Source organism: Ambystoma mexicanum, chromosome 6p (assembly GCF_040938575.1).
Source record: "Ambystoma mexicanum isolate Mex_15411 chromosome 6p, UKY_AmexF1_1, whole genome shotgun sequence".
Lineage (NCBI taxonomy): Eukaryota > Metazoa > Chordata > Amphibia > Caudata > Ambystomatidae > Ambystoma > Ambystoma mexicanum.
The window spans coordinates 27,762,602-27,906,780 of NC_090935.1; the positions used below are offsets into that span (position 1 = coordinate 27,762,602).

At 52.1% G+C, this 144,179-nt stretch overlaps 1 protein-coding gene and 1 long non-coding RNA gene across 2 annotated transcripts; both read right to left on the bottom strand.

Annotated features, from left to right (window-relative positions):
• Nucleotides 1-8,876: 8,876 nt before the first annotated feature.
• On the bottom strand, nt 8,877-117,829 carry LOC138511170 (avidin-like). The gene is made up of 4 exons (XM_069626678.1): nt 117,709-117,829; nt 75,402-75,615; nt 34,113-34,233; nt 8,877-10,511 (listed from the first exon to the last, which is right to left on the bottom strand). Exons 1-4 carry the CDS (start codon nt 117,730-117,732, stop codon nt 10,472-10,474), a joined length of 399 nt encoding a protein of 132 aa, XP_069482779.1. The 5' UTR covers nt 117,733-117,829; the 3' UTR covers nt 8,877-10,471.
• Nucleotides 59,796-66,183, bottom strand: LOC138511171 (uncharacterized). Its single transcript, XR_011280584.1, has 2 exons — nt 63,016-66,183; nt 59,796-60,483 (listed from the first exon to the last, which is right to left on the bottom strand). It is a non-coding gene; the product is annotated as an uncharacterized lncRNA (long non-coding RNA).
• Nucleotides 117,830-144,179: the final 26,350 nt, after the last annotated feature.

The window sequence follows — 144,179 nt, forward strand, 5'->3', positions numbered from 1 at the left end:
GGAACCTACGCTTATTCCCGTTCATCAGAAAGGCCCCTACGTTGAGATGGTGGTGGGAAATAGGAAGCATCTATTTTTAGTAGATACGGGAGCACAGAAATGTTCCATTGATCATTCACGGGTTCCAAATATTTCCTGTCAGGGCAGTCCAACGTTTCCGTAGGGTTTTCAGGCACACCTGTAGTTTGTCCGGTCTCTTTGCCGGTACCGATAACACTGGGTCCCTTCACGGAGCAGTGTCCATTTCTACTTACCACAAACTGTGGGGAGAACTTGCTGGGGCTAAATTTGTTGAAGGCATTGCATGCAGTAATATATTGTTCTCCGGACGGAGTTCGGTTAACAATTTCTCCTCAGCAACTACTCGCCTCTCAGTTTTTGACTCGACCTTTACCGCCAGAATTCAGTAATGTTCCAGAATGCTTATGGGCAATTGATGATAATGATGTGGTCATTCTTCAAATTGAACCTGTTAAAATTATTTTGAAACATTGAGTAAAATTGCCTCGCATCCCGCAGTATAAGATCTCAGTTGAAGGCGAGCAGGCTTTGAAATGTATAGTTTCTGATTTTGTACATCGTGGAGTAATTGAGGAAATTACGGGTAGCCTATGCAACAGCCCTATTTTGCCAGTATACAAATAAGGTGATAATGCGATTCCCTTTCGGTTTATAATTGATTTACGTGCTATTAACAAAACTGTGGCTCCTCAATTTCCTATTGTACCTGATGTTACAACGATACTAACCATGATTCCGGCTTCTGCCACTCATTTTAGCGTTGTTGATCTTAAAAACACGTTTTTCAGTATTCCCATACACAAGGATAGCAGGTATTTGTTCACGTTTACCCTAGGTGGACACTCGTTTACATTCACTCGTGCACCACAAGGGTACACTTAGAGTCCAAGTATTTATAGTAGGGCATTGAAAGAACCGCTCGATATACTCGAGTTGCCTACTACTTGCACATTACTACAGTATGTAGACGATCTCCTCTTGGCTTCTGATTCTGAGAGCGCCTGTAAAGAAGGCACCGTGTTATTGCTTTGTCATCTAGCGAGACATGGCCACAAAGCTTCACTTAAAAAATTCCAATATTGTTGTCAGGAGGTCGTCTATTTAGGCTACCTCCTGTTAAAGGAGGGAAGACGGTTGACACCTGAACGAATAAAGACGATTTCTGGCATGTCTGTCCCAAATACGCAGAAGGAAGTTGGAGCCCTGATAGGTATGGCTTCTTACTGTAGATTTTGGATCCCTAACTTTTCGTTAACGATTAAACCAATGCTGGCTTTGGCAAAGAAGGGCATTTCTTTGCCATTGCCACAGACTTTGAAACACCAGACAGCATTTGATTTGCTCAAATCCGCTTTGTGTTCAGCGCCGGTTTTAGGAACTCCGAATTATGACAAGGCCTTTGTATTGTTTGTGCATGAACGTGATGGATGTGCTTTGGCTGTATTAACGCAGAAGCATGGAGGGAAGAATAGGCCGTGCGGCTACTATTCCTCCGCCCTTGATCCTGGAGCATGCGCTTTGCCAAGATGTTTGCGCGCTGTCGCTGCTGCTGCTGCGTCTGTAAAACAGAGTGAGGGAATGGTCCTGGGTCTTGCGTTAACCCTAATGGTACCTCACTCTGTAGATATTCTATTGAATAGAACTCAAACGCAACACCTCACTTCTGCACGATTGACAAGATATGAACTAATCTTGTTTGCCCCCCACATTCAGATTCAGAAGTGTTGTGTATTAAATCCGGCTGAACGATTACCTGTCTCGCAAGATACTGTTGATGGTGACGAAACGTCACACAATTGCCTTTATGTGACAGAACAAGAGACTAAAGGCAGTATCAATCTGAAAGACACGCCTTTGAATGACCCACAAAGAGAGCTATTTTGTGATGGCTCTTGTTTTAAACTTCCAGACGGTACATCCACGGCTGCTCATGCCGTCACTACTTTGAACACGATTGTGGAAACCAAAAGAATTATGCATAATTCCGTACAGGCCACAGAAATGATAGCGTTAACTCGAGCTTGTGAACTCTCTGAAGGGCTTACAGTAAATATATATACCGATAGTCAGTATGCCTTTGGGGTGGTCCACAACTTCGGTAGACTTTGGAAAGAACGAGGTTTCTTGACCTCGCATGGAACAAAAATTCAGCATGGAACTTTAATAGTGCGATTACTTTTAGCACTTGCACTCCCTGTTCAGTTAGCTATTATAAAATGTTCAGCGCATCAAAAGGTTACAGATGATGTAGGAAAAGGGAATGCTTTCGCTGATCAGATAGCTAAACAAACTGACACTGATTTCAGTTCAGAAATGTATGCTGTAAGAGAAACTGTAAATATTTGCACTTTGGGTGAAAGTATCGATTCTGTAAAAGTCATTCAAGCAGATGCTACCATAGAGGAAACTAAGAGATGGATCGACGGTGCAGGGAGACTGGATGATGATGGGTGTTGGGTGGACAATATTGAAGGGAAATGGTTACTCCCTGACGCCTACATTACAATGATGGTTATTATGGCTCACGGTCCGACACATGTTTGTGCACGTAATTTGACTAAAATGCTACACAGTGTATGGGCCAATGATAAGATTTTCAAAACTGCGGAGCGTTTTGTCCAAGCGTGCATGGTCTGCTTGCAGCATAATATAGGAAAAGGTACCTCGACTCCTAGAGGAAGTTTCGCTCCACCTTCTGTCCGTTTGAGGTTATTTACTTTGATTTTATTGAAATGGAACGTTGTAACAATCCAAAATATGTGTTGGTTGTCATTTGTGCCTTTAGTAAGTGGGTTGAGGCCTTCCCGGTTAGAGATGCAATGGCCAACCACGGCAAAAACTCTGTTGAAAGAGTTTTTTCCTAGGTTCGGGCTGCCGAGAGTCATCTGGTCGGATAATGGGCCACACTTTATCGCTACTGTAATCCTACACATTTGTAAAGGATTACAGATTGATAAACGGTTCCATTCGGCCAGGCATGCCCAAAGTGCCGGATTAGTGGAAAGGCATAACGGCATTATAAAGAACAAGCTCGCTAAGATGTGTGCTGGCACCAAGCTAAAATGGCCGGACGCCTTACCGATCGTGTTACTGTTGATGAGAACAACCCCTCAAACTAAGACTGGGCTCTCTCCCTTTGAGGTGGTAATGGGGAGACCTGCTAATATTTGGGGTTTGCCAAAAAGAAGTTCTTTACGGGATATAGAAAATGTGCTTCTTTCAGATTACTGTAACCAGTTGACTAAAAATCTGTTTTCAATTTATCACCAGGTGCGAGAGGCATTACCTGTACGTTACGGGGGTCCCAGTCACAGTCTACGGCCGGGGGACTGGATCCTCACGAAGGTTTTTGAGAGGTCATCTTGCCTTGCACCTCGGTGGAGGGGTCCCTACGAAGTCCTGCTAGTCACTCAGACTGATGTGCGGGTAGCGGGCCGTAAGAACTGGATCCATGCGACGCACACCAAACGGATCCCGCAGCCCGTGCCATACGATACAGAAGACACTGAATCCCTTCCCACTGCTGTAACGAACGTGCCTGAAACAGTAACAACCGACAAGGGAGTATCGGAGACCGTTCCAGAATTTGCAAGGCCAGACAAAATGGCCATCTTGTCTCCGCACTCTCCAACAGTGGAACTTCCTGATCAATCCTTTTCTGATCCCATTTCCGTTCACTCGCCACCTCCAGGAGGAAGTAACGACACTTTGTTCTCACCAGAAACTTGAAATATAATTTGCGTCCAAGGAAATAGACGTACAGCACGGTCTGACTGTGCAATTGAGAAAATAATTTGAGGGCTTGTCTTTTGGCCTGACTGTACGGAAGGATTCTGTTGGCTAATGGTTGTGGGAAAGACATTAAGAAGACGCGCGACTGGAGTCGCCAGCAAACGAACAATTGGTGTGTTTCGATTGAAGACTACAATGCCTGCACCCGATACCGCTCGTACCAGACTTTTAGATAAAAATATGACTAGCAGAGACAATGATCAAGCATGTAAGGGGATCCCCAAAGTGTATTGTTGCATTTTTGTAATAATAACTGGATTTTTAGTAACTGTTGGTTTTGGGTTATGGTATCTGGAGGAAGCATATCCGCTAGAGAACTTTTCACCTATTGAAAATGTATCTGTTATCCCCACTCCTTCCGTGCAATTGCATACTTTATCGCCTAGAGATTCTTTGCATAGACGGAACTATCAGAATAATACCCTTTTGTTAATTATGAATGCCACTCATGCAATTTTAAATAGAACCAATTGTTGGATCTGTTCACATCTACCGCAACATGGGGATAAGGGGCTAGGTTGGTATATTCATCCTTTACCTTTGACAACTGCCTGTTACGCTTCTCTTAGAGCACTATTCTTTGGCCGATGGAATGACAGCATCTCAGGGATGGTACAAATTTAAATAGTTTTGAAAAACATGTGTTGATGCCCCTGGGATGCTCGCTTTTTGCAAATAAAAGTAAGCCAAACGTTGCTTCTGTTAGGCCCTCTGATAGATTGTCTCGCCCTTTTCAGTCTTTAATCTCTTTCAAAATGGCTCCTATAGGCAATAAGGATGCCACGCCTCCATCTTATTCTGTTAACCATAGCCCCGATTCAGTATCCTTCTGCATACAGAGGAATGGAACACGGTCAATGGGTAATTTTAGAAAGTGTGCCAATGTTGCGAATTTGACTAGTGAGAACAGACCTCTGTACGTTGGCGAACCTGTCTATTTTGTTTGCGGTGATGTAGCATTTCCATGGTTGCCCAGGGATTGGCAAGGAACCTGTTATTTAGGGATTCTACTACCTGGGGTATTTATTGCCAGTACTGCAGATATTTCGAAAACTCGTCCACAACGAGGTGTGAACGGGGATACTCCAGCACAAACTCTAGGAGATATCATGAAATCCTTTGTGCCATTTTTTGGGCAAATTACGAATTTAGAAGATATCAGGGGACTAGCGAGAGTATTGGAGAGAACCATCAATCGGACCACTGACATACTCTATAATATGACGTTAGAACAGAAAGCGATAAGATTAGTGGCTCTTCAGAACCGGATGGCATTAGATGTCATTCTGGCCGAGCGTGGAGGAGTATGTAAATTAGTGGGGTCGGCTTGATGCGTTTACGTACCAGACTCCTCTCCGAAGATCTTTAGGGCTATCCAAAATCTACATGTTCTTACTTCAGAAGTACATGTTCCTGAGGGAAACTGGTAACTTAGTGCATGGTTTTGGGACCTCCTACGGTCATGGGGATGGAAGTTGTTTTCAGCCCTGCTGATTATCTTGGGGAGTTTTCTGTTTCTTTGTTGTTGTATACAGTGTCTCCCTGGTATATGCTCAGTACTAGGGGGGTGTTGCGCGCAAGCAACAAGTGTATTAGGGCATAAAATATACCCCCCAGAGAAGGTTTCCAAAGAGTATGTGTTAAAAGAAACTCTGGTGTCTGATCTAATAGCAATAGATATGTCAGACAATGATTCGGGATGTATAGATGTTGAAATGTGGGGTTAGTCGCAAAGTGATTGAAGGTAGTTTAGCGGTTGGCATAGGCCAAAAGGAGGGTTTGTTAGAACTGATATAATATTGTTTCGTCCTCATTGTATATGTTGGCCTATGCCCAGTCGCTTTGCGAGGAAATCCGTATTTTAAGGTTGTGACCTCAAGTGAATCAAGCCTCCATTTTAGGTTAGAGCAGCCATTTTAGCTTATTGTACAAAGTCACCCTGTAGTCTAAAATGGCCGTCTCGGTTGTTCTTGTTCTTGCCTTAACCTCTTCAACCTCTGTAGGAGGGTTAATGTCCAACCAGCCTTCAGGCTACATGTTAGGGTCATGTAGACCTTGTCCTTCGTTGACCTCGGGATCAGAGGATTACTTGAATCAGCAATGTTAACCTACAAGTATACAAGAACAATAATGCTATCCAAATACGACATGCAAAACATTTTTCTGATCTGTATTAAAGCAATGTGTAAAGAGTGTAATGTTAAATTAGAGAATAATAATGTTTGTTGGTAAATGTATTTAAAAGTAAACCGCATGCACGAGATATGTAAATTAGGAAACGAACCTGGCGCGACCCTAGCCCAGTGTATAATTAACTAGTAAGAGGCTGGACATCATTATAACAAACTGTATAAATACGCTGATGTCCAGCTAGCAAATTCTGCTCACTGCTCACATTGAACCCGGCTGGTAGTCTCTGTGATGTATTGACAGCCAAATAGCTATTTGTGCACTTTGTTCGATACTGTTCAGTTTTGTAATAAAGATTCTGGGAATCTTTACAAGCCCGTGTCGGTGTATTTTCCTTTGCATGGTGTAAAAGCCTTAATATTGTATTTTAATATTCCACAGATCAACCTGTTTTCCCTCCCAGCAGGGGGCCCCCAACCCTCATGTTGAAATGGGACCCCACACATCTTCAGCCATACCTGGGTGGTGGTGAGAGTGCACAGCAGTTAAACCGAAGCAAAAGGGACTGCTGCCACAAGTTGATATCAGTGTGGGCAATAAATCAAAACCTTTTCCTATCAACCGATGATTTGAGCCATGATTAAATCAGAACAAAGTAGTTATATGCCAAAGCACACACAAACAGAGACCACTCTAGTGTATTCATAAAAACAGCTGTTTTACTAATTTGTGTATTAACCAAAATGAGAACTCCAATGCAGTAAGTATACCTTGCATGATAGGTACACGTCTATAGTGGAAAAATACACTATAGTCATCACCAAAGTGTCGTAAAATAGTGGTTAGTGAAAGAGACCCAGTGCTAAGAAGGTGTGCCAGACCACAGTTGGTCAGCAGGAGTGCAAAGGGTGACAGAGACACATAAGAATATTTACAAGGAAGTCCAATTGTTACTAAAAACTTTGAACTTAATTGCACAGCAAAATGTTGAAATTTGTGTTGTCATCCTCAGACAGTACCACAATTTAAAGGGACAGTATCCTAAATCCTGCCGTTACAAGACATGGTTGTATCTAAATTTGCGAAATAAGTCAATGGGTACTGTCTGTTGAGGCCACAAAGATAATGATTTATCATAACTTTACAAAATCAGTAGTCAAACACATTGATACGTTTAAAAGTCTAAAGAGCCGCTGTTAAGTGTAAGCAGTACACTTCCTTGTTCTGCTGTGGTTCAGTGTTGTTTCATCGGCCTTGGAAGTGTACACCAATAGGGTCTGCCACAGCAGAGCGTGTCAGATAGGAGAGAACAGTTACGCTTTCCTGATGGAAGGCTCAGGGCTGAGAGTGAGACAATAAGGGACTGCATCGAGTGAGTTGAGGCAAGTGAGGCTGTGGAGGAAATTAGTGGAGATTTTGAGCAGGGACAAGTGGAGGCGTGTCAGGGCTCTTGGGGGCCCATTTCAACATGATGTTTGGGGGCATCATGGTCTACAACTGGGGAAAACACTCGGAGCCACTGCAGGGGTGCTTTGGTAACAATGGACAGATAAAGGAATGTAGTGAGGGGGTTAAAAGCTGCAGATTATCACAGGCCAGGAAGCCAGCAGGGAGCTGAAAGACTAAATGACCTCTGACAAGTTATGAATTGCTCTTTCTCTGCAATGTGCTAATGTAGTTGAAACTAGAGTAACAAGCCACCGTTTGTTCATTTGTGCAGGCATTGAAAAGGCACTTGCCAGGCACAGCCATAGTGCTATTAACTGCCCATTGTTGGTAGCGGGTGCAAAATGGTGGAGTACCGGGTCATCTAATAGCAGTGCCTGGCAGAAGCTTAAAACGTATGTGCAAGCCAAAAATGTTGGTTTTGCTAATGTTCCTTTGAAACAGGACTTAAAGGCATAGTCTAGTAAAACATTTTATTTAAAAAATAGATAGGCAACATAAAAAAAATACTAGCATTCTCTGTTTTAAAACTTCCTATGTAAAATTTTGAGCTATTCAAGCTCAAAATTCGCAAAAGCAAGCACATGGGCGCATCCATTTTGTGAAATGGATGCCCTCCTGTGCTGGCTTTTGCTTTTGCGGCACTAATGAAGGAAAAGCCAGCCAGCTGTAGTAAACAAAGGCTACCGCTGGGTGGCTTTCCCTCCATTAGTGCTGTACGGGGAGGACGGGGACCGGAGACCAGAGCATGAAAGCTGCAGCTGAATCTCGGGAGCCCGAGAGCCCCAAATGGGAAAGCAGATTCAGGCAGAAACAACGTGGTTGTGTTGGAAAACGCTGTGGTTTTTCTTTCCGAGTTTCTCAGGCTCTTCCGAGCTGGAGGAGCCTGAGAAACTTGGAAAGAAAAACCGCAGCGTTTTCCAACACAATAACGTTGTATTTATGTTTGCGGTCGCTTCAAAAGCGACCGCGAACATAAATAACAACGTTTTTAAAGCTGCGGTTTTATTTCTCCTCCAGCCCGGAAAACGTAGAAAAAAAACCACAGCTAGTGCTTATATTTTTTTTTTAAATAAATAGCACTTACCGAGATTCAGCTGCAGCTTTCCTGCTCTGGTCTCCGGTCCCCGTCCTCCCCGTCCAGCACTAATGAAGGGAAAGCCACCCAGCGGTAGCTTTTGTTTACTACAGCTGGCTGGCTTTTCCTTCATTAGTGCCGCAAAAGCCAGCACAGGAGGGCATCCATTTCACAAAATGGATGCGCCCATTTGCTTGCTTTTGCGAATTTTGAGCTTGAATGGCTCAAAATTTTACATAGGAAGTTTTAAAAAAGAGAATGCTAGTATTTTTTTTTTATGTTGCCTATCTATTTTTTAAATACATTTTTTTTACTAGACCATGCCTTTAAGTGGGTTTGCCAATACTTGTTTTTAAAAGGACTTCAGTGAAGGGCGCAGAGTGCTTATAAATTAAATGGCGGAAGGCAGCCCTGATAAGACATTTTTATTACACTAATAAAGTGTTGAAGTCATTGACCCTCAGAAGACAAACACTGGCCAGCACTTTGAACGCAAAGCTGCAAAGCTGGTCGTAAAGCTTCATCCTGGGCCTATTTGTGTGGTGACCCAAAGGGAAAGGTTGGGTTTGCGGAAAGGGTGTAATATGGGGCGCTTTGAACATTATTTCCAGGGCCTCTTTTGGCTCCCAATCAAGTGGATCTGGGTGCATCGTGCAGTTGGCTGGTGTGGAGGGAGGTCTTTCGCTGGTGCATCTGTGCAGTCTTCTCCTGAGTGCTGTGTGTGGGGGTGTAAGGAGTTAGTGCTTGCTGGCAGACTGTCTCCAGCTCGGATAAAGGCGCTATGATAAAGGCACGCGGTGTCCTGTGGGTCACGGTACACCACCTTTCGGCGCGGCCAGTTCGCCGCGCCCATTTCGGCGCGGGAGCCTTTCTGGTGCCGCCGATTTGGCGCGAGGGACGTTTGGGCGCAGCTGACATTGCAGCCACGTCTAAACTCCCTCACGCCAAATTTAAAAGCATAATTATTTTCAAATGCAGCACGTTGACAGGAACTGTGCTTGACAACGTGTTGCATTTGAAAATAATTTGGGGTCAAGTGACTGGCGTGAAGTGTAGTATTTTTTATTGTGAATTGCCCAAATGCTTTATAATTTTTCAATTTTTTTATTAGACTGTTCAATTATGTGAGTTAAATATGTAACTTTTGCTGCCCAGGCACAAGGCCAGTTTGGTTTTGTGGTTAAGTTCCAAGCCTCACTATGTTGCAGGCCATGGTTCGAGGCTGAGCTAAAGCTTTTAACTTTATTCTATTTGAAAAAAAAATGTGATATTTTGCAAATAGAATAAAATTAAAAGCTTTAGTCCAGCCACGAACCATGGCCTGCGAGATTGTGAGGCTTGGAACTTAACAAGACCAAACTGGCCTTGTGCCTGGGGCAGCAAAACGTTTATATTTAACTCCCATGATTGAACAATTGATAAAAGACAAAAAAATAACAAAGCATTCGGGCAATTCACATTAAAAAATACTGTAACCCCCACCCCGCGCCGAACTGGCCGCGCCTAATCGTCCTGCTGCGTGCGGGTCACGCAAAGCTGAGGGCTTCTGGCGCTCATGATAGTAGCGCCACGAGGAGAGGCAGCACTTACACGCGGCAACGTACAATCGCGCTGGCATAGCCGGCCAAAGTCACAATGAATTAATAAATAGTCCCACGTAGTAACACGTCTTGCAGTGCAAAAGGATTTGGGAAACTAAAATGCACTGTTTTCAACTATTTCCTTGCGTTTTAATCGGAACATCATTGGCTGTGACTTGACTTGTTCAGAAGCCCCACGGCAGCGATTTCCCGGACTCTGTGAAGCGCCAAGAAGCTACTGAGGACTTTCTTCGCCGCAAACTTTTCGAAAGGTTTTCACTGTCGTGGGATTGTCGATATTGCGCAGGAGGAGTAAGCCGTCATAGCAGGTGAGATCCGATGTGTGTGGAACGACGAGCCTTGAGGGTGGGGGGGGGGTGATAGGCTGGAGAGATCCGCCCCCCGTGCCACCGTGACCGACGTCTCACCGATGTCCCACTCTGGCAAATACATTGGTCCCAACTCTGGGGGGGAGAGAAACACATGATCAGAAGAGTGGCCTCGCAGCAAGAGAAGCCCCCCCCCCCCACCTCCCCAATCTATCATGCATACCCCGGGACATGCATAACAGCCCAGAGACTTGTGGGTAATGTGGCCAGCCATGTCCTGTTTCTCTACAGGCCTCAGTCAGCGCACCAGGCTGGGCTCAATAACCCCCCCCCACCACACCCCCTAAGGTTCCAGCGAAATTTCACTGAAATTATTACATTGAAGTTCGTATGTGTGCTCACAATCAAAGTAAAGCGAGTGCTTCTGCAGCCAAACAACTCAAAGAGGCTTTCAGGTGGTCTATGTAAGCTTTGCAAACATTAATAGAAGAGGAGCACACGAGCAATCACACCCAGTGTGCCCGTGCAGGGCCCCGGAGTGCATGCAGCCTGGGCCCTGTCCCTTCCGGGCCCCGGAGTCCATGCAGCCTGGGCCCTCTCCCTTCCGGGCAATGTGCATGCAGCCTGGGCCCTGTCCCTTCCGGGCCCCGGAGTGAATGCATCCTGGGCCCTGTCCCTCTGGCCCCAGAGTGAATGCAGGCTGGGCCCTGTCCCTCCGGCCCCAGAGTGTATGCAGTCTGGGCCCTGTCCCTTCTGGGCCCCGGAGTGCATGCAGTCTGGGCCCTGTCCCTTCCGGCCCCCGGAGTCCATGCAGCCTGGGCCCTGTCCCTCCGGCCCCAGAGTGCATGCAGTCTGGGCCCTGTCCCTTCTGGGCCCCGGAGTGCATGCAGTCTGGGCCCTGTCCCTTCCGGGCCCCGGGGTCCATGCAGCCTGGGCCCTGTCCCTTCCGGGCACTGTGCATGCAGCCTGGGCCCTGTCCCTTCCGGGCCCCGGAGTGAATGCAGCCTGGGCCCTGTCCCTCCGGCCCCAGAGTGCATGCAGTCTGGGCCCTGTCCCTTCTGGTCCCCGGAGTGCATGCAGCCTGGGCCCTGTCCCTTCCGGGCCCCGGAGTGCATGCAGCCTGGGCCCTGTCCCTCCGGCCCCAGAGTGCATGCAGCCTGGACCCTGTCCCTTCTGGGCCCCAGAGTCCATGCAGCCTGGGCCCTGTCCCTTCCGGGCACTGTGCATGCAGCCTGGGCCCTGTCCCTTCCGGGCCTCGGAGTGAATGCAGCCTGGGCCCTGTCCCTTCCGGGCCCTGGAGTGCATGCAGCCTGGGCCCTGTCCCTCCGGCCCCAGAGTGCATGCAGCCTGGACCCTGTCCGTTCTGGGCCCCAGAGTCCATGCAGCCTGGGCCCTGTCCCTTCCGGGCACTGTGCATGCAGCCTGGGCCCTGTCCCTTCCGGGTCTCGGAGTGAATGCAGACTGGGCCCTGTCCCTCCGGCCCCAGAGTGCATGCAGTCTGGGCCCTGTCCCTTCTGGGCCCCGGAGTGCATGCAGCCTGGGCCCTGTCCCTTCCGGGCACTGTGCATGCAGCCTGGGCCCTGTCCCTTCCGGGCCCCGGAGTGAATGCAGCCTGGGCCCTGTCCCTCCGGCCCCAGAGTGCATGCAGTCTGGGCCCTGTCCCTTCCGGTCCCCGGAGTGCATGCAGCCTGGGCCCTGTCCCTTCCGGGCACTGTGCATGCAGCCTGGGCCCTGTCCCTTCCGGGCCTCGGAGTGAATGCAGACTGGGCCCTGTCCCTCCCGCCCCAGAGTGCTTGCAGTCTGGGCCCTGTCCCTTCTGGGCCCCGGAGTGCATGCAGTCTGGGCCCTGTCCCTTCCGGGCACTGTGCATGCAGCCTGGGCCCTGTCCCTCCGGCCCCAGAGTGCATGCAGTCTGGGCCCTGTCCCTTCCGGTCCCCGGAGTGCATGCAGCCTGGGCCCTGTCCCTTCCGGGCACTGTGCATGCAGCCTGGGCCCTGTCCCTTCTGGGCCCCGGAGTGCATGCAGTCTGGGCCCTGTCCCTTCTGGGCCTTCCACAGAGTGAGGAACGCCCTGGTTGGACCGGTGTGTTTTCTTTTGGCTGCCTACGGGGTCGGGATATTCATCGAGTGGAGGGAGACCAGATTTAAAAAGTGAAAAACCCGGACAGGGCAACTAACATAAAAGTAGGACCAACTCTGGAAAGTGGCAGTCAAGGCACTGCACTTCAGTAGCTGGTGGAAGAGGAGGAGGTTTAAGTGTTACTGGTGGAATAAACACATATTAGGATGAATTTATCAGAAAGTAGCACTCTCTTCATTCGTAAAACTCAGCAATTCCTCTGTGTGCGATTGTGCATGCCTGCCTGCCAGCTCTGAAGACCTACTACCAACCGTGACCACTGCATTTACCAATGGAAAAATAACCACGAGAAAGGGGGACAGCACCCAGTTCTGGGACAGTCCTGGCAAAACCGGGATCTCTGGTTACCCTAACTGTGTGGATTCTAAATCCTGCCACACATTGGCCCACCACCATAGTATGGGTCCAATGGGGGCTCCCCCAGCACCCCACGGCACCCCCTTCACACATAAGCTCCATTTTTCACCTCCCATTCATAGAGTCTCTCGGTTATTCTGTTAAGCTGCCTGGAATGCCCTCCTCCTAGCTCGATGCTCAGACCCCCCTTCCCTCTCTATCTCTCCTCACTGTGTGCTCTCCCCCCCACCCTCTCTATCCCCCCTCACTGTGTGCTCTCTCTCCCCCACCCTCTCTACCTCTCCTCACTGTGTGCTCTCTCCCCCACCCTTTCTATCCCCCCTCACTGTGTGTTCTCTCTCCCCCACTCTCCCTATCCCCCTCACTGTGTGCTCTCTCCCCTACCCTCTCTATCCCCCCTCACTGTGTGCTCTCTCTCCCCCACCCTTTCTCCTCACTGTGTGCTCTCTCCCCCACCCTCTCTATCCCCCCTCACTGTGTGCTCTCTCCCCCACCCTCTCTATCCCCCCTCAATGTGTGCTCTCTCCCCCACCCTCTCTCCCCACTTTGTGCTCTCTCCCCCACCCTCTCTATCGCCCTCACTGTGTGTTCTCTCCCCCACCCTCTCTATCCCCCCTCACTGTGTGCTCTCTCTCCCCCACTCTCTCTAGCCCCCTCACTGTGTGCTCTCTCCCCCACCCTCTCTACCTCGCCTCACTGTGTGCTCTCTCCCGCACCCTCTCTATCCCCCCTCACTGTGTGTTCTCTCCCCCACCCTCTCTATCCCCCTCACTGTGTGCTCTCTCTCCCACCCTCTCTATCTCCCTCACTGTGTGCTCTCTCTCCCACACCCTCTCTATCCCCCTCACTGTGTGCTCTCTCTCCCCACCCTCTCTACCTCTCCTCACTGTGTGCTCTCTCCCCCCGCCCTCTCCCCTCACTGTGGGCTCTCTCCCCCACCCTCTCTATCCCCCCTCACGGTGTGCTCTCTCCCCCACCCTCTCTATCCCCCCTCACTGTGTGCTCTCCCCCCCCACTCTCTCTAGCCCCCTCACTGTGTGCTCTCTCTCCCCCACCTTCTCTACCTCTCCTCACTGTGTGCTCTCTCCCCCCACCCTCTCTCCTCACTGTGTGCTCTCTCCCCCACCCTCTCTATCCACCCTCACTGTGTGCTCTCTCCCCCACCCTCTCTATCCCCCCTCACTGTGTGCTCTCTCCCCCACACTCTCTATCTCTCCTCACTTTGTGCTTTCTATCCCCCCTCACTGTGTGCTCTCTCTGCCCCACCATCTCTATCCCCCCTCACTGTGTGCTCTCTCCCCCACCCTCTCTATCCCCCTCACTGTGTGCTCTCTCCCGCACCCTCTCTATCCCCCTCACTGTGCTCTCTCTCCCCCATTCTCTCTATCCCCCCTCACTGTGTGCTCTCTCCGCCACCCTCTCTATCCCCCCTCACTGTGCGCTCTCTCTCCCCCATCCTTTCTATCCCCCCTCACTGTGTGCTCTCTCCCCCTCACCCTCTCTATCCCCCTCACTGTGTGCTCCCTCCCCCTCCCTCTCTATCCCCCTCACTGTGTGCTCTCTCCCCCACCCTCTCTATCCCCCCTCACTGTGTTCTCTCTCCCCCACCCTCTCTATCCCCCCTCACTGTGTGCTCTCTCTCCCCCATCCTCTCTATCCCCCCTCACTGTGTGCTCTCTCCCCCACCCTCTCTATCCCCCCTCACTGTGTGCTCTCTCTCACCTACTCTATCCCCCTCACTGTGTGCTCTCTTCCCCACCCTCTCTATCCCCTCACTGTGTGCTCTCTCTCCCACCCTCTCTATCTCTCCTCACTGTGTGCTCTCTCCCCCACCCTCTCTATCCCCCCACACTGTGTGCTTTCTCCCCCACCCGCTCTACCCCCTCACTGTGCTCTCTCTCCCACTCTCTCTATCTCCCTCACTGTGTGCTCTCTCTCCCCCACCCTCTCTTTCCTCCCTCACTGTGTGTTCTCTCTCCCACCCTCTCTATCTCTCCTCACTGTGTGCTCTCTCCCCCACCCTCTCTATCTCTCCTTACTGTGTGCTCTCTCTCCCCACCTTCTCTATCCCCCCTCACTGTGTGCTCTCTCCCCCACCCTCTCTATCCCTCCTCACTGTGTGCTCTCTCCCCCACCCTATCTCCCTCACTGTGTGCTCTCTCTCCCTCACCCTCTCTATCCTCCCTCACTGTGCGCTCTCTCTCCCCCACACTCTCTATCTCTCCTCACTGTGTGCTCTCTCCCCCACCCTCTCTATCCCCCCTCATTGTGTGCTCTCTCCCCCACCCTCTCTATCCCCCTCACTGTGTGCTCTCTCCCCACCCTCTCTATCTCCCTCACTGTGTGATCTCTCTCCCCCACCCTCTCTATCCCTCCTCACTGTGTGCTCTCTCCCCAACACTCTCTATCCCCCTTCACTGTGTGCTCTCTCCCCCACCCTCTCTATCCTCCTCACCGTGTGCTAACTCTCCCCCACCCTCTATCCCCCCTCACTGTGTGCTCTCTCCCCCACCCTCTCTATCCCCCTCACTGTGTGCTCTCTCCCCCACCCTCTCTATCTCTCCTCACTGTGTGCTCTCTCTCCCCATCTTCTATATCCCCTCACTGTGTGCTCTCTCCCCCACCCTCTCTATCCCCCCTCACTGAGTGCTCTCTCCCCCCACCCTCTCTATCCCCCCTCACTGTGTGCTCTCTAGCCCCCACCCTCTCTACCCCCCGCACTGTGTGCTATCTCCCCGACCCTATCTATCCCCCTCACGGTGTGCTCTCTCTCCCCCACCCTCTATATCCCCCTCACTGTGTGCTCTCTCTCGCCCACACTCTCTATCTCTCCTCACTGTGTGCTCTCTATCCCCCCTCACTGGGTGCTCTCTCTCCCCATTCTCTCTATCCCCCCTCACTGTGTGCTCTCTCTCCCCCACCCTCTCTATCTTCCCTCACTGTGTGCTCTCTCTCCCCACCCTCTCAATCTTCCCTCACTGTGTGCTCTCTCTCCCCACCCTCTCTATCCCCCCTCACTGTGTGCTCTCTCTCCCCACACTCTCTATCTCTCCTCACTGTGTGCTCTCTATCCCCCCTCACTGGGTGCTCTCTCTCCCCACTCTCTCTAGCCCCCCTCACTGTGTGCTCTCTCTCCCCCACCCTCTCTATTTCCCCTCACTGTGCTCTCTCTCCCCCACCCTCTCTATCCCCCCTCACTGTGTGCTCTCTCTCCCCCACCCTCTCTATCCCCTCACTGTGTGCTCTCTCCCCACCCTCTCTATCCCCCCTCACTCTGTGCTCTCTCCCGCACCCTCTCTATCCCCCTCACTGTGCTCTCTCTCCCCCATTCTCTCTATCCCCCCTCACTCTGTGCTCTCTCCGCCACTCTCTCTATCCCCCATCACTGTGTGCTCTCTCTCCCCCATCCTTTCTATCCCCCCTCACTGTGTGCTCTCTCCCCCTCACCCTCTCTATCCCCCTCACTGTGTGCTCCCTCCCCCTCCCTCTCTATCCCCCTCACTGTGTGCTCTCTCCCACACCCTCTCTATCCCCCCTCACTGTGTGCTCTCTCTCCCCCACCCTCTCTATCCCCCCTCACTGTGTGCTCTCTCTCCCCCATCCTCTCTATCCCCCCTCACTGTGTGCTCTCTCCCCCACCTTCTCTATCCCCCCTCACTGTGTGCTCTCTCCCGCACCCTCTCTATCCCCCTCACTGTGCTCTCTCTCCCCCATTCTCTCTATCCACCCTCACTTTGTGCTCTCTCCGCCACCCTCTCTATCCCCCCTCACTGTGTGCTCTCTCTCCGCCACCCTCTCTATCCCCCCTCACTGTGTGCTCTCTCTCCCCCATCCTTTCTATCCCCCCTCACTGTGTGCTCTCCCCCCTCACCCTCTCTATCCCCCCTCACTGTGTGCTCCCTCCCCCTCCCTCTCTATCCCCCTCACTGTGTGCTCTCTCCCCCACCGTCTCTATCCCCCCTCACTGTGTGCTCTCTCCCCCACCCTCTATATCCCCCTTCACTGTGTGCTCTCTCCCCCATCCTCTCTATCCCCCCTCACTGTGTGCTCTCTCCCCCACCCTCTCTATCCCCCCTCACTGTGTGCTCTCTCTCACCCACTCTATCCCCCTCACTGTGTGCTCTCTCTCCCACCCTCTCTATCTCTCCTCACTGTGTGCTCTCTCCCCCACCCTCTCTATCCCCCCTCACTGTGTGCTTTCTCCCCCACCCTCTCTACCCCCTCACTGTGTGCTCTCTCTCCCACCCTCTCTATCTCCCTCACTGTGTGCTCTCTCTCCCCCACCCTCTCTATCCCCCCTCACTGTGTGTTCTCTCTCCCACCCTCTGTATCTCTCCTCACTGTGTGCTCTCTCCCCCACCCTCTCTATCTCTCCTCACTTTGTGCTCTCTCTCCCCACCTTCTCTATCCCCCCTCACTGTGTGCTCTCTCTCCCACCCTCTCTATCCCTCCTCACTGTGTGCTCTCTCCCCCACCCTATCTCCCTTACTGTGTGCTCTCTCTCCCTCACCCTCTCTATCCCCCCTCACTGTGTGCTCTCTCTCCCCCACACTCTGTATCTCTCCTCACTGTGTGCTCTCTCCCCCACCCTCTCTATCCCCCCTCATTGTGTGCTCTCTCCCCCACCCTCTCTATCCCCCTCACCGTGTGCTCTCTCCCCCACCCTCTCTATCTCCCTCACTGTGCTCTCTCTCCCCCACCCTCTCTATCCCCCCTCACTGTGTGCTCTCTCCCCTACACTCTCTATCCCCCTTCACTGTGTGCTCTCTCCCCCACCCTCTCTATCCCCCTCACCGTGTGCTCACTCTCCCCCACCCTCTATCCCGCCTCACTGTGTGCTCTCTCCCCCACCCTCTCTATCCCCCTCACTGTGTGCTCTCTTCCCCACCCTCTCTATCTCTCCTCAGTGTGCTCTCTCTCCCCACCTTCTCCATCCCCCCTCACTGTGTGCTCTCTACTCCACCCTCTCTATCTCTCCTCACTGTGTGCTCTCTCCCCCACCCTTTCTATCCCCCCTCACTGTGTGCTCTCTCTCCCCCACACTCTCTATCTCTCCTCACTGTGTGCTCTCTCCCCCACCCTCTCTAGCCCCCTCATTGTGTGCTCTCTCCCCGACCATCTCTATCCCACTCACAGTGAGCTCTCTCCCCCACCCTCTCTATCTCCCTCACTGTGTGCTCTCTCTCCCCCACCCTCTCTATCCCCCCTCACTGTGTGCTCTCTCCCCCACACTCTCTATCTCCCTTCACTGTGTGCTCTCTCCCACCCTCTCTATCCCCCCTCACTGTGTGTTCTCTTTCCCCCACCCTCTCTATCCCCCTCACTGTGTGATCTCTCTCCCCCACCCTCTCTATACCCCCTCACTGTGTGCTGTCTCCCCCACCCTCTTTATCCCCCCTCACTGTGTGCTCTCTCTCCCCACCCTCTCTATCCCCCTCACTGTGTGCTCTCTCTCCCACACACTCTCTATATCTCCTCACTGTGTGCTCTCTATCCCCCCTCACTGTGTGCTCTCTCTCCCCACTCTCTCCATCCCCCCTCACTGTGTGCTCTCTCTCCCCCACCCTCTCTATTTCCCCTCACTGTGTGCTCTCTCTCCCCCACCCTCTCTATCCCCCCTCACTGTGTGCTCTCTCCCCCCCACCCTCTCTATCCCCCCTCACTGTGTGCTCTCTCCCCCCCACCCTCTATATCCCCCCTCTCTGTGTGCTCTCTCCCGCACCCTCTCCCCCTCACTGTGTGCTCTCTCCCCCACCCTCTCTATCCCCCTCACTGTGTGCTCTCACCCCCACCCTCTCTATCCCCCCTCACTGTGCTCTCTCTCCCCCATTCTCTCTATCCCCCCTCACTGTGTGCTCTCTCCGCCACCCTCTCTATCCCCCCTCACTGTGTGCTCTCTCTCCCCCATCCTTTCTATCCCCCCTCACTGTGTGCTCTCTCCCCCTCACCCTCTCTATCCCCCCTCACTGTGTGCTCCCTCCCCCACCCCCTCTATCCCCCTCACGGTGTGGTCTCTCTCTCCCACCCTCTCTATCCCCCCTCACTGTGTGCGCCCTCCCCCCTCTGTATCCCCCCTCACTGTGTGCTCTCTCTCCCCCATCCTCTCTATCCCCCCTCACTGTGTGCTCTCTCCCCCACCCTCTCTATCCCCCTCACTGTGTGCTCTCTCTCACCCACTCTATCCCCCTCACTGTGTGCTCTCTCTCCCACCCTCTCTATCCCCCCTCACTGTGTGCTCTCTCTCCCACCCTCTCTATCTCTCCTCACTGTGTGCTTTCTCCCCCACCCTCTCTATCCCCCCTCACTGTGTGCTCTCGCCCCCACCCTCTCTACCCCCTCACTGTGTGCTCTCTCTCCCACCCTCTTTATCTCCCTCACTGTGTGCTCTCTCTCCTCCACCCTCTCTATCCCCCCTCACTGTGTGTTCTCTCTCCCACCCTCTCTATCTCTCTCACTGTGTGCTCTCTCTCCCCCACCCTCTCTATCCCCCCTCACTGTGTGCTCTCTCCCCCACCCTCTCTATCTCTCTTCACTGTGTGCTCTCTCTCCCCCACCCTCTCTATCCCCCCTCACTGTGTGCTCTCTCCCCCACCCTCTCTATCTCTCCTCACTGTGTGCTCTCTCTCCCCACCTTCTCTATCCCCCCTCATCGTGTGCTCTCTCCCCCACCCTCTCTATCTCTCCTCACTGTGTGCTCTGTCTCCCCCACCCTCTCCATCTCTCCTCACTGTGTGCTCTCTCTCCCCCACACCCTCTATCCCCCTCACTGTGTGCTCTCTCCCCCACCCTCTCTATCTCCCTCACTGTGTGCTCTCTCCCACACCCTCTCTATCTCCCTCACTGTGTGCTCTCTCTCCCCCACCCTCTCTATCCCCCCTCACTGTGTGCTCTCTCCCCCACCCTCTCTATCCCCCCTCACTGTGTGCTCTCTCCCCCACCCTCTCTATACCCCCTCACTGTGTTCTCTCCCCCCCACCCTCTCTATCCCCCCTCACTGTGTGGTCTCTCTCCCCCACCCTCTGTATCCCCCCTCACTGTGTGCTCTCTCTCCCCCACCCTCTCTATCCCCCTCACTGTGTGCTCTCTCCCCCACCCTCTCTATCTCCCCTCACTGTGTGCTCTCTCCCCCACCCTCTCTATCTCCTCTTACTGTGTGCTCTCTCTCCCACCCTCTCTATGTCTCCGCACTGTGTGCTATCTCTCCCCCACCCTCTCTATACCCCCTCGCTGTGTTCTCTCCCCCCCACCCTCTCTCTCCCCCCTCACTGTGTGGTCTCTCTCCCCCACCCTCTGTATCCCCCCTCACTGTGTGCTCTCTCTCCCCCACCCTCTCTATCACCCCTCACTGTGTGCTCTCTCTCCCCCACCCTCTCTATCCCCCCTCACTGCGTGCTCTCTCCCCCACCCTCTCTATCCCCCCTCACTGTGTGCTCTCTCCCCCACCCTCTCTATCTCCCTTACTGTGTGCTCTCTCTCCCCCACTCTCTCTATCCCTTCCACTGTGTGCTCTCTCTCCCCCACCCTCTCTATCCCCCCTCACTGAATGCTCTCTCCCCCACCCTCTCTATCCCCCCTCACTGCGTGCTCTCTCCCCCACCCTCTCTATCCCCCCTCACTGTGTGCTCTCTCCCCCAACCTCTCTATCCCCCCTCACTGTGTGCTCTCTCTCCCCCACCCTCTCTATCCCCCCTCACTGTGTGCTCTCTCCCCACCCTCTCTATCCCCCCTCACTGTGTGCTCTCTCCCCCACCCTCTCTATCCCCCTCACTGTGTGCTCTCTCCCCCAACCTCTCTATCTCTCCTCACTGTGTGCTCTCTCTCCCCCACCCTCTCTATCCCCCTCACTGTGTGCTCTCTCCCCCAACCTCTCTATCTCTCCTCACTGTGTGCTCTCTCTCCCCCACCTTCTCTATCCCCCTCACTGTGTGCTCTCTCTCCCCCACCCTCTCTATCCCCCTTCACTGTGTGCTCTCTCCCCCACCCTCTCTATCCCCCCTCATTGTGTGCTCTCTCTCCCCCACCCTCTCTATCCCCCCTCACTGTGTGCTCTCTACCCCACCCTCTCTATCCCCCCTCACTGTGTGCTCTCTCCCTCACCCTCTCTATCTCCCCCACTGTGTGCTCTCTCCCCCCCACCCTCTCTCTCCCCCCTCACTGTGTGGTCTCTCTCCCCCACCCTCTGTATCCCCCCTCACTGTGTGCTCTCTCTCCCCCACCCTCTCTATCACCCCTCACTGTGTGCTCTCTCTCCCCCACCCTCTCTATCCCCCCTCACTGCGTGCTCTCTCCCCCACCCTCTCTATCCCCCCTCACTGTGTGCTCTCTCCCCCACCCTCTCTATCTCCCTTACTGTGTGCTCTCTCTCCCCCACTCTCTCTATCCCTTCCACTGTGTGCTCTCTCTCCCCCACCCTCTCTATCCCCCCTCACTGCGTGCTCTCTCCCCCACCCTCTCTATCCCCCCTCACTGCGTGCTCTCTCCCCCACCCTCTCTATCCCCCCTCACTGTGTGCTCTCTCCCCCAACCTCTCTATCCCCCCTCACTGTGTGCTCTCTCTCCCCCACCCTCTCTATCCCCCCTCACTGTGTGCTCTCTCCCCACCCTCTCTATCCCCCCTCACTGTGTGCTCTCTCCCCCACCCTCTCTATCCCCCTCACTGTGTGCTCTCTCCCCCAACCTCTCTATCTCTCCTCACTGTGTGCTCTCTCTCCCCCACCCTCTCTATCCCCCTCACTGTGTGCTCTCTCCCCCAACCTCTCTATCTCTCCTCACTGTGTGCTCTCTCTCCCCCACCTTCTCTATCCCCCTCACTGTGTGCTCTCTCTCCCCCACCCTCTCTATCCCCCTTCACTGTGTGCTCTCTCCCCCACCCTCTCTATCCCCCCTCATTGTGTGCTCTCTCTCCCCCACCCTCTCTATCCCCCCTCACTGTGTGCTCTCTACCCCACCCTCTCTATCCCCCCTCACTGTGTGCTCTCTCCCTCACCCTCTCTATCTCCCCCACTGTGTGCTCTCTCTCCCCCACCCTCTCTATCCCCCCTCACTGTGTGCTCTCTCTCCCACCCTCTCTATCTCTCCTCACTGTGTGCTCTCTCCCCCACCCTCTCTATCTCCCTTACTGTGTGCTCTCTCTCCCCCACTCTCTCTATCCCTTCCACTGTGTGCTCTCTCTCCCCCACCCTCTCTATCCCCCTCACTGTGTGCTCTCTCCCCCACCCTCTCTATCTCTCCTCACTGTGTGCTCTCTCCCCCACCCTCTCTATCTCCCTTACTGTGTGCTCTCTCTCCCCCACTCTCTCTATCCCTTCCACTGTGTGCTCTCTCTCCCCCACCCTCTCTATCCCCCCTCACTGTGTGCTCCCTCCCCCACCCTTTATCCCCCCTCACTGTGTGCTCTCTCTCCCCCACCCTCTCTATCCCCCCTCACTGTGTGCTCTCTCCCCACCCTCTCTATCCCCCCTCACTGTGTGCTCTCTCCCCCACCCTCTCTATCCCCCTCACTGTGTACTCTCTCCCCCAACCTCTCTATCTCTCCTCACTGTGTGCTCTCTCTCCCCCACCCTCTCTATCCCCCTCACTGTGTGCTCTCTCCCCCAACCTCTCTATCTCTCCTCACTGTGTGCTCTCTCTCCCCCACCTTCTCTATCCCCCTCACTGTGTGCTCTCTCTCCCCCACCCTCTCTATCCCCCCTCACTGTGTGCTCTCTCTCCCACCCTCTATATCCCCCCTCACTGTGTGCTCTCTCTCCCACCCTCTCTATCTGTCCTCACTGTGTGCTCTCTCCCCCACCCTCTCTATCTCCCTCACTGTGTGCTCTCTCCCCCACACGCTCTATCCCCCTCACTGTGCGCTCTCTCCCCCACCCTCTCTATCCCCCCTCACTGTGCGCTCTCTCTCCCACCCTCTCTATCCCCCCTCACTGTGTGCTCTCTCTCCCACCCTCTCTATCTCTCCTCACGGTGTGCTCTCTCTCCCACCCTCTCTATCTCCCTCACTGTCTGCTCTCCCCCCCACCCTCTCTATCTCCCCCACTGTGTGCTCTCTCTCCCCCACCCTCTCTATCCCCCCTCACTGTGTGCTCTCTCTCCCACCCTCTCTATCTCTCCTCACTGTGTGCTCTCCCCCTCACCCTCTCTATCTCCCCCACTGTGTGCTCTCTCTCCCCCACCCTCTCTATCCCCCCTCACTGTGTGCTCTCTCTCCCACCCTCTCTATCTCTCCTCACTGTGTGCTCTCTCCCCCACCCTCTCTATCTCCCTCACTGTGTGCTCTCTCCCCCACACTCTCTATCCCCCTCACTGTGCGCTCTCTCCCCCACCCTCTCTATCCCCCCTCACTGTGTGCTCTCTCTCCCACCCTCTCTATCCCCCCTCACTGTGTGCTCTCTCTCCCACCCTCTCTATCTCTCCTCACGGTGTGCTCTCTCTCCCACCCTCTCTATCTCCCTCACTGTGTGCTCTCCCCCCCACCCTCTCTATCTCCCCCACTGTGTGCTCTCTCTCCCCCACCCTCTCTATCCCCCCTCACTGTGTGCTCTCTCTCCCACCCTCTCTATCTCTCCTCACTGTGTGCTCTCTCCCCCACCCTCTCTATCTCCCTCACTGTGTGCTCTCTCCCCCACACTCTCTATCCCCCTCACTGTGCGCTCTCTCCCCCACCCTCTCTATCCCCCCTCACTGTGTGCTCTCTCTCCCACCCTCTCTATCCCCCCTCACTGTGTGCTCTCTCTCCCACCCTCTCTATCTCTCCTCACGGTGTGCTCTCTCTCCCACCCTCTCTATCTCCCTCACTGTCTGCTCTCCCCCCCACCCTCTCTATCTCCCCCACTGTGTGCTCTCTCTCCCCCACCCTCTCTATCCCCCCTCACTGTGTGCTCTCTCTCCCACCCTCTCTATCTCTCCTCACTGTGTGCTCTCTCCCCCACCCTCTCTATCTCCCTCACTGTGTGCTCTCTCCCCCACACTCTCTATCCCCCTCACTGTGCGCTCTCTCCCCCACCCTCTCTATCCCCCCTCACTGTGTGCTCTCTCTCCCACCCTCTCTATCCCCCCTCACTGTGTGCTCTCTCTCCCACCCTCTCTATCTCTCCTCACGGTGTGCTCTCTCTCCCACCCTCTCTATCTCCCTCACTGTCTGCTCTCCCCCCCACCCTCTCTATCTCCCCCACTGTGTGCTCTCTCTCCCCCACCCTCTCTATCCCCCCTCACTGTGTGCTCTCTCTCCCACCCTCTCTATCTCTCCTCACTGTGTGCTCTCTCCCCCACCCTCACTATCTCCCCCACTGTGTGCTCTCTCAGGGATACTCCCAGCAGCCCACGTAGGTCTTGGCACCTCTTCTCCTGGCCTTGAGCTCCACATCCTCTGCACCAGCCCCTCCCCTCGTGCCAGGCCTCCTCGCCTCTAGATATCTCATCACCACACTGCACTCATCCTCAAGCAGGTCACATCTTCACCTGCTTTCTCCAGGCCACTCCCATCATTTACTTCAGCCCCTCCTACCTCCCCATGGTACCACCTTTCACCAGCAGGTAGGTTTCTCTGTCAGGACACCATAGGCCAGCCTATGGGCCAGTCACATTTCTTTTTGCACAAGTGATGAAATGCACCGACACATCTCATTTTTCTTTAAATGATTAAGAGTCATATGGTTAGAATTAAAACGTATCCACTTGCAACATTAATATGACAAATAAAAATAATAACTATATATCACATTACATTGGAGAATCTATTAAAACCATGTCATTCATTATTCATTCAGCCTGGATGAAATATGCGTCCGAAAGCGAACCCCTGCCAACGATAACGACAGTTTGTTTTGCCCGCTGTGCAACCAGAATGAACACCATGAACGCATTTCCCGTAAAGGTCACCTCTGTCCTTGGCAACAGCGGGACAGTGAAGGAAGATATGTTTCACTGTTTCTATTTCTATTGCTCGCGCCTACGCCCACATGCGTCAAAGCGCACAGAAAGACGCCAGACAACAGAAATGGCGGGACAAGTACAGAAGAGGAAGAGGTCCAAGTGGTAGGAGATCAAAACAAACTAAGGTATCAAGTGAATAAAAGAGTCACCAGTCTCTTAGGGAACACAGGAAGACTCTTCCATGCGAAGTCCCACAGGGAGATAATTCCAGGCTGCAGGGGCAATGCCCCTACCTCTTGATCTTTTGTACCTAAAACAGTTTAGTCCAAAGGTATCAGAAGACCGAGTCGATCTGGTCTCCTGTTGCTGGCTAAGACTCAGCTTGAGATAAGAAGCAGCAGCACCAAATAGACATTTGTGGGCCATGATGTTTAGCCTAAACTGAATTCTGGATGGAATAGATTGCCAATGGAGGGCTCTACTATGGTCCGAAATGTGGTCTCTTTTACAGTTAAACAATCCGTACTGCATCATTTTGAAGAATGTGTAGTTTATGTAAGGCATGTTTACTGGCCCCACTAAGGAGAGCATTACAATAGTGGAGTTGGGGCATAAGAATCGATCTTACGAGGGAGTCACACATTTTGGAAGACACAGAGGGCTTCACAAGCCTCAGTAACCTCGGATGGTACTGAGATTTTCTGACTATGCTGTCCACCTGGGACTCAGCTCCCTGGGATGCATCAAAGATCACTCCAAGGGTCTTCACCTTTTTTTGAACGGAAATAGCAAGGACCTGTAGTATAATTTAGCGTGTTTTGGAGTGCAGCGCCACTGCATGGGATCACAGTATTGCTGTAATGTGGTACAGCAAGCCATGTGTTGCCAGTGTAACATATGGACAGGTATATGAAGACAGGATATTTATGTTAAAGCACACCATTTTTCTCAATAATTAGTTTAAAAGCACACCATCTTTTTCTCACCTGAAATGCCTCAATTACAGGAGAAACATTAGATAACACGCTGGGTTGTAGCGGCATGTAAACTACTGGAAGCTGCCTTCACAAAAATAAAGGCCACAGAATCTTCTCACTAGGCAGGCGAAAGCACAGTCTCTCACTGAGACAGATAGCACCACCTTTGGTGTAGCAAGGTCTGGCCTTCGGACCCATAGTCACATTTAGACCTTCTGGGCCTGACCAGTCCGGTCAACACGCAACAGACTCTAACTTCTCGTAACGGAGTGTGTGAGCTGGCGTATTTATATGAAAGCAGAAACATACTCGGCTAGACCGGATTTTGATTATCCTTGTAAAAATCATTGTTTCTTTTGATTATACACAAGTAAATTTAAAAAAAAAGATACGCTTCCACCCAGACACCCATAACAAGGAATGTGGATTGGGGCAAGCAACCAGCCTTTCAGCACAACACATTGCATTCATGTCAGTTTCAGGCAGGGCTGTCTCATTCAGTGTGTCAAACACACAGAAACCAGACACCTGTAGCACAGAGTATAGAGTATAGTCACCCACTCTATTCACACAGGTCCCACCCCACTGGTGTAACAACACCATACAGTCATTGGGAAGGTTCCAGCCAGTCTGGCCTGGACTTCCCCACAATACCATGTATGGTACTTCCACCTAAGAGCCAGTCAGGGGAAGGGGCAGAGTCAGGTCTCCCCAGGACTTTGGGGAAAACAAGGTAACAGGCAATAGAAACCAAGAGGTTACAGGGGCCATCTTACCTTCTATCAGGAATCCACTGATTCCTAATGCAGGGCCAGGGTATCCCAAAATGGAGGATACTCAGAGCACCTGTCACGTCAGCATGAATCTACCACCAGCCCATCCCCCTGCTCTGTGGACAACACACAGTTGCCAATAAACATACACTAGGGCTACAGGGTTGTACCCCCACCCATGGGTGCCATAAGGGTATCCAAAGAGTTTCTGTTCACCAAAATCAAAAAGAGGAAGAGGTGCACTGCTAGGGGTCCCAACTGGACTTGTGTGTAAAAAGTAATACAGAACAATTGTTATAAGGGAGTAGCGGAAAAGGACAGGGCGGTCCTGTCTCTCCAATGCATTTCCAGCATCTCACCTTGGCAATAGCGGGACAGTGAAGGAAGAGATGTTTCACTGTTTTTATCCCATTTTCAGATTTGCGTACTCTATCCTTGGCAATAACAGGACAGTGAAGGAAGATATGTTTAACTGTTTCTGTCCTATTTTCAGATTTGCATACTTGGCATAGATGTTCTGGCCAGGCCTATTCTTTGTCCCAAGGTCTCTACAGTTTCAAATAAATGTAATCTCTACTACACGTAACATGTCATAAGGTTCTCAGTGGGAAATGTATTTTTGGATAGTGTTGTGGCATGTCAGATGCCGATTATATTCAAAAAGCCTACTTCTATTTCGTAATAGTGACCAGTTCTTAATCCGTTCCCACCTTTTCACTTTGATTTTAAGATTTTTGATATTAGTCTCCAGTGTTTTTTTCAGTATCCTAGGTAAATTCAATGTTGTGCATCTTACCACTTGTGCCAAGAAAATCTGTGTGTTCTCCTCAAAGGTCATGTGAATGTCTGCATCAAAGATAAGCACATCCTGATGCCCTTTCCCACTCCTATTGCACAAGCGAGGGGGCATTTTTACGCATTACAATACGCACCCCAAATTCACAAAGAGTATTCACCTTGAAATTCGCAGAAATTAGGCACATTCCAAGAGGGATAGAAATCCTTTTGTTTTTCGCTTTAAAGTTTACAGTAATTATGCCCTTAACGTTGCTGCTGGGAGCCTGTAATATATTTGTGTTCAAAAGCAGCCACTCAACACTAACACGCATGTCGTCTTTGCCTGCACATTTCTTAAAGTGGTGCAAGGAAACAAAGCGCCTCCTCTGCTGTTATTGCTTCGCTCATGAAAATAAGGGAAATGACCACATTCCTAGCCATCGGCTATATTTCTTTGGATGGATAGGATCTTATGCCCACAGGGGACTTCTCAGGTCATTCCCCCTGGCATGTTTATGCCAGTCTCTAGTGCAATGTGTGATCTTGGGCAGGCTACCCGTTCAAATGTTGTACTTTTACGTGCTTAAGCATGGGTCTTTGTAGCCAGGTATGTTTGCCATCTGTACCCCACCCCACCAGCATGTTGTTAAATTAGTCTGGCCCCACATGACCAAACAGTCCTCTCTGCCCTGGCCAAACCTGTCCTTGGGTCCAGACCTCTCTCTGGCTGGCATATATATCTTGAGGGGTGAAAGGACAGCCCCAGAGTGACAGAGATGGAGAGACCATGCTAAGACCCTATTGTGAGACTGAAGGTGGCTAATGAGGAGTTCCTTTGAAATATAAAAGCCAGTACAAAACAGTTATTTCAACATTAAGGCCTAGTGAAATGGAGAGAAATGGGCCTAGCCAACTACACTAAAATGGACAGGTGTGCAAGTGAAGGGTTAGCTACATGAGAGCTTAAAACTGATGGATATGCCCAATGAATGGGTAATACCCTGGGGTGCTACAGAGGCTGACTTTGTGTAAACTGGGAAAAGGCACCTTTTGATAGATTCAAAACTGCAGCAGTACACATGTGAGAATATACTTTGAAAGGATAAGCATGTGAAAAATACCAAGGAGGAATGATGCCTGACATTTACGAAATAAAGTGACAGATTGCGTTTATCAGGAATTGAGAGACTTTTTTGTTGAAGTGAATGCTGGCTTCCTATGTTAACTATGGCCTATCTGTGTGCATAAGATTAATAATGACTCTACCTCTGTTCTAATATAGTAGAAAATAAATATTGCATTTTAAACCACACGCACAGGTGTAATGCTAAAATGTTACATGTAAGCACATCTTGTCGATTTAAAGCTGTACTTTCTGAAGTATGGATGGAGCTGGTGTTTTCCCCACTGAACTGAAAGGACTGTGCCTTTGAAAATCTGAACTCAAGACCTTTGACTGGCCCTTCCAGGAGCAGCAGGCCAGGTTTTCATTTATAAATACAAAGAATAGACAGAGAATTAGATCTCAATTGTGGGATTTGCAGATAACACAGCCAGCAGAAATTATCGTTAAGGTCAGGTCCCCCATTAACTGCGCATTAGTGGCCAATGGTGGGGGCTGTTGTGAAACTGAGGGACACATGGGATGCCTTGGCATTGACTAACATTGAGAACATTTTCTTGAATAAAAAGTACATTGTACATCCCAGTGAGCTCATCCCGGTCTCATATTCAAGGGGATAAAAAGCCTGTCGGTACCATGTAAAAACGAATTGTGTTGTGATGGATACAACTGTGTTATGATTAAAATTGTGATTCCGCTCTTCTCATAATTCTGAGAGAATAGAAAGTTGTTGCAATGATAGGTTGTGGAAGTAGGGTTTGAATCAGGAAGGGGCAGATTTGTGACTATTTCAGCGCAGCAGTGAATCGTGAAAAACTGCAGCTTCTCCCAGGAAGGGCGTGTCGAGATATGATTAGTATTTTCCAACTCACCATAAAATATAGAACGCAAAAATATATATGTGCCAGCAATTATCTGAAGAATTAGGGTAGCTGCCATATTGTTAGATTTTAAGGTCACTGAAAAAGTTAAACCCACATGTCATTCTTGGATGATGAATCTTTCTCCTCCCTCAGCCTCCATCATTCACACCCCCCAACTCCTTTGCCGATTAGCAGGCAGTGAATGTATTGGGGGAGGGAGAGGGAGAGAGCTGCCCAATTCGTAGCGTGGGAACTTTGATAATTATGGGGTGTCACCAGCCCTATAAGAGATAGGTCTCCTATCTGAGAGGGACTGGCTGATCCTTCTTTGACTTTTTGACTCTTGGGACCTTTCTTTGGACTTGGTTTTTCCCTTGACCTTCCCACTCTATTGCTGGGTCTTAAACATTGCATGGGAGACAGAGACTGGGAAATCTAGAAGCCAGCTAGGCCTGCCATTTGAGGAGTTAGAGGAAGTCTCGTGCAGGTGACTACACCTGAGCGAAGCCTTTGACCAGATCTGTGCTGCCATCAGCAGATCGCTGCTGTTTCCCTGGATACTCCAGAATCAAGGTCTCCCATGTAAGTAGATTGATCTAAATGCCAACAAAAGTGTGGGGGGGGATCTGCCAGACTTGATCTCCGTCTCGCATAGTGGGTATGGGTGGAACTGGGGAGACCCTTGGCACATTTTACTAAATTCAACTCCAATTAATTCCACTATAGAAAATCACCATATCCATTCAAACTGAATTGTGTTGGGAACTGCCTGCTTTTATCTGTTCCATTTAATTGTGGGGAAGGAGGGAAGCTGTGTAGATCCGTAGCGCATTGAACTGAAGTTAAATCAATTCATTCCCATATAGAAATTCACAGAATGCGGGTTGTTAGAGTTCAACACTAACAAAGTTCATGCCCAGTGTGTTAGAGCCGGGTTAGACAATAAAGTACTTGGGTGACTACCTTTCTGAAACCCGTTTTCTGTACTGAAGTGAGGTGTCCCTAATCCCAAAATAATTAACCCTAAAATGTTTACATTCAAGTGAATGTAAAGTGTGCAAACATAAAATTTCCCATTTATTTACCTGCATCCCAAAACAATTTTCCCAAAGCCCTGCATTTCATTCAAATAAAAAGCCCAAAACGACTTTCACATTGAGTTCCTTTCCCGACTTTGCCTCTCAAATAAGAAACCCGAAACGATTTGTTTTCTTTGTGTCTATTTGTCAAACCCTACCTTTTAATAGAAAGCCAAAACAATGTTGCTACTGTATTCCCACTCCCTGTACCTTGCCTTCAAATTAAGGGGTCATATATAACAGATGCCTGAAGGTGGGGGTTGCTGAGAGAAAAGGGCTTGATAACAGACTAAGCAATCACTGGGTGATTTATATTGTTTGTGGGTGAAATTGCAAGAAATCTGATGTAAAGTGATAACTGCCCATCTCTAAATTTTACCTGTGTGTTGTAGTATCTGTAAGTTCATTAGAAATATAAGTCAGTAAATTGGTGCAAGTAATCTGAAATTGCGACATTGTGTTGTGCCACAGCATTGGTGACTGATGGTTTGTTTGCTATTGAATTTTGGCAAACCTTAAATAAATATATATTCTTACTATACACTGGCCTGGTTCATAGCTCATTGGTGGTACAGAGGGTATTTGCTGGTGTGGTGCGAAATAAGTTGGAGGCCTCACTAAAGTTGAATCTGTAAAAGCGCTTTGGGTGCGCGCCACCTTGTTTGGGGAGAAAGGAAGTTCCTGAGTTGAGTGTGACCGCCTAATATATCATGACAATCTGGCCTTACACAATGGTCAAGAACCATGGACGGCCTATATGATCTCCTCTTTATCATGCCACCTCTCTTTCTCTTCCCCGCAGGTCAAGCCAACACCAGCACTGCTACCTACCTTCTCGGTCATCCAACCTATGAAGCGTGTGTCAGTTGAGGCTTTCGCCACTACTTTCTCTCCTGCGCCTGCACCTTTGGCTGACTCACACCCTCACACAGCCCTCTCTAACCTTCATCTCTCTTTCTCTAACACTCTGGATGTCCTTACCCCTGTCATGAGGATCCGCTTGAAGCCCAAATCCAAGTGCAACTCTTGGTATGATTCCAACATTGCTGTACTTAAACTGAAGTGTATGGCTGCGGAGAGGAAGTTAAGGGCATCGGGCGCACCCCCTGAAAAACTCACCTGCCGCCTGCTCCAAAGGCAGTACAGACTCTCTGCCCTCTCTAAGAAGAGAGCCTACATCCAAGCCTGCATCGCTGTGGCATCTTAAAACTCGGCCGAACATTTAAAAATCTGCAAGGACCTGGCCAATCCTGCTGCAGTCTCTACCTCTCCTGTTATTTCCCAGGCCCTCTGCACGGCACTGGCCTCTCATTTCACTACTAAAATTCAGGACATCCTGTCCACTGTCTCTTCCTCTACCTACTCTACCTCCTCCTCTACCACTCCTGGCCCGTCTGAGGCCGCCTCTCTTCCTACTTGCTCCTCTTTTCCCCTGTTCGCCCTTGACAATGTTTCTGGACAAGTCTGATCTATGACAGTCTCGTGAAAGCAGGATCTCCCCTGTTCATCCAGAACCATCAAGGATCACATTGACACCCTTGCTCCAGCTTTGGCCGATTTCTGCAATCATTCCTTTGCCACTGGAAACTTGCCCACCCCCTGCTAAATAAGCCCTCTGCTGATCCTTCCTCTCCTGCTTATCGTTGCCCAATCTCCTTCACTCCTTTCCTGGGCAATCTCTGGGAAAAGTTGGCCATCTCCCAGCTTAATCTGCATACTGACTCTGTTGGTTGCGTCCACGACCACCAGTCTGACTTCAGAGCTGCCAGAAGCACGGAAACTGCTCTCCTGAACACCCATGATGACTTGCTCTCCAATCTTGAACTAATCTCCCATTCTGCCCTCATTCTCCTTGATCTATCCTCTGCTTTTGACACGGTCAACCATGCCATACTGCTCAATCGTCTCCGTGACAACCTTGGTATTACTGATCAAGCCCTGGCATGGTTGACCTCCTTTCTCATTGACTGAACCTCTCAGGTCCAACTGGGGTCTTTCCTCTCTTCTATCTCTCTCTCTACTTGTGCTGCTCCCCAGGGTTCTAACCCCTCTCCCTGGCTCTTCAACCACTACCTGGCACCTCTTGCCCACTGCAATTGCTACTTTCTGCCCCAATTTTCAATGTTATGCGGATGACACTCAGCTCTCTTTCAGGCTCTCCTGAGCCACCTCTACTTCTTCTCTCATACCAGACTGTCTGGCCGCAATTCAGGAATGGTGTGCTGCCAATGAGGGAGTGTATCCCTCCAGCTCTGAAATCTCTTCAAAGACTCCCAGTGGCTGCAAGGATCAAGTTCAAGACCTCTGCATCGTCTACAAGGCTTTCTGGGGCCTGGGACCGCTCTGACTCCAACTTTCTCTTCCAAAACATCTTCCTTCTCAAGCTCTCTGCTTATCCACCTCCAACTCTCTGAGGGTCAGACGCTTCTCCAAGCAGAGAGTGGGGGACAGATCTATCTCCTCAGCTGGGGCCTCCCTCTGGAATATCTTCCCTGCCTCTCTCAAACTTGAACAGAACCACCTCCGGTTCTAGAAGCAACTAAAGACCCTCCTTTTCGCTTCCACTTTCTCTCTTCCTCTCCTTTGCTGATGTCCTGACTACTCTGCGCACTGGTCACCTGGCTATCCTCTGAACTCAGACCCAGGCTCCTGCATGTCCAGCTGCCCTGGCACTGCCACCGGGCTCCCTATCACTTAAGGGTCTGTATCTGCAACCCTACAGTGCCTTCTCTCTGCACTTATGAGCCACCCGCTGGCTGCACTTGTGAGTTAACTGCACTTCCCCCTTCCGCTCCCCACTGGCACTTCTCCCCTTCACTCTTCCCCGCACTTGTGCAATCTTAATGACACAAGGCCTAATAAGATCGTTATTAGGTCCTCCCTTTGTTTCCCCTCCTTATCATGCCTAGAAACACCTGTGTACAGGCACGTTATAAATGACACATCATATCATATCATGCACAATTATTTTACTGTCATAAGCATGACATGAGCATGCGTCTTGTGAGAAACACAGAGAAGAGAATGTGTGCGGGTACCAAACACACTAGCACTTACCCACCTCTGATCCCTGTTACAAAGCACTTCACACTCTCATGCAATCAACACTAGCTACAGATGTTGCCTCACACAACCGCACACATAGTATCCATCAGCAAGAATGTGACCCAAGGATAGCACAATGCTGAAAAAGCGGGTTGCTAAAATTACAGCACAGCCTAAGGACTGGCTTTTAACGCTGTAATTACTCTTCCATTATTTATACAACGAAGGCCCAAGTAGGGTATTTAAGGTACGCACCTATATGACACCTATGGCGGAATAGCACCTTAGAAATATCCAAGCACGGTAGGGCCAGGCAAAGACCGGATCTGGAAATCTTTAAATGGCTTCCGGGGGCGTCAGCACACCTCCTGCTGGTGGTGTAGTCATGAGTATGTGAGCAGAACTGCGCATGTGCACTTACCTCAGTTACACTCGACGCCGGCCCACCCTGTATGCTGTCCCTTTTGCATGTCTGTTTTTACGACCCCTAAAAGCTTGAGGACAGGGCTGGGCTGGCCAGAGGATCCTGTGTGGGGGTGGGCCAGCCCACCTTTGGTGGGAGAGAGTGGTGTGCATGGGAGTGTGAGGCTGCTGGCACTGGAGTTCCTGGTGTCCTTGGAGATCTCCTGCATTGTGTTCACTGTGTGGCTCATGGGCAGACTGCGCATGACACTCACCCTCTGGTTTTTACTGGCAGTGTGGCATGACCTCACCATGAGACTGCGCCAAGCTCACCTTGTGGCTTTCCAGTCCTCCGTGGCCCCTTCCACGCGGTCTCTCAGCAGCCACATGGTCTTCAGCACCTCTTTCCCATTTTGATCCATGAAGCACTGGCCGGCAAACGCTGTTGTTGTTTCTGTCAGAGAGAGAGAGAGAGAGAGAGAGAGAGATCGAGAGACTTGTTAGAGACTCAATGGTGGTCGGACACTTATCAAAGCGTGCGCACTCTCTGCTTCGACTCCGGCACCAGGAACAGCCATTGCTTTCGTTTGGATGGTCATCCCACCTTCTTGAACTATGGCCAGGACTGATTATGCATAGGGGCCAAGCGCTTAAGCATAAGGTATCCAAATACTTGTAGCCCTTTCAAGTGCCCAAGGGAATTGTTTATGTTTGAGCACTTACTAAGGGCACACCACAACATATATTACTTTAGGATCTCAAGGAGTGGATGAAGCAACTACAGCAAAGGGGAAAAGGTAAAGAAATATCAAGCAAGGTATTAGGCAGAATCCTGTGCAGTGCCCTTAGGGACCACTACACACAATTAAGACTACAAGTGGTAATGCAGGTTTCACCTTTGGTACAAGCCTGTACTACACAGTTATAGTGGTAGCAATGGCTGAGCAGCCAGACTTATCTCAAGAGCAAATGAGCAGTAGTAGAGATTACACAAAGGACTTTAACCAAAAGAAATGGCGATAAAACCCGACCGGAGCCAAAATAAAAAGTATTTGGTCAAGTGGGTTTAACTTTGAGGCTAATACAATAGCCTAAAACAGTACCACGTTTATAAAGTATAATCGCAGTAGAAAAGTTAGGGTAGATACCACTGCCACCAGCCAACTCTTAGTGTTAAGAGAGCAAAATAAAGCTTAGAGAGGCACAGACAAAAAAGGGTAGGAACTAACCCTTTCCAATACTACATGCAAGATGGGGTGTACTGGGTCTGTAGTTTAAAGTGACTATATAAAGTTAATGGCAACTTTACATGTTTCTGGGGGACAGTAGTCAGGTAGTCAGCCCCAGAAAAATTGAGTCAGTGGGAAGTCTCAAAGACAACCCTGTGTCACTGCACTGAAGGCGCTGTGTAACACACATAAAAAGTGGGGCTCATGGAGTGGTGTAGCTCCAGAGCCCAAGATCACACAAACAGTAGAAATACACATGGCAAAACACATGTAAGAGTGGGAGAGTGGAAAAAATAAACCCCAGAAATCCAGCAAAGCTGCTGAGGGACTCACTAGGTAAGGGAACTTAGACATAAATGAGAATTCTCCCTAACACTCCCTCCCAACCAGACTAATGGACAGAAGGATTTATTCCACTCCTGGATGGATCTCATACCTCTCGGTTATTAACATCCTAGAGAGGCCATCAGCATTTTGGTGGTGACTTCCTGCTCTGTGCTCAATGGTAAAATCAAACCCTTGCAGGCAGATTGACCATCTTAGTAGTTTATGGTTTTCCCCTTTCATTTGCATCAGCCATCTCAAGGGTTGGTGGTCATACTCCTACGTCCCGTCTCCTTTCCTCCATACTTATGGGACATCTCTCCGTCCTGTGGGACGGGACCGGAGCACTTTGTAAAAAGCATCCTCAAAAAATGTTTAAAAAATGTGTCCTTCCTCTCTTACTGCGCGGGGCCCGGCACGCGGCCGTAACCCCGCCCACCTTGTCTCCGCCCCGCGCATCGCCCATCAGTCCTTTTCTCCGCTCGTTCGGGACTGGACGCACTTGCATCCTCGGAAGATTTTCTTCCCTTTTTTCCTCTCTGGCTCTCGCTAGCGATCGTGTACTAGTCTGTCTATGTCATTCAAACTAGACTTTCCAGACTGTTCATCGTGTCACCGTCGTTTCGCGAGGGCGGATCCCCATCCTCTTTGCTTAGAGTGCTTGGGTCCGGATCACCGTTGGGACTCCTGTTTTTACTGTGACTCCCTTTCGGTCCGGGCACTTCAACGTCGGTTGGAGCGGTGGGGGAGGTTTTCCGACAAACTCCTCCTTCACATTTTCAGGCGTTCATCGACGAGAAGAAAAAACACCCGGTAAGTTCTTTACTTTTCAGAGCACCCCGGCCGGGGGATACCTTTCCAAATTCTTCTTAGGCCGGCAGGGGCGTTGATCGCTCTTTTACCGGCATTCGCCCTGAGGTGCCAGTTGGGCCTAATAATTATACCCGAGTTTTCTCCGAGGGTCTCCGTAAGGGGCCTGTGGATACCGGAGCATGCTCCGAGGCCCCTCCTGTGGGGGCTGTTTGTAGACCCAGTTCTACTGAATTGTGGGATACCGGAGCTCGCTCTGAGGCCTCTCTGTCGGCTTCCCTCAAAAATAAGACCGGTGTGCGCCCCGAGGCCTTGGTGGGGCTTGCTGTTACAGAGCGGATGTTCGAGGCCCGCGCGCATAAGGCTGTCACCGGACGTGGGTCCGAGGTCCCTCTTTCAGAGGCTAAAGTTACCAACATTTCTGAGAGGCCTGGCAAGGCCGTACCAGTGAAGGCTGTTTCTCACTGTTCCTGCTCTTGCAGCGACACCAGATCTGTTGAGGGGGCAAAGAAGGAAAGCTCTTCTTTTACCAGCAAGGCTGAGATCCTTCCTGGGAAGGCTGATTTGGCGGTTGGAATGTCGCAGAAACATTCCAGGCCTCACAGTACCAGCTCTGCCGAGGTTCCTTATGTTAAGGCTAAAGTTAAGACCCCCGATCTATCGACGGGGACCCCTGCCTCACTTCCTCACGTGCCGCAGTTCCCCTCAGACAATGACAAAATGGCGCCCTTTCCCGCCAAGACCGCGGCGGCCTTTTTGGGTGATACCCCTACAACTACGCCATCAGCCTCAGGTGTAGGGCTGGGTTCCTTGGGTGAACATAGAGTCCCTTGTGCGCATCCTTTATGACTGGAACGCCCGGATGTCTCTTCCGCACAATGTTTCGTTGCCTGCGGGGTCGGCACCTTTGATTTATGTGGATATGTTGGTGGAGGGGCCTGTGTGGCACCCTTCCCCGTTACATCCCTGGATTTGTCCACCTCGTGAGAGGCCTCCTCAGGTTCCGAAGCAGTCTCCAGAGGAGGCCTTTTTCGGTACTTTTCAAACGTTAATGCGTACCGACCCCATGAGGGAATTTTTCAAAGGGCTTTTCAGGGAGATATGTCCCCCCGCGCCTCCGGCTCCATCCGTTCCTGGTTCTGCCGGCGCCTCCCTTGCCTGCGGTGCCTCCCCCGACTCTTCCGCCTTTGCCCCCATTGTCCCCTGTGGACAAGGCAGCGCCCGACACGGTTCAGCAGGATCCTGACCTGTCAGGTGAAGTGCAGGGCGATCAGGACAATGAGGACCTTCCCCGCTCTATTAGAGCTTTTCATGACCGTGTACTGGACATGATGTGCTTCTTAGATGCTCCGGTGCCTGAGGCACCCGCTCCGCAGGAAGGTGTGCTTTCTGGGGCCTTCACCCTATCTTCTTCGGAGCGTACCGGCCTGTTCTTGCATAAGGACGTTCTGGTCGAGGTCCGCAGGGTCTGGAAAAAGCCACACTCTGGACTTTTTGTCAATAAGAAGATTGACGCGAGATACAGGCTGCATTCTTCGGAAGAGGTTGCCCTGTCGTCTTGTCCGCCCCCACCTCCACAGTGGTGACCACGGCTACTTTGCAATCCAGGCCTGCAGCATCCTCTTCCAAAACGGCTACTCAGGTTCTGGGAAAGGTGGACAAGCTCCTAGACTCCCTCGGGAGGAAAATCTTCGCCAACTCGACCTTGCAGCTCAGGCAGGCCAACGCTGAATTGATTTTAGCGGGAGCTAATATGCGGATGTGGAAAGGTCTGTCGGAGTTTGAGGAGTTTATTCTGGTCGAGGAGCTTTAAGACTTTAAAGGAGGCCTATCCGACGCCAGGGTCTTGGCCCAGGATCTCCTGGAGGCTGCGGCTCATCACGTAGACACCTCGGCTCGGGGCCTTGTGCTGGGGGTTGATACCTCACGGCAGGCGTAGCTGCATGCCACTAAATTTTTGAAGGAAGTGCAAGACAAGGTGTTGGACCTTCCGTTCGATGGTAAGGAGCTCTTTCATTCTACAACAGATGCAGAGCTCACCAAGACGAAGGATAGCACTTAGACAGCTAAGTCCTTGTCTGTCCTGGTTAAGACTCCTTTCAAAACCCAGAGACCGTTGTCGCAAAGTCGACCTTCCTCTGGCTTTAGGGGCTTCCTCGACTGAAAATTTTGCAGAGTGGATACCCCTGCGGTGAACAACCGCTGTAGGCAACAACAGACGCGGTTTTTCTTCTGCTCCTCAGCCTCCTCCTCAGGTTCAGGTGGCAACGCCACCGATAAACCTACTAAATGAGGGCTTTCCGCGCTCGCACGGGACCCCGGTGGGAAGACGCATTGCGTCTCATTGCGAGGAGAGGCAGACCATCACAGAAGACAGATGGGCCTTGTCAGTCGCTCGGACGGGCTTCCGCTTACATCTACCCCCTACCCCACACCTCAACCCTCCTTTTCAGCTGTCGGGCTCACCCTCCCTCAAAACCGAGGTTCATAAACTTCTGGACCTCAGAGCTGTGGAACCCATTCCCCTTGGGTAGCGAGGGGAGGGCTTCTACTCCCGGCTGTTTACGGTGCCCAAACCCAACCAGGCTGGCCTGTGCACCATCCTAGACCTTTCCCAGTTCAATCTTTTCCTACCCCAAGAGAAATTCAAGATGATCACGCCCAGCCAGATACGCTCCTCCTTGCAGATGGGCGATTGGCTCAGTGTGGTGGATCTTCAAGATGCGTACATGCATATCCTGATTTGGAACCCACACAGGAGATATCTCCGCTTTTCTTTGGGAGAGGAGCACTTCCAGTTTCGAATGCTTCCTTTTGGCCTCAACTCGGCGCCGCATGTCTTCAGAAACATGATGTCGGTGATTGCAGCCCATCTTCATCTCCAGGGTATCCATGTGTATCCATATTTGGATGACTGGCTCTTACGCAGCCCTTGTTCGCTGGCAGCAGCGGGCAATCTCCAGTCTCTCCTTCAGCTCCTGTTCCATCTTGGGCTGTCGGTGAACTGGACGGAAATCTTCCATGACGGTCTCGCAGGACCTGATTTTCCTGGGTTTTCACTGGAACACGGTCGACTGCAGAGTGTACCTGACCGGGGACAAAATGGCGGATCTGTTAGCCACGTATCAGATGTTTGCGCAGTCGGAGAGCATGTCGGCCTGGTGGTTCCAGAGGCCTCTGGGCCTCATGGCCTCGTGTGTGCTGGCTCTTCCTCTTGCTCGTCTCAAGATGAGACGGACCCAGATTGCTCTTCAGAGTTCCTGGCGTCAGGCTGTGGACCCGGATTCCAAGCTGATAATGATTCTGGATTCCATGAGAGTGGACCTGGAATGGTGGTCATCTCTCAGCAGCCTGTGGCTGGGTGCTTGTTTTCAGGACCCAGCTTCTATGGTGACGATCACGACGGACTCCTCCCTCCTGGGGTGGGGTGCGACGTTAGATCTTCTACAAGTCTCGGACCTCTGGTCGCCTCAGGACAAGCTCCTGCACATAAATCATTTGGAGCTTCTGGTGATCATTCTAGCGCTCAGGGCGTTCAGACCAGTCATTGCCAACAAGGTGGTCCGCATACGCACGGACAATGTGGTGTCAATGTATTACATCAACAAACAAGGGGGAACGAAGTCTCCGCCCCCTCGTGGACCTGTCCATCCAGATTTGGGAGTGGCCGTGCTTCATGGTGTCTGGCTGCTTGCAGTGCACATCCCGGGCCAGCTGAATGTCACAGCGGATGCCCTCAGCTGGCGGACAGTGGTCAGCTATGAGTGGGAGTTGAAGGCGGAGGTCCTCTCATGGATCTTCTTGCGTTGGGGCACACCAGAGGTGGATCTCTTCGCTACGGCGGTGAACAGGAAGCTTCCTCGGTATGCTTCTAGAGGGGGGCTGGGAGCCTCCTCTCTGGGGGATGCTCTCGAGATTCCATGGCACAACATGAGAGCTTATGCCTTCCCGCCTCTACCTCTAGTCCATCGAGCAATTTGGAAGCTGAAGAACTCAGTGAACTGTTCCCCTCTACTCATAGCCCACTGGTGGCCGGCCAGGTTTTGGTTCTCAGAACTTCAACACCTGTCAGTGTATCCGCTGATCAGGTTACCTGTGACCCCCGATCTTCTTCATCAGGGGGAACAGCAGAAATGGCCCCCCTCCCCACAATCGCTCAGCTTGGCGGCATGGTGCCTGGGTTCAGGTCTTTAGAGCATCTTAACTTGTCTACGGATAACATGTGTATTATCCAGGCAGCCAGGAAACCCTCGACCAGATCCCAATACAGGAGTAAATGGCTCAGGTTCTGTCATTGGTGTTTGGGAAAGCAGTTGGACCCAAGGGGGGCTACGATCGACACTGTGCTGTCCTTCGGTTCCTCCCTAGCAGAGTCGGGTGTTCACGTTCTGTCCTGCAGAACTTACGTTTCAGTGGTCTCTGCTTATCTTTCTACAGACCAATGTTCCTACTCTCTGAGTAACTCATTGGTCAAGAGGCATTTTGCAGGCTTGACACGCCTCTACCCTCCAGTTCGTAATCCGCACCTGCCGTGGGACCTAAATGTAGTCCTGACGACGCTGTGCCATAAGCCTTTTTAACCCATGGCCACGGTGGACCTCAAGTACCTATCATGGAATGTGTCCTTTCTGGTCGCTGTTACCTCAGCAAGGCGGGTGTGTGAGCTCCAGGCCCTGTCAACGGAGCATCCCTTCTTGGTCTTTCACAAGGACAAGGTGGTCCTACGGACAAACCCTGCCTTTCTACCGAAGGTGGTAACTGAATTCCATCTGAATCAGTCGATCTCCCTGGCGTTTTTTTTTCTGAACCCTACCTCAGAGGCAGAAAGGGTTCTGCACTGTCTTGATGTCATAAGGGCTCTTAAGTTCTACCTTGACAGGACCTCCAAGCTTAGGAGTTCTTCTCAACTTTTTGTGACTTTCGGTAACCCTCAGGGTAAGCAGGCGTCTAAGGTGACTATTTCTCGATGGATCGCCACCTGCATTACGGAGTCTTTCACCGCCCAAGGGCTGACACCTCCTAAGGGTATTCATGCACACCTGGTGCGGGCCAAGGCAGCTGCGGTTGCTTTTCAGAAGTATGTCCCCTGGGAGTCCATCACTAGGGCAGCTACTTGGCCCTCCCCATCAGATTTTTGTAAGCATTATTGTCTTGACATGAGCTCGAGAGCTGATGCTCAATTTGGTCAGGCTGTGCTGAAGAACCTTTTTCATTAAGGGGTATTTCCATCCACCCATAGTTCCAGTTAGGAGTGCTTTGGAATCTCCCATAAGTATGGAGGAAAGGGGACGGGACGTAGGAGTATAACCAGGTTACTCACCGTAGTGACCACCTTACTCCTAGTCCATAGTCCCCTTTCCTCCATACGCCCGCCCGCCGTTCCCTCTAATAAGGTTCCTCTGTTATTGCTAATAGGTCTCTGACCTGGCGATAGAAAAGGACTGATGGGCGATGTGCGGGGCGGAGCCAAGGTGGGTGGGGTTACGGCCGCGTGCCGGGCCCCGTGCAGAAAGAGAGGAAGGACACATTTTTGAAAACATTTTTTTGGATGCTTTTTACAAAGTGCTCCGGTCCCGTCCCACAGGACGGAGAGATGTCCCATAAGTATGGAGGAAAGGGGACTATGGACTAGGAGTATGGTGGTCACTACGGTGAGTAACCTGGTTAGTCTGAATGATAAAAGTAGATCCATACAAGTATGGTCTAAACTTCTTCAGTGTCATAGCAAAACATTTGCGTTCTATTGTTGCCCACCTTGTCTCAGGATCCTTTAACTTCCTGCTGATAAACAAATGGGATGTTCCCTACCTTTCTCATCCAGTTTACTAAGGACTGCACCTATGCCTGCATTTGAAGCATCAGTTTGTACAGTGAAGGGTTGGTGGTAGTCAGGAGCTCTTAGGACTGGAGCTTGACAAAGGGCTTTCTTCAGGCCTTCAAAGGCTTGAGTGCACGCCTCATTGCATCAGACCTTTTTAGGAAATTTTGGAGAAGAGATATCATTCAAGGGAGAAGCTATGGTCCCATAGTTCTCTATGAAGTTCCTGTAGTACCCAGTGAGACCTAGGAAGGCTCTCACTTGGGTTTGAGTAGTAGGGGTGGCCCAGTTTTGTACAGCCTGTACTTTGCTAGGCAATGGCCTTATTTCACCTCCTCCTTCCTCATGTCCAAGGTAGACCACTTTGCTCTGACCAATTTGACATTTACTTGCCTTTAGGGTCAGATGGGCCTGCTCAAGAGCCTGCGAAACATACCCTAGGTGATCAATATGCTCTTTCCATGTATGGCTGAACACTTCAATGTCACCCAAGTATGTCATGCAGAGGTCCTCCATCCCATTCAGAACTTGATCGACCATCCTCTGAAAGGTAGCAGGTGCATTCTTTAGTCCAAAAGGCATTACCTTAAACTGGCAGAGGCCTGCTAGGGTGGGTGGAGAATGCAGTTTTCTCATTGGCATGGTCTGTCAGGGCTATTTGCCAATAGCCTGATGTTAGGTCAAATGTGCTGAGGTACTTGGCTGCACCAAGTTTATCCACTAGCCATCTGTCCTAGGTAAAGGATGGGCATCAGTCTTTTCGACTGCATTTAGAGCTCTATAGTCCATACAGAATCTCAACTCCTTGGATCTGGCCTTTGGTGCAAGCACAACTGGGCTAGACCATGGACTAGTAGAGGGTTCTATAACCCCGAGATCAAGCATCATGTTTACCTCATTCCTTATGTGGGTTCTGACATTGTCTGACATTCTGTACCCCCTGCTTTTCACAGGCAAACAGTCACCAGTGAGGATATCATGCTGGCCCCAAGGGGTCAAGCCTGGTGAAAGTGAGAACAGGGAGGCAAACTGATTTAACAGTAATTTGCACTCATCCTGCTGGTCAGATGTGAGACTGGAAGAGAGATTAACTCCTTCCACTTGCTCATCTAAAGGTAAGCCTCTGAGGAGGTCAGGCAGAAGTTCACTCTCCTCCTCCTATTGAGCTGAAACTAGAAGCAAAGCTCCTATTTCAGGTCTAGAGATATAAGCCTTTAAACAGTTGGTGTGAAAGACTCTGGGAGCCTCCTTAAGATTGCCTAAGTCCACCAGATAGTTCATCTCTCCAAGTTTACCCACAACTTTGAAGGGTCCTATCCATTTGTCCTGCAAGACCCTCTGCCTTGTGGGTACCATAATGAGAACAATCTGATCTTGAGTAAACTCAACCATGTGAGCCTTCTGGTCATGCCAATGTTTGACCAGAGCTTGACCAGCCCTCAAGTTGTCACTTGCCTCTGCCATCATGTGTGACATTCTCCTCCGGAGACCTATCACATAGTCACTCGGACTTGCTTGGGGGAAGGAGCACTCTCCAACCTCTCTTTAATCAGGGCCAATGGACCTCTGACTGGATGGCCATGGAGAAGTTCAAAGGGACTGTAACCTACCCCCTCCTGAGGGACTTCTCTATATGCAAAGAGAAGGCATGGCAGTAGAAGGTCCCACTTTCTTTGAAGGGATTCTTCTAAAGCACCTATCATGCTCTTCATAGTTCTGTTAAACCTCTCTACCAACCCATTGGTTTGTAGGTGGTAGGCAGTAGAGAACTTATAAGTGACTCCACAGGTTTTCCACATGACTTGCATTTAGTGGGACATAAAATTTTATCCCCTGTCAGATATCACTTCCTTAGGAAAACCTACTCTGGTAAAAATACCAAGTAGGGCCTTAGCCACTGCAGGAGCCGTAACAGTTCTCATAGGTATTGCTTCAGGAGACCTATTGACATGGTCTACTACAACCAGGATAAACCTGTTACCTGAAGATGTGGGAGGGTCAAGAGGACCAATAATGTCAATCCCGACCCTCTCAAAAGGGACTCCCACCACTGGGAGAGGCACCAAGGGTGCCACATTATTGACTCCACTCTTGGCAGAGGTTTGGCAAGTGTGACAACTCCTACAGAACTTGTCTATTTCTGAACCCATCTTAGGCCAGTAGAAGTAAAGTGAGAGCCTTTCCTTGGTCTTCTTAAAACTTAAGTCACCAGCCAAAGGTATCTCGTAGGCTAACTGTAGGAACTGACGTCGGTTCACTAGAGGCACTACAAGTCTTTTGCAGTCCCCAGGGGGTTGACTCAGTCTGTTCACTGTAGAAGATGCCATCTTCCCAGTGCAACCTATACTTCCCAGGCTCTTCACCATCGAGCTGAGAAGCTGCCTGTAGGTGAAGACCTTCAAGAGTAGGACACTCTCTTTGTCCTCTGCTGAAATCTGCCCTGTTGGGTCCACCTTCTGTCAGTAAAGACTGCAGCTCAGGATGTTCAACAGGGTCAAGATCTCCAACCAGAATAAGATCTTCTTCCAGATCTGAGTCCTCAGTATCTGGTGCAACCATGCAGGGTCGAACCTCACACTCAGCCACAACTGGTGGAGGAGTCACAGGTGTGACTTTGGACAGTCTTGGTGATGTCCTTGTAGGCACAGGGGTGCTTGCTGTTTTCTTGCTGGTAGACTTGGGTTTCCCCTTTGTCTCTTTTTGTCTTGCAATAGCAGTAAGTAAGTCCTGTGGACTTGGGGTGATAGCTTCTTCTATCAAGTCCCCAGGAGAGCCTCTCAAGGTTCTCTCCCTAGCAGACCTTACTGGGAGGCCTGGGGGTACTAGACACAACTTCAAGAGTTTTTAGTTCATTACCCAACAGGACTCTCCCTGGTACGTCACTCTGCACATTAACAGGTATTCTGACAGTCATGTCATTGCACTGGATGAGAGCTGGTAACTGGGGAACCATTTGCAAAGGGCCTCCAGCAAACCTGGTTAGGTGTTTGGGTGCCTTAGCAACATTCTCTACCTTGAAAAAACATTCATCAACCACAGTTATGCTGGCTCCAGTGTCTCTGATGGCAGGGGTCGCCTGGCCATTCACAAGAACACTATCTTTATAATACTCTTTAGTATTATCTGGGATTGAGTTATAGACATCTAAGTTCTGTTGTTCCCAAAGACCCAAGGACACTAAAGAAACACTAGCTGAGACTCTCATGGGTTCATCAGCCAGTAGGTGAAAGTTTCCACTTGTCATAGGTACTTCATCCACCTGGGAGAAGGCTAAGGAGACAGTATGGACCCCTGAAGATTTACCCTTACATCTGGGATCCCCTTTCACATGGTCAGTAGCTTCACAACAACACATTTACCAAATGTCCTATTGAATAGAGGCTTACTCTGACCTCCACCTGGTTTAGCAACAGATGGTACACTAGCCTGATTCGGTTTCCCTTGTGGCTTACCCTGGTTTTGTTTGGGGCCCTCTTTTGGATTGGAATTATTGGAGTTCTCCTTGTTAGCTTTCTTTGGCTGCTTTCCCTCATCCTTTTTCTGAGTTGCCCCACAATCCTTGTGAGTAGACCTGTTGGCAACCCACAAGTCAGCAGCCTTAGCTAACTTCTTAGGATCTATCTCCTTTGAATCAGCCAAGTGCTGTCTAAGCTCAGGAGAGCAGGCATCATAAATTGACTCCAACATAACAAGATTCCTCAAACCTTCATAAGTGTGCACTTTGTAACCCTTAACCCAACCATCTAAGTTTTTCAAACATTCACACACCCAGGTAGCCCAAGGGGTACCATCATGCTTTTTGAGGGTCCTAAACCTCTTAAGGTACTGGGAAGGGGTCTTCCCAAATCTAGCTATCAAAGCTAGCTTCACACACTCATAATCCTACTTATCCACCTCCCCAACTCTCTTACAGCATCGCCTGCAACAGGGGGGAACCTAGAGAAAAGCCAAGGAATCAACTGATTCCTTGAGATACCCTGAATCCCATGATTGTATTCAAACGTTGCTAACCAATCCAAAACATCAAGTTTAGTCTCATACATACCAATCATTTCCTTTGGCATATGGGGTCTCTTAGCGCTGGAAGACCTAGAACACTCTGGGAGAGAAGTAGTTTCCAAAGACAATTTCTTAATTTCTAGTTCATGATTCAGCTCCATTTCTCTGAGTCTTAACTCTTGATGTTTCATGGCAGTTTGTGCCTCAATACATTTCACTTCTAACTCAAGTCTCATTTTCTCACGTGCAATAAATTCAGGAGTGAGTGTTGGACCTGATGGGGTCCCTGTGGACAGAGGTTGTGGTTTGTGAGCAGGCAAGGGAGTTGTAGGGTTTCCTAACAAGGACTCATCTACTTCTTCTAATCCAACACTCTCAGAATCAGAAACATCAGTATCCACATTTGCTGGAGGGGTAGGCCCTTCTGATCCACTCTCCAGACTTTGTTTTCCCAATAATTTAGCAACAAGTTCAGATTGTATTCCTTTACCAGAGAGACTCCTCTCTCTACACATGGTTCTCAAAACCACAGCAGTGTAGTTTAAGAGACTCTCTTTACTGTAGTTTTCCATATTTGACATGATTTTTCGGTTAACTTATATAGTGGTGTTTAGCCTTGTGGTTAGCTGACCCAAGGTAATAGCAGCACTCTAAGTGTAATCACTATACTTAAAAATCCCACCGCTGTACACCAGTGTTAGGCAGAATCCTGTGCAGTGCCCTTAGGGACCACTACACACAATTAAGACTACAAGTGGTAGTACAATTTCACCTTTGGTACAAGCCTGTACTACACAGTTATAGTGGTAGCAATGGCTGAGCAGCCAGACTTATCTCAAGAGCAAATGAGCAGTAGTAGAGATTACACAAAGGACTTTAACAAAAAGAAATGGCGATAAAACGAGACCGGAGCCAAAATTAAAAGTATTTGGTCAAGCGCGTTTAAGTTCGAGGCTAATACAATAGCCTAAAACATACCACGTTTATATAGTATAATCGCGATAGAAAAGTTAGGATAGATACCACTGCCACCAGCCAAGTCTTAGTGTTAAGAGAGCAAAATAAAGCTCAGAGAGGCACAGACGAAAGGGGTAGGAACTAACCCTTTCCAATACCCCATGTAAAATGGGGTGTACTGGGTCTGTAGTTTAATGTGACTATATAAAGTTAATTGGCAACTTTACATGTTTCTGGGGGACAATAGTCAGCCCCAGAAAAATTGAGTTAGTGGGAAGTCTCAAAGACAACCCTGTGTCACTGCACTGAAGGTGCTGTGTAACACACACAAAAACGGGGGCTCATGGAGTGGTGTAGCTCCAGAGCCCAAGATCACACAAACAGTAGAAATACACGTGGTACAACACATGTAAGAGTGGGAGAAAGGCTCACACTCTTACCAGGTGGAAAAAATAAACCCCAAAAATCCAGCAAAGATGCTGAGGGACTCACTAGTTAAGGAAAATTAGCCATAAATGAGAACTCTCCCTAACACAAGGTGCTACCTGGTAGGACAATCCTAAAAAATATCGAGCAAGGCGCTACTCGATAGGACTTTCCTAAGAAATATCGAGCGAAGCGCTACCCGGTAGGACTTGCCTGAGAAATATCCAGCGAGGCGCTACCTGGTAGGACTTTCCTAAGAAATATCGAGCTAGGCGCTACCCGGTAGGACTTTCCTAAGAAATATCGAGCAAGGTGCTACCCGATAGGACTTGCCTAAGAAATATCGAGCGAGGCGCTACCCGGTAGGACATTCCTAAGAAATATCGAGTGAGGCGCTACCCTATAGAACTTTCCTAAGAAATTTCGAGCGAGGCGCTACACATTAGGACATTCCTAAGAAATATCAAGCGAGGCGCTAACTGATAGGACTTTCCTAAGAAATATCAAGCAAGGTGCTACCTGATAGGACTTTCCTAAAACATAGCGAGTGAGGCGCTACCTGATAGCACTTTCCTAAGAAATATCGAGCAAGGCCCTACTTGACAGGACTTTCCTAAGAAATATCGAGCGAGGTGCTACCTATAGGACTTTCCTAAGAAATATCGAGTGAGGCGCTACCTGGTAGGACTTTCCTAAGAAATATCGACAAGGCGCTAGCCGGTAGGACTTTCCTAAGAAATATCGAGCGAGGCGCTACCCGATCGATCTTTCCCAAGAAATATCGAGCGAGGCTCTACCCGATGGGACATTCCTAAGAAATATCAAGCAAGGTGCTACCTGATAGGACTTTCCTAAGACATAGCGAGTGAGGCGCTACCTGATAGCACTTTCCTAAGAAATATCGAGCAAGGCGCTACTTGACAGGACTTTCCTAAGAAATATCGAGCGAGGTGCTACCTGTAGGACTTTCCTAAGAAATATCGAGTGAGGCGCTACCTGGTAGGACTTTCCTAAGAAATATCGACAAGGCGCTACCCGGTAGGACTTTCCTAAGAAATATCGAGCGAGGCGCTACCCGATCGATCTTTCCCAAGAAATATCGAGCGAGGCTCTACCCGATGGGACATTCCTAAGAAATATAGAGCGAGGCACTACCCGGTAGGACTTTCCTAAGAAAATCAAGTGAGGCGCTACCTGATAGGACTTTCCTAAGAAATATCAAGCAAGGACTTTCCTAAGAAATATCAAGCGATCAAGCAAGGTGCCACCCGGTAGGACTTTCCTAAGAACTATAGAGCGAGGCACTACCTGTCAGGACATTCCTAAGAAATATCGAGCGAGGCGCTACCTGATAGGACTTTCCTAAAAAATATCAAGCGAGGACTTTCTTAAAAAATATCAAGTGACCAAGCAAGGCGGGACCCGGTAGGACTTTCCTAAGAAATATCAAGCGAAGGCGCAACCCGGTAGGACTTTCCTAAGAAATATCAAGCAAGGCGCTACCTGGTAGGACTTTTCTGAACCAGAGCAGGGAGGCAACTTCTGAAATGTGGATGGGGCGATGTTCCAAAGGATTGATGAAACGCTTCTAGCCCCACCCCCCTACCTCCCATCTATAGATCTGGAGGTAGAAGCAATTGATCAGCCACGTGTAAGTCTATTACAGAGTGGATCTCTTGGATCGTGTCTCGATGGTATTTGAGGCTGGTGTCTCAGAAGCATTTATAGACCTATCTTAGCAGCTTCAATGAGATTTAACATTAATCACCTGGGATCTCCCACATTAATGAGGCGATGGGTTGATGCTTTTGAATGCTGCCAATGAGTCGGCTGGCAGCATTGTGTACTTACTGAACTCTGTTGATTTGGAAGGCTGGATATAGGACATAGTGAGTATTGGTGGAATCTAGACACTATGGCGAATTGCTGGTATTCGTCCCTTCTCCCAAATGGGGAGCCCACCCCTGTGAGGCTAGGGATGTGACCCTGCTGCGCAAAACCCTCACTAAGGGTTGTGGCAAGTGGGACCTCACCAGGACACAGTCGCCATCTAGGGGTGACCCCAATTTGACGTAGTGGGCGGGCAGGCAGTCTGAGGAATCATGCAGAGACAGCTGGTACAGGAGTGTGGAGCAGGAACCTGATGAGGACCCAAGAAGCGAGAGGAGATAGAAAGCAATCCAGAGTGAGAGCCAAGCCCAGCCAATCTGCCCTGCAGAGAGAGAGCGGTACCGGGGGAATCGGGAGAAGCAAGAGGCCACCCGGACATCCTTGTCAATTGGATGCAACTTGTTCCAGTTGTGAGGAACTCATGGTGACATCCGTAAGACAGACAACAAGTGATCACAGTTTAAGAGTGATTATTTAACTGTATGCAGGGAGGACAAAAAGGCCTACTTTAAACCTAAGTCTAAGATGGGAACAAACGTCGACCATCAAATCAAAAATAAGGCAGTCCCTGTTGCGTCATGTCAAAGTATAAAAGCCTATACTAAGAAACCTATTGCCAAATCACACAACTAATACAAAAAGGGTGTGGGATAGTTTCAAAGAAAAGAAAGAAGGGTTTGTAAATAACATGTCAGGATGCAGTAGCCTGGGTCTCCCTTCCCCACGTAAGAAGCACGGGTAGGAGCTTGGAGCACAGCACACACTCAAGGTTTCCCAGCATGAGTTAACAGTTCCAATGGCAGCAATCAGGACCGTCAATGGCCAAGTCTCGTTTCTTCTTGAAAGTCTCTTGCCTTCGAGGACCTTAAGTATTTACAAACAAACAAACACAAAAGCTCTTCTTGCAGTCCACGTTGGGTGAAGGTTTCACCCTTGGGTCCCCCTCTTCTGGGGCTGACCCTTCAAAAACAGTTCCTCTTTTTAATGGGTTTTGGGTGATGAGTTCACCCCTGGATCTTCCTCGGTCGGGCTCGGACCTGTCTCAACTGTTGGATTCCGTCCGCCGGGTTCCTTATGGCTTTCAACAGGTCTTCCTACTATGGTTCTCAAAAAAGTCGGTTCGACAGTTCTCTGTAAACCTCCTTTAGTGATAGGGAAAGTTAGCACTTCTAATGATAATTTTCATTAAAAATCTTAAATTATGTCTTCTGAGTGACCGTCTCCTTCTTCCGATCCGCCACAATGTATGTTAGCAGGAGCACCAACAAGAGTTGCAAGATTCTCGTAAAGTATCTAGGGGGAATTATCCTGAGAGTCTTGAGTGGAAATAAACATGACATTATGTGTTCGGGAACAAGTCAGCATCCCGGATGACACCCAGATGTTGTGTCTTGCAAGAAATAGGGACTTGTGAAGCAAACAATGGGAGTGGGAAAGGAGGTCATTTTTTTTGTTAGTAAATATCTGGGTGCAAAGGAAGGCTTTTGGTTTTGTCTCTGTTGAGCTTCAGGCTATTATGATGCAGCCTTTCTTCGAGGAGGGCTCGCCCTCTTGCTTATCATCTGCATATGAGGGAAAGTTAATGTGGCCATGGAACAGATTAATGGGTCATTTCATATATGTAAAGAATAACAGTGACAGGGAGATTATATAAAAGAATCGGGGTGCAGGGTGGTACAAACATCGTGATTGAACTATTTGACAGTTGGCCAGAAAGTCTTGCAACAAACTAATGACCTATCCAGGCACACCGGCCACATGTTGCACAAGGAGGCGAGAGTACTGGAGAATGTCCAAGGCAGCCCACTGATTAAGAAATATGAGCATTGAGAGAGAGCCTTTATCTGCCATGGACAGTATGTTATCCCTGACGTTCACGAGGGCAGATTCAGTGCTCTGCATGCTTTGACCAGAGGTAGAAGGGAGTTGAGGGATTGTACTGGCAATTGGTTGTTTATAACGCATTTAATACCCAGAGGTTTCTAAGCGTGGATCCGGGGATCGAACCTGTGTTGCTCTGCGTCATCCTGCTTCCAAGGCGAGGGCGTTGCTCTTGAGCTATCCTCCCTCGACTTTTTAGATGCCCCATACAATGTATTTTTGGTTGTTATTGTAATTTTGAGGGTGGATCTGAAACAAGTTACTGCTATGACTCTAGAGCAGAAGTCAGTAATCTGTGGCTACCTAGTTGTTTTGGACTAAAATTCCAATTCTGGCTAGAGCTAATGTGAGTTGTAGTCCAGTATCGAGACAAAGTTTGTGGACCACTGCTCTAGGGCAGTCCAGGAAGTGACGACCTTGTGCAGTCCTTGATGACCCTGCACAAACCTGTGCCCTCTTCACAGCTGCCCTGGATTGGGGGTCTGCAGTGGCCCCCACCCTTTCACCAGAGCATCGGCTCCTTCAAGATGGCAGACACAACATCTGCAATTGTTCTCTGATAGGCTGATGCCTGCTTTTAAAATACTACTGGTAGGAGCCGGCAGCCGAAACTGGCCGTTGTGGAAGGACAGCGTGCCTGTTTGGGTCTGTCCGGGCATGGAGGGGCCCTGCACTGCCATCAGTTACCGCCAATTCCTGGAGCTTACCTGTCTCATGTGTGAGAAAACTGAAGGTGTCTTACCGCCTAGTCCCCGGGGTTCTGTCATCCAGGTGGCCAGGACACGGCCATCCCCTTTGGATCCAGTTCCTGGGGGTGCTCCAGTGCGGGAGGATCACCTGGGTGAGGGGTCTTCGGGGAGTGGGAGTGGGACACTGGATGGTGAGATGCGGTATCCCCTTCCCTGTAACACCTTTACCCCCATCCTACCAGGTAGGTTACTTAGGAACTCAACCCCCCCCCCTTTCACAACACAAACACTTTCTCACGGACATTTCACTATGAGAGAAAACGGACTAACACCCGAGCCGTATACCTGACATGGCCCAATAAAATGGACAGGAAGGTCAGGCAATTACTGACCATCATGCACACCTGACTTCCATTAAACTTCCCCACATGGATAAAAGGTGGACAAGAGCACACGGTGAGCAAGAGCACACGGTGAGCAAGGCAAAGCACACAAGGAAACAGCAGTTCCAAGATAGCAGTTTAACACGAGGAGAACGGCAAAACAGAAGGGGATTGCAAGGAGGAACTTTTTCAATGAGGAACCGTTATTTTCATGAAACCTCGAGAATAGAAAGCGTAGGACCTGGAAAGCAGACTGAAGAATCTTGCATTGTGTGTCGGAGGTAACCGAAGCCCCTCCTGCGTCGATAATCAAGGTGGGGAGAATCGCCTGCTGCCGTGGTAAAGTCTTTGGCTCCTACAACAAAGCAGCGCCAGTGAAATCATCACAGCTGGGGAGTTGGGGAGACCGATACCAGACCGGTCTGTGTTGAAGCCAATGTTGCAAGTGGCAACATTGTATGGTGAGCGCTGAAGCGAACAGTGTATGAAACACATGTGATAAACAACGCCAGTAAAATTGAACAACAGATGAGTGATTGAACGTTGAAACCAAGGTACAATACCTTTGAAAATGTGGGGTAGAGAGGCCAATGGCCTGAATATCCCGACATATCATTTCTTGAACACTTCTTTCTTTCTCATAACATTGTTTCCCACATTATTTGTATTTAGAAGTAAGGATTGGCAATAGGTTTATTAGTACAGGCCTTTTTATTTTGACAAGACACCACTAGGACTGCGTTATTATTATTTGATTGTTGTAGTTTGCTCCCATCTTTAGATTTAGGATTAGACAGGCGTTTTTCAACCCTTCTTTTGAGTTCGATAAACACCCTTGAACTGTGGTCACTTATGTCTGTCTTACTGTTGATACCATTCCTTCCTTACACATGTGATATCCTGCGAAGGTCGCAGCACCTCTGGGCAGGTAAGTCTCACTACTGCCTCCCTTCTCTTCAGACCTTCTGCATTACTTACTTCCCATCCCCTCGTCCCACCCTACGTCTCTGTATTCATCTTCTCTCTTATGATTAATGTGAATTGCCGCCAGCGGTTCGGCACCACCTCTGCCTCTGACCCGTTTATGCTCTGGGTGCGTCTGACACCCTCACCTTGCCTAATGCGGCTGGTGCGGCCCTCCGTCTCACAGGGTGAAGTCTGCCGGCATGCGCCTTCCTGCTCACAGATCTGCCATCCCTGCAGCCCTTTATTGTTCCACTGGCCTGGCCTGCCAGGTGGTTCCTGGCAGGCAGGGAAAGGAGTTGCCCATGCATCAAACTGCCTAGCACCTAGTGCGGCCTGCCATTATGTTTTCACCTATCTATTGTGTCCCTTGCCTGTATCTCCTGGACTGTCATTTCCCGCCCTACGCTGTGTCTCGCATATAGTCAACCCCTAACCACTGGATGAAGTCTCACAGCCCTGCGCTATGTCTCGCATTTAGCCTACCCCTAACCAATTGATTCATGTCTCACAACCCTGCGCTGTACTTCGCATTCAGCCTACCCCTAACCACTGGATTGACGTTTCACAGCCCTACGCTGTGTCTCGCATATAGTCAACCCCTAACCACTGGATGAAGTCTCACAGCCCTGCGCTATGTCTCGCATTTAGCCTACCCCTATCCAAGGGATTGACGTCTCACAGCCCTGCGCTGTGCTTTGCATTCAGCCTACCCCTAACCACTTGATTGACTACTCACAGCCCTGCACTGTGCTTTGCATTCAGTCTACCCCCTAACCACTGGATTGACATTTCACAGCCCTGCACTGTGTCTTGCATTTAGACTACCCCTAACCACTGGATTGACTTTTCACAGCCCTGCACTGCGTCTCGCATTTAGCCTACACCTAACCACTGGATTGACATTTCACAGCCCTGCACTGTGTCTTGCATTTAGACTACCCCTAACCACTGGATTGACTTTTCACAGCCCTGCACTGCGTCTCGCATTTAGCCTACACCTAACCACTGGATTGACCTTTCACAGCCCTGCACTGTGTTTCGCCTTAAGTCTACTCCTGACCACTGTATTGACTGTTCACAGCCCTGCACTGTGTTTTGCCTTCAGCCTACCCCTAACCACTGGATTGACATTTCACAGCCCTGCACTGTGTTTCACCTTAAGCCTACTCCTGACCACTTTATTGACTGTTCTCAGCCCTGCACTGTGCTTTTCATTCAGTCTACCCCTATCCACCCGATTGACGTCTCGCAGCCCTGTGCTATGTCTCACATATAGCCTACCCCTAACCACTGGATTGACTTTTCACAGCCCTGTGCTATGATCTCGCATTTAGCCTACCTCTAACCAATGGATTGGCGTCTCACAGCCCTGCGCTGTGCTTCGCCTTCAGCCTACCCCTAACCACTGGATTGAAGTATCACAGCCCTGCGCTTTGTCTCGCATTTAGCCTACCCCTAACCAATGGATTGACGTCTCACAGCCCTGCGCTGTGCTTCACATTTAGCCTACCCCTAACCACTGGATTGAAGTCTCACAGCCCTGCGCTATGTCTCGCATTTAGCCTACCCCTAACCAATGGACTGACGTCTCAAAGCCCTGCGCTGTGCTTCACATTCAGCCTACCCCTAACCACTGCATTGAAGTCTCACAGCCATGCGCTATGTCTCGCATTTAGCCTACTCCTATCCAATGGATTGACGTCTCACAGCCCTGCACTGTGCTTTGCATTTAGTCTACCCCCTAATCACTGGATTGACGTTTCACAGCCCTGCGCTGTGTCTTGCATTTAGTCTACCCCTAACCACTGGATTGACTTTACACAGCCCTGCGCTTAGTCTCACATATAGTCAACCCCTAACCACTGGATTGACTTTTCACCGCCCTGCACTGTGTCTCGCATTTAGCCTTCCCCTAACCAATGGATTGACGTCTCACAGCCCTGCGCTGTGCTTCTCATTCAGCCACCCCTAACCACTTTATTGACTTCTCACAGCCCTGTACTGTGCTTTGCATTCAGTCTACCCCCTAACCACTGGATTGACTTTACACAGCCCTGCGCTGTGTCTTGCATTTAGCCTACCCCTAACCACTGGATTGACTTTTCACAGCCCTGCGCTTAGTCTCGCATATAGTCAACCCCTAACCACTGGATTGACTTTTCACAGCCCTGCACTGTGTTTCGCCTTAAGCCTACTCCTGACCACTGTATTGACTGTTCACAGCCCTGCACTGGGTCTCACATTTAGCCTACCCCTACCTAACCACTGGATTGAAGTCTCACAGCCCTGCACTATGTCTCACATTTAGCCAAACCTAAACCACTAGATTGACATTCTCTGATTTTCACCTGCAGCCCCATGTTGTTCAATCAATGATTGAATCATTGCTCTGCCTGACTGTGCACCTACTGAAATTCTGTACACCTGATGTAGCTCCCTGCACCATGAGGCAAGGCTATGCCAGCCTAATTTTGCCTTTCATGTAACTGTATGCCTGATGTAGCTCCCTGCACCATGAGGCAATGCTATGCCAGCCTAATTCTGCCTTTCACGTATCTGTATGCCTGATGTAGCCCCCTGCACCATGAGGCACGACTTTGCCAGCCTAATTCTGCCTTTCATGTATCTGTATGCCCATTTTCCTATCTCCTTCCCTGCTCCCCTTACTTTCTTCTATGCACTTATATTAGAATTGTCCGTGGCCCTAGAATGATAGCAACCTTGTCTGTCTTCTCCCTCTTCCCTTTACTTGTCCCCCCCCCCTCCAGCCCAATCTGAAATGTCGTCAGGCCTAGTATGATAGTCGCTTGTTTTGTTCCTCCCCTCCCTTTCTGCACCCCTCTCCCTCACCTTTTGTTTTTCTCCGTCTCTACCAGAAATGTTGTTAGCCCTAGTACGGTAGTCGCCTGCCTGTTTCCATTTCCTTCCCACTCTCCCCCACCCTTCCTTATCTATGTCTTAGCTCTTGCACTATCTGAAATGTCGTCAGGCCGAGTATGATAGTTAATTTCACATCCTCACTGTCCATGGCCTGTAAGAATGTCATTGTATTTTCCCTTGTTCCCTCCCTTGCCTTGAAGCACTCTGAAATACATTGTGTATAGGCGCTATATAAATAAACTATCATATGATATCATGTCTCTGTACATCTGCTGTAGCCCTCTGCACCATGAAGCGCGGCTTTCGCATCCTAATTTTGCCTTTCGTGTATCTGTACACTTGATGTAGCCCCCGCACCTCGTGGCGCGGCTTTGGCAGCCTAATTTTGCCTTTCGTGTATCTGTACACCTGATGTAGCCCCCGCACCTCGTGGCGCGGCTTTGGCAGCCTAATTTTGCCTTTCGTGTATCTGTACACCTGATGTAGCCCCCGCACCTCGTGGCGCGGCTTTGGCAGCCTAATTTTGCCTTTCGTGTATCTGTACACCTGATGTAGCCCCTGCACCTCGTGGTGCGGCTTTCGCATCCTAATTTTGCCTTTCGTGTATCTGTACACCTGATGTAGCCCCCGCACCTCATGGCGCGGCTTTGGCAGCCTAATTTTGCCTTTCGTGTATCTGTACACCTGATGTAGCCCCCGCACCTCATGGCGCGGCTTTGGCAGCCTAATTTTGCCTTTCGTGTATCTGTACACCTGATGTAGCACCCTGCACCTCGTGGCGCGGCGTTCACAGCCTAATTTTGCCTTTCATGTATCTGTACACCTGATGTAGCCCCCGCACCTCATGGCGCGGCTTTGGCAGCCTAATTTTGCCTTTCGTGTATCTGTACGCCTGATGTAGCCCCCGCACCTCATGGCACAGCTTTGGCAGCCTAATTTTGCCTTTCATGTATCTGTTTACCTGATGTAGCCCCCGCACCTCGTGGCGCAGCTTTGGCAGCCTAATTATTCTTTTCATGTATCTGTACGCCTGATGTAGCCCCCGCACCTCATGGCGCGGCTTTGGCAGCCTAATTTTGCCTTTCGTGTATCTGTACACTTGATGTAGCCCCCGCACCTCGTGGCGCGGCTTTGGAAGCCTAATTTTGCCTTTGTGTATCTGTACGCCTGATGTAGCCCCTGCACCTCGTGGCGCGGCTTTCGCAGCCTAATTTTGCCTTTCGTGTATCTGTACACCTGATGTAGCCCCCGCACCTCATGGCGCGGCTTTGGCAGCCTAATTTTGCCTTTCATGTATCTGTTTACCTGATGTAGCCCCCGCACCTCGTGGCGCGGCTTTGGCAGCCTAATTATTCTTTTCATGTATCTGTACGCCTGATGTAGCCCCCGCACCTCATGGTGTGACTTAACCAGATTATGCTACAAAGAACCACCTGGTGCTTGCTAATGGGCTCTTGCACCTTTAATTATTCGAAAGTTGCATTCTACCTACTTGTACCTTCAGACTCAAATGTTTACTCATTCCAGCCTTGCGCTGTGTTGAACCTGTCCACCTGCACTTAATGTACCTTTCCCCTCCCTCCCTTTGCTCTTTCCTCCCCGACTTCCACTTCCTTTCGCCCCCTCTCCCCTGCTTTCTTGATCAGCACTTGCACGAGCCGAATGTCTCAAGGCTAGTAGGAATGTTTCTGTTTTGTTTTTTCTTCACCCCGGTTCCCCCCACCCTTTAAGCACCTTGAAATACGTAGTGAGGTATGGGTGCATTATAAATACACAATAAATAAATGAAATGAATGGAGTACTTGGGGGGAGCAGGGTAGGTAAAGATGGCTTTCCAGATCTCAGTGACTCCTGTTTGAGACGGAGGTCCAGGTAGGTACCATTTACTCAAGAAAGAATCAAAACGTATCCTCATATTTCGGTATTCAGGCCCACAAGTCATTCCATATCATAAACAGAAGAACTCTGTGGCCCTATAAGGGCCTGTGGGCGGGGGGTGTAGATCTAGAGGAAGGGAACAGATGGAAAGCTCAGATCTCAGCAAGACAACCATGGAAGCAAGTCCCTCTTGCTTGTCTCCCGTAGATGTCAACCTCAGAACTTCACCAGAGACCATCGTCCAGATATCTCCCCCTCCCTCTGAATCAAATCTCAGACATTGACATTAAGAAGACGCGTCGTCCTTCGGAGCCGGTTTCCAAATGTCCATTGCTTCATCCTCAGGATCCACTCTGCAAATCAAGCTGCTAAGCCTGTGTCTGTCCGGCTCCCTTCCAGAGAACCAATGGTCTTCACCGGGCAGTTGCTCCCAAGGCTCTTTCCCTTCTTATCTCAGCAGAGGCTTGCTCGGTGGAAGGCACCACCCTTCTCGGCCCCTGACGGTCCCCGTCAACAGTCCCTGGCAACTCTGGGGAGTGTTTGGAAGGTGAAAGGGTCAGTGTTGGCTTCAATAAGTTCTTATGCTGTACCAGTGAGTGGGCGCATGACAACAATCCCACCCCCCTGATGAATCCCACCCCTCACCAGTCTCTCAAGAAAGCCCCAGCTATACCATGCCTCTCTTAGGCAAAGCTGTGCCATCTCCCCTGGCAATGTTCTCCATGCCAAAATGGGGAATTGGGAGGTAGCACACTGCTGCCAAGCAGGAAGCCTGTTCATATCTATCAAGAGCCTGTGTGCTTTCCTAGCTTTTAAAGCAACACACTGCATTGCTTGTCTTGCTTGCAATTCCCACCTCATTTACAGGGTAAAACTATTTTCTCAAACAGAAACCCACTGTTAAGATGTATTTCTGAACTCTGACTTGGTGGGCAGAGATTCAGAAGGCCAGCCTAGTTTCTTAGAACTGGGGAAGCTTCTGGACAAGCCATACCAATAAAGATAGCTATGGCGGTGGTCAAGACTAAGTCTCAGGAGAGATGAGGGTGATCAGAAGTCCACAATGAGCTCACACAGTAAAGGACACTACAGAAAACCCTGTCAGGTGTACATATGAAAAATACACATACATTTATTAAAGGCCTTTTAAATCAAACACAAGATAAAACTACAGCAATATTAACAATTCTAACAAAACCTTATACTAGGGAACATATGTACGTTAACTAGTGGCCCAAAGTAATATTAAACAAATAAGGATGTCCAACCTGTAACAGAAGAGGGTCAGACAGTGCAAATATACTTTAGGCAATTCTTCAGGAGTCTCAACCCTAACTAATAGACAGTCCAGTCCCTACAAAGTGTGGAGCCTTGTGCTCAAAAGTACATTCAGCGCAACAGCGATCGATCGTGCTCAAAAGTACAAAAGGGGCTGTAGAGTTGCAGGAAACAGATCTATGATTTTACCTAACCGAAAAGTTTGACTCCCAAAAGTCCGTTTATTAAAATTAATTTTTTGAATTTTCCGCAAATATATATGTGTGGGAGACCCCTCATATCCCCCCACCTTACCCCTATACATTTTTTATTCACTTTACCCCGCACATATATATATATGTAAAAAATTGGGGGTCAGACTTTTGGGGGTCGAACTTTTGGGAGTAGGTAATTTTGTACAATACCGCAGGAAGCGGGGTAAGGCGATGAGGAATAGAGTTCCACAATTCGAGGAGGGTCTACACAAGGGCGCAGAGCTATTTCTAGGAATCGGCAATAGGATGGTAGTTCAGACTATACTAACAAAGGTGAGTGGTCTCTGGAGGACAATCATGCGTAAAAGTCTATGGATGCACCAGGGGCCACTGGTAAGGGTTGCAAGTACTCACCGACCCGCAACGCAGTCCGGAACAAACTTCGCCAGTCTAGTCCAGTTCGTTCACAGGTTCGAGTCCATCAGTTGTGCATCTGTCCGGCTTTCAGGGGCTGTGTTCTGGGACCTCAGTCTGTGGCAGGACAGTGGCCTTTTCTCCGCTTCTGGGGAAGGGAGCGGGCCAGTTCCACTGCAGGTCGTCCTAGGGCACATGAGGGCACAGCAGCAAGTCACCCATGAAGTTCGCCGCCACAGCGGGGCGACACAGGTACCGCGTAGGCTCGGGTCCAGGTGGACTCTCCTAATTCCAGTCCTAGGAATGCTAGGTAAACGAAACTCGGAGGGAGAGTGCCTTCTACCCAGAGCTTACTGTTCCCAAAGTCTCAAGTCGAAATGGCTGCGTTTCCAGAGCAAAGGTCCCTTACAAGCTGGTCAGTTCACTGGGTGGTCAAGGAACACTTCCGAGGAGGCTCGTTTGGAGGTTAAGCAGGAGGTGCCGAGAGTAGTTGGTGCCACTACTCCAATGGGTCAAAGCACCCTTGCAGGCCTTCTATGATCAATGAGAAACAGGGGCTCCGACGGGACTACCGCGCGGTCAGGGTGCCAAACCTTCTAGCGGGTCACCAGCGGTTCCACGGATCTGCTTCTTCAGTTCAGGAAACTTGGCTCCTTTACAAAGTTTGTTGTGAACTCAGGAGATCGACCTGGAATGGGAGCAAGATGCCTTGTTTTATCCAAAATCTCCTTCGTGCCAAAACAAAGAGAAACCAATAAGAGATCTTCTCACATTCAGCCATCCCAGACGTGGACCAATCATGGACCACGGTGGTCCCAGTCATTCCCAGCACACCAGACACTCTGGCAGCCAGGATGTGTATTGGAACTAGACTGCTCCAGCCCACATCCTGGGCACACACACACAAGGCATGCAGAAGCCCGCGAAAGCTTCGGTTTGTGCTGGGGTCTGCATCACAAAATAAGAAAATTCCCGTGTCTGCTCAACCTGGGGAAGGCAACGGGACAAAATGGCCAGATGACAGAAGAAAGGACCTTGTGGCATGCCCATTTTGGGGCACTGCCCTCTGCCAAACGCGGTAAACACGGTTTGGACCATAGAAAGGAGTCACCAATGCTTTAAAAGAAACTGCTGCCACCAGCTCTGTCCTGGACACACTTGGACATTCACCAAAAAATCCTTCACGGGTGTCTAGGGCCTTAAAAATGAAAAAGATACCTGAGTGCACTGTACTGTAAGGCACTGATAAAATGTTATCAACAAATGGCAACAAAGTGAAAGACTTAGGGGAACAAAGCCTCCCAGGACTGACTTTCTTTAAGGGCATGTCAGTTTCCCCATAAAATGTGAGCGAAAGCCCAGAGGAGTGCAGATGAAGGCTGGGCTCCACTGGCAAAAGTCAGGCTAGGATGGTCAGACAAAAGCAAAAGGTTGGGGGGGTTCACAACTGGAGGTAAAATTACACATAAATGGAAATCTTTCCTAACACCCACCAGTCCATTTCTGGAACTTGATACATGTTTCCTTTACATGGGAATGGAACCTTTATTCCTAGAAGGCATATTGACATGTATGACTTCAGCAAACAATGGCCATCCGGAGAGATTAAAGCTATCTCAGTGTTCCCATGTCAGGATTATGCTCAGTCAGCCATGACCTTTAGCCTCTCATCTCATTGCATTCTGGCTCCTGGATTTATGCTGGGAGTTACTGAATGAACCTTTTATACTGCAGTCTCTAAGCGCGGGACCGGGATTCAAACCGGTGTTGCCCTGCCTTCTCTTGTGTCCAAGACAAACGTGTTGCCCCTGAGCTATCCTCCTGTGGGAAAGGAAGCTACAAAAACTACACAACATCAAAGAATGATAAAAGCTAAAAGGAACGGTATCTGCAAAGCATCCCAACACTTACACAGGGTTGCCTGAGAGCCTGGTTTCCGCAGATTTCTGATACATGTAGGGTAGTGGTATGGTCCTACTTCTCCATTCCTACAGAGTTTGGGACTATTTGGGAAGGCGGCTGGAGAACCACAATAAGAGGATGAATTTGAAATCCAGGCCCACACTGTCCCTGGCCCCTTCATGCCCACCCTGACATGTTTCATGTCACGTCCAGCTCAGTGAAAGGCTGTGCTTAAGGGTTTAGCTCCCCACCACGCGCACAGAAAATCTACAAGTTGGCACCCATACACAGAGTGCTCTGCCAGACTACCTTGCAGACCTCATTGCATCCGAGCGGGAAAATATATATATATTTATGTCATTGAAACCTACACATTCTATGGCATGGCACAGAGGCTTCCCCTTATGAATCACTCCCAGAACCTTCCACCATGACTGTATACACCCAATGGCCAATCCCACATCTCAGTAAGTCCTATATCAGTCTCTTCATCCTTATACCCAATGCCCAATCCCACATCTCAGTAAGTCCTATATCAGTCTCTTCATCTTTAGACCCAATGGCCAATCCCACATCTCAGTAAGTCCTATATCAGTCTCTTCATCCTTACACCCAATGATCAATCCCACATCTCAGTAAGTCCTATATCAGTCTCTTCATTCTTATACCCAATGACCAATCCCACATCTCAGTAAGTCCTATAGCAGTGTCTTCATCCTCATACCCAATGACCAATCCCACATCTCAGTAAATCCTATATCAGTCTCTTCATCCTTATACCCAATGACCAATCCCACATCTCAGTAAATCCTATATCAGTCTTTTCATCTTTATACCAAATGACAAATCCCACATCTCAGTAAATCCTATATCAGTCTCTTCATCCTTATACCCAATAACCAATCCCACATCGCAGTAAGTCCTATATCAGTCTCTTCATCCTTATACCCAATGACCAATCCCACATCTCAGTAAATCCTATATCAGTCTTTTCATCTTTATACCAAATGACAAATCCCACATCTCAGTAAATCCTATATCAGTCTCTTCATTCTTATACCCAATGACCAATCCCACATCTCAGTAGGTCCTATATCAGGCTTTTCATCTTTATACCCAATGACCAATTCCACATCTAAGTAAGTCCTATATCAGACTCTTCATCCTTATACCCAATGACCAATCCCACATCTCAGTAAGTCCTATATCAGTCTCTTCAACCTTATACCCAGTGACCAATCCCACATCTCAGTAAGTCCTATATCAGGCTCTTAATCCTTACACCCAATGACCAATCCCACATCACAGTGTTACTCACCGCTCCGGTAATCGATCACTGCCTGTAGATAGGCGACCTTGGAGACGATAGTTTCCACAGATATTCACAAGACAGCCTCTGGTAACCCGACACCCCCTGAATTCTAAGATTCAGGCTTCCTCAAGGAGGGGCTCTTTTCTGCGATGTGCCTCTCTGCTATTTCAACCTGAACAGGCAGAATTGCCAATCGCCTAAAAGACCGGGGAGAACACACACCGCCAACCAATGCTGCAAAGGAATACAAAGATGGTTAGAGGAGCCAAGGTATGAAGGAATGCAAGAAAACAATAGTACTAAGTAGTACCTAGGCGGGGTTTGAGGAGTGGAATCTGCTATAGGATTGACCTATAAAAGAAAATAAACTATTACCCTCTACGTCAATGTAATAAACCAGAGCATCCCAGAAATAAATGGGTAAGTAATTCAAACACAGACCTGAAGGGAGAACTGGCAGGAATGAATGAAGTCTAAATGGAGGGAAACAACGAAAGGATAAAATAAAAAAAAGGAAGGTTAGTACAGGAGAGTAACCTGGGTGGCACGAGGGTCGCACTAGTGACGGGTTGGTGCATGTACCGGAAAGCGTCAATATGCACTTGGTGAGTAGCTCACGGTAGAATGTTGAAGTCCCAAAGGATGTAGCAACCAAGTTCAAAAGTAAAGGCTAACGGTGGAATCCAGCAGAGAGGGTTTTATCCAGTATGAACAGTTCAGGATAATAGCAAGTGAAACGGCCTCAGGAACAAGAAAGAGACCATTGACAAGTACAGAGGACAACCAATTACCTTAGTGGGCCGTAGAACCAGGAAGTCACTGAGGAAAAAGGCAGGCAGTCCGTGAAGGAGTCAGGGTCAGTAAAGGAGCGGGCGAAACCAAAACCAAAGGAGGATCCAAATGCAGTCGAAATAGAATAGCCAAGCGTCGGGAACTAGAAGATCAAATATAGAGCACTGACTGGATGTCAGAAGGGAATACGGAACGTAACCGCAAGGAGAGTAACGCTACAATTAGCAGCAGAGAACTGTATGAGTAGCAGTGCTTTAAAGTACATTGGGGTGTGGTTTAGGTGCGCGTTCCTTATGCCTGCAAGGTGTCAGCTGACACGAGACGCGCCAGCGTGTAAACAAATGCCATGGCAACCTCTATCGATTCCAGAGGGGAGCCCGTGAGTGTGCTGTCCTTTGCGTGAACGCCACGGATGAGCCGGTGCTGTCATTCCGCATAGAAAACGTAACAGCATCCGCCCCCAAAGACACCGGCAACCCCCTGGCAGAGTGGAACTCCCTCAATAGCTTGGGACAATGCAAGTTGGCCAAAGGTTCCCAAGTGCGATCCTCAGGACCGAAACCCTTACAATCCACCAAGTACCGCACAGTACCCCCAGAAAACCAGCAGTCCAGTATGCGGGAGATCTCATACTCCTCCTCAACATCCACCAGAATGGGAAGAGGCCGTTTCGACAACCAAGTAGAGCGGATGAAGGGTTTAACCAGAGAAACATAAAAAACAGGGTGAATGCGCCAGGAATGGGGCAGAGACAATCAGACCGCAGCAGGGTTAATGACAGCAGAGACAACAAAAGGACCCACGAATCGAGGCAGTAGAGAACATTTCCCTGCTATCTGCAAATTACGGGAGGAAAGCCACACCTTCGAGCCAATTTGGTAGGCTGGTGCTGGAGAACGATGCAGGTCCGCAGATTTCTTGGCACGGTCCTGAGCACGAAGCAAATGTAATCGGACATCACAATGTATTTGGTCCAGATCACATACACAGTCACGCGGCGCTGGATTGGAACCAGGCAGGGCCGGATCAAGAGGAAGCGTCCTAGGATGACCCCATACAGAGCACAAAATGGAGAGACCCCAGTGGATGTGTGCATAGAATTATTATATGCGAATTCCGCTTGTGGCAAGGACGTGAGCCAAGACTGCTGAAACTGTAGACATAAACAACGTAGATATTGCTCAATGGTGGAATTGTTTCTTTCAGTCTGCATGTCCGTTTGAGGGTGGTACGCTGACGAATACCTATCCTCAATACCAAGGGAAGCAGTAAGAGCTTTCCAGAACCGTGAGGTAAATTGCGTACCCCGGTCGTAGACGATGACAGAAGGCAGTCCAAAAAAGCGAAATACATTCATCATGAACAATCTAGTCAACCCGGGGGCAGACAGTAATCCGGAACAAGGCACGAACAAGGCATACTTCGTAAAATAGTCAACAACTACCCATATGGTGTTGTGTCCTTGTATGTCCGGTAGGTCGACAATGAAATCCATTGACACCATCTGCCAGGGTTTGTACGGGATCGGTAAAGGTTGTAACAAACCCATAGGTTTAGCTCTCGAAGACTTGCATTGAGCACAGATGGCACAGGTCGTGATGTAGTCTTGTACGTCTCTAGACATGGTGGACCACCAGGCCCAACATCGTAAGGCCTCCAATGTCTTCTGAGCCCCTGGATGCACTGCAATCAGAGAGTCATGGGACCACTGAAGAGCCAAGGTCTGGGCCTGTCCCGGTGGAATAAAGACGCGCCCCTGAATAAAGGGCAATCCTTGCACCAGTTCCAAGTTGAGTTCATTGATCTCCTTAGGATGGGTAGAAACCCAATCAGTAATGATGGAACGCAAGGAAGGCTGAACTGAACACCCACAGACGACTTTGTTTGGCAGTAGAAGCAATGGCTCGGACCGTAGGCAATGATTCCCCGTAGGAAGGTGGGAGAGAGCATCAGCAGATATCTGAGCGTTAGCAGGACGATAGGAGATAACAAACGGTATTGTGAAAAGAACAAGTGCCAACGCGCTTGACTGGCAGTGAGACACTTCATTGACTTGAAGGCCAGAAGACTTCTGTGATTAGAGTAGACTGTAACAGGGTGTTTAGCCCCCAGAAGATGGTGTCTCCATTCCAGGAAGGCATCTCTAATGGCTAGAAGTTTGCGTTCCGTGATTGAATAGTTTCTTTCATAGGGCGTCAGCTTGCGGGAATAATAGGTGATGGGATGCACTTCGCCTTAGTGTTGGCATTGTTGTGATAAGACAGCGCCAACCGCATAGCCTGAAGCGTCCGCTTCCACAAAGAAAGGGAAATCCGGGTAAGGATGCTTAAGAACCGGAGCTGTAGTAAAGGCAGATTTCAGCTGATTGAACGCCTTTTGAGCCTCCGGTGACCAAACATACGGCACCTTAGCACTGGTCAAGGAGGTGAGAGGCGCAGAGATGTCAGAAAAGCTATTGATGAAACGCCGGTAAAAGTTGGAGAAACCCAGAAATGATTGTAAAGCTTTGATATTCCTGGCACCGGCCACTCCAAGACAGCTTTAATCTTAGACTGACTCATACGAACTCCCTGATCAGTAAGGTTGTATCCCAGAAACTCAACTTCAGATGCATGAAAAATGCATTTTTCTGCCTTTACAAATAAATGGTGGTCTCTTAGACGCTGAAGAAATGTCTTGACATGTTGGATATGATCCGTCAGGTTCTGTGAATAGATCAATATGTCATCCAGATAAACAACGCCATATTGATCTAAGATGTCGTGAAATAGGTCATTCATGAATGCCTGGAAGTTAGCCTGGGCGTTACAGAGACAAAAAGGCATCACCAGGTATTCAAATAGGCCATAGCGTGTTTTAAATTCAGTTTTTCATTCGTCCCACTCTCTCATGCGCACCAGATTGTAGGCCCCTCGGAGGTCTAACTCAGTGAGGATTTTAGACGAGCCCAGTTGATCGAGGAGGACCAAAATCAGAGGAAGAGGATACTGATTTTTAATAGTAGCTGCGTTTAGTGCACGATAATCATTACAGGGACGTAAATCCCCTTCTTTTTTTGGGGACGAAAAAGAGCAGAGACGCCATTGAAGACTTCAAAAGGCGGATAAAGCCCATAGTAAGTGCCTTGTCGATGTACTCCTTCAATACCGCATCTTCCTTTAGGGTGAGCGAGTACACTCTACCATTGGGTATCGTCATTCCCGGTATTAGGTCTATTGGGTAATCATAGATCCGATGCGGATGTAGGGCCTCCGCCATCCCTTTGTTAAACACATCTGCGAATTCTGCATATTGAGTGGGGACCACTGAGGTAACCGTGTTAGAAATGGCCCCAACATGCATAGTGGAGGACACTAGCGCTCTAGCAGGGCTGTCCTGACTGATTCCAGGCAATGAAGTGCAGCGAGTATTGCAGACATTAGAGGGAAACTGGATCAAGTGGGTTGACCAATCAATCTCAGGATTGTGGTAATGCAGCCATGGGATACCCAGAATGACCTTGTAGGCAGGGGCTTTAATAACGTCAAAAGTTATCTCTTCTGTATGGCCTTCGTCAGTGGACATGACCAAAGGGACCGTCTGATGTGTCACCAAACCAGAGCCAAGAACTGACCCGTCAACTGCATTAACCAGTTCAGGAGTAGGTTTGCGAATTAGTGGTATTCCAGACATAGAAGCAAAGCATTGGTCCACATAATTACCCATTGCTCCCGAATCTATCACTGCCATTGCTTTGAATGTCCCTCCCTGGTTCACAGTAAAACGGACAGGAAGCTGAATCAACTGAGTAGAACTAGACAATGGAGAGTCCAGAGTAGCTCTTCCCGACGTAGGGACTCTGTCTACTGTCGGGATTTGGTGTTTCCCGCCTTCCTTTTGGGTTTTTTAGGACATTCGGGCAACAAATGATCAGAGGCCCTGCAATACATGCACAGATTATTTGTCCTGCGATGTTCACGTTGAGCGGGGATGAGCGGACCCCTGACAACACCAATCTGCATTGGTTCAGGAGCAGGTAGTGTAGTGGAAGAGGTTTCTGCAGGTGCTGAGACAAACAGGGCAGATTTCTTCTTGCCTCGTCATTCAGTTTTGCGAGCGTCGATTTGGAGGACTAAATCAAGCAATTCTCCGAAAACAGTAGGAATGATAGGAAAAGTGGAGAGTATGTCCTTCAATTCGTCAGAGAGACCCTGATAAAAGACTGTGGTCTTCTTCTCTTCGGGCCAATCTGTCTCAGCTGCCAGCTGATTAAAGCGAGCTAAATAAACCAAGAGGGAATTGTTCCCTTGTCTATGCTTTAGTAACTCCAGATCAGTAGCTTGAGTAGTGTAGCGTGTATCAAATACTATACTCATCATCGTAAGAAGAGCATCACAATTGTAAAGCACATAACTGTTGGATTCTAATAATGGGTTTGTCCAAGAGGCCGCGGTGCCACCCAAATGTGACAAGACAAATGTAGCCTTAGTGGTAGAAGTGGGAAAAGAAGCAGGATGGCACAAGAAGTGTAATTTACACTGATTAATGAAAGTCCTGTATTGTTTAGGATCCCCCAGAAAGCGTTCTGGGGGTGCCAGAGGGAATTGTGTGGTAAGCATGATGGGTGCCGACTCCTGAGTAGGGGCTGGAAAACCTGACCCCGAAGCCAAAGCCCCAGCGCCGGTTGCCTGCAGGGCCGGAGTGGTCACCAAGGCCTGGATAGCATGCATGCGCTGGCGTAGTGCCTCTTGAGCATTGGTCAGGTCGGTTCTCAGATCCGTGACCGTTTGCACTATTTGTGTCAAGGCATCGCTAGCCTCTGTGGACATTATAAGGCTGCTAATTCTGTTACTCACTGCTCCGGTAATCGATCACTGCCTGTAGATAGGCGACCTTGGAGACGATAGTTTCCACAGATATTCACAAGACAGACTCTGGTAACCCGACACCCCCTGAATTCTAAGATTCAGGCTTCCTCAAGGAGGGGCTCTTTTCTGCGATGTGCCTCTCTGCTGTTTCAACCTGAACAGGCAGAATTGCCAATCGCCTAAAAGACTGGGGAGAACACACACCGCCAACCAATGCTGCAAAGGAATACAAAGATGGTTAGAGGAGCCAAGGTATGAAGGAATGCAAGAAAACAATAGTACTAAGTAGTACCTAGGCGGGGTTTGAGGAGTGGAATCTGCTATAGGATTGACCTATAAAAGAAAATAAATTATTACCCTCTACGTCAATGTAATAAACCAGAGCATCCCAGAAATAAATGGGTAAGTAATTCAAACACAGACCTGAAGGGAGAACTGGCAGGAATGAATGAAGTCCAAATGGAGGGAAACAACGAAAGGATAAAATAAAAAAAAAGGAAGGTTAGTACAGGAGAGTAACCCGGGTGGCACGAGGGTCGCACTAGTGACGGGTTGGTGCATGTACCGGAAAGCGTCAATATGCACTTGGTGAGTAGCTCACGGTAGAATGTTGAAGTCCCAAAGGATGTAGCAACCAAGTTCAAAAGTAAAGGCTAACGGCGGAATCCAGCAGAGAGGGTTTTATCCAGTATGAACAGTTCAGGATAATAGCAAGTGAAACGGCCTCAGGAACAAGAAAGAGACCATGGACAAATACAGAGGACAACCAATTACCTTAGTGGGCCGTAGAACCAGGAAGTCACTGAGGAAAAAGGCAGGCAGTCCGTGAAGTAGTCCGGGTCAGTAAAGGAGCGGGCGAAACCAAAACCAAAGGAGGATCCAAATGCAGTCCAAATAGAATAGCCAACCGTCGGGAACCAGAAGATCAAAAATAGAGCACTGACTGGATGTCAGAAGGGAATACGGAACGTAACTGCAAGGAGAGTAACGCTACAATTAGCAGCAGAGAACTGTACGAGTAGCGGTGCTTTAAAGTACAGGGGGGCGTGGTTTAGGTGCGCGTTCCTTACGCCTGCAAGGTGTCAGCTGACACGAGACGCGCCGGCGTGTAAACATGCGCCATGGCAACCTGTATCGATTCCAGAGGGGAGCCTGTGAGTGTGCTGTCCTTCGCGTGAAAGCCACGGATGAGCCGGCGCTGTCATTCCGCGTAGAAAACGTAACGCTCAGTAAGTCCTACATCAGTCTCTTCATTCTTACACCCAATGACCAATCCCACATCTCAGTAAGTCCTATATCAGTCTCTTCATTCTTATACCCAATTTCTTATACCCAATGACCAATCCCACATCTCAGTAAGTCCTATATCAGTCTCTTCATTCTTATACCTAATGACCAATCCCACGTCTCAGTAAGTCCTATATCAGTCTCTTCATTCTTATACCCAATGACCAATCCCACATCTCAGTAAGTCCTATATCAGTCTCTTCATTCTTATACCCAATGACCAATCCCACATCTCAGTAAGTCCTATATCAGTCTCTTCATTCTTATACCCAATGACCAATCCCACATCTCAGTAAGTCCTATATCAGTCTCTTCATTCTTATATCCAATGACCAATCCCACATCTCAGTAAGTCCTCTACCAATCCCACATTCATCTCAGTAAGTCCTATATTAGTCTCTTCATCTTTGTACCCAATGACAATCCCACATCTCAGTAAGTCCTATATCAGTCTCTTCATCTTTGTACCCAATGGCCAATCCTACATTTATCTCAGTAAGTCCTTTACCAGTCTCTTCATCTTTGTACCCAATGACCAATCCCACATCTTCCTATATAAATCTCTTCAACTTGATAGCTCCGATTGGTCCAGAGTTTGGTAAGACGCCAGTGTTGGGGCAGATTTCCCTGTTTGTAGTTCTATTCCTGGTCTTGGGCGGTCCCCGCTTATTTTTTCTGGCTTTTCTTGGTTTGGGGTCTTGCTTAATCTCAAGCCTGACACAGAGTGTGCCTCTGGGTTAAGAATCCTTATGACCACTAGATCAGGGATACACTAAAGATACACCCTACCCGCCGAGAGGCAGTACCCTCTCCCTATTGGTCATGTGTCTAGGTTGGCTGTGGCTTTTATTTCCCCGCCTGTGTGCAATGGTTCCAGTGGGTGGTCTACATTTGACTTATCTGGGTCCTTTTTGACCGCCTCCTCCAGTCATCAAGGTAAGGCGGTCATTTTTGCATTGAAGAACTGAGTGGTCACATGACTATCCCTTGTACCCCTTTATGCGTGTGCGAGGAAGGGGCCATCTTTGGTCCCAGGCCTGGGGGCTGTAGTCCTCCTGAAACCAGCTCTGACTGACATATGCAGATCCATGTCTGGGGGAGGCCTTTTCAGAATGCTTGGTTATACTCGAAGGGATGGTTTGCCATTCCTCTGTTTGAATTATTCTTGGTGTGTGATTGGATGCATTGTTCATTCACTGGGTTAAGAGGGGGTTAAAAGCAGAGCCCCTCGCCGACTCACCTTGTGTAAAGCTGGATCTCCAATCATGGACTCTGGAAGATCTGCTCCTCAAAGGAGTTCCTGAGCTCGACACCAGAAACCTTTCTCGTCTGGAACAATCAGACGGCGAAGCTCCGCTTCTCCAAAGAAGATCAGAATGAACCTTCTACGGTGCTCCTTTCCACTCTTCCAGTGGAGACAACTGGATCACAGCTCCTGCTCAACGGCCTCATCTGGCAGACCCAGATTTGGGGTCCCCTTTGCTGCCAGGACTCTGAAGACTCTAAGAGCCGAACCGACTCAAGAACCTTCAACAGAAGACCCCAGGCAAGCACTCTGGTTCCGTACCTTCTCACCTGGGAAGCGCCAGAGGCTGTGCGGGCTCCATTGCTGCGGCCACACTGCCCAACCTTTCTTCCCACTCCATCTTCCGTGGCTGACTTCTCTCTGGTGTGATTTCTTCAACATCCGCTCCCTGCACCACCAGCAACTACCGGCCGCAGCTGCCTCTCCTTTGCACCGGGGAAGCGCCAAATCTGCAATAATCATGTGCCTTGGTGGGGCCATGCTTCCCTCCCAAAGGTGTGGGGGTCCCATCTGCATGAGTCTGCTGTCGCTGGAGCATACGGTGGTCGCAGACAAAACGTGCTCAGCAACCGCCTTTAGACACCTCAAACTACATCCTGCAGAACTGCTTACCCAGCCCAGGATCAGTGGCGGAGCCATCCACTGGTTTGATAGACCTTCAACCCCCCCTCCCCAAATGAAGGAAGTTGAAGGCAGAAGGCAGCACCCCGCTGTGACACTCAGCGCTGAGACTGAGGAGATGGGAAAGGAGAGCTACATCTAAGGATAATAAACTCCTTCAACTGTGAAAGCAAAGTGTGTCTAATTTATAATTAACAGGCAGCCATAACAAATGTACAATGACACAGTGGAAAAGCCTGCCTGGCACATATACACATTACCCCCCCCCCCCCCCCCCCCGTTCCCCCGCCCCCATGTCAAAGGCAAAGACTCAGCAGCTCTGCTCAACTTTCAGATGACTGGCATCGCTTTGTGAAACGGGCCTCTGAATTGGGGGTGAAAGTTGGATCTAATGGGCCAAGGAAGCGCCTCCCACTCTCAGAGAAAAGGGGGAGGATCAACAGAGCAATGGGTCAATGCACCTGTTGCAGCTGTCTATGTGAAACCTGCAGACACCACGTGCACTTCTTGCTATGCTGGGGTCCATAGTCACCTCATTTAACCCCAATCAGGAGCCCGGTCTGCTCCCAGGACAAGTAACCAATCAACACGGACCTCTACGCTTCACGATTGCTCCAGGACAGTTGGGAGCGGAGCCGAGCGACGGCTTAGGCATAGAGTGCAAAGCAATGGCATCCCTGATAGTGGGCATGCAGGAACTTGGGGGAGGGGGGGCACTGGTGGATCACTCATGGCCCCTATCGTTACCCACTTTTTTAAACTGTCCCACAGCACTCCCACATTTTTTAGGCTGGATCTTGGACTCTTTTTAACTTTCCTACTTGGACTGTAAAATGTTACCCCCATTCCTGCTGTTTCATTTTTTCAGGCAGGTCTTTGGTTGTAAAGAGAACTTGTGCTTAAAGGTGATCTGTACTTGCTTCACCGGGATCCCTCTGTTGCCTCTTGGTGTCTTTCTCTTTGCCTTTCCTTAACTGCAAGCATCACATTTGTGCATACATATAGTGTATGGAACTTCCCATATTTGGTATCTAAAGAAAAGTTGGTACTTTCCGCCCCCCCCACCCCTCTCCGCCTCCTGGGAGTTAGGTCTTGGCTCCATTATCACAACTATCACTCGGAGAGCCTGGTGAGCTTGAGAAAATCACTAGCAGTGCAGGAGCCAGGAGGACATACCTGAAGGTACTTCCCATCCCTGTGCCTACTTGCTAACACTGTCTCTTCCTGTCCCATGGCCCTCCCGTTAGTCCCCTGTGGCCAGACCTCACGGGTAGTGTTCCTGGCTATACCTTGAGGAAATCACTAGAAGTGTCAGAGCCAGGAGGACATACCTGAAGGTACTTCCCATCCCTGTGCCTACTTGCTAACACTGTCTCTTCCTGTCCCATGCCCCCCCCCCGTTAGTTACCTGTGGCCTAGTCTCACGGGGAGTGCTCCTGGCTGTACCTTGAGGGTATCACTAGCAGTGACGGAGCCAGAAGGACATACCTGAAGCTACTTCCTGTCCCTGAGCCTACTTGCTAACACTGCCTCATCCTGTCCCATGGCCCTCCCGTTAGTCCCCTGTGGCCAGACCTCACGGGTAGTGTTCCTGGCTATACCTTGAGGGACTCACTAGCAGTGCCAGAGCCAGGAGGACATACCTGAAGCTACTTGCCATCCTTGTGCCTACTTGCTAACACTGCCTCTTCCTGTCCCATGGCCCTACCATTAGTCCCCTGTGGCCAGGCCTCAAGGGGTGTGCTCCTGGCTGTGCCAGGGAGTGCTCCTGGCTGTACCTTGAGTGAATCACTAGCAGTGCAGTAGCCAGGAGGACATACAGTAAATCTAAGTAGAATTGTTGAATATTGTATTGTACATTTCGGGAGGGCTGCTAGGTTTACACGCTCCCTGCATGTAATGGTTGTGTGTCATCATGACTTCTCATGTATAGGATGTCTGTAACTTGATGAATATCTCAGAATAGATCACGAACTGTGTCATTGTGATACGTCACTGGATGGCTTCCCGCTGCCACATGCTAACTCTTTAAAAACGGAAGTCAGCTTTCTCCCGGCTTCCAATCCCATCCCTCCCTATCCTATCTCCTTGCTGCCTGTCCTTCTTACTCTCTCGCCCAAGACTCGAAATCTCGGAGTCTTCTTTGATAGCGACCTACGACTACAACAATTTATCACTACCTCTGCCTCTGCTGCTCCTTTTTTATATTTTTGAACTGTTCATCTTAATTTGAATTAAACCTTATACATGTTAGCAGCCTTACTTATAAAATGATTCTTGAAAAACACGAATAGGTAAAACAAGCGTCACAAATTACATGAATAGTAACACAAATACTTAATTTATAGCATCACAATATAAAATAACAAGAACAATCTAAACTTACGAACATTCGTAAAAAAACAATGATTGCACTAACCCAATTAAAAAGAAAAAAAGCGTAATAATGCTACATTCACAGAAATGGGATCAGTTATGTAAAGCTTTCCCACCATTGCATCACAAAAGATAACGACCAACGACTACAAGAATTCAAACATACCGCTGCCCCTGCTGGTCATATTAACTTCCTCAAAAGTCGGGAAATGTCCCCTTTTCTTACCAACCACTATGCACGCTCATGTTCAGCAAACTTGACTGCTGCCTAAGCTTACACCTTGGCCTTCCTCTCTACTCCTTACTCCCTCGAGATAAAGTCCTCACCATTGCTACGTGCACTCTGTGCAAGCTACCCAGATCCTCCACCACTTCTACACACCAAGAACGTGCTGGTTGGCTCTCCATGCACCTCTCTACTCTACATCCCTACTCCCTTTTTAAGTTCCTTCTCCTAGTATTCAAAGTTATCAATTCTCTTGCTCCTCCGTACCTGTCTGATTGTATCTCAGTTTACTCAGTATCTCGTTTCCTCCGATCCTCACGGTCCCATACCCACCATGTGTCTCTCGCTTCTGCTCTTTCTCCCTTCTTGTGTGCTCCACTGGAACTCTCTGCCTATAACAATCAAAGCCAGCCCAACTGTGGATCTCTTCAAAGCTCGGCTTAAACTACTCTTCCTTGCTAAAGAAGAGACTCATCCTGCCCTCTCCTCTATCCCCCCTACCTGAACCAACAAATGCTTCCAGTGATCCTTAATAATGCCATCTTGTATATTTAATTAGTATTCCTCTTTCGTTTGAAGCACTTGCCCCTTAGTTTAATGTTACCTTTGCAAGTTACCTGTTTTCATCTATTTTACACCCCATGCACTGGCTCAGCACTTATTCTGATGTTTGTGCTATTGTACAGGCCCTCTTTTGGGAATGCCTCGACCATCCATAAATGTGTTATTATAAGACATTTCTGATCGAAATTGACATCCAATTTCTTCAAACAAATACAAATAAAAATATTGGGGAGCATTTTACAAAAGCGGAAGTCGAGGAAACAAAGAGAGGATCGCTCCCAGAAAGTCCTTGCCAGAAACACCCATTGGCCAGAATCACTGACCCTGCAAAATAAGGCATTCAGTACAGTGAGTGGTGGGCACATCGTCCTACCTGTCGACGTCCAGTTCACAGTGAAGCCGAATGTTGGCCCACCTGGATTCTGATCACTTTTCTGCTGATATCCGGAGAGAGGAGAGGTAGAGACTGGTTTTCCGGACACAGATACTGCAGTGTTATATGAGCCTGTGAGCAAACCATCTGTATCCACCTTGGATATTGCCACCTGAGATCCAAGTTCATTTTCCCAGACTCCTGCCAAGTTACACTGAAAGAAGAGCAGACATGTGACACGGGGTGTGAAAAAGCAGAACAAAGTCAGCAAATACCTCCAGAACAGACACCAGTCAGAAGACACCAGGAAGATAAGGCTCCACAAACCAGGCAGGCAACAGGGGGTGAGAAGGATGTGGCTACCAGGCAGAGAACGGACCCAAGAGAAGAACCCAGACATCAGGAACAAAAGAAAGAAAAGAAGGCAGAGAACAGAAGGGAAGTACTAGGACACCAGGCATAGAACAGAAGGGTAGTAACAGTACACCAGGCAGAGAACAGAAGGGAAGTCCCAGGACACCAGGCAGAGAACCGAAGGGAAGTCTCATGACACCAGACAGAGAAAAGACACGAGAAGAACCCAGACCTCAGGAACAGAAGAAGGAATAGAAGGCAGAGAAGAGAAGGGAAGTACTAGGACACTAGGCATAGAACAGAAGGGTAGTAACAGGACACCAGGCAGAGAACAGAAGGGAAGTCCCAGGACACCAGGCAGAGAACCGAAGGGAAGTCCCAGGACACCAGGCAGAGAACCGAAGGGAAGTCCTAGGACAACAGGGAGAGAACAGATACAAGAGAAGAACCGAGACATCAGGAACAGAAGAAGGAATAGAAGGCAGAGAAGAGAAGGGAAGTACTAGGACACCAGGCATAGAACAGAAGGGTAGTCCCAGGACACCAGGCAGAGAACAGACACAAGAGAAGAACCCAGACATCAGGAACAGAAGAAAGAAAAGAAGGCAGTGAACAGAAGGGAAGTACTGGGACACCAGGCAGAGAACCGAAGGGAAGTCTCATGACACCAGACAGAGAAAAGACACGAGAAGACCCCAGACCTCAGGAACAGAAGAAGGAATAGAAGGCAGAGAAGAGAAGGGAAGTACTAGGACACCAGGCATAGAACAGAATGGAAGTCCCAGGACACCAGGCAGAGAACAGACACAAGAGAAGAACCCAGACATCAGGAACAGAAGAAAGAAAAGAAGGCAGTGAACAGAAGGGAAGTACTGGGACACCAGGCATAGAACAGAAGGGACGTCCCATGACACCAGACAGAGAACAGACACAAGAGAAGAACCAAGACATCAGGAACAGAAGAAAGAAAAGAAGGCAGAGAATAGAAGGGAAGTACTAGGACACCAGGCAGAGAACCGAAGAGAAGTCCCAGGACAACAGACAGAGAACAGAAGGGAAGTAACAGGACACCAGGCAGAGAACCAAAGGGAGGTCCCAGTACAACAGGCAGAGAACGGGCCCAAGAGAAGAACTCAGACATCAGTAACAGAAGAAAGAAAATAAGGCAGAGAACAGAAGGGAAGTACTGGGACACCAGACATAGAACAGAAGGGAAGTCCCAGGACACCAGGCAGAGAACAGAAGGGAAGTAACAGGACATCAGACAGAGAACTGAAAGGAAGTCCCAGGAGACCAGGCAGAGAACAGAAGGGAAGTCCCATGACAGCAGACATAGAACAGAAGAAAAGGCCCAGGTAACCAGGCAGAGAACAGAATGGAAACCCGAGGTCACCAGGCAGAGAACAGAAGGGAAGTAACAGGACACAGGCAGAGAACAGAAGAGAAGGCCTAGAACACCAGGCAGTCAACAGAAGAGAAGTCCCAGGAAACCATGCAGAGAACAGAAGAGAAGGCTCAGGACACCAGGCAGAGGACAGAAGGCAAGTACCAGGACACCAGGCAGAGAACAGAAGAGAATGCCCAGGACACAGGAAGAGAACAGAAGAGAAGGCCCAGGACACCAGGCAGAGAAGAGGATGCCCAGGACACCAGGCAGAGAACAGAACAGAAGTCAGAGGTCACCAGTCAGAGAACAGAAGGGAAGTAGCAGGACACCAGGCATAGAACAGAAGGGATGTCCAAGGACACCAGGCAGAGAACAGAAGGGAAGTCCCAGGACACCAGGCAGAGAACAGAAGAGAAGTCCCAGGACACCAGGCAGAGAACAGAAGGGATGTCCCAGGACACCAGACAGGGAACAGAAGGGAAGAACCAGGACACCAGGCAGTGAATAGAAGGGAAATACCAGGATACCAGGCAGCGAACAGAAGGGAAGTAACAGGACACCAGGCAGAGAACAGAAGGGAAGTCACATGACACCAGGCAGAGAACCGAAGGGAAGTAACAGGACACCAGGCAGAGAACCAAAGGGAAGTCCCAGGACAACAGGCAGAGAACGGACCCAAGAGAAGAACTCAGACATCAGTAACAGAAGAAAGAAAATAAGGCAGAGAACAGAAGGGAAGTACTGGGACACCAGGCAGAGAACCGAAGGCAGGTCCTAGGACAACAGAGAGAGAACAGACACAAGAGAAGAGCCCAGACATCAGGAATAGAAGGAAGAAAAAAAGGCAGAGGATAGAAGGGAAGTACCAGGACACCAGGCAGAGAACAGAAGGGAAGTAGCAGGACACAGTCAACAGGAAGAGAAGCCCCAGGACACCAGGCAGAGAACAGAAGAGAAGGCCCAGGACACCAGGCAGAGAACAGAAGAGAAGTCCCAGGACACCAGGCAGCGAATAGGAGGGAAATACCAGGACACCAGGCAGTGAACAGAAGGGAAGTAACAGCACAGTAGACAGAGAAGAGAAGAGAAGTCCCAGGACACCAGGCAGAGAACAGAAGATAAGGCTCAGGACACCAGACAGAGGCTATAAGTGAAGTCCCAGGACACCAGGCAGAGGACAGAAGGGAAGGCTCAGGACACCAGGCAGAAACTAGAAGGGAAGTCCCGGGACACGAGGCAGAGAACAAAAGGGAAGGCTTGGGACACCAGGCAGAGACTAGAAGGGAAGTCTCAGGGCACCAGGCAGAGAATAGAAGGGAAATCACAGGACACCAGGCAGAGAACAGACGGGAAGTCCCATGACAGAAGACAGAGAACAGACACAAGAGAAGAACCCAGACATCAGGAACAGAAGAAAGCAAAGAAGGCAGAGAACAGATGGGAAGTACTAGGACACCAGGCATAGAACAGAAGGGAAGTAACAGGACACCAGGCGGAGAACTGAAGGGAAGTCCCAGGAGACCAGGCAGAGAACAGAAGGGAAGTCCCATGACAGCAGACAGAGAACAGAAGAAAGGGCCCAGGATACCAGGCAGAGAACAGAACAGAAGCCTGAGATCACCAGGCAGGGAACAGAAGGGAAGTAACAGGACACAGGCAGAGAACAGAACAGAAGTCCCAGGACACCATGCAGAGAACAGAAGAGAAGGCTCAGGACACCAGGCAGAGGACAGAAGGCAAGTACCAGGACACCAGGCAGAGAAAAGAAGAGAATGCCCAGGACACAGGAAGAGAACAGAAGAGAAGGCCCAGGACAACAGGCAGAGAAGAGAATACCCAGGACACCAGGCAGAGAACAACACGGAAGTCAGAGGTCACCAGTCAGAGAACAGAAGGGAAGTAGCAGGACACCAGGCATAGAACAGAAGGGATGTTCCAGGACACCAGACAGGGAACAGAACGGAAGTACCAGGACACCAGGCAGCGAATAGAAGGGAAATACCAGGACACCAGGCAGCAAACAGAAGGGAAGTAGCAGTACAGTAGGCAGAGAAGAGAAGAGAAGTCCCAGGACACCAGGCAGAGAACAGAAGATAAGGCTCAGGACACCAGACAGAGGCTATAAGTGAAGTCCCAGGAAAGTAGGCAGAGGTCAGAAGAGAAGTTCGAGGACACCAGGCAGAGAACAGAAGGGAAGGCTCAGGACACCAGGCAGAGACTAGAAGGGAAGTCCCGGGACACCAGGCAGAGGACAGAAAAGAAGTCCCAGGCCACTAGGCAGAGAACAGAAGAGAAGTACCAGGACAGCAAGCAGAGAACAGAAGAGAAGTCCCAGGACACCAGGCAGAGAACATAAGGGAAGTACTAGGACTCCAGGCATAGAACAGAAGGGAAGTAACAGGACACCAGGCAGAGAACAGAAGGGAAGTCCCATGACAGCAGACAGAGAACAGAAGAGAAGGCCCAGGATACCAGGCAGAGAACAGAAGGGAAGTAGCAGGACACGGGCAGCGAACAAAAGAGAAGACCTAGAACACCAGGCAGAGAACAGAAGAGCAGTCCCAGGACACCATGCAGAGAACAGAAGAGAATGCCCAGGACACCAGGCAGAGAACAGAACGGAAGTCAGAGGTCACCAGTCAGAGAACAGAAGGGAAGTAGCAGGACACCAGGCATATAACAGAAGGGATGTCCCAGGACACCAGGCAGAGAACAGAAGGGAAGTACCAGGACACCAGGCAGAGAACAGAAGGGAAGTAGCAGGACACAGTCAACAGGAAGAGAAGTCCCTGGAAACCAGGCAGAGAACAGAAGAGAAGGCCCAGGACACAAGGCAGAGAACAGAAGAGAAGTCCCAGGACACCAGGCAGAGAACAGAAGGGAAGTACCAGGACACCAGGCACAGAACAGAAGGGAAGTACCAGGACATCAGTCAGCGAACAGAAGGGAAGTACAAGGACACCAGGCAGCGAACAGAAGGGAAGTAGCAGGACAGTAGGCAGAGAAGAGACAAGAAGTCCCTGGACACCAGGCAGAGAACAGAAGAGAAGTTCGAGGACACCAGGCAGAGAACAGAAGGGACGGATCAGAACACCAGACAGAGGCTAGAAGTGAAGTCTCAGGACACCAGGAAGAGGACAGAAGAGAGGTTCGAGGACACCAGGCAGAGAACAGAAGGGAAGGCTCAGGACACCAGGCAGAGAACAGAAGGGAAGGCTCAGGACACCAGGCAGAGGACAGAAGAGACGTCCAAGGACACCAGGCAGAGAACAGAAGGGAAGGCTCAGGACACCAGGCATAGACTAGAAGGGATGTCCCAGATACCAGGCAGAGAACAGAAGAGATGTCTGAGGACACCAGGCAGAGAACAGAAGAGAAGTACCAGGACAGCAGGCAGAGAACAGAAGGGAAGGCTCAGGACACCAGGCAGAGGACAGAAGAGACGTCTAAGGACACCAGGCAGAGAACAGAAGGGAAGGCTCAGGACACCAGACAGAGGCTAGAAGTGAATTCTCAGGACACCAGGCAGAGAACAGAAGAGAGGTTCGAGGACACCAGGCAGAGAACAGAAGGGAAGGCTCAGGACACCAGGCAGAGGACAGAAGAGACGTCTAAGGACACCAGGCAGAAAAGAGGACAGAAAAGGTTACTTGGTTATGTTGTTCTGGGTAGGGATGTTCTGAACCTTTGGGCAGGTTTTATTTCACTTCAACATGTCCCAGAATCCCTCCTCCACTCTCTATGCCAGAGTGGGATTTTTAGATACCGTTGCTAATTAGTCCTCCATGTTGTTCTTAACCTTGAAAAATAAAAGGCGTGGCAAATTAACCTGAGTTTCTACCAAATAGTAGCCTCCATGTTTCTTTTTGTGACAAATATCATTCACTCCCCTTTTTAGCGTATCATTTTAACTTACAATATGTAAGACCGCCTTTCAGATATGGCTTCCTCCCCCAAAAGGTGATCTGAAGCTCTGCCTCATTCGGGTCCATTGAAGAGGAGAAAGACAGCAGCTGTGTGCCTCTCTCCTCCCAGTCGGTGCTAGAGCAGCAGACTGAGGGCGTGTGTACGTCATCACGCAACAATGTGCCTGTGTAAGGGGCATGACAGGGAGGGCGTCAGATAACGTCCTCGCCTGGGGAAAAACTGCGCTGCCTGGCCAAGCAAGGCTGGGTACTGGGGTTGTGCCTTGGCTGCAGGGCCCTAGGTGAATTGGTGCACCTCTCCACCCCACGCACTGAGGGGCAGAAGTGCCACATTTCTTTTCTAACTCCCCTCTCCGGCGCCTGACAGGGAGTTAATCACTAGAATAGGGCGCTAGGGCGCTCGTGCTAATGCATGAGTGCCGTATTCCAATGAAATCCTCCTCGCTCCTGCATCAGAGTGGGGAGTTAATCACTAGAATAGGGCGCTCGTGTCAATGCATGAGTGCCGTGTTCCAATGAAATCCTCCTCGCTCCTGCATCAGAGTGGGGAGTTAATCACTAGAATAGGGCGCTCGTGCCAATGCATGAGTGCCGTATTCCAATGAAATCCTCCCCGCTCCTGCATCAGAGTGGGGAGTTAATCACTAGAATAGGGCGCTCGTGCCAATGCATGAGTGCCGTATTCCAATGAAATCCTCCCCGCTCCTGCATCAGAGTGGGGAGGTAATCACTAGAATAGGGCGCTCGTGCCAATGCATGAGTGCCGTATTCCAATGAAATCCTCCCCACTCATCAGAGTGGGGAGGTAATCACTAGAATAGGACGCTCGTGCTAATGCATGAGTGTCGTATTCCAATGAAATCCTCCCCACTCATCAGAGTGGGGAGGTAATCATCTGAATAAGGGGGCTGATGCAAAGCATCCGCACCCTATTGTTATTAAATGCGCCCAGCCACTGCAGCATTTAATAACAAAAGGTCACCTGCAGCGCCTTCTCCCACTATGCCAGCTCGGAGGAGCCCTTGAACCTTGAAAGACTCCCCCGAGGTGGCATGGTGGGGGGGGCTAATGGCGCCCCGGGCGGTCGTCTGGTTCACCCTGCCCTAAGGCCGGCGCTGCTTGGCTGCTTTGTGGGCATTCTGACCTATGGGTATTGGTGAGGTCTTTGGAAGGGCAAGGCTTAAGGATCATAGCAGGGGTTGCTGCGGGCACACACTCTGCTTGCTGGCATGGAAGCCCCCCGTGTAGACACACCCTGGCGTCAGTACTGGTGAATGCTTGCGTGGGCACCTAGATCAACATCATAGGTTGGGTTGAAAGGGGCTGCAGTGGACTAATGTGACTGACCAGCGCACCTGCCCCTTCCTAGGCCTCTGTGTGCATAGCTCTGTCAGAGTGTGTCCCTGTGGGTTTGGGTACATGTCTATGTGTCTCTGACTGTATGAGATCCTATCTGTGATTCCCAGGATTTTTCCATTTGTGTGCATGTGCCAAGCCTGATCCATCAACTCTCTAACCTGAGTATTGTGTGGCTGGCAGCAGTCCTGCAACCGGCCTCACTGGTGCAATGGTACCCCAGCGCCATGTTGTATGCCGCAGTCATTCGGACTTGCTTTGTTGCAGGCCAGGGCCCTGTGAGGCTGTGGGGACACAGCCTGGGGGATGGAGCACCTTGGATGCCGGCAGGATGGTGGGTGCCTGGGCTGAACCCAGGACACCGGGCTGTTCTGGGGGGGCTGGACCAGCAGGGACCTGCAGGCCGGTGTTCACACAGCGTGGGCTTGCAGGCCCGGAATGAGAGACGGAGACAACAGATGTTCCGTGGTTGGAGACTGCAGCTGTTCTGATGCACGTGCCTGCAGGGGCTCCTTTTATTAGCATGGCCCATCTTAAATGGGAAATACACGTGGGAGGGACACATTATATTTAAAGGGCAATGCACTTGCGAGGGTCACACATCACACCATTCCTTTTTCATAATGAACTTACACATTGCGAAAACAATAATGATTCCCCCTTACCCTGTTAGAGAACAACAATACGGGGATCACTTGGGAATTATGGGGTAGACAGAGAGTAGGATATGCCACTGACACACACATAGGGACTGAGGTAGGGTAGTTGCAGACATGAAACACATTAACACACTCTAAACATACTCAGTGGGTGACAGTCCTAGTTGGTGAACGCCCAGTGGAATGGTGGCAGTTTGGCCACCTTTTACAAGACTCTTTATTACCCTGGGGTAAGTGGAACTGCCCGAAGAAATAGGAACGGATTCCCTTCGTTCATGAGTGTGCTCACTCGTAACTCTCCTTCCAGAGTGGCACTTTCATTCAATTAGCATAGATTCCTTTACTTCAGTGTCATTACACTTCAATCGCAGAATAGAAGACGAAAGTAGTTGTTTAGTTTCTCAAATATCTTGTATTATTTAGTCTTTGCCTGACTCATCATTGCATTTCGGACTTCCGTCCGGACTTCCGTCCATCTTCAGGGCTCTTCGGCACTATATATTGATTATCTGTCACCAACAGTTTTATAATTCCACACAGATATGATATTACATAATTTCCCAAAGTATTGAGCAGAGTGGAGTAATGCCCCAATTGTCCATATCAAACATTTCATATTGGATTGCCGATCCAGAGTCAGTAACATCAAAAATGATGTAATAGCACATATCAGACAATAGTTGTAATCCAAAGGTGAGGTTGAACAAAAAAGAAAGAAAACAGCAATCAATTCAATGTAATGTCAATACCTGTAAAGCTTCGACTACCCCGAAACTTTCCACTGTCCTAAATAAATTAATCACAAGAAGGTAACTCAGAAGTGTCATAAGTCTCTTGGCAAAAAATAGTACTCAAGTATGAAAGAGAGAGAGCCAGCTCTCTGCTTGCCAGGTAGAGAACCTATTCAGCTCATTCATTCACCTCACTCTGCCCTCTTGATCAACACTAGCAAGCTCCCTGGTGGCCGCTTACCTCAAATGCCTCAGGTACCTCAAAGGAGCCTCGGTACGGGGGGGTGGGGGGGGGGTGGGGGGGGGGGGGGGTGTGGGTGTGTGTGTGTGTGTGTGTGTGTGTGTGTGTGTGTGTGTGTGTGTGTGTGTGTGTGTGTGTGTGTGTGTGTGTGTGTGTGTGTGTGTGTGTGTGTGTGTGTGTGTGTGTGTGTGTGTGTGTGTGTGTGTGTGTGTGTGTGTGTGTGTGTGTGTGTGTGTGTGTGTGTGTGTGTGTGTGTGTGTGTGTGTGTGTGTGTGTGTGTGTGTGTGTGTGTGTGTGTGTGTGTGTGTGTGTGTGTGTGTGTGTGTGTGTGTGTGTGTGTGTGTGTGTGTGTGTGTGTGTGTGTGTGTGTGTGTGTGTGTGTGTGTGATCCTCACCACGCCCGCGCGTTGTAAATAGAACATTCTAATCCTGTTATCTCCCTCGATTCTCATCTGATCGTATATTTACCACTTCTGGGATACTTTGAACAGTGCATGGGAAAGTGTGCTATCTACACCTTTTTTACATCCCCTTCTTTACGTTTCGTGTGCCTGATCGTGATCCTAATGACATATTGCGCATGCGCGCAAGTATAGCGTTTTTGATCTTTGTTTTGCTTTACTGCGCTTGCGCGCGGTCCGCATTGATATCCTGGCTCGCTATGGACATGCCTCTGGATCTGTACCTCTCTGAACTAAATACTAATCTTTATCTACATATACAGTACCTCGCAATATGCTCGATCACAATGTTATTCATAACTTTACCCACATCACCTAGTCAAACAGGTGCCTTATTTATACCATTTGTGCTACAATGTGTCTATGTGTTCTAAGGCTATCTTAATTCAACGTTAATAGCTCGTATCAGAAAAAAGTGTACATGATTGTGATGCTATTCTCCATCGATCAGGACCCTAGGTGTGATTCTTTCTCAAATTGAATTCCCACATAGGGTGAACAAAGCTATCACTGCCTTACATCCCACAAGGACAGTTAATCCTTTATGGGACATACCATGTGGCCTTAAGATGGCTCATTCAATGAGCAATTCCAAATATCAAGTTCATTTTGCTTCATTTGCTGCAGAAATTACAGGAAACATAAAAAGTTAATCTCTTTGTTGATACTCCCTGGTCTGAGGGAGTCAAGGCGAACAATCCAGTATGACTCCTGTTGGTTTAATCGTCTCCCAAGATCTTCGTGTGCACGTTGTTGTTTGATGACTTCCAAGACTTGTATTTATATCTGACTGATATTATGTTTCATCTGGTTCCAATGTCTGGTGCTGCAGAATTCACATTGTTTGTCCCTATGCAAGATCTATGTTCATTCCAGCGTAGGTTTCCAGGTCTTTTTGTTTGGCCAACGTAGTAAATGCCACAAGGGCATTTGATCTGATATATATTAGGTGCATTGCCTGTTGCGTAACTTTTAAGTTTGATCTTTTCTCCTGTGCGGGGTGGTTAATAGTATCTCCTTTAGTTACAAAGTTACAGTTGCTACAATGTAAGCATGGGAAAGCTCCTTTTCTTGTAGTTTCAGGTCTCTTCATCCCGGGTCTGGTCTTCACTAGTTTGTCTCTTAAATTAGCACTTCTTTTGTAAGCAAACATTGGTATCTCCTTAAAGAGATGTACCACTCTTGTATCATTTGCCAATGTACACCAGTTCTTTTGAATAACATGAGACATAGACCATAGATGGTGTGATTTTTTCTTTAGCTGTCATTCTGTTTGTTGAGGTTACTAGGCGTTCTTATCTCTAGGGGTTTATATCCTCTCGCTACAAATCATTCGCCCATATTTTTGATCTCTTTCTCACACATAGCTGGGTCATTCACTATGCGTTTCACTCTCATCATTCATAGCTGGGTCATTCACTATGCGTTTCACTCTCATCATTTGACTGTAGGGTAGATTTCTGATCAAACTTGGTTGATGAAAGCTTAGGCGGTGCAATAAGTTGTTACGATCTGTTTCCTTTCTGTAGATATTTGTTCGGTAACCGCCTTCATGGACTTGAATTGAAACATCTAGAAAGTGAATATTTGTTCTTGAAATCTCATGTGTGAATTGTATTCGCTGGTCAATGCTATTAAGATAAATGAAAAACTCTTGTAGTGATTCCAAAAATATCATCTATAAACCGGGCCCACATGGAGATGTAGTTTCTACATATTGCATGTTCTAACACGTATTCTTTTTCAAACGTATGCATGAAAGTGTTTGCATACGTCGGGACCATTGATGCGCCCATGGCCGTTCCAGATGTCTGTATAAATAATTTGTTTTTGTATTGGAAATACGAATTTTCAGAGAAACTGACACCACTGAATGACCATTGCTAGCTGCTGGCAACATTTAGAGCATGCCTACAAACCACGGGAGCACAGCTTCACATCCATTTAACTGGGACAACTTTAAGCACATAATCTACATGCAGGCTCACAGCATCTAACACATGTTTGCTGAGTCTCTTCCGAGCACTTGCAGGATGGCAGGAGACCAGTTCACTTGCCTCCAGCGTCTGGTCAGGATAGTCACTCCCACAGTCCCGGTCCATTGATGATACAGTTTAAAGGCCGGCAAAGCTGCACCTGGGGACACCAGGGGCCACATCAGCTTAGTCCCTTGAAGTTAGGGCAGGCAGCGAGATGCGCGTACCAGTTGCCTCTGGGCTGCGCCACATTCTGGCTCAGTCAGTCCCTTGATGTTGGGACATGGTAGCAAGAGGTGGGTAGCAGGGTGTCTAGGCTGCACCACATTCAGGCTAAGTCAGTCTCTTGATATTGGGGCAGCAGCGAGATGCGGGTAGCAGGGCATCTAGGCTGCGCCACATTCAGGCTCAGTCAGTCTCTTGATGTTGGGGCAGCAGCCTGATGCGGGTACCAGTTTCCTCTGGGCTGCGCCACATTCTGGCTCAGTCAGTCCCTTGATGTTGGGACATGGTAGCAAGAGGTGGGTAGCAGGGCATCTAGGCTGCTCCACATTCAGGCTCAGTCAGTCTCTTGATGTTGGGGCAGCAGCGAGATGCAGGTAGCAGGGCGTCTAGTCTGCGCCACATTCAGGCTCAGTCAGTCCCTTGATGTTGGGGCAGGTCAGCAAGACGCAGATAGCAGGGCGTCTAGGCTGCGCCACATTCAGGCTCAGTCGGTCTCTTGATGTTGGGGCAGGTCAGCAAGACGCAGATAGCAGGGCGTCTAGGCTGCGCCACATTCAGGCTCAGTCGGTCTCTTGATGTTGAGGCAGCAGCAAGATGTGGGCAGCAGGGCGTCTAGGCTGTGCCACATGATGTTGACAGGGCATGGGTGGCAGCATGTTACTCATCCCCCTTTCCTTGGCCACACTCCCCCAGGCAGGAGTTGTTAAACTGTAATGTAATCGCACAGCCCGAATGCCACGTTATGTATGTTGGCCGTAAGCAAATTGCATCATGCAACGAATACCGTGAACCATGAAGCCCAAATGTGGCCAGTAGGAATTCATTTTGTAATTGTCCGCCATTTTCTTTTCTCATGTAGCGCTTTGCAAACTGTATTCTGTGCTTCAGACTCACACATGGTGCGAGGCCACAGCTTGAACTCTGAATCCTGTTTAGACAGGAATGTGAAACCCTGCAGAAATACAATGTTTTATTATTCGGTAAAGCCTTGAAGCTGTACAAGAGCTGCGGCTAATCTGAGGCCCAGGTGCCAGCCTGTCTTGCAAGCGCTGTCGTAGAAGGCAGTTAACTGAGAATTATATGCAACTAACGGTGCTCCTTCACGGAGGATGGTATTTCCCTGCTTCAGAACTGTCTGACCCTTAGCCCATGAGCGCAGCAACCAGATAACATTGTTGGAATGTCTCCCTGCTAGAACATGATATCCTTCCTTGTGCCAGTGTCACGTGTTCCCCAAAACAGTAAGCTGTCTCTGCAAAACTCAGCTAGAAATACTGAATGTTTAGACTGAATGAAGTTACGTGCCTAACTGTCAATTACTGAACCCTAGCTTGCACGTCATGTATATGGGTGGTCCGAATAATGATGTACAATGATGATGTATTATGTATATATATTACTGCTTCATCAACAGCTCGCTCTCTCTCTCCTCTCACAGTGTTTTTGAGCACACGTCGTGAGGTGTTGAGACCCGATACGGGTGATCGCGATACTCTGAATAAAACCAGACTTGTTTGGGAACAAACCTCACAACTGGTGTGTCATTTAGTATATGCTTATGGTGCCTTTATTCCATATGTGGTCTTACAGAGTGTCACTTTCCTGCAGTGTCACCGGAGGGCGCACAAGCACTCGTGCAAAGCTGTAACCCTCACTTGCCCATTGCACCGCTTGTTGGTGGCGGGTGTTAGGGCCTCCTTAGCCAGACACAGGTTTGTCGCGGTGTCTGGGCCACCTCTTAACCTCCCCCAGGTGGGAGTGTTGCTCTCCCTTTCTTTTTCCTGCAACCACTGTGGAAGAGTGTCACAGAGGGCAGGGCGTCGCTGGTAGCAGGGCATTAAGACCACTTGCTGTGCAAGCAGGGCGACACTAGTGGCAGATCATTGAGGCCACTTGATGTTTAGTCCTCTCCAGCAGGCAGAAGTGTGGGCAGGACGCTGCCAGCAGCAGAGGGCGCACACCAGTGGTATGGTGACACTAGTGGTAGGGCCGTGGGCAGGACACTGCCAGCAGCAGAGGGCGCACACCAGTGGTAGGGTGACATTGGGGGAGGGTGTCACTGGGGCCACTGGTTGGCATTGCACTGCCAGCAGTAGAGGGCGCCCACCAGTGGCAGGGTGTCACTGGAGCCACTGGATGGCATTGCACTGCCAGCAGTAGAGGGCGCCCACCAGTGGAAGGGTGTCACTGGAGCCACTGGTTGGCATTGCACTGCCAGCAGTAGAGGGCGCACACCAGTGGCAGGGTGTCACTGGAGCCACTGGTTGGCATTGCACTTCCAGCAGTAGAGGGCGCCCACTAGTTGCAGGGTGTCACTGGAGCCACTGGTTGGCATTGCACTGCCAGCAGTAGAGGGTGCCCACCAGTGGCAGGGTGTCACTGGTGCCACTTGATGCTCCTTTTGCTCCCCCAGGCCGGAGTAGTTGGCATTGCACTGCCAGCAGTAGAGGGCGCCCACCAGTGGCAGGGTGTCACTGGTGCCACTGGTTGGCATTGCACTGCCAGCAGTAGAGGGCGCACACCAGTGGCAGGGTATCACTGGAGCCACTGGTTGGCATTGCACTGCCAGCAGTAGAGGGCGCACACCAGTGGCAGGGTGTCACTAGAGCCACTGGTTGGCATTGCACTGCCAGCAGTAGAGGGTGCCCACCAGTGGCAGGGTGTCACTGGTGCCACTTGATGCTCCTTTTGCTCCCCCAGGCAGGAGTAGTTGGCATTGAACTGCCAGCAGTAGAGGGCGCCCACCAGTGGCAGGTGGTCACTGGGGCGACTTGTTGGCATTGCACTGCCAGCAGTAGAGGGCGCCCACCAGTGGCAGGGTGTGACTGGGGCGAGTAGATGCTCCTTTTGCTTCCCCAGGCAGGAGTAGTTGGCATTGCACTGCCAGCAGTAGATGGCGCCCGCCAGTGGCAGGGTGTCACTGGAGCCACTGGTTGGCATTGCACTGCCAGCAGTAGAGGGTGCACCCCAATGGCAGGGTGTCACTGGAGCCACTGGTTGGCATTGCACTGCCAGCAGTAGAGGGCGCCCACCAGTGGCAGGGTGTCACTGGGGCGACTTGTTGGCATTGCACTGCCAGCAGTAGAGGGCGCCCACCAGTGGCAGGGTGTCACTGGAGCCACTGGTTGGCATTGCACTGCCAGCAGTAGAGGGCGCCCACCAGTGGCAGGGTGTTACTGGAGCCACTGGTTTGCATTGCACTGCCAGCAGTAGAGGGTGCCCACCAGCGGCAGGGTGTCACTGGAGCCACTGGTTGGCATTGCACTGCCAGCAGTAGAGGGCGCCCACCAGTGGCAGGGTGTCACTGGGGCGACTTGTTGGCATTGCACTGCCAGCAGTAGAGGGCGCCCACCAGTGGCAGGGTGTCACTGGAGCCACTGGTTGGCATTGCACTGCCAGCAGTAGAGGGCGCCCACCAGTGGCAGGGTGTCACTGGGGCGACTTGTTGGCATTGCACTGCCAGCAGTAGAGGGCGCCCACCAGTGGCAGGGTGTCACTGGAGCCACTGGTTGGCATTGCACTGCCAGCAGTAGAGGGCGCCCACCAGTGGCAGGGTGTTACTGGAGCCACTGGTTTGCATTGCACTGCCAGCAGTAGAGGGCGCCCACCAGCGGCAGGGTGTCACTGGAGCCACTGGTTGGCATTGCACTGCCAGCAGTAGAGGGCGCCCACCAGCGGCAGGGTGTCACTGGAGCCACTGGTTGGCATTGCACTGCCAGCAGTAGAGGGTGCCCACCCGTGGCAGGGTGTCACTGGTGCCACTTGATGCTCCTTTTTCTCCCCCAGGCAGGAGTAGTTGGCATTTAACTGCCAGAAGTAGAGGGCGCCCACCAGTGGCAGGTGGTCGCTGGGGCGACTTGTTGGCATTGCACTGCCAGCAGTAGAGGGCGCCCGCCAGTGGTAGGGTGTCACTGGAGCCACTGGTTGGCAATGCACTGCCAGCAGTAGAGGGTGCACCCCAATGGCAGGGTGTCACTGGAGCCACTGGTTGGCATTGCACTGCCAGCAGTAGAGGGCGCCCACCAGCGCCAGGGTGTCACTGGAGCCACTGGTTTGCATTGCACTGCCAGCAGTAGAGGGCGCCCACCAGCGGCAGGGTGTCACTGGGGCGAGTTGTTGGCATTGCACTGCCAGCAGTAGAGGGCGCACACCAGTGGCAGGGTGTCACTGGTGCCACTGGATGGTCCTTTTGCTCCCCCAGGCTGGAGTAGTTGGCATTGCACTGCCAGCCCACCAGTGGCAGGGTGTCACTGGAGCCACTGGTTGGCATTGCACTGCCAGCAGTAGAGGGCGCCCACCAGTGGCAGGGTGTCACTGGTGCCACTGGATGGTGGGTGCCTGGGCTGAACCCAGGGCACCTGGCTGGTCTGGGGGGCCCAGACCAGCAGGGACCTGCAGGGCCGTGATCACACGGCGTGGGCCTGCGGGCCCAGAACGGGAGACAGAGACAACAGATGTTCCGTGGTTGGAGTCTGCAGCCGTCCTGATGCACCCCCTGCAGGGGCTCCTTCTATTAGCTTGGGCCTCTTAGTGAGATATCCACTGTCAGCTCACTAGTGCAAGGGTTGAGTGTGGGGGGGTCTTAGAGGGACGTTCACTGTCAGATCTTTGTTATGTTACGTTATGAAAACGTATATACCGCAGCTGAAACCCGAGGGGGCCACGTGAAAGGAAAAGGGCTCAACAACCTGAAAGAAGAAAAAACACAAAGTTAGTCATGAAACAAAAAAGTGTTCAAAGCTTTACGAAAACATACGTGATGCTCAATAATGCGAAGATGTCCACAAAATGGGAACAACTACGGAAAAGGCTCTACCACCAACTGTGGATTTACGAACAGGGGGGTCATGAAGCAGGAAATGATTCGCAGAATGAAGATTCTCAGGGGGTCATACCTCCTGATCTTCAGACAGTGACAGGCAGCTCCAAAACCATGGAGGGCCCCACGAACCCTACAATAGGAAGCCAGCGCAGCTTGCGATGCCCAATAGAGGTTCGGGGGGATTTAGGGAATACGGGGTGCCGCATTTGGCACAACTTTAGGTTGAGCAAGTAGGATGGCGTCCCCATAACCGAGGAAGGAACCACAAGCTGCCTAGCTCGGCCGGCACAAAAGGAGTATTTTCAGTTTGAAGTGGGCAGTGCTGCATCTAGCCTCAATCTGAGGCACGACCGAAAGTGATGACGCAATTATGTTGCCCACGTTTTTTACAGTCGTGACTGGGGTGGGAAGTGGGTTCAGAGCAGAAGGCCAGAGATCAGCCGACCAAGGAGAATCTGCCAACGAATCAGCACCCAGCAGCACGACCTCTGTCTCTTCAGCGTTAAGTTTGAGCCAGTTCCTCCGCATCCAGTCTCCAACGTCAGACAGAACATGTCGCCAACTGGCAGCCGCAGACACCCGAGCATGGTCCATACGCTGGCAGCCGCAGACACCCGAGCATGGTCCATACGCTGGCAGCCGCAGACACCTGAGCATGGTCCATACGCTGGCAGCCGCAGACACCCGAGCATGGTCCATACGCTGGCAGCCGCAGACACCTGAGCATGGTCCATACGCTGGCAGCCGCAGACACCTGAGCATGGTCCATACGCTGGCAGCCGCAGACACCCGAGCATGGTCCATACGCTGGCAGCCGCAGACACCTGAGCATGGTCCATACGCTGGCAGCCGCAGACACCCGAGCATGGTCCATACGCACAACGAATTCTGTATCGTCTGCATAGCAAAAAAACTCTATGTGCATGAACACGTTTGGCCAAAGGAAGCAGGTAAATAACAATGGCGAAACCGTCGAACCTTGGGGGTCTCCAACAATAAGAGGAACAGGAGTAGAGGAAACAATGGGGGGAACAGTGACTGGGTTCTGTCAGACAAAAAGGACTGAAACCAGTCTAGGACCGAGGCATCAATTCCAATCTCCCTCAAGCGTTGCACAGAATATCGTGGTCAATAGTGTCAAATGCCGCAGAGAGGTCTAATAAAATGAGGACGCCACCGCCACCTTGATCACGTATCAGGGAGTGTCAAATGCCGCAGAGAGGTCTAATGAAATGAGAACGCCAACGCCAGCTTGATCACGTATCAGGGAGTGTCAAATGCCGCAGAGAGGTCTAATAAAATGAGAACGCCAACGCCACCTTGATCACGTATCAGGGAGTGTCAAATGCCGCAGAGAGGTCTAATAAAATGAGGACGCCACCGCCACCTTGATCACGTATCAGGGAGTGTCAAATGCCGCAGAGAGGTCTAATGAAATGAGAACGCCAACGCCACCTTGATCACGTATCAGGGAGTGTCAAATGCCGCAGAGAGGTCTAATGAAATGAGAACGCCAACGCCACCTTGATCACGTATCAGGGAGTGTCAAATGCCGCAGAGAGGTCTAATAAAATGAGAACGCCAACGCCACCTTGATCACGTATCAGGGAGTGTCAAATGCCGCAGAGAGGTCTAATGAAATGAGAACGCCAACGCCACCTTGATCACGTATCAGGGAGTGTCAAATGCCGCAGAGAGGTCTAATGAAATGAGAACGCCAACGCCACCTTGATCACGTATCAGGGAGTGTCAAATGCCGCAGAGAGGTCTAATAAAATGAGAACGCCAACGCCACCTTGATCACGTATCAGGGAGTGTCAAATGCCGCAGAGAGGTCTAATAAAATGAGAACGCCAACGCCACCTTGATCACGTATCAGGGAGTGTCAAATGCCGCAGAGAGGTCTAATAAAATGAGAACGCCAACGCCACCTTGATCACGTATCAGGGAGTGTCAAATGCCGCAGAGAGGTCTAATAAAATGAGAACGCCAACGCCACCTTGATCACGTATCAGGGAGTGTCAAATGCAGCAGAGAGGTCTAATAAAATGAGAACGCCAACGCCACCTTGATCACGTATCAGGGAGTGTCAAATGCCGCAGAGAGGTCTAATAAAATGAGAACGCCAACGCCACCTTGATCAAGTATCAGGGAGAGGTTGTCGATAATAGCAACCATAACAGATTCCATGTCCATCAGGGAACAGAAACCTGATTGAAGTAGGTTCCAGAATGGACTGTGGCTCTAAATACTGACTTAATTGAGGCATCATAATGGATTTGAGAGTCTTCATCAGGAACCACATTAACGAAATCTGTGGAAAATTAGCCGGGATACCAGGGTCCATGGAAGGCTTTTTAAGCAGAGGGCTACATTGTGGGTGGTCTTATTAAGACATCCACAATCAGCTCATTAGTACCAGGGTCACCGTGTGGGCAGTCTTTGACGATTGCAGTTAGATCATTATTAGGGCCGCAATGTGGGTGGTCTTAGTGAGACGTTCACCGTCAGCTCATTAGTACAAGGGACGCTGTGTGTGGTGGTTTTAGTGAGACATCCACCATCAGCTCATTAGTACGAGGGTCTCAGTGTGTGGTGGTCTTAGTGAGACACCCACTGTCAGCTCATTAGTACGAGGGCCTCAGTGTGTGGTGGTTTTTTCGGACATCCACCGTCACCTCATTAGTACGAGGGTCTCAGTGTGTGGTGGTCTTAGTGAGACACCAACTGTCAGCTCATTAGTACGAGGGTCTCAGTGTGTGGTGGTCTTAGTGAGACACCCACTGTCAGCTCATTAGTACGAGGGCCTCAGTGTGTGGTGGTTTTTTCGGACATCCACCGTCAGCTCATTAGTACGAGGGTCTCAGTGTGTGGTGGTCTTAGTGAGACACCAACTGTGAGCTCATTAGTACGAGGGTCTCAGTGTGTGGTGGTCTTAGTGAGACACTCAGTGTCAGCTCATTAGTACGAGGGTCTCAGTGTGTGGTGGTCTTAGTGAGACATCCACCGTCAGCTCATTAGTACGAGGGTCTCATGGAGGGGTGGTGTTAGTGAGACACCCACCGTCAGCTCATTAGTACGAGGGTCTCATGGTGGGGTGGTGTTAGTGAGACACCCACTGTCAGCTCATTAGTACGAGGGTCTCATTGTGGGGTGGTCTTAGTGAGACACCCACTGTCAGCTCATTAGTACGAGGGTCTCATGGTGGGGTGGTCTTAGTGAGACACCCACTGTCAGCTCATTAATACGAGGGTCTCAGTGTGTGGGTGGTCTTAGTGAGACACCCACTGTCAGCTAATTAGTACGAGGGTATCAGTGTGGGTGGTCTTAGTGAGACACCCACTGTCAGCTCATTAGTACGAGGGTCGCAGTGTGGGTGGTCTTAGTGAGACACCCACTGTCAGCTCATTAGTACGAGGGTCGCAGTGTTTGGTGGTCTTAGCGAGACACCCACTGTCAGCTCATTAGTACGAGGGTCGCAGTGTGGGGTGGTCTTAGCGAGACACCCACTGTCAGCTCATTAGTACGCGGGTCTCAGTGTGGGGTGGTTTTAGCGAGACACCCACTGTCAGCTCATTAGTACGCAGGTCTCAGTGTGTGGTGGTCTTAGCGAGACACCCACTGTCAGCTCATTAGTACGAGGGTCGCAGTGTGGGGTGGTTTTAGCGAGACACCCACTGTCAGCTCATTAGTACGCGGGTCTCAGTGTGGGGTGGTTTTAGCGAGACACCCACTGTCAGCTCATTAGTACGCGGGTCTCAGTGTGTGGTGGTCTTAGCGAGACACCCACTGTCAGCTCATTAGTACGAGGGTCGCAGTATGGGGTGGTTTTAGCGAGACACCCACTGTCAGCTCATTAGTATGCGGGTCTCAGTGTGGGGTGGTTTTAGCGAGACACCCACTGTCAGCTCATTAGTACGAGGGTCTCAGTGTGGGGTGGTTTTAGTGAGACACCCACTGTCAGCTCATTAGTACGAGGAGCTCAGTGTGTGGTGCTTTTAGTGAGACACCCACTGTCAGCTCATTAGTACAAGGGTCTCATGGTGGGGTGGTCTTAGTGCGACACCCACTGTCAGCTCATTAGTACAAGGGTCGCGGTGTGAGGTGGTTTTAGAGAGACACCCACTGTCAACTCATTAGTACGAGGGTCTCATGGTGGGGTGGTCTTAGACTCCCACTGTCAGCTCATTAATACGAGTGTCTCAGTGTGTTGTGGTTTTAGTGAGACACCCACTGTCAGCTCATTAGTATGAGGGTCGCAGTGTGGGGTGGTTTTAGTGAGACACCCACTGTCAGCTCATTAGTACGAGGGTCTCAGTGTGGGGTGGTTTTAGCGAGACACCCACTGTCAGCTCATTAGTACGAGGAGCTCAGTGTGTGGTGGTTTTAGCGAGACACCCACTGTCAGCTCATTAGTACAAGGGTCTCATGGTGGGGTGGTCTTAGTGCGACACCCACTGTCAGCTCATTTGTACAAGGGTCGCGGTGTGAGGTGGTTTTAGAGAGACACCCACTGTCAACTCATTAGTACGAGGGTCTCATGGTGGGGTGGTCTTAGACTCCCACTGTCAGCTCATTAATACGAGGGTCTCAGTGTGTTGTGGTTTTAGTGAGACACCCACTGTCAGCTCATTAGTATGAGGGTCGCAGTGTGGGGTGGTTTTAGTGAGACACCCACTGTCAGCTCATTAGTACGAGGAGCTCAGTGTGTGGTGGTTTTAGTGAGACACCCACTGTCAGCTCATTAGTACAAGGGTCTCATGGTGGGGTGGTCTTAGTGAGACACCCACCGTCAGCTCATTAGTACGAGGATCTCATTGTGAGGTGGTTTTAGTGAGACACCCACTGTCAGGTCATTAGTACGAGGGTCACAGTGTGGGGTGGTTTTAGTGAGACATCCACCATCAGCTCATTAGTACGAGGGTCTCAGTGTGTGGTGGTTTTAGTGAGACACCCACTGTCAGCTCATTAGTACGAGGGCCTCAGTGTATGGTGGTTTTTTCGGACATCCACCGTCAGCTCATTAGTACGAGGGTCTCAGTGTGTGGTGGTCTTAGTGAGACACCAACTGTCAGCTCATTAGTACGAGGGTCTCAGTGTGTGGTGGTCTTAGTGAGAAACCCACTGTCAGCTCATTAGTACGAGGGTCTCAGTGTGTGGTGGTCTTAGTGAGACACCCACTGTCAGCTAATTAGTACGAGGGTATCAGTGTGGGTGGTCTTAGTGAGACACCCACTGTCAGCTCATTAGTACGAGGGTCGCAGTGTGGGTGGTCTTAGTGAGACACCCACTGTCAGCTCATTAGTACGAGGGTCGCAGTGTTTGGTGGTCTTAGCGAGACACCCACTGTCAGCTCATTAGTACGAGGGTCGCAGTGTGGGGTGGTCTTAGCGAGACACCCACTGTCAGCTCATTAGTACGCGGGTCTCAGTGTGGGGTGGTTTTAGCGAGACACCCACTGTCAGCTCATTAGTACGCAGGTCTCAGTGTGTGGTGGTTTTAGCGAGACACCCACTGTCAGCTCATTAGTACGCGGGTCTCAGTGTGGGGTGGTTTTAGCGAGACACCCACTGTCAGCTCATTAGTACGCAGGTCTCAGTGTGTGGTGGTCTTAGCGAGACACCCACTGTCAGCTCATTAGTACGAGGGTCGCAGTATGGGGTGGTTTTAGCGAGACACCCACTGTCAGCTCATTAGTACGAGGGTCGCAGTGTGGGGTGGTTTTAGCGAGACACCCACTGTCAGCTCATTAGTATGAGGGTCGCAGTGTGGGGTGGTTTTAGCGAGACACCCACTGTCAGCTCATTAGTACAAGGGTCTCATGGTGGGGTGGTCTTAGTGAGACACCCACAGTCAGCTCATTAGTACGAGGATCTCATTGTGAGGTGGTTTTAGTGAGACACCCACTGTCAGGTCATTAGTACGAGGGTCACAGTGTGGGGTGGTTTTAGTGAGACATCCACCATCAGCTCATTAGTACGAGGGTCTCAGTGTGTGGTGGTCTTAGTGAGACACCCACTGTCAGCTCATTAGTACGAGGGCCTCAGTGTATGGTGGTTTTTTCGGACATCCACCGTCAGCTCATTAGTACGAGGGTCTCAGTGTGTGGTGGTCTTAGTGAGACACCAACTGTCAGCTCATTAGTACGAGGGTCTCAGTGTGTGGTGGTCTTAGTGAGAAACCCACTGTCAGCTCATTAGTACGAGGGTCTCAGTGTGTGGTGGTCTTAGTGAGACACCCACTGTCAGCTAATTAGTACGAGGGTATCAGTGTGGGTGGTCTTAGTGAGACACCCACTGTCAGCTCATTAGTACGAGGGTCGCAGTGTGGGTGGTCTTAGTGAGACACCCACTGTCAGCTCATTAGTACGAGGGTCGCAGTGTTTGGTGGTCTTAGCGAGACACCTACTGTCAGCTCATTAGTACGAGGGTCGCAGTGTGGGGTGGTCTTAGCGAGATACCCACTGTCAGCTCATTAGTACGCGGGTCTCAGTGTGGGGTGGTTTTAGCGAGACACCCACTGTCAGCTCATTAGTACGCAGGTCTCAGTGTGTGGTGGTCTTAGCGAGACACCCACTGTCAGCTCATTAGTACGAGGGTCGCAGTGTGGGGTGGTTTTAGCGAGACACCCACTGTCAGCTCATTAGTACGCGGGTCTCAGTGTGGGGTGGTTTTAGCGAGACACCCACTGTCAGCTCATTAGTACGCAGGTCTCAGTGTGTGGTGGTCTTAGCGAGACACCCACTGTCAGCTCATTAGTACGAGGGTCGCAGTATGGGGTGGTTTTAGCGAGACACCCACTGTCAGCTCATTAGTATGCGGGTCTCAGTGTGGGGTGGTTTTAGCGAGACACCCACTGTCAGCTCATTAGTACGAGGGTCTCAGTGTGGGGTGGTTTTAGCGAGACACCCACTGTCAGCTCATTAGTACGAGGAGCTCAGTGTGTGGTGGTTTTAGCGAGACACCCACTGTCAGCTCATTAGTACAAGGGTCTCATGGTGGGGTGGTCTTAGTGCGACACCCACTGTCAGCTCATTTGTACAAGGGTCGCGGTGTGAGGTGGTTTTAGAGAGACACCCACTGTCAACTCATTAGTACGAGGGTCTCATGGTGGGGTGGTCTTAGACTCCCACTGTCAGCTCATTAATACGAGGGTCTCAGTGTGTTGTGGTTTTAGTGAGACACCCACTGTCAGCTCATTAGTATGAGGGTCGCAGTGTGGGGTGGTTTTAGTGAGACACCCACTGTCAGCTCATTAGTACGAGGAGCTCAGTGTGTGGTGGTTTTAGTGAGACACCCACTGTCAGCTCATTAGTACAAGGGTCTCATGGTGGGGTGGTCTTAGTGAGACACCCACCGTCAGCTCATTAGTACGAGGATCTCATTGTGAGGTGGTTTTAGTGAGACACCCACTGTCAGGTCATTAGTACGAGGGTCACAGTGTGGGGTGGTTTTAGTGAGACATCCACCATCAGCTCATTAGTACGAGGGTCTCAGTGTGTGGTGGTCTTAGTGAGACACCCACTGTCAGCTCATTAGTACGAGGGCCTCAGTGTATGGTGGTTATTTCGGACATCCACCGTCAGCTCATTAGTACGAGGGTCTCAGTGTGTGGTGGTCTTAGTGAGACACCCACTGTCAGCTCATTAGTACGAGGGTCTCATGGTGGGATGGTCTTAGTGAGACACCCACTGTCAGCTCATTAATACGAGGGTCTCAGTGTGTGGTGGTCTTAGTGAGACACCCACTGTCAGCTCATTAGTACGAGGGTCGCAGTGTGTGGTGGTCTTAGTGAGACACCCACTGTCAGCTCATTAGTACGAGGGTCTCAGTGTGTGGTGGTCTTAGTGAGACACCCACTGTCAGCTCATTAGACCGAGGGTCTCAGTGTGTGGTGGTCTTAGTGAGACACCCACTGTCAGCTCATTAGTACGAGGGTCTCAGTGTGTGGTGGTCTTAGTGAGACACCCACTGTCAGCTCATTAGTACGAGGGTCTCAGTGTGTGGTGGTCTTAGTGAGACACCCACTGTCAGCTCATTAGTACGAGGGTCTCAGTGTGTGGTAGTCTTAGTGAGACACCAACTGTCAGCTCATTAGTACGAGGGTCTCAGTGTGTGGTGGTCTTAGTGAGACACCCACTGTCAGCTCATTAGTACGAGGGTCTCAGTGTGTGGTGGTCTTAGTGAGACACCCACTGTCAGCTCATTAGTACGAGGGCCTCAGTGTATGGTGGTTTTTTCGGACATCCACCGTCAGCTCATTAGTACGAGGGTCTCAGTGTGTGGTGGTCTTAGTGAGACACCAACTGTCAGCTCATTAGTACGAGGGTCTCATGGTGGGGTGGTCTTAGTGCGACACCCACTGTCAGCTCATTAGTACAAGGGTCGCGGTGTGAGGTGGTTTTAGAGAGACACCCACTGTCAACTCATTAGTACGAGGGTCTCATGGTGGGGTGGTCTTAGACTCCCACTGTCAGCTCATTAATACGAGGGTCTCAGTGTGTTGTGGTTTTAGAGAGACACCCACTGTCAACTCATTAGTACGAGGGTCTCATGGTGGGGTGGTCTTAGACTCCCACTGTCAGCTCATTAATACGAGGGTCTCAGTGTGTTGTGGTTTTAGTGAGACACCCACTGTCAGCTCATTAGTATGAGGGTCGCAGTGTGGGGTGGTTTTAGTGAGACACCCACTGTCAGCTCATTATTATGAGGGTCGCAGTGTGGGGTGGTTTTAGTGAGACACCCACTGTCAGCTCATTAGTACGAGGAGCTCAGTGTGTGGTGGTTTTAGTGAGACACCCACTGTCAGCTCATTAGTACAAGGGTCTCATGGTGGGGTGGTCTTAGTGAGACACCCACCGTCAGCTCATTAGTACGAGGATCTCATTGTGAGGTGGTTTTAGTGAGACGCCCACTGTCGGGTCATTAGTACGAGGGTCACAGTGTGGGGTGGTTTTAGTGAGACATCCACCATCAGCTCATTAGTACGAGGGTCTCAGTGTGTGGTGGTCTTAGTGAGACACCCACTGTCAGCTCATTAGTACGAGGGCCTCAGTGTATGGTGGTTTTTTCGGACATCCACCGTCAGCTCATTAGTACGAGGGTCTCAGTGTGTGGTGGTCTTAGTGAGACACCAACTGTCAGCTCATTAGTACGAGGGTCTCAGTGTGTGGTGGTCTTAGTGAGAAACCCACTGTCAGCTCATTAGTACGAGGGTCTCAGTGTGTGGTGGTCTTAGTGAAACACCCACTGTCAGCTCATTAGTTGAAGGGTCCCAGTATGGACGATCTTAGTGAGAGGTTCACTGGTGTTTCATTAATATGAGGGCTGCAATTTAAGGAGACGTTCACCATCAGCTCACCAGTACGAAGGCCACTTTGTGGGCAAGTCTTAGTAAACCACTGCCCTTCACTGTGCTTATGTGTGCACATGTAGCCCAGATAAGGCTAGTTGACAGAGTTAGTGATCAGTACACCTTCATGTCTATAGTACGTGGCTAGTCACAGGAATTGAGCCTTTCACTATTATCTCACAAACATGGGCCAAGCCTGGAGCGTTACCGAGTCTCTCATAATCGGCTCACTGCTGCTAAGATAGCCTTTGGTGTTAAAGAGCCTTTAACTATTAGCTCACAAGCGTGAGTCCATTCCTCATTGCCATGTAACCTTCCAGCATTACTTCACAGTGTGAGGGCAGCCTTGACGCGTTCCCAGTGGGCTCACCCCTCAGTGTTAGGGAACCTTTCACTTGTACCAGTGGCATTCTGGTAATTCACTCTTTTGCCACAAACGGAACTCGTTTTTCTTTTAAACTTCACGTGCCTTCCAGCCCTCTTTGTCTCCTTTCAAGTGCAGACTTATTTTTTCGTGTGAATACGTGAAAGTCTAGTCAGCTGGGTCTGAGGGCTGTGCAGTGCAAGCCTGCTCTAGAAGCAAGGTTCACTTTGGGATTGTACACACGCCTGCCCTATGGAGCGTGGGCTTTACTGGCAACTCTTTGGGTGAGCTTGGAATGGGTCTTGAACTAGGCCTGTCTGTCTGCATTGGCAGATGGCGGCCGAGCCGGGTGGGCGCGCTTAAGCGGCGCTCCGTCTCCTAGCTCGGGCCGCACCAGTAAAGCGCCTCAGAAGCTGATCATCGCGACCGCCGAGAGGAGCTACTCCCCTGGTGACTAGAGGCGGGGGCTGGAGAGACCTAAGAGCGCCCCATGCACGTCTCCGGGCTGAAGGAGGGGCGCCTCAGCAGGGGAGCCCGAGACACAGCCCTACCGGCAGATGCGAGAGGGGGAGGTGGGGGTGGGGCGCGGCGCCCCCCCAGCCGGTGAGCACAAGGGGAAACCCGCCAGCAGATACGTCAACAGACTCGGCGAGCCGGGGAGAGATCGAGCGCCCTCCACCGAGGCAGACATACGCCGCGGTCACAAGGCGGACGCAATGCACCTGAACCCCCACGGGAGGCGCAGAGCCCCGGCCCGGAGAAACGCAGATACCGGAGCACACAGCAGAGGGAGGCCGACTCATCCCTTCCCAGACCACTCTGCATCTCGAAGCCTGGGTGACTTCAGAGCGAGCCAGACGGAAAAACAGATCCCCACACGCAGTAAGGAGGGAAACCCGCCCTGTAAGTGCCAGAGACTCCCCCCCCCCCCCAGGGCATGCAGAACAGCAGTGGACCGCCCGCTGTCACCGAAGGTCCCCATCCAGGATATTGGCGGCTGGGAAGATATAACGGGGGACAGTACTGAACCCGCCAGCTACGTAAAGAGACTTTTGAAACCCCATCCAACACGGCCCGTCCAGGGATTGAGCACGCCAGAGTTAATACACGAAGAAAGAGTTATTACTTGTGGCACGGGGGCCTAGTGACATAACAATCAAGATTAAAGGGAAGCAAAGGTGGACTATCCCCCCTAGGCGGCCCCATATCAACACTGCAACCCCAGGCCCGGGGGGCAGAACGGGCGACGCAGCCGTAACCTCACCACTGGCAATTCCAACACCTTTACGAACTCACTCCCGCCGGCACGGCGACCCCGGCAGCAACTCCATAGCCACCTCGGAATGCAAGCAGACACTGTCACATTGGGGTGCACACATGTCCAAATCCAGGGGCTGACAGATGCAGACAGTGACACAGGCACCAACCTCCAAATCAAAGCAGGACCAGAATCTGGTGCAACTCTGGGGGGTGGATACAGGCTCCAATTCAAAAGCCAACACACAAAAAGAGAGGGAAGAACACACACAACGTCCCCTGGAGGGTGCAGAAATGGCAATCAAAGACGATATGAAGACCTGGTTCTAGGAGTTACAGGAACAATTCATGTCCTCCATGCATAAAAAATTTGAAACCATGAAAGGGGAGATGAAGCAGGCGATACAAGAAATGAAGGCACATATAGGGAACCTTGAAGAAAGAACGGATACATTAGAGGGATCAGGAAACAGAACAATATGCGAAAGCACAGGAACGCCTGTCCAGACTATCCCAAGAACTAGAGATCCAATGCAAGGACCTAGAAAATCAGTCTCGGAGGTCCAATATAAGAACTACAAATTTGGCAGAATCTGTGGTGGACAAGGATCTACGAACGGCAGTTCAGCAAGTCTTCCAGGACATTCTGTCAGATGGATCAGGAGACGGAATTCAGATAGACAGAGTCCACAGGATCGGGCACAGTCCACACTCCGGAAGCGTAGAGACGTGGCGCCCGTCACAAAAGAACTTATAGAAAGACAAATCCGTACAAGTGGACATTCCTGTTTGGCCTCCTATTTACGTGGGAAGGAAAACAACAAAGAGTTGCCACATGCGAGGAAGGACTGAGGATAATGAATATACAAGATCAGGAGCGGGAGCTTTTCCGCAGGCAGAGAGAATGCCCGGGGACGGAGGGCCCCGCACGGATGGCAGACCATCAATAAGAGATCCAGACGCCCGACGCAAAGCTCGGAGCTCGACAATCACTCATTCCGACCCTCACAGGGGAAATAAATGGAGAATCACCAGGACAGAGACATGTACACCGAGAAGTTACAGGAGAGGCCTGAAGACCGCAACATGGATGCGGCAGGGGCTGGAAATAGTCGAGAGACTTTCAGAGACCTTAAAGTGGGGTTTAGGACTCCCCACATCCAAGTTACTCCTGAGTACATCGAGGGCATGGCACAACGGCTTCGCGCCCGAGCGATCATAGGGCCCAGTGCCCTCCTCAGGGAAGTTTTAGCGGGAGGATCAGGGGTTTTTTTGGGGGAGGGAGTTAAGGGTTTGTTGCTAGGGGGGAAAGAGAAACCACTGCAGACACTCATCATTGTCATGAACAGATCAGAGAATTCCACGGTGAATAAGATCTAGCCTTCAACAAATGGGGCTGAAAGTCTTAACATATAATGTCAGAGGGCTGAACTCCCCTGTCAAGAACAAAAAGTTGGAGCACTTTTTACATAAAGGGAAGTACGATATAATTACACTCCAGGAAACACACATAAAGAAACAGGATAGAGGGAAACTCCACTTGAAAGGCTATAACCAAATCCTCCAAGCAAAGAACAGGGAAAAGAAAGGAGGCTCCCTAATAGCATTTGCAAAGTCACTCAATGTGCAAATTAGAGGGACGCTCACGGACATACCATTCCTGAGACTGCCATTGACAATTGCGACAATATATGACCCTAACACGGGGCAGGACGGCTTCCTGAGAGACACCATTAATAAAGTCGCATTCGAATCCCTTGCGACAGGGGACGCCTTCGCAGGCACTGAAAAAATCCATGGAGAAGCTGGCAGTGGAGGACGTATGGCGGAGAATCCGGGGTTCGACCCCGGGATATACACATTTTTCACACGTTCACGGTACAAATTCCAGAATAGACTACATCTGGCCTCGGTCAGCCTACTTGGGAAAATCTGAGATGCAGAGATCGGCTCTATTTCATTGTCAGATCATGCCCCTCTGTGGATCACGCTCGCCACACTCCATAAACACTTCCAGGGTTTATCACCCAAGATCCCGTCCTGCGAGAGGCAATCAAAGAGCGCATCGTGGAGCACTCCGAGAAGAACGATACGCCAGAAGTAAATAAGACTACCATGAGGGAGCCCTTTAAAGCAGTGATACACGGCCACATATTTGCATCTCAAAGCACAGAAAGACAAGCAGGATAGAAAATGGGAGGAAGAGCTAGAGGGCAAGCTGGCGGAACTCAAGGAGGAAATGTCCCGTAACCACAGGCAGAAATTAAAGAGAGCCTATCGACATGTCCAGGGGCAGCTGTACTCCCTTCGAACCAAGAAGGCGGAAAGACAACTACTGTATCTAAAACGCTGGTACATAATGAAAGCAAATAAAGCCGACAGATTCCTGGCTAGGCAACTAAAAGGGAAACAGCAGGATCGGACAGTAAAGGCGCTAAGGGATAAACGTAGTCAGACTTGTACTATAACAACGGAAATAGGGGATTCTTTTAAAGACTTTTACCAAGGACTGTACACGTCAGACGAACCAAATCAAGAAGAACAAACATCCTACCTGAGAGACATTACCCTCCCATCATTAAACAACAGAGGAGAGACAACAACTTGACTGTCCAATTGCAGTAGAAGTAATCAGAGCAGTTAGGGAACTACCAAAAAACAAAGCCCCGGCGCCGGACGGCTACACAACCTCATTTTATAAATCCTACGCAGAGGTCCTCGCTCCAGTTTTAAAAGACCTATTCACCTCTTTTGAAGACACAGCCAACATCACACCATCCATGAATGTAGCAAACATTCTGGTCTTTCAGAAGAAAGGAAAGGACCCGACATCTCCGAGTTCATACCGCCCCATAGCGTTGATAAACCTAGACGCTAAACTGTACAGGAAGATTTTAGCTAATAGACTCACAACGCTACTGCCTAGACTGATTTATCAAGATCAATCGGGGTTTAACCCCAACCGAACAACCCACGATAACATCAGGCGGATTACCCATATCATCGAGAAAGTAGGAATAACACACATCCCGGCAGCATAATTGGCCATTGACGCGGAAAAAAACATTTGACCGGGTCGATTGGTCCATGCTGTTCCGCATACTGGACAAAATGGGCATGGGGGAGAACTACATTAAACTGATACGTGCCAACTGCAACACACCCTCGGCCTGCATAGCAGTGAACGGCGAACCTTCAGATACAGTGAGGATAAGAAGGGGAACAAAACAGAGGTGTCCACTCTCCCCGCTCCTATATGCAATCTTCCTGGAGCCACTTCTGGTGAGAATTAGAGAAGCTCCAGACATAATAGGCATAGCCATGGGAGGGATATCCCATAAAACTGTGGCATACGCTGACGACATGTTAATGGCCCTGGCAGATCCGGTGAAGACACTACCATCGCTTCTACAGGAAATAGAAACCTATGGGGCCATACCAGGGCTGAAGATAAACAGACAAAAATCAGAGGTCCTGATCCTGGCCGGAGATCGGAGGGGGATACAGAGACGAGCAAAAGAACTTCATCTGCGAATCTCAGAGAAAGGGGTAAAATATCTCGGAGTCACTCTGACCAGCAATAGGAAAGACCTCTATACAGAAAACTACCCGTTCGTTCCTCATAGAACAGATTAGAAGAGATTTAGAAAGGTGGAATCTGCTCACTATCACGTAGTGGGGCAGTTGACTGTGATCAAAATGACACTTCGACCCAAAGTATTGTATTTTTTCCAAGCACTCCCAGTGCGGGTTCCGACCTCCTTTTTCAAGGCTCTCACTAAGGCAGTGTCCAAATATATCTGGCTAGATAAAACTCCCAGGCTCTCTGGCATAACACTCACAGCGCACAGGATGGCGGGAGGCATGGCACTCCCGCACTTCCGGAAATATTATGAACCCGCTCAACTTTGGGTCCTCAAGGAATGGGTTCCGGACAACTCTGAGAAACTATGGGAGGCACAAGATAGGGCAGTGGCGCGGACACGTCTCAGACACCTTCTGTGGACAAGCCCCAAACATAGGCATCCGAATGTTTAGATAAGCGAGGTCATGAAAGCAGCACTAGAGATATGGTACAGGTCAACCAGAAGGGGAGAATTAACCATAGATCTGGCCCCCTTTATGCCACTATTTAAGAACCCGGAGTTTTCACCAGGTGCAGAGAGACGGCATTCCAGAAATGGGAAACAGCTAACTGCACAATGGTAGGGGATATGTTTGAAAACCAGCAGATCAGAACATTTGCAGACTGCCAAGATCTTTTTGGCCAAGTACGAACAACGTCACCACTGGTTATCCTCCCCAAGGATCATGCCGGCGGCAACTAGAACCCTAACCCCTTTCCAAGCATACATCATGACGCAGTCAGGGACAAAGAAATTTGTCTCGTCCCTCTTCAACTTCATGAATGCCCCGACAGAAGAGACAAAATGGCAATATACGAAGAGATGGGAAATCCCATTTGGCAGAGAAATCACGAGAGACCAGTGGGTATACGTTTGGCAAATTATCCCCAAATGGACGATCGCGATCCAGACAAGAGAGGCATGGACAAAGATCATGACACAATGGCACTACACGCCGGAAAAGTTACATAAGATGTGCAAAACTAGGCAAAATAAATGCTGGCGAGGCTGTGATGCGGAAGGCACTTGGAGACACATCTGGTGGAACTGCCCAAAACTGCAAAGCTTCTGGGTGGAGATTAAATCTCACATGCAGGCGATCTTCTAGGGAAGGGAAGACGCGGGAGAAGAGGTCAGGATGTGCGTCATGTGGAATCCCAAGGACAGGATGTTTAGGAGAACACAGAAAAGGAACTTTATGGGTCTCTTAGGAGCTGCCCGGCTAACAATAGCCCCGAACTGGAGGCAGAAATCGCCACCATCAAGCCTAGAATGGCTTCAGAGAGCGCGGTCGCATCTGGCGATGGAGCGCAACACATACAAGACTTCAAGACAGACTGGGGGAGGGCAATAGAATATCTACAGAGCCATTATATGCAGCACTGGCGCCCACACAAGATTCTATACTTATCCACCCGAAATACCAAAACCGAGCGGAGATCTCATCAATGTGGAATGCTTATGAAATGCAATAACAACATGTTTTAAGAAATAGCCCTGTCTGGTTATACAAGTGACTTCAGAAGTAGAGTTTTACATCAGTCTAAGCATTTACCATAAGCAAGCCAGTGTATTTCTCTATGTGCTCACCTGTGAAAGAATGTCACTGTGATCTCACCCGCATTAGTATTTCTTTGGGTGCTCACCTGTGTGAGCATGTCACTGTGATCTCTCCCGCATGAGTATTTCTTTGGGTGGTCACCAGTGTGAGCATGTCACTGTGATTTCACCTGCATTAGTATTACTTTGGGTGGTAACCAGTGTGAGCGAGCATGTCACTGTGATCCCTCCAGCATTAGTATTTCTCTGTGTGTTCACCAGTGTGAGCGAGCATGTCACTGTGATCCCTCCAGCATGAGTATTTCTTTGGGTGGTCACCTGTGTGAGCATGTCACTGTGATCTCACCTGCATGAGTATTTCTTTGGGTGGTCACCTGTGCGAGCATGTCACTGTGATCTCTCCAGCATTAGTATTTCTCTGTGTGCTCACCAGTGTGAACGAGCATGCCACTGTGATCCCTCCAGCATGAGTATTTCTTTGTGTGCTCACCTGTGTGAGCATGTCACTGTGATCCCTCCAGCATGAGTATTTCTTTGTGTGCTCACCTGTGTGAGCATGTCACTGTGATCTCTCCAGCATTAGTATTTCTCTGTGTCCTCACCAGTGTGAGCGAGCATGTCACTGTGATCCCTCCAGCATGAGTATTTCTTTGTGTGCTCACCTGTGTGAGCATGTCACTGTGATCCCTCCAGCATGAGTATTTCTTTGTGTGCTCACCTGTGTGAGCATGTCACTGTGATCCCTCCAGCATGAGTATTTCTTTGTGTGCTCACCTGTGTGAGCATGTCACTGTGATCCCTCCAGCATGAGTATTTCTTTGTGTGCTCACCTGTGTGAGCATGTCACTGTGATCCCTCCAGCATGAGTATTTCTTTGTGTGCTCACCTGTGTGAGCATGTCACTGTGATCCCTCCAGCATAAGTATTTCTTTGGGTGGTAACCAGTGTGAGCGAGCATGTCACTGTGATCTCACCCGCATGAGTATTTCTTTGGGTGCTCACCTGTGTGAGCATGTCACTGTGATCTCTCCCGCATGAGTATTTCTTTGGGTGGTCACCAGTGTGAGCATGTCACTGTGATTTCACCTGCATGAGTATTTCTTTGTGTGCTCACCTGTGTGAGCGAGCATGTCACTGTGATCCCTCCAGCATTAGTATTTCTCTGTGTGTTCACCAGTGTGAGCGAGCATGTCACTGTGATCCCTCCAGCATTAGTATTTCTCTGTGTGTTCACCAGTGTGAGCATGTCACTGTGATCCCTCCAGCATAAGTATTTCTTTGGGTGGTAACCAGTGTGAGCGAGCATGTCACTGTGATCTCACCCGCATGAGTATTTCTTTGGGTGCTCACCTGTGTGAGCATGTCACTGTGATCTCTCCCGCATGAGTATTTCTTTGGGTGGTCACCAGTGTGAGCATGTCACTGTGATTTCACCTGCATGAGTATTTCTTTGTGTGCTCACCTGTGTGAGCGAGCATGTCACTGTGATCCCTCCAGCATTAGTATTTCTCTGTGTGTTCACCAGTGTGAGCGAGCATGTCACTGTGATCCCTCCAGCATGAGTATTTCTTTGGGTGGTCACCTGTGTGAGCGAGCATGTCACTGTGATCTCACCCGCATTAGTATTTCTTTGTGTGTTCACCAGTGTGAGCGAGCATGTCACTGTGATCCCTCCAGCATGAGTATTTCTTTGTGTGCTCACCAGTGTGAGCATGTCACTGTGATCCCTTCAGCATGAGTATTTCTTTGGGTGGTCACCTGTGTGAGCATGTCACTGTGATCTCACCCGCATGAGTATTTCTTTGGGTGGTCACCTGTGTGAGCATGTCACTGTGATCTCTCCCGCATGAGTATTTCTTTGTGTGCTCACCAGTGTGAACGAGCATGTCACTGTGATCCCTTCAGCATGAGTATTTCTTTGGGTGGTCAACTGTGTGAGCATGTCACTGTGATCTCTCCCGCATGAGTATTTCTTTGTGTGCTCACCAGTGTGAACGAGCATGTCACTGTGATCCCTTCAGCATGAGTATTTCTTTGGGTGCTCACCTGTGTGAGCATGTCACTGTGATCTCACCCGCATGAGTATTTCTTTGGGTGCTCACCTGTGTGAGCATGTCACTGTGATCTCACCCGCATTAGTATTTCTTTGGGTGCTCACCTGTGTGAGCATGTCACTGTGATCTCACCCGCATTAGTATTTCTTTGTGTGTTCACCAGTGTGAGCGAGCATGTCACTGTGATCTCACCTGCATTAGTATTTCTTTGTGTCCTCACCAGTGTGAGCGAGCATGTCACTAGGGGTACGTGAGTCTCCCTTGACCTTTCCTGTTCTCTGCAATCTGTGAGCGGAGTTCATTTCCGGGATGTGAGGGTGTGGTGCTAGTAGATGGTCGGGGGATTGGGGGGTTGGGGGGCACCCAGGATCTGTAAAGGGGCAAGACCTCTGTGCCTGGAATGCTGTGAGACGGGTCTCAGATCTTGGCAGCAATGCATTAAAGCAGTGGTCAAAGTGTAAAACAAAACTGCCACACCCCCTATTCTGCGCACCCCACCCCTCCTCCACTCCACCCTATAACATTGTGTTTTACAACATTACTACTACTAAGACTGAAGAAAACACAATAAAAGGAAATGTATTCGCGTGCCATTGGCCCCCACCGCATGCACTTTCCCCACCTTCCGTGTGCACCTCTTTAGAGAACACGGCCAGCCAGTGCCACGGACTCCCCCCTCCCATTGCCTGCTAGGAAGTCTGAGCCTCGAACCATTCACAAGCGGATCGCGAGCAAGGGGGCGCTTGGGCTGCTGGGTCCTCGGGATATATACGTTCTATATCCCGAGCAGTCGGATGAAATAAAGAACCCCTCCCCGGCACCTGAGAGATAGCGCAGTGCCACATTGCACTGGCTGCAAAGCAGCAGGGCGGGGCTTCCAGTCCCCAGTAGGGATGAGGTTCAAAAAAGGTATCTTTAAAATAAGTTGCCGCCCTGGAACTGTTCTGGGCCCATAACCGGTCGCCCGAAAATTAGGGGAACGACGTACCCTTTAGTTCCCGCCCCCTTTGACCTCTGCATTAAACCCAGGGAAGGGTGCGGTCAAGAAGAGAGGGGGCCGGCGTTGAATCCTCATTTCCCCCTGTGTATCGGATGAATTCAATTATCGATCACAGTGCACCCCGAGCTTCAGTGTCACACTGAAACACGAAAACTCAGCCTCGCTGCTCACGGAAGTTACCAGCACTCATCCCGTAGTACATCAGTGACACGCTGAGACACGGGCACTCAGCCCACCTTCTCACTGCAGTCATAGGACAGACGCCTGCTGCTGCAGCCCCCAGCAGTGTCACACTGAGACGCAGGCACTCAGCCCACCTTCTCACTGCAGTCATAGGACACACTCCTGCTGCTGCGCCCCCAGCAGTGTCGCACTGAGACACGGGCACTCAGCCTGCAGTCCCAGCAGTGTCACACTGAGACATAGTCACTCAGCCCCCAGCAGTGTCACACTGAGACACAGTCACTCAGTTTACCTTCTCACTGAAATCACAGGAGACACTCCTGCTGCTGCAGCCCCCAGCAGTGTCACGCCGAGACACAGGTATTCAGCCTGCAGCCCCTAGCAGTGTCACACTGAGATACGGTCCCTCAGACCACCTTCTCACTACAGTCACAGGACACACTCCTGCAGCCCACAGCAGTGTCACACTGAGACACGGACACGCAGCCTGCAGCCCCCAGCAGTGTTACACCGAGACACAGGCACTCAGCCTGCAGCCCCTAGCAGTGTCACACTGAGACACGGTCCCTCAACCTACCTTCTCACTACAGTCACAGGTCACACTCTTGCTGCTGCAGTCCCCAGCAGTGTCACACTGAGACACGGCACTCCACCTACCTTCTAACTACAGTCACAGGTCACACTCCTGCTGCTGCAGTCCCCAGCAGTGTCACACTGAGACACGGTCCCTCAGCCTACCTTCTCACTGAAGTCACAGGACACACTCCTGCTGCTGCAGCCCCCAACAGTGTCACACTGAGACACGGGCACTCAGCCTGCATCCCCTAGCAGTGTCACACCGAGTCACGGTCCCACAGTCTACCTTCTCACTAGTCACAGGACACACTCCTGCTGCTGCAGTCCCCAGCAGTGCCACACCGAGACACAGGCACTCAGCCTGCAGCCCCTAGCAGTGTCACACTGACACATTCAGCCTACCTTCTCACTACAGTCACAGGACACACTGCTGCTGCAGCCTACAGCAGTGTCACACTGAGATGCAGGCACTCAGCCTGCAGCCCCAGGAGTGTCACACTGAGACATGGTCGCTCAGTTTACCTTCTCACTGAAGTCACAGGACACACTCCTGCTGCTGCAGTCCCCAGCAGTGTCACACCGAGACACAGGCACTCAGCCTGCAGCCCCTACCAGTGGCACACTGAGACACGGTCCCTCAGCCTACCTTCTTACTACAGTCACAGGACATATTCCTGCTGCTGCAGCCCCCATCCGTGTCACACTGAGACACGGGCACTCAACCTGCAACCCCCAGCAGTGTCACACTGAGACGGGGTCACTCAGCCCCCAGCAGTGTCACACTGAGACACGGTCACTCAGCCTACCTTCTCACTGCCGTGGCAGGACACACTCCTGCTGCTGCAGCCCCCAGCAGTGTCACACTGAGACATGGTCCCTCAGCCTACTTTCTCACTGCAGTCAAAGGACACACTCCTGCTGCTGCAGCCCCCAGCAGTGTCACATTGAGACACAGGCACTCAGCCCACCTTCTTACTGCAGTCGCAAGACACACTCCTGCTGCTGCAGCCCCCAGCAGTGTCGCACTGAGACACGGGCACTCAGCCTACCTTCCCACTGCAGTCACAGCAGACACTCCTGCTGCTACAGCCCCCAGCAGTGTCACACTGAGACAAGGGCACTCAGCCTACCTTCTCACTGCAGTCACAGGAGACACTCCTGCTGCTGCAGCCCCTAGCAGTGTCACACTGAGCCACGGGCACCCAGCCTACCTTCTCACTGCAGTCACAGGAGACACTCCTGCTGCTGCAGCCCCCAGCAGTGTCACACTGAAACACGGGCACTTAGCCTACCTTCTCACTGCAGTCACAGGAGACACTCCTGCTGCTGCAGCCCCCAGCATTGTCGCACTGAGACACTGGCACTCAGCCTACCTTCTCACTGCAGTCACAGGACACACTCCTGCTACTGCAGCCCTCCGCCCACCCAGCAGTGTCACACTGAGACACGGGCATGCAGCCTACCTTCTCACTGCAGTCACAGGTGACACTCCTGCTGATGCACCCCCAGCATTGTCGCACTGAGGCACTGGCACTCAGCCTACCTTCTCGCTGCAGTCACAGGACACACTCCTGCTGCTGCAGACCCCCCACCCAGCAGTGTCACACTGAGACACGGGCACTCAGCCTACCTTCTCACTGCAGTCACAGGAGGCACTCCTGCTGCTGCAGCACCCAGCAGTGTCACACTGAGACGGGGCACTCAGCCTGGAGCCCCCAACAGTGTCACACCGAGACACAGTCACTCAGCCCCCAGCAGTGACACACTGAGTCACGGTCACTCAGCCTACCTTCTCACTGAGGTCACAGGAGGCACTCAGCCTGCAGCCCCTAGCAGTGTCACACTGAGTCACTGTCCCTCAGCCTACCTTCTCACTACAGTCACATGACACACTCCTGCTGCAGCCCACAGCAGTGTCACACTGAGACATGGGCACTCAACCTGCAGCTCCTGGCAGTGTCACACTGAGACACGGTCACTCAGCCCCCAGCAGTGTCACACTGAGACACGGTCACTCAGCCTACCTTCTAACTGAAGTCACCGGACACACTCCTGCTGCTGCAGCTCCCAGCAGTGTCACACTGAGATGCGGGCACTCAACCTGCAGCCCCGGCAGTGTCACACCGAGACACGGTCACTCAGCCCCCAGCAGTGTCACACTGAGACACGGTCACTCAGCCCCCAGCAGTGTCACACTGAGACACGGTCACTCAGCCTACCTTCTCACTGCAGTCACAGGAGATTTTCCTGCTGCTGCAGCCCCCAAGAGTGTCACACTGAGACACAGGCACTCAGCCAACCTTCTCTTTGCAGTCATAGGACACACTCCTGCTGCTGCAGCCCTCATCAGTGTCACACTGAGACACAGGCACTCAGCCTGCAGCCCCTGCAGTGTCACACTGAGACATGGTCACTCAGCCCCAGCAGTGTCACACTGAGACACGGTCACTCAGCCTACCTTCTCACTGAAGTCACAGGACACACTCCTGCTGTTGAAGCCCACAGCAGTGTCACTTTGAGACACAGGCACTCAGCTGACCTTCTTACTGCAGTCACAAGACACACTCCTGCTGCTGCAGCCCCAGCAGTGTCGCACTGAGACATGGGCACTCAGCCTACCTTCTCACTGCAGTCACAGGAGACACTCCTGCTGCTGTAGCCCCCAGCAGTGTCACACTGAGACACTGGCACTCAAATCCTACCTTCTCACAGCAGTCACAGGAGACACTCCTGCTGCTGCAGGCCCCAGCAGTGTCACACTGAGACATGGGCACTCAGCCGACCTTCTCACTGCAGTCACAGGAGACACTCCTGCTGCTGCAGCCCCCAGCAGTGTCACACTGAGACACGGGCACTCTGCCTACATTCTCCAGCCTACCTTCTCACTGCAGTCACAGGAGACACTCCTGCTACTGCAGCCCCAGCAGTGTCACACTGAGAAACAGGCACTCAGGCCACCTTCTCACTGCAGTCATAGGGCACACTCCTGCTGCTGCAGGTCCCCCGGTACAGCAGTGTCACACTGAGACACGGGCACTCAGCCTACCTTCTCACTGCAGTCACAGGAGACACTCCTGCTGATGCACCCCCAGCATTGTCGCACTGAGACACTGGCACTCAGCCTACCTTCTCACTGCAGTCACAGGACACAATCCTGCTGCTGCAGCCCCCCCACCCAGCAGTGTCACACTGAGATGGGGCACTCAGCCTGCAGCCCCCAGCAGTGTCAGACGGAGACATGGTCACTCAGCCCCCAGCAGTGTCACACTGAGACACGGTCACTCAGCCCACCTTCTCACTGAAGTCACAGGAGGCACTCAGCCTGCTACCCCAAGCAGTGTCACACTGAGACATGGTCCCTCAGCCTACCTTCTCACTACAGTCACAGGACACACTCCTGCTGCTGCATCCCCCAGCAGTGTCACACTGAGACACGGTTGCTCAGTCTACCTTCTCTCTGAAGTCACAGGACACACTCCTTCTGCTGCAGCTCCCAGCAGTGTCACAGAGACGCGGGCACTCAACATGCAGCCCCCAGCAGTGTCACACTGAGACACGGTCACTCAGCCCCCAGCAGTGTCACACTGAGACACAGGCATTCAGCCTACATTTTCACTGCAGTCACAGGAGACACTCCTGCTGCTGCAGCCCACAGCAGTGTCACACTGAGACACAGGCACTCATCCTACCGTCTCACTGCAGTCATCGGACACACTCCTGCTGCTGCAGCCCCCAGCAGTGTCACACTGAGACACAGGCCCTCAGCCTAGCTTCTCACTGCAGTCATCGGACACACTCCTGCTGTGGAAGACCCCAGCAGTGTCACACTGAGACATGGGCACTCAGCCTACCTTCTCACTGCAGTCGAAGGACACACTCCTGCTGCTGCAGCCCCAGCAGTGTCATACTGAGAAACAGGCACTCAGGCCACCTTCTCATTGCAGCCATAGGACACACTCCTGCTGCTGCAGATCCCCCGGTACAGCAGTGTCACACTAAGACACAGGCACTCAGCCTACCTTCTCACTGCAGTCACAGGACACACTCCTGCTGCTGCAGCCCCCCAGCAGTGTCACACTGAGACACGGGCATGCAGCCTACATTCTCACTGCAGTCACAGTAGATACTCCTGCTGCTGCAGCCCCCAGCAGTGTTGCAATGAGACATGGGCACTCAGCCTACCTTCTCACTGCAGTCACAGGAGACACTCCTGCTGCTGCAGCCTCCAGCAGTGTCGCACTGAGACACGGGCACTCAGCCTACATTCTCACTACAGTCACAGGAGACACTCCTGCTGCTGCAGCCCCCAGCAGTGCCACACTGAGACACGGGCACTCAGCCTACCTTCACACTGCAATCACATGACACACTCCTGCTGCTGCAGCCCCCCAGCAGTGTCACACTGAGACACGGGCATGCAGCCTACATTCTCACTGCAGTCACAGTAGATACTCCTGCTGCTGCAGCCCCCAGCAGTGTTGTAATGAGACATGGGCACTCAGCCTACCTTCTCACTGCAGTCACAGGAGACACTCCTGCTGCTGCAGCCTCCAGCAGTGTCGCACTGAGACACGGGCACTCAGCCTACATTCTCACTGCAGTCACAGGAGACACTCCTGCTGCTGCAGCCCCCAGCAGTGCCACACTGAGACACGGGCACTCAGCCTACCTTCTCACTGCAGTCCCAGGACACACTCCTGCTGCTGCAGCCCCTAGCAGTGTCACACTGAGCCACGGGCACTCAGCCTACCTTCTCACTGCAGTCACAGGAGACACGCATGCTGTTGCAGCCCCCAGCAGTGTCACACTGACACACGGGCACTCAGCCTACCTTCTCACTGCAGTCACAGGAGACACGCCTGCTGTTGCAGCCCCCAGCAGTGTCACACTGAGACACGGGCACTCAGCCTACCTTCTCACTGCAGTCACAGGAGACACTCCTGCTGCTGCAGCCCCCAGCAGTGTCACACTGAGACACGGGCACTCAGCCTACATTCTCACTGCAGTCACAGGAGACACTCCTGCTGCCGCAGACCCCAGCAGCGCCACACTGAGACACGGGCACTCAGCCTACCTTCACACTGCAGTCACAAGAGACACTCCTGCTGCCGCAGACCCCAGCAGTGTCACACTGAGACACGGGCACTCAGCCTACATTTTCACTGCAGTCACAGGAGACACTCCTGCTGCTGCAGGCCCCAGCAGTGTCACACTAAGAAACGGGCCCTCATCCTACCTTCTCACTGCAGGCATCGGACACACTCCTGCTGTGGCAGCCCCCCAGCAGTGTCACACTGAGACACGGGCACTCAGCCTACCTTCTCACTGCAGTCAAAGGACACACTCCTGCTACTGCAGCCCCCAGCAGTGTCACATTGAGACACAGGCACTCAGCTCACCTTCTTACTGCAGTCACAAGACACACTCCTGCTGCTGCAGCACCCAGCAGTGTCGCACTGAGACACAGGCACTCAGCCTACCTTCTCCCTGCAGTCACAGGAGATACCCCTGCTGCTGCAGCCCCAGCAGTGTCACACTGAGACACAGGCACTCAGGCAACCTTCTCACCGCAGCTACAGGAGATACCCCTGCTGCTGCAGCCCCAGCAGTGTGACACTGAGACACAGGCACTCAGGTGACCTTCTCACTGCAGTCACAGGAGTCACTGCTGCAGCAGCCCCCAGCAGTGGCACACTGAGACACGGACACTCAGCCTACCTTCCCACTGTAGTCACAGGAGTCAATGCTGCAGCAGCCCCCAGCAGTGCCACACTGAGACACAGGCACACAGCCTACCTTCTCACTGCAGTCACAGGACACACTCCTGATGCTGCACCCCTCCAGCAGTGTCACATTGAGACACGAGCACTCAGCCTACCTTCCCACTGCAGTCACAGGAGACGCTCCTGCTGCTGCAGCCCCCAGCAGTGTCACACTGAGACACGGGCACTCAGCCTACCTTCTCACTGCAGTCACAGGAGACACTGCTGCAGCAGCCCCCAGCAGTGTCACACTGAGACACAGGTACTCAGCCTACCTTCTCCCTGCAGTAACAGGAGATACCCCTGCTGCTGAAGCCCCAGCAGTGTCACACTGAGACACAGGCACTAATGCTACCTTCTCACCGCAGCTACAGGACACACTCCTGCTGCTGCAGCCCCCAGCAGTGTCACACTGAGACACGGGCACTCAGCCTACCTTCTGACTGAAGTAGCGGGACATCCTCTCTGCTCCTCGGGCGGTGGCTGCACTCTCACTCACCCTCTGGGCGGCTGAGGGCCGCTTTATAAGCGCCCGCCACTTCCACTTTCACTTTCACTTTCACTTTCACATTTAATGCTCCTTATTAGTAATGGCTTGCGTCAGGCGCTGCATCCGGGTGGGACATGGGCGCAATCAGGGCGTTTAGGATGAGCGTAACCCCCCAGGAATGACCTCAGTTTTGCAAGCACGTCCCGTGACACACGGTGGAGTCTGCAGGCACACCGAACCTAAAAGGCACTCAAACAGAGTGGGGCTGTGAGGTCACCCCTTCCCAGTCCCAGGCATGACAGCTGGCTGGGCGAGGCCTACACACAGGAATGCATTAACAGGAATGCATTCTATGTAGGTCGGTAGCCCCCAGGTAGGTACACCTGGCGTGGAGAGCTGCACCCCAGGGTGGGGTACACACGGGATGCATTCCATGTAGGTCGATAGCCCCCAGGTAGGTACACCTGGCGTGGAGAGCTGTACCCCAAGGCAAGATACACCCAGGGATGCATTCCGTGTAGTACGGTAGCCCCCAGGTAAGTATACCCGGCGTGGAGAGCTGCACCCCAGGGCGAGGTACACACAGGGATGCCTTCCATGTTAGGTCGGTAGCCCCCAGGTAAGTACATCGGGTGTGGAGAGCTGCACCCCAGGGTGAGATACACACAGGGATGCCTTCCATGTAGTCCGGTAGCTTCCAGGTAAGTACACTCGACGTGGAGAGCTGCACCCCAGGGCGAGGTACACACAGGGATGCATTCCATGTAGGTCGGTAGCCCCCGGGTAAGTACACCCGGCGTGGAGAGGTGCACCCCAGGGCGAGGTACACACAGGGAATGCATTCCATGTAGGTCGGTAGCCCCCAGGTAAGTACACCCTGCGTGGAGAGCTGTACCCCAGGGCGAGGTGAACACAGGGATGCATTCCATGTAGGTCATTATCCCCCAGGTAAGTACACCTGGCGTGGAGAGCTGCACCCCAGGGCGAGGTGAACACAGGGATGCATTCCATGTAGGTCATTATCCCCCAGGTAAGTACACCTGGCATGGAGAGCTGCACCCCAGGGCGAGGTACACACAGGGACGCATTCCATGTAGGTCAGTAGGCCCCAGGTAAGTACACCCGGCGTGGAGAGCTGCACCCAAGGGCCAGGTACACACAGGGACGCCTTCCATGTAGGTTGGTAGCTCCCAGGTAAGTACACCCGGCGTGGAGAGCTGCACCAAAGGGCGAGATGCACACGGGGACGCATTACATGTAGGTCGGTAGCCCCCAGGTAAGTACACCCGGCGTGGAAAGCTGCACCCCAGGGCGAGGTACACACGGGGATGCATTACATGTAGGTCGGTAGCCCCCAGGTAAGTACACCCGGCGTGGAGAGCTGCACCCCAGGGCGAGGTACACACGGGGACGCATTCCATGTAGGTCGGTAGCCCCCAGGTAAGTATACCTGGCGTGGAGAGCTGCACCCCAGGGAGAGGTCCACACAGAGGTGCATTCCATGTAGGTCGGTAGCCCCCAGGTAAGTACACCTGGCGTGGAGAGCTGCACCCCAGGGCGAGCTACACAGGGGAATGCATTCCATGTAGGACAGTAGCCCCCAGGTAAGTACACCGAGCGTGGAGAGCTGCACCCCAGGGCGAGGTACACACAGGGACGCCTTCCATGTAGGTCGGTAGCTCCCAGGTAAGTACACCCGGTGTGGAGAGCTGCACCCCAGGGCGAGGTACACGAAGGGACGCATTACATGTATGTCGGTATCCCCCAGGTAAGTACGCCTGGCGTGGAGAGCTGCACCCCAGGGCGAGGTACACACAGGGATGCATTCCATGTAGGTTGGTAGCCCCCAGGTAAGTACACCCAGCGTGAAGAGCTGCACCCCAGGGTGAGGTACACACGGGAATGCATTCCATGTAGGTCGGTAGCCCCCAGGTAGGTACACCCGGCATGGAGAGCTGCACCCCAGGGTGAGGTACACACAGGGATGCATTCCATGTAGGTCGGTAGCCCCCAGGTAAGTACACCCAGCGTGAAGAGCTGCACCCCAGGATGAGGTACACACGGGAATCCATTCCATGTAGGTCGGTAGCCCCCAGGTAGGTACACCTGGCGTGGAGAGCTGTACCCCAAGGCAAGGTACACCCAGGGATGCATTCCATGTAGGTCGGTAGCCCCCAGGTAAGCACACCTGATGTGGAGAGCTGCACCCCAGGGCGAGATACACACAGGGATGCCTTCCATGTAGGTTGGTAGCCCCCAGGTAAGTACATCGGATGTGGAGAGCAGCACCCCAGGGCGAGATACACACAGGGATGCCTTCCATGTAGTCCGGTAGCTTCCAGGTAAGTACACTCGACGTGGAGAGCTGCACCCCAGGGCGAGGTACACGCAGGGATGCATTCGATATAGGTCGGAAGCCCCCGGGTAAGTACACCCGGTGTGGAGAGGTGCACCCCAGGGCGAGGTACACACAGGGACGCATTCCATGTAGGTCGGTAGCCCCCAGGTAAGTACACCTGGTGTGGAGAGCTGCACCCCAGGGCGAGGTACACACAGGGATGCATTCCATGTAGGTCGGTAGCCCCCAGGTAAGTACACCCAGCGTGGAGAGCTGCACCCCAGGGCGAGATACACACAGGGATGCCTTCCATGTAGGTTGGTAGCCCCCAGGTAAGTACATCGGATGTGGAGAGCAGCACCCCAGGGCGAGATACACACAGGGATGCCTTCCATGTAGTCCGGTAGCTTCCAGGTAAGTACACTCGACGTGGAGAGCTGCACCCCAGGGCGAGGTACACACAGGGATGCATTCGATATAGGTCGGTAGCCCCCGGGTAAGTACACCCGATGTGGAGAGGTGCACCCCAGGGCGAGGTACACACAGGGACGCATTCCATGTAGGTCGGTAGCCCCCAGGTAAGTACACCTGGCGTGGAGAGCTGCACCGCAGGGCGAGGTGAACACAGGGATGCATTCCATGTAGGTCATTATCCCCCAGGTAAGTACACCTGGCGTGGAGAGCTGCACCCTAGGGCGAGATACACACAGGGATGCATTCCATGTAGGTCGGTAGCCCCCAGGTAAGTACATCCAGCGTGGAAAGCTGCACCCCAGGGTGAGATACACACAGGGATGCCTTCCATGTAGTCCGGTAGCTTCCAGGTAAGTACATTCAGTGTGGAGAGCTGCACCCCAGGGCGAGGTACACACAGGGATGCATTCCATGTAGGTCGGTAGCCCCCGGGTAAGTACACCCGTTGTGGAGAGGTGCACCCCAGGGCGAGGTACACACAGGGACGCATTCCATGTAGGTCGGTATCCCCCAGGTAAGTACACCCAGCGTGGAGAGCTGCACCCCAGGGCGAGGTACACACAGGGACGCCTTCCATGTAGGTCGGTAGCTCCCAGGTAAGCACACCCGGCGTGGAGAGCTGCACCCCAGGGCGAGATACACACAGGGATGCATTCCATGCAGGTCGGTAGCCCCCAGGTAAGTACACCCGGCGTGAGAGCTGCACCCCAGGGCGAGGTACACACAGGGACGCATTCCATGTAGGTCGGAAGCCCCCAGGTAAGTCAACCTGGCGTGGAGAGCTGCACCCAGGGCTAGGTACACACAGGGACGAATTCCATGTAGGTTGGTAGCCCTCAGGTAAGTACACCTGGCATGGAGAGCTGCACACCAGGGTGAGGTACACACAGGGACGCATTCCATGTAGGTCGGTAGCTCCCAGGTAAGTACACCCGGCATGGAGAGCTGCCCCCCAGGGCGAGGTACACCCAGGTGTGCATTCCATGTAGGTCGGTAGCCCCCAGGTAAGTACACCTGGCGTGGAGAGCTGCACCCCAGGGCGAGGTACACACAGGGACGCATTCCATGTAGGTCGGAAGCCCCCAGGTAAGTCAACCTGGCGTGGAGAGCTGCACCCAGGGCTAGGTACACACAGGGACGAATTCCATGTAGGTTGGTAGCCCTCAGGTAAGTACACCTGGCATGGAGAGCTGCACACCAGGGTGAGGTACACACAGGGACGCATTCCATGTAGGTCGGTAGCTCCCAGGTAAGTACACCCGGCGTGGAGAGCTGCCCCCCAGGGCGAGGTACACCCAGGTGTGCATTCCATGTAGGTCGGTAGCCCCCAGGTAAGTACACCTGGCGTGGAGAGCTGCACCCCAGAGCGAGGTACACACGGGGACGCATTCCCTGTAGGTCGGTAGCTCCCAGGTAAGTACACCCGGCGTGGAGAGCTGCACCCCAGGGCGAGGTACACACAGGGACGCCTTCCATGTAGGTCGGTAGCTCCCAGTTAAGTACACCCGGTGTGGAGAGCTGCACCCCAGGGCGAGATACACACAGGGATGCATTCCATGTAGGTCGGTAGCCCCCAGGTAAGTACACCCGGCGTGGAGAGCTGCACCCCAGGGTGAGGTACACCCAGGGGTGCATTCCATGTAGGTCAGTAGCCTCCAGGTAAGTACACCTGGCGTGGAGAGCTGCACCCCAGGGATAGGTAGACAAAGGGACGCATTACATGTAGGTCGGTAGCTTCCAGGTAAGTACACCCGGCGTGGAGAGCTGCACCCCAGGGCGAGATACACACAGGGATGCATTCCATGTAGGTCGGTAGCCCTCAGGTAAGTACACCCTGCGTGGAGAGCTGCACCCCAGGGCGAGGTACACACAGGGACGCATTCCATGTAGCTCGGTAGCCCCCAGGTAAGTCCACCTGGCTTGGAGAGCTGCACCCCAGGGCGAGGTACACACAGGGACGCATTCCATGTAGGTCGGTAGCCCCCAGGTAAGTACACCTGATGTGGAGAGCTGCACCCCAGGGCGAGGTACACACAGGGATTTATTCCATGTAGGTCGGTAGCCCCCAGGTAAGTGCACCTGGCATGGAGAGCTGCACCCCAGGGCGAGGTACACACGTGATTGCATTCCATGTAGGTCGGTAGCCCCCATGTAAGTACACCCGGCATGGAGAGCTGTACCCCAGGGTGAGGTACACACGGGAATGCATTCCATGTAGGTCGGTAGCCCTCAGGTAAGTACACTCGGCGTGGAGAGCTGTGCCCCAGGGCGAAGTACACACAGGGACGCCTTTCATATAGGTCGGTAGCCCCCTGTTAAGTAGACCTGGAATGGAGAGCTGCACCCCAGGGTGAGATACACACAGGGATGCATTCCATGTAGGTCGGTAGCCCCCAGGTAAGTACTCCTGGCGTGGAGAGCTGCACCCCAGGGTGAGGTACACCCAGGGGTGCATTCCATGTAGGTTGGTAGCCCCCAGGTAAATACACCTGGCATGGAGAGGTGCACCCCAGGGCGAGGTACACACAGGGATGCATTCCATGTAGGTCAGTAGCCCCTAGGTAAGTACACCTGGCGTGGAGAGCTGCACCCAAGGGCGAGATACACATAGGAATGCATTCAATGTAGGTCGGTAGCCCCCAGGTAGGTATACCCGGCGTGGAGAGCTGCACCCCAGGGAGAGGTACACACAGGGACGCATTCCATGTAGGTCGGTATCCCCCAGGTAAGTACCCCTGGCATGGAGAGCTGCACCCCAGGGCGAGGTACACACAGGAATGCATTCCATGTAGGGCAGTAGCCCCCAGGTAAGTACCCCTGGCGTGGAGAGCTGCACCCCAGTGCGAGGTACACACAGGAACACATTCCATGTAGGTCGTAAGCCCCCAGGTAAGTACACCTGGCATGGAGAGCTGCACCCCAGGGTGAGGTACACCCAGGGGTGCATTCCATGTAGGTCGGCAGCCCCCATGTAAGTACACCCGATGTGGAGAGCTGCACCCCAGGGTGAGGTACACACGGGAATGCATTCCATGTAGGTCGGTAGCCCTCAGGTAAGTACACCCGGCGTGGAGAGCTGCGCCCCAGGGCGAGGTACACACAGAGACACCTTTCATGTAGGTCGGTAGCCCCCTGGTAAGTACACTTGGCATGGAGAGCTGCACCCCAGGGTGAGATACACACAGGGATGCATTCCATGTAGGTCGGTATCCCCCAGGTAAGTAAACCCAGCGTGGAGAGCAGCACCCCAGGGTGAGGTACACACAGGAATGCATTCCATGTAGGTCAGTAGCCCCCAGGTAGGTACACCTGGCGTGGAGAGCTGCACCCCAGGGCAAGATACACTCAGGGATGCATTCCATGTAGTCTGGTAGCCCCCAGGTAAGTATACCCGGCATGGAGAGCAGCACACCAGGGCGAGGTACACACAGGAATGCATTCCATGTAGGTCGGTAGCCCCCAGGTAAGTACACCTGGCGTGGAGAGGTGCACTCCAGGGTGAGGTACACCCAGGGGTGCATTCCATGTAGTCTGGTAGCTTTAAGGTAAGTACACCTGGCGTGGAGAGCTGCACCCCAGGGCGAGGTACACACGGGAATGCATTCCATGTAGTTTGGTAGCCCCAGGTAAGTACACCTGGCGTGGAGAGCTGCATCCCAGGGCGAGGTACACAAAGGAATGCATTCAATGTAGGTCGGTAGCTCCCAGGTAAGTACACCTGGCGTGGAGAGCTGCACCCCAGGGCGAGGTACACACAGGGATGCATTCCATGTAGGTCGGTAGCCCCCAGGTAAGTCCGCCTGGCGTGGAGAGCTGAACCACAGGGCGAGGTACTCACAGGGATGCATTCCATGTAGGTCGGTAGCTCCCAGGTAAGTGCACCTGGTGTGGAGATCTGCACCCTAGGGCAAGGTACACACAGGGATGCATTCCATGTAGGTCGGTAGCCCCCAGGTAAGTACACCTGGCGTGGATAGCTGCACCGCAGGGCAAGGGACACACGGGGATGCATTCCATGTAGTTCGGTAGCCCCCAGGTAAGTACACCTGGCGTGGAGAGCTGCACGCCAGGGCAAGGTACACACAGGGACGCATTCCATGTAGGTCAGTAGCTCCCAGGTAAGTACACCTGGTGTGGAGAGCTGCACCCCAGGACGAGGTACACACAGGAATGCATTCCATTTGGTCGGTAGCCCCCAGGTAAGTACACCTGGTGTGGAGAGCTGCACCCCAGGGTGAGGTACACACAGGGAGGTCTTCCATGTAGGTCGGTAGCACCCAGGTAAGTACACCGGTGTGGAGAGCTGCACCCCAGGGCAAGGTACACACATGGATACATTTCATGTAGGTCGGAAGCTACCAGGTAAGTACACACGGGGTTGAGAGCTGCACCCCAGGGCGAGGTACACACGGGAAAGCATTCCATGTAGGTTGGTAGCTCCCAGGTAAGTACTCCTGGTGTGGAGATCTGCACACCAGGGCGAAGTACACACAGGGATGCATTACATGTAGGTCGGTAGCTCCCAGGTAAGTACACCTGGTGTGGAGAGCTGCACCCCAGGGCGAGGTACACACAGGAATGCATTCCATGTAGATCGTTAGACCCAAGGTAAATCTACCTGGCGTTGAGAGCTCCACCCCAGGGCGAGGTACTCATAGGGATGCATTCCATGTAGGTCGGTAGCCCCCAGGTAAGTACACCCAGCGTGGAGAGGTGCACCCCAAGGCGAGGTACATACAGGGATGCATTCCATGTAGGTCGGTAGCTCCCAGGTAAGTACACCAGGCGTGGAGAGCTGCAGCCCAGGGTGAGGTACACACGGGAATGCATTCTATGTAGGCCGATAGCTCCCAGGTAAGTACACCGGGCGTGGAGAGCTGCACCCCAGGGCAAGGTACACATGGGAATGCCTTCCATGTAGGTCGGTAGCCCCCAGGTCGGTACACCTGGTGTGGAGAGCTGCACACCAGGGCAAGGTACACACTGGAATGCAATCCATGTATGTCGGTAGCACCCAGTTTAGTACACCTGGCGTGGAGAGGTGCACCCCAGGGCGAGGTACACCCAGGGGTGCATTGCATGTAGGTCAGTAGCCCCCAGGTAAGTACACCTGGCGTTGAGAGCTGCACCCCAGGGCGAGGTACACACAGGGATGCCTTCCATGTAGGTCGGTATCCCCAGGGTAAGTACACCTGGCGTGGAGAGGTGCACCCCAGGGCGAGGTACACACAGGAATGCATTCCATGTAGGTCGGTAGCCCCCAGGTAAGTACACCTGGTGTGGATAGCTGCACCCCAGGGCGAGGTACACACAGGGACGCATTCCATGTAGGTCGGTAGCCCCCAGGTAAGTACACCCGGTGTGGAGAGCTGCACCCCAGGGCGAGGTACACACAGGGATGCCTTCCATGTAGGTCGGTAGCTCCCAGGTAAGTACACCCGGCGTGGAGGGTTGCACCCCAGGGCGAGGTACACATGGGAATGCATTCCATGTAGGTCGGTAGCCCCCATGTAAGTACACCCGGCTTGGAGAGCTGCACCCCAGGGCGAGGTACACACAGGGATGCCTTCCATGTAGGTCGGTCGCCCCCGGGTAAGTACACCTGGCATGGAGAGCTGCACCCCAGGGCGAGGTACACACAGGGAGGCCTTCCATGTAGGTCGGTAGCTCCTAGGTAAGTACACCCAGCGTGGAGCGCTGCACCCCAGGGCGAGGTACACAGGGGAATGCATTCCATGTAGGTTGTTAGCTCCCAGGTAAGTACACCCAGTGTGCAAACCAGAGCGAGGTACACACAGGGACGCATTCCATGTAGGTCGGTAGCTCCCAGGTAAGTACACCTGGCATGGAAAGCTGCACCCCAGGACGAGATACACATGGGAATGCATTCCATGTAGGTCGGTAGCCCCCAGGTAAGTACACCTGGCTTGGAGAGCTGCACCCCAGGGCGAGGTACACACAGGGAGGCCTTCCATGTAGGTCGGTAGCTCCCAGGTAAGTACAGCGGGTGTGGAGAGCTGAACCCCAGGGCGAGGTACACACAGGGATGCATTTCAAGTAGGTTGGTAGCTCCCAGGTAAGTACTCCTGGCGTGGAGAGCTGCACCCCAGGGCGAGGTACACACGGGAATGCATTCCATGTAGGTTGGTAGCTCCCAGGTAAGTACACCCGGCGTGGAGAGCTGCACCCCAGGGCGAAGTACACACAGGGATGCATTCCATGTAGGTTGGTAGCTCCCAGGTAAGTACACCTGGCGTTGAGTGCTGCACCCCAGGGCGAGGTACACACAGGGATGCATTCCATGTGGGTCGGTAGCCCCAAGGTAAGTACACCTGGCATGGAGAGCTGTACCCCAGGGCAAGGTACACACAGGGATGCATTTCATGTAGGTCGGTAGCCTCCAGGTAAGTACACCTGGCGTGGAGAGGTGCACCCCAGGGCGAGGAACATCCAGGGATGCATTCCATGTAGGTCGGTAGCCCCCAGGTAAGTGCACCAGGTGTGGAGAGCTGCACCCCAGGGCGAGGTACACACAGGGATGCATTCCATGTAGGGCGGTAGCCCCCAGGTAAGTACACCCAGCGTGGAGAGGTGCCCCCTAGGGCGAGGTACACACACAAATGCATTCCATGTAGGTCGTAACCCTCAGGTAAGTACACCTGGCATGGAGAGCTGCACCCCAGGGCGAGGTGCACACAGGAATGCATTCCATGTAGGTTGGTAGCCCCAAGGTAAGTACCCCTGGCATGGAGAGGTGCACCCCAGGGCGAGGTACACACAGGGATGCATTCCATGTAGGTCGGTAGCCCCTAGGTAAGTACACCTGGCGTGGAGAGCTGCACCCAAGGGCGAGATACACATAGGAATGCATTCCATGTAGGTCGGTAGCCCCCAGGTAGGTATACCCGGCGTGGAGAGCTGCACCCCAGGGAGAGGTACACACAGGGATGCATTCCATGTAGGTCGGTATCCCCCAGGTAAGTACCCCTGGCATGGAGAGCTGCACCCCAGGGCGAGGTACACACAGGAATGCATTCCATGTAGGGCAGTAGCCCCCAGGTAAGTACACTTGGCATGGAGAGCTGCACCCCAGGGTGAGATACACACAGGGATGCATTCCATGTAGGTCGGTATCCCCCAGGTAAGTAAACCCAGCGTGGAGAGCAGCACCCCAGGGTGAGGTACACACAGGAATGCATTCCATGTAGGTCAGTAGCCCCCACGTAGGTACACCTGGCGTGGAGAGCTGCACCCCAGGGCAAGGTACACTCAGGGATGCATTCCATGTAGTCTGGTAGCCCCCAGGTAAGTATACCCGGCATGGAGAGCAGCACACCAGGGCGAGATACACACAGGGATGCATTCCATGTAGGTCGGTAGCCCCCAGTTTAGTACACCCAGCGTGGAGAGCTGCACCCCAGGGCGAGGTACACACAGGAATGCATTCCATGTAGGTCGGTAGCCCCCAGGTAAGTACACCTGGCGTGGAGAGGTGCACTCCAGGGTGAGGTACACCCAGGGGTGCATTCCATGTAGTCCGGTAGCTTTAAGGTAAGTACACCTGGCGTGGAGAGCTGCACCCCAGGGCGAGGTACACACGGGAATGCATTCCATGTAGTTTGGTAGCCCCAGGTAAGTACACCTGGCGTGGAGAGCTGCATCCCAGGGCGAGGTACACACAGGAATGCATTCAATGTAGGTCGGTAGCTCCCAGGTAAGTACACCTGGCGTGGAGAGCTCCACCCCAGGGCGAGGTACACACAGGGATGCATTCCATGTAGGTCGATAGCCCCCAGGTAAGTCCGCCTGGCGTGGAGAGCTGAACCCCAGGGCGAGGTACTCACAGGGATACATTCCATGTAGGTCGGTAGCTCCCAGGTAAGTGCACCTGGTGTGGAGAGCTGCACCCCAGGGCAAGGTACACACAGGGATGCATTCCATGTAGGTCGGTAGCCCCCAGGTAAGTACACCTGGCGTGGAGAGCTAGACGCCAGGGCAAGGTACACACAGGGACGCTTTCCATGTAGGTCGGTAGCTCCCAGGTAAGTACACCTGGCGTGGAGAGCTGCACCCCAGGACGAGGTACACACAGGAATGCATTCCATTTGGTCGGTAGCCCCCAGGTAAGTACACCTGGTGTGGAGAGCTGCACCCCAGGGTGAGGTACACACAGGGAGGTCTTCCATGTAGGTCGGTAGCACCCAGGTAAGTACACCGGTGTGGAGAGCTGCACCCCAGGGCAAGGTACACACATGGATACATTTCATGTAGGTCGGAAGCTACCAGGTAAGTACACACGGGGTGGAGAGCTGCACCCCAGGGCGAGGTACACACGGGAAAGCATTCCATGTAGGTTGGTAGCTCCCAGGTAAGTACTCCTGGCGTGGAGATCTGCACACCAGGGCGAGTTACACACAGGGATGCATTACATGTAGGTCGGTAGCTCCCAGGTAAGTACACCTGGTGTGGAGAGCTGCACCCCAGGGCGAGGTACACACAGGAATGCATTCCATGTAGGTCGGTAGCCCCCAGGTAAGTACACCCAGCGTGGAGAGGTGCACCCCAAGGCGAGGTACACACAGGGATGTATTCCATGTAGGTCGGTAGCTCCCAGGTAAGTACACCAGGCGTGGAGAGCTGCAGCCCAGGGTGAGGTACACACGGGAATGCATTCTATGTAGGCCGATAGCTCCCAGGTAAGTACACCGGGCGTGGAGAGCTGCACCCCAGGGCAAGGTACACATGGGAATGCCTTCCATGTAGGTCGGTAGCCCCCAGGTCGGTACACCTGGCGTGGAGAGCTGCACCCCAGGGCAAGGTACACACGGGAATGCATTCCATGTATGTCGGTAGCACCCAGTTTAGTACACCTGGCGTGGAGAGGGGCACCCCAGGGCGAGGTACACCCAGGGGTGCATTGCATGTAGGTCAGTAGCCCCCAGGTAAGTACACCTGGCGTTGAGAGCTGCACCCCAGGGCGAGGTACACACAGGGATGCCTTCCATGTAGGTCGGTATCCCCAGGTTAAGTACACCTGGCGTGGAGAGGTGCACCCCAGGGCAAGGTACACACAGGAATGCATTCCATGTAGGTCGGTAGCCCCCAGGTAAGTACACCTGGTGTGGATAGCTGCACCCCAGGGCGAGGTACACACAGGGACGCATTCCATGTAGGTCGGTAGCCCCCAGGTAAGTACACCCGGCGTGGAGAGCTGCACCCCAGGGCGAGGTACACACAGGGATGCCTTCCATGTAGGTCGGTAGCTCCCAGGTAAGTACACCCGGCGTGGAGGGTTGCACCCCAGGGCGAGGTACACATGGGAATGCATTCCATGTAGGTCGGTAGCCCCCATGGAAGTACATCCGGCTTGGAGAGCTGCACCCCAGGGCGAGGTACACACAGGGATGCCTTCCATGTAGGTCGGTCGCCCCCGGGTAAGTACACCTGGCATGGAGAGCTGCACCCCAAGGCGAGGTACACACAGGGAGGCCTTCCATGTAGGTCGGTAGCTCCCAGGTAAGTACACCCAGCGTGGAGCGCTGCACCCCAGGGCGAGGTACACAGGGGAATGCATTCCATGTAGGTTGTTAGCTCCCAGGTAAGTACACCCAGTGTGCACGCCAGGGCGAGGTACACACAGGGACGCATTCCATGTAGGTCGGTAGCTCCCAGGTAAGTACACCTGGCATGGAAAGCTGCACCCCAGGACGAGTTACACATGGGAATGCATTCCATGTAGGTCGGTAGCCCCCAGGTAAGTACACCTGGCTTGGAGAGCTGCACCCCAGGGCGAGGTACACACAGGGAGGCCTTCCATGTAAGTTGGTAGCTCCCAGGTAAGTACACCGGGCGTGGAGAGCTGTACCCCAGGGCGAGATACACAAAGGGATGCATTTCAAGTAGGTCGGTAGCTCCCAGGTAAGTACACCTGGCGTGGAGAGCTGCACCCCAGGGCGAGGTACACACGGGAATGCATTCCATGTAGGTTGGTAGCTCCCAGGTAAGTACACCCGGCGTGGAGAGCTGCACCCCAGGGCGAAGTACACACAGGGATGCATTCCATGTAGGTTGGTAGCTCCCAGGTAAGTACACCTGGCGTTGAGTGCTGCACCCCAGGGCGAGGTACACACAGGGATGCATTCCATGTGGGTTGGTAGCCCCAAGGTAAGTACACCTGGCATGGAGAGCTGTACCCCAGGGCAAGGTACACAGGGATGCATTCCATGTAGGTCGGTAGCCCCCAGGTAAGTAAACCCGGCATGGAGGGGTGCACCCCAGGGCGAAGTACACACAGGGATGCCTTCCATTTAGGTCGGTAGCCCCCAGGTAAGTGCACCCGGCGTGGAGAGCTGCACCACAGGGCGAGGTACACACAGGGACGCATTCCATGTAGTCTGGTAGCTTCCAGGTAAGTACACCCCGCGTGGAGAGGTGCAACCCAGGGTGAGGTACACACAGAGATGCCTTCCATGTAGGTCGGTAGCCTCCAGGTAAGTACACCTGGTGTGGAGAGGTGCACCCCAGGGCGAGGAACATCCAGGGATGCATTCCATGTAGGCCGGTAGCCCCCAGGTAAGTGCACCAGGTGTGGAGAGCTGCACCCCAGGGCGAGGTACACACAGGGATGCATTCCATGTAGGGTGGTAGCCCCCAGGTAAGTACACCCAGCTTGGAGAGGTGCCCCCTAGGGCGAGGTACACACACAAATGCATTCCATGTAGGTCGTAGCCCTCAGGTAAGTACACCTGGCATGGAGAGCTGCACCCCAGGGCGAGGTGCACACAGGAATGCATTCCATGTAGGTTGGTAGCCCCAAGGTAAGTACACCTGGCATGGAGAGCTGCACCCCAGGGCAAGGTACACACAGGGATGCATTCCATGTAGGTTGGTAGCTCCTAGGTAAGTACACCCAGCGTGGAGCGCTGCACCCCAGGGCGAGGTACACAGGGGAATGCATTCCATGTAGGTTGTTAGCTCCCAGGTAAGTACACCCAGTGTGCAAGCCAGGGCGAGGTACACACAGGGACGCATTCCATGTAGGTCGGTAGCTCCCAGGTAAGTACACCTGGCATGGAAAGCTGCACCCCAGGACGAGATACACATGGGAATGCATTCCATGTAGGTCGGTAGCCCCCAGGTAAGTACACCTGGCTTGGAGAGCTGCACCCCAGGGCGAGGTACACACAGGGAGGCCTTCCATGTAGGTCGGTAGCTCCCAGGTAAGTACAGCGGGTGTGGAGAGCTGAACCCCAGGGCGAAGTACACACAGGGATGCATTTCAAGTAGGTTGGTAGCTCCCAGGTAAGTACTCCTGGCGTGGAGAGCTGCACCCCAGGGCGAGGTACACACGGGAATGCATTCCATGTAGGTTGGTAGCTCCCAGGTAAGTACACCCGGCGTGGAGAGCTGCACCCCAGGGCGAAGTACACACAGGGATGCATTCCATGTGGGTCGGTAGCCCCAAGGTAAGTACACCTGGCATGGAGAGCTGTACCCCAGGGCAAGGTACACACAGGGATGCATTCCATGTAGGTCGGTAGCCTCCAGGTAAGTACACCTGGCGTGGAGAGGTGCACCCCAGGGCGAGGAACATCCAGGGATGCATTCCATGTAGGTCGGTAGCCCCCAGGTAAGTGCACCAGGTGTGGAGAGCTGCAACCCAGGGCGAGGTACACACAGGGATGCATTCCATGTAGGGCGGTAGCCCCCAGGTAAGTACACCCAGCGTGGAGAGGTGCCCCCTAGGGCGAGGTACACACACAAATGCATTCCATGTAGGTCGTAACCCTCAGGTAAGTACACCTGGCATGGAGAGCTGCACCCCAGGGCGAGGTGCACACAGGAATGCATTCCATGTAGGTTGGTAGCCCCAAGGTAAGTACCCCTGGCATGGAGAGGTGCACCCCAGGGCGAGGTACACACAGGGATGCATTCCATGTAGGTCGGTAGCCCCTAGGTAAGTACACCTGGCGTGGAGAGCTGCACCCAAGGGCGAGATACACATAGGAATGCATTCCATGTAGGTCGGTAGCCCCCAGGTAGGTATACCCGGCGTGGAGAGCTGCACCCCAGGGAGAGGTACACACAGGGATGCATTCCATGTAGGTCGGTATCCCCCAGGTAAGTACCCCTGGCATGGAGAGCTGCACCCCAGGGCGAGGTACACACAGGAATGCATTCCATGTAGGGCAGTAGCCCCCAGGTAAGTACACTTGGCATGGAGAGCTGCACCCCAGGGTGAGATACACACAGGGATGCATTCCATGTAGGTCGGTATCCCCCAGGTAAGTAAACCCAGCGTGGAGAGCAGCACCCCAGGGTGAGGTACACACAGGAATGCATTCCATGTAGGTCAGTAGCCCCCAGGTAGGTACACCTGGCGTGGAGAGCTGCACCCCAGGGCAAGGTACACTCAGGGATGCATTCCATGTAGTCTGGTAGCCCCCAGGTAAGTATACCCGGCATGGAGAGCAGCACACCAGGGCGAGATACACACAGGGATGCATTCCATGTAGGTCGGTAGCCCCCAGTTTAGTACACCCAGCGTGGAGAGCTGCACCCCAGGGCGAGGTACACACAGGAATGCATTCCATGTAGGTCGGTAGCCCCCAGGTAAGTACACCTGGCATGGAGAGGTGCACTCCAGGGTGAGGTACACCCAGGGGTGCATTCCATGTAGTCCGGTAGCTTTAAGGTAAGTACACCTGGCGTGGAGAGCTGCACCCCAGGGCGAGGTACACACGGGAATGCATTCCATGTAGTTTGGTAGCCCCAGGTAAGTACACCTGGCGTGGAGAGCTGCATCCCAGGGCGAGGTACACACAGGAATGCATTCAATGTAGGTCGGTAGCTCCCAGGTAAGTACACCTGGCGTGGAGAGCTCCACCCCAGGGCGAGGTACACACAGGGATGCATTCCATGTAGGTCGATAGCCCCCAGGTAAGTCCGCCTGGCGTGGAGAGCTGAACCCCAGGGCGAGGTACTCACAGGGATACATTCCATGTAGGTCGGTAGCTCCCAGGTAAGTGCACCTGGTGTGGAGAGCTGCACCCCAGGGCAAGGTACACACAGGGATGCATTCCATGTAGGTCGGTAGCCCCCAGGTAAGTACACCTGGCGTGGAGAGCTAGACGCCAGGGCAAGGTACACACAGGGACGCTTTCCATGTAGGTCGGTAGCTCCCAGGTAAGTACACCTGGCGTGGAGAGCTGCACCCCAGGACGAGGTACACACAGGAATGCATTCCATTTGGTCGGTAGCCCCCAGGTAAGTACACCTGGTGTGGAGAGCTGCACCCCAGGGTGAGGTACACACAGGGAGGTCTTCCATGTAGGTCGGTAGCACCCAGGTAAGTACACCGGTGTGGAGAGCTGCACCCCAGGGCAAGGTACACACATGGATACATTTCATGTAGGTCGGAAGCTACCAGGTAAGTACACACGGGGTGGAGAGCTGCACCCCAGGGCGAGGTACACACGGGAAAGCATTCCATGTAGGTTGGTAGCTCCCAGGTAAGTACTCCTGGCGTGGAGATCTGCACACCAGGGCGAGGTACACACAGGGATGCATTACATGTAGGTCGGTAGCTCCCAGGTAAGTACACCTGGTGTGGAGAGCTGCACCCCAGGGCGAGGTACACACAGGAATGCATTCCATGTAGATCGTTAGACCCAAGGTAAATCTACCTGGCGTTGAGAGCTCCACCCCAGGGCGAGGTACTCATAGGGATGCATTCCATGTAGGTCGGTAGCCCCCAGGTAAGTACACCCAGCGTGGAGAGGTGCACCCCAAGGCGAGGTACACACAGGGATGTATTCCATGTAGGTCGGTAGCTCCCAGGTAAGTACACCAGGCGTGGAGAGCTTCAGCCCAGGGTGAGGTACGCACGGGAATGCATTCTATGTAGGCCGATAGCTCCCAGGTAAGTACACCGGGCGTGGAGAGCTGCACCCCAGGGCAAGGTACACATGGGAATGCCTTCCATGTAGGTCGGTAGCCCCCAGGTCGGTACACCTGGCGTGGAGAGCTGCACCCCAGGGCAAGGTACACACGGGAATGCATTCCATGTATGTCGGTAGCACCCAGTTTAGTACACCTGGCGTGGAGAGGTGCACCCCAGGGCGAGGTACACCCAGGGGTGCATTGCATGTAGGTCAGTAGCCCCCAGGTAAGTACACCTGGCGTTGAGAGCTGCACCCCAGGGCGAGGTACACACAGGGATGCCTTCCATGTAGGTCGGTATCCCCAGGGTAAGTACACCTGGCGTGGAGAGGTGCACCCCAGGGCGAGGTACACACAGGAATGCATTCCATGTAGGTCGGTAGCCCCCAGGTAAGTACACCTGGTGTGGATAGCTGCACCCCAGGGCGAGGTACACACAGGGACGCATTCCATGTAGGTCGGTAGCCCCCAGGTAAGTACACCCGGCGTGGAGAGCTGCACCCCAGGGCGAGGTACACACAGGGATGCCTTCCATGTAGGTCGGTAGCTCCCAGGTAAGTACACCCGGCGTGGAGGGTTGCACCCCAGGGCGAGGTACACATGGGAATGCATTCCATGTAGGTCGGTAGCCCCCATGTAAGTACATCCGGCTTGGAGAGCTGCACCCCAGGGCGAGGTACACACAGGGATGCCTTCCATGTAGGTCGGTAGCTCCCAGGTAAGTGCACCTGGTGTGGAGAGCTGCACCCCAGGGCAAGGTACACACAGGGATGCATTCCATGTAGGTCGGTAGCCCCCAGGTAAGTACACCTGGCGTGGAGAGCTAGACGCCAGGGCAAGGTACACACAGGGACGCTTTCCATGTAGGTCGGTAGCTCCCAGGTAAGTACACCTGGCGTGGAGAGCTGCACCCCAGGACGAGGTACACACAGGAATGCATTCCATTTGGTCGGTAGCCCCCAGGTAAGTACACCTGGTGTGGAGAGCTGCACCCCAGGGTGAGGTACACACAGGGAGGTCTTCCATGTAGGTCGGTAGCACCCAGGTAAGTACACCGGTGTGGAGAGCTGCACCCCAGGGCAAGGTACACACATGGATACATTTCATGTAGGTCGGAAGCTACCAGGTAAGTACACACGGGGTGGAGAGCTGCACCCCAGGGCGAGGTACACACGGGAAAGCATTCCATGTAGGTTGGTAGCTCCCAGGTAAGTACTCCTGGCGTGGAGATCTGCACACCAGGGCGAGGTACACACAGGGATGCATTACATGTAGGTCGGTAGCTCCCAGGTAAGTACACCTGGTGTGGAGAGCTGCACCCCAGGGCGAGGTACACACAGGAATGCATTCCATGTAGATCGTTAGACCCAAGGTAAATCTACCTGGCGTTGAGAGCTCCACCCCAGGGCGAGGTACTCATAGGGATGCATTCCATGTAGGTCGGTAGCCCCCAGGTAAGTACACCCAGCGTGGAGAGGTGCACCCCAAGGCGAGGTACACACAGGGATGTATTCCATGTAGGTCGGTAGCTCCCAGGTAAGTACACCAGGCGTGGAGAGCTTCAGCCCAGGGTGAGGTACGCACGGGAATGCATTCTATGTAGGCCGATAGCTCCCAGGTAAGTACACCGGGCGTGGAGAGCTGCACCCCAGGGCAAGGTACACATGGGAATGCCTTCCATGTAGGTCGGTAGCCCCCAGGTCGGTACACCTGGCGTGGAGAGCTGCACCCCAGGGCAAGGTACACACGGGAATGCATTCCATGTATGTCGGTAGCACCCAGTTTAGTACACCTGGCGTGGAGAGGTGCACCCCAGGGCGAGGTACACCCAGGGGTGCATTGCATGTAGGTCAGTAGCCCCCAGGTAAGTACACCTGGCGTTGAGAGCTGCACCCCAGGGCGAGGTACACACAGGGATGCCTTCCATGTAGGTCGGTATCCCCAGGGTAAGTACACCTGGCGTGGAGAGGTGCACCCCAGGGCGAGGTACACACAGGAATGCATTCCATGTAGGTCGGTAGCCCCCAGGTAAGTACACCTGGTGTGGATAGCTGCACCCCAGGGCGAGGTACACACAGGGACGCATTCCATGTAGGTCGGTAGCCCCCAGGTAAGTACACCCGGCGTGGAGAGCTGCACCCCAGGGCGAGGTACACACAGGGATGCCTTCCATGTAGGTCGGTAGCTCCCAGGTAAGTACACCCGGCGTGGAGGGTTGCACCCCAGGGCGAGGTACACATGGGAATGCATTCCATGTAGGTCGGTAGCCCCCATGTAAGTACATCCGGCTTGGAGAGCTGCACCCCAGGGCGAGGTACACACAGGGATGCCTTCCATGTAGGTCGGTCGCCCCCGGGTAAGTACACCTGGCATGGAGAGCTGCACCCCAGGGCGAGGTACACACAGGGAGGCCTTCCATGTAGGTCGGTAGCTCCCAGGTAAGTGCACCCAGCGTGGAGCGCTGCACCCCAGGGCGAGGTACACAGGGGAATGCATTCCATGTAGGTTGTTAGCTCCCAGGTAAGTACACCCAGTGTGCACGCCAGGGCGAGGTACACACAGGGACGCATTCCATGTAGGTCGGTAGCTCCCAGGTAAGTACACCTGGCATGGAAAGCTGCACCCCAGGACGAGTTACACATGGGAATGCATTCCATGTAGGTCGGTAGCCCCCAGGTAAGTACACCTGGCTTGGAGAGCTGCACCCCAGGGCGAGGTACACACAGGGAGGCCTTCCATGTAAGTTGGTAGCTCCCAGGTAAGTACACCAGGCGTGGAGAGCTTCAGCCCAGGGTGAGGTACACACGGGAATGCATTCTATGTAGGCCGATAGCTCCCAGGTAAGTACACCGGGCGTGGAGAGCTGCACCCCAGGGCAAGGTACACGTGGGAATGCCTTCCATGTAGGTCGGTAGCCCCCAGGTCGGTACACCTGGCGTGGAGAGCTGCACCCCAGGGCAAGGTACACACGGGAATGCATTCCATGTATGTCGGTAGCACCCAGTTTAGTACACCTGGCGTGGAGAGGTGCACCCCAGGGCGAGGTACACCCAGGGGTGCATTGCATGTAGGTCAGTAGCCCCCAGGTAAGTACACCTGGCGTTGAGAGCTGCACCACAGGGCGAGGTACACACAGGGATGCCTTCCATGTAGGTCGGTATCCCCAGGGTAAGTACACCTGGCGTGGAGAGGTGCACCCCAGGGCGAGGTACACACAGGAATGAATTCCATGTAGGTCGGTAGCCCCCAGGTAAGTACACCTGGTGTGGATAGCTGCACCCCAGGGCGAGGTACACACAGGGACGCATTCCATGTAGGTCGGTAGCCCCCAGGTAAGTACACCCGGCGTGGAGAGCTGCACCCCAGGGCGAGGTACACACAGGGATGCCTTCCATGTAGGTCGGTAGCTCCCAGGTAAGTACACCCGGCGTGGAGGGTTGCACCCCAGGGCGAGGTACACATGGGAATGCATTCCATGTAGGTCGGTAGCCCCCATGTAAGTACATCCGCTTGGAGAGCTGCACCCCAGGGCGAGGTACACACAGGGATGCCTTCCATGTAGGTCGGTCGCCCCCGGGTAAGTACACCTGGCATGGAGAGCTGCACCCCAGGGCGAGGTACACACAGGGAGGCCTTCCATGTAGGTCGGTAGCTCCCAGGTAAGTACACCCAGCGTGGAGCGCTGCACCCCAGGGCGAGGTACACAGGGGAATGCATTCCATGTAGGTTGTTAGCTCCCAGGTAAGTACACCCAGTGTGCACGCCAGGGCGAGGTACACACAGGGACGCATTCCATGTAGGTCGGTAGCTCCCAGGTAAGTACACCTGGCATGGAAAGCTGCACCCCAGGACGAGTTACACATGGGAATGCATTCCATGTAGGTCGGTAGCCCCCAGGTAAGTACACCTGGCTTGGAGAGCTGCACCCCAGGGCGAGGTACACACAGGGAGGCCTTCCATGTAAGTTGGTAGCTCCCAGGTAAGTACACCGGGCGTGGAGAGCTGTACCCCAGGGCGAGATACACACAGGGATGCATTTCAAGTAGGTCGGTAGCTCCCAGGTAAGTACACCTGGCGTGGAGAGCTGCACCCCAGGGCGAGGTACACACGGGAATGCATTCCATGTAGGTTGGTAGCTCCCAGGTAAGTACACCCGGCGTGGAGAGCTGCACCCAAGGGCGAAGTACACACAGGGATGCATTCCATGTAGGTTGGTAGCTCCCAGGTAAGTACACCTGGCGTTGAGTGCTGCACCCCAGGGCGAGGTACACACAGGGATGCATTCCATGTGGGTTGGTAGCCCCAAGGTAAGTACACCTGGCATGGAGAGCTGTACCCCAGGGCAAGGTACACACAGGGATGCATTCCATGTAGGTCGGTAGCCCCCAGGTAAGTACACCCGGCATGGAGGGGTGCACCCCAGGGCGAAGTACACACAGGGATGCCTTCCATTTAGGTCGGTAGCCCCCAGGTAAGTGCACCCGGCGTGGAGAGCTGCACCACAAGGCGAGGTACACACAGGGACGCATTCCATGTAGTCTGGTAGCTTCCAGGTAAGTACACCCCGCGTGGAGAGGTGCAACCCAGGGTGAGGTACACACAGAGATGCCTTCCATGTAGGTCGGTAGCCTCCAGGTAAGTACACCTGGTGTGGAGAGGTGCACCCCAGGGCGAGGAACATCCAGGGATGCATTCCATGTAGGCCGGTAGCCCCCAGGTAAGTGCACCAGGTGTGGAGAGCTGCACCCCAGGGCGAGGTACACACAGGGATGCATTCCATGTAGGGTGGTAGCCCCCAGGTAAGTACACCCAGCTTGGAGAGGTGCCCCCTAGGGCGAGGTACACACACAAATGCATTCCATGTAGGTCGTAGCCCTCAGGTAAGTACACCTGGCATGGAGAGCTGCACCCCAGGGCGAGGTGCACACAGGAATGCATTCCATGTAGGTTGGTAGCCCCAAGGTAAGTACACCTGGCATGGAGAGCTGCACCCCAGGGCAAGGTACACACAGGGATGCATTCCATGTAGGTTGGTAGCCCCCAGGTAAGTACACCCGGTGTGGAGGGGTGCACCCCAGGGCGAAGTACACACAGGCATGCCTTCCATTTAGGTCGGTAGCCCCCAGGTAAGTGCACCTGGCGTGGAGAGCTGCACCCCAGGGCGAGGTACACACAGGGACGCATTCCATGTAGTCCGGTAGCTTCCAGGTAAGTACACCCGGCATGGAGAACTGCACCCCAGGGCGAGGCACACACAAGGACGCATTTCATGTAGTCCGATAGCTCCCAGGTAAGTACACCCGGCGTGGAGAGCTGCACCCCAGGGCAAGGTACACACAGGGACGCCTTGCATGTAGGTCGGTAGCTTTGAGGTAAGTACACCCAGCGTGGAGAGGTGCACCCCAGGGCGAGGTACACACAGGGAAACCTTCGATGTAGGTCGGTAGCCCCCAGGTAAGTACACATGGCATGGAGAGCTGCACCCCAGGGCGAGGTACACAAAGGGATGCATTCCATGTAGGGCGGTAGCCCCCAGGTAAGTACCCCTGGCATGGAGAGCTGCACCCCAGGGCGAGGTACACACAGGAACGCATTCCATGTAGGTCGGTAGCCCCCAGGTAAGTACACCTGGCATGGAGAGCTGCACCCCAGGGTGAGGTACACCCAGGGGTGCATTCCATGTAGGTCGGTAGCCCCAAAGTAAGTACACCTGGCGTGGGGAGCTGCACCCCAGGGCAAGGTACACCCAGGGATGCCTTCCATGTAGGTCGGTAGCTCCCGGGTAAGTACACCTGGCGTGGAGCGGTGCACCCCAGGGCGAGGTACACACGGGAATGTATTCTATGTAGGTCGGTAGCCCCCAGGTAAGTACACCTGGCGTGGAGAGATGTACCCCAGGGCGAGGTGCACACAGGAATGCATTCCATGTAGGTTGGTAGCCCCCAGGTAAGTACACCCGGTGTGGAGGGGTGCACCCCAGGGCGAGGTACACACAGGGACGCATTCCATGTAGTCCGGTAGCTTCCAGGTAAGTACACCCAGCATGGAGCACTGCACCCCAGGGCGAGGCACACACAAGGACGCCTTGCATGTAGGTCGGTAGCTTTGAGGTAAGTACACCCAGCATGGAGAGGTGCACCCCAGGGCGAGGTACACACAGGGAAACCTTCAATGTAGGTCGGTAGCCCCCAGGTAAGTACACATGGCATGGAGAGCTGCACCCCAGGGCGAGGTACACACAGGGATGCATTCCATGTAGGGTGGTAGCCCCCAGGTAAGTACCCCTGGCGTGGAGAGCTGCACCCCAGGGCGAGGTACACACGGGAACGCATTCCATGTAGGTCGGTAGCCCCCAGTTAAGTACACCTGGCGTGGAGAGCTGCACCCCAGGGCGTGGTACACCGAGGGGTGCATTCCATGTTGGTCGGTAGCTCCAAGGTAAGTACACCTGGCGTGGGGAGCTGCACCCCAGGGCAAGGTACACCCAGGGATGCCTTGCATGTAGGTCTGTAGCTCCCAGGTAAGTGCACCTGGTGTGGAGAGCTGCACCCCAGGGCAAGGTACACACAGGGATGCGTTCCATGTAGGTCGGTAGCCCCCAGGTAAGTAGACCTGGTGTGGAGAGCTGCACGCCCGGGCGAGGTACACACAGGGACGCATTCCATGTAGGTCGGTAGCTCCCAGGTAAGTACACCTGGCGTGGAAAGCTGCACCCCAGGACGAGATACACATGGGAATGTCCATGTAGGTCGGTAGCCCCCAGGTAAGTACACCTGGCTTGGAGAGCTGCACCCCAGGGCGAGGTACACACAGGGAGGCCTTCCATGTAGGTCGGTATCTCCCAGGTAAGTACACCGGGCGTGGAGAGCTGAACCCCAGGGCGAGGTACACACAGGGATGCATTTCAAGTAGGTCGTTAGCTCCCAGGTAAGTACACCCGGTGTGGAGAGCTGCACCCCAGGGCGAGGTACACACGGGAATGCATTCCATGTAGGTTGGTAGCTCCCAGGTAAGTACACCCGGCGTGGAGAGCTGCACCCCAGGGCGAGGTCCACACAGGGATGCGTTCCATGTAGGTTGGTAGCTCCCAGGTAAGTAAACCTGGCGTTGAGTGCTGCACCCCAGGACGAGGTACACACAGGGATGCATTCCATGTAGGTCGGTAGCCCCCAGGTAAGTCCACCTGGCGTGGATAGCTGCACCCCAGGGCAAGGTACTCACAGGGATGCATTCCATGTAGGTCGGTAGCTCCCAGGTAAGTGCACCTGGTGTGGAGAGGTGCACCCCAGGGCGAGGTACACACAGGAACGCCTTTCATGTAGGTCGGTAGCCCCCTGGTAAGTACACCTGGCTTGGAGAGCTGCACCCCAGGGTGAGATACACACAGGGATGCATTCCATGTAGGTCGGTAGCACCCAGTTAAGTACACCTGGCGTGGAGAGGTGCACCCCAGGGCGAGGTACACCCAGGGGTGCATTGCATGTAGGTCAGTAGCCCCCAGGTAAGTACACCTGGCGTTGAGAGCTGTACCCCAGGGCGAGGTACACACAGGAATGCATTCCATGTAGGTTGGTAGCCCCCAGGTAAGTACACCTGGCGTGGATAGCTGCACCCCAGGGCGGGGTACACACAGGGACACATTCCATGTAGTTCGGTAGCCCCCAGGTAAGTACACCCGGCGTGGAGAGCTGCACCCCAGGGCGAGGTACACACAGGAATGCCTTCCATGTAGGTCGGTAGCTCCCAGGTAAGTACACCCGGCGTAGAGGGTTGCACCCCAGGGCGAGGTACACATGGGAATGCATTCCATGTAGGTTGGTAGCCCCCAGGTAAGTACACCCGGCATGGAGAGCTGCACCCCAGGGCGAGGTACACACGGGAATGCATTCCATGTAGGTTGGTAGCCCCCAGGTAAGTACACCTGGCATGGGGAGCCGCACCACAGGGCGTGGTACACACAGGGATGCCTTCCATGTAGGTCTGTAGCCCACAGGTAAGTACACCTGGCGTGGAGAGGTGCACCCCAGGGTGAGGTACACCCAGTGGTGCATTCCATGTAGGACGGTAGCCCCCAGGTAAGTGCACCCGGCGTGGAGAGCTGCACCCCAGGGCGAGGTACACACGGTAATGCATTCCATGTAGGTCGGTAGCTTCAAATAAGTACACCGAGCGTGGAGAGGTGCACCCCAGGGCGAGGTACACACAGGGATGCCTTCCATGGAGGTCGGTAGCCCCCAGGTAAGTGCACCTGGCGTCAAGAGCTGCACCCCAGGGTGAAGTACACACAGGGACGCATTCCATGTAGGTCGGTAGCCCCCAGGTAAGTAAACCTGGCGTGGAGAGCTGCACCCCAGGGCAAGGGACACACGGGGATGCATTCCATGTAGGTCGGTAGCCCCCAGGTAAGTACTCCTTGCAAGGAGAGCTGCACCCCAGGGCGAGGCACACCCAGGGGTGCATTCCATGTAGGTCGGTAGCCCCCAGGTAAGTACACCTGGCATGGAGAGATGCACCCCCAGGCGAGGTACACACGGGGATGCATTCCATGTAGGTTGGTAGCCCCCAGGTAAGTACACCTGGCGTGGAGAGATGTACCCCACGGCGAGGTACACACGGGAATGCATTCCATGTAGGTTGATAGCCCCCAGGTAAGTACACACCGCGTGGAGAAGTGCAACCCAGGATGAGGTACATACAGGGATGCCTTCCATGTAGGTTGGTAGCCTCCAGGTAAGTACACCTGGCGTGGAGAGGTGCACCCCAGGGCAAGGGGCATCCAGGGATGCATTCCATGTAGGTCGGTAGCCCCCAGGTAAGTGCACCCTGTGTGGAGAGCTGCACCCCAGGGCGAGGTACACACAGGGATGCATTCCATGTAGGTCGGTAGCCCCCAGGTAAGTACACCCAGCGTGGAGAGGTGCACCCTAGGGCTAGGTACACACACAAATGCATTCCATGTAGGTCGTAGCCCCCAGGTAAGTACACCTGGCCTGGAGAGCTGCATCCCAGGGCGAGGTACACACAGGAATGCATTCCATGTAGGTCGGTAGCCCCAAGGTAAGTACACCCGGTGTGGAGGGGTGCACCACAGGGCGAAGTACACACAGGGATGCCTTCAATTTAGGTCGGTAGCCCCCAGGTAAGTGCACCCGGCATGGAGAGCTGCACCCCAGGGCGAGGTACACACAGGGACGCATTCCATGTAGTCTGGTAGCTTCCAGGTAAGTACAACCGGCATGGAGCGCTGCACCCCAGGGCTAGGCACACACAGGGACGCATTTCATGTAGTCCGATAGCTCCCAGGTAAGTACACCCGGCGTGGAGAGCTGCACCCCAGGGCAAAGTCCAGACAGGGACGCCTTCCATGTAGGTCGGTAGCTTCGAGCTAAGTACACCCAGCGTGGAGAGGTGCACCCAAGGGCGAGGTACACACAGGGTAACCTTCGATGTAGGTCGGTAGCTCCCGGGTAAGTACACCTGGCGTTTAGCGGTGCACCCCAGGGCGAGGTACACACGGGAATGTATTCTATGTAGGTCGGTAGCCCCCAGGTAAGTACACCTGGCATGGAGAGATGTACCCCAGGGCGAGGTACACATGGGAATGCATTCCATGTAGGTCGGTAGCCCCCAGGTAAGTACACCTCGCGTGGAGAGGTGCAACCCA

Excerpts from the sequence above, each read along its gene's own strand:
- LOC138511170 (XM_069626678.1), bottom strand. The coding sequence starts at position 117,732 with ATGTCCCGCTACTTCAGTCAGAAG. Across the intron at positions 34,234-75,401 it reads TGTGAACTGGACGTCGACAG|AAACAACAACAGCGTTTGCC; the intron begins GTAGGACGATGT and ends TCTCTCTGACAG. Across the intron at positions 10,512-34,112 it reads GAGGACTGGAAAGCCACAAG|AGTTGGGACCAATGTATTTG; the intron begins GTGAGCTTGGCG and ends TCTCCCCCCCAG.